Here is a 144,179-nt window from a genome sequence, read left to right on the forward strand (position 1 = left end):
CAATATACTACGTGGCTGGGCAATATACTATGTGGCTGGGCAATATACTACGTGGCTCTGCTGTATACTATGTGGCTGGGCAATATACTACGTGGCTCTGCTGTATACTATGTGGCTGGGCAATATACTACGTGGCTCTGCTGTATACTATGTGGCTGGGCAATATACTATGTGGCTGGGCAATATACTATGTGGCTGGGCAATATACTATGTGGCTGGGCAATATACTACGTGGCTGGGCAATATACTACGTGGTTCTGCTGTATACTATGTGGCTGGGCAATATACTATGTGGCTGGGCAATATACTACGTCGCTGGGCAATATACTATGTAACTTGACAATATACTATGTGGCTGGGCAATATACTATGTGTCTGGGCAATATTCTACGTGGCTCTGCTGTATACTATGTGTCTGGGCAATATACTACGTGGCTCTGCTGTATACTATGTGTCTGGGCAATATACTACGTGGCTCTGCTGTATACTATGGCTGGGCAATATACTTCGTGGCTCTGCTGTATACTATGTATCTGGGCAATATACTACGTGGCTCTGCTGTATACTATGTGTCTGGGCAATATACTACATGGCTCTGCTGTATACTATGGCTGGGCAACATACTACGTGGCTGGGCAATATACTATGTGGCTGGGCAATATACTATGTGGCTGGGCAATATACTACGTGGCTGGGCAATATACTATGTGGCTGGGCAATATACTACGTGGCTCTGCTGTATACTATGTGGCTGGGCAATATACTACGTGGCTCTGCTGTATACTATGTGGCTGGGCAATATACTATGTGGCTGGGCAATATACTATGTGGCTGGGCAATATACTACGTGACTGGGCAATATACTACGTGGACATGCATATTCTAGAATACCCGATGCGTTAGAATCGGGCCACCATCTAGTATATTACAATGTGAGTTCCTGCAGCCTGGTCAGTGCTCAGTGCATGTAACACTATATATGTGCACATAGTACAGTACGGTGGTGGCAAACCTGCAAGAGGGGGCACGCGTGCCATCTCCTCAAAACTAGCTCCGCCATCACTTTTCTCAGCCCGCGTGTAATCTCCCAGACCCTCATCACTAGCACCACAGCCACTCTGCTCCTAAGGGTAAGGTTCCACGTTCAGGATTGCCGACTCTTTGGACGGAGCGGAAAACTCACTCCGCCCAAAGCGCCGCTCCCTTCTATACGCCCGGTGATTCCGGATGTGTTCATTGCACATATCCGGAATCTCCGCACCCCATTCATAAGACCCTGTGATTTATCTTGCGGCGACGGAGCGTCGCCACAAAGTAAACAGACATGCTGCGTTCTAAAAAGACGCACCGCATGTCCGGAAACGCAGGGCCGCCGGATGCGTGTTCACACGCATAGTGGAGACGGGATTTCATAAAATCGCCTCCACTATATTGTAATATCTGGACGCTGCAGATTGAATGCTGCGATTGTACGCAGCATTCAATCCGCAGCTAATCCGGATGTAATCTGGACAGTGGACATGCACCCCAACTCTCCCATCAGGCCGCACGCCGTTCCATCAGTCTGCGCTCTTGCTGAGGACGGGGATGGTGCGCGATCTGAGGAGAGTGACGGCGGCACTATTGCCGAGATGGTGCGCATGCCCACAGGTAGGACTGATATATGAAGAGACTAGATCAGTGTTGGAACGGACAGAGGTGAGTATTTTTTTTGTAAAGCAAGGCCATTACACAGTATGGAGCAGTATATGGGGCCATTATACTGTATGTAGCATCATGTGGGGCCATTATACTGTATGCAGCGTCATATGTGGCCATTATAATGTATGCAGCATCATATTTGGCCATTATACTGTATGCAGCATCATGTGGGGCTATTATATTGTATGCATCATCATGTGGGGCCATTATATTGTATGCATCATCATGTGGGGCCATCATACTCTATGTACCATCATGTGGGGCCATTATACAGTATTAAGCATCATCATGTGGGGTCATTATACAGTATGGAGCATCATATGTGACCATTATACTGTATGTATCATGTGGGGCCATTATAAAGTATGCATCATCATGTGGGGCCATTATACGGTATGCATCATCATGTTGGGCCATTATAAAGTATGCATCATCATGTGGGGCCATTATACAGTATTGAGCATCAACATGTGGGCCATTATACAGTATGGAGCATCATATGTGGCCATTATACAATATGGATCATCATGTGTGGCCATTATACAGTATGGAGCATCATGTGTGGCCATTATACAGTACTAGATTGTGGCCCGATTCTAACGCATCGGGTATTCTAGAATATGCATGTCCCTGTAATATATGGACAATGATGATTCCAGAATTCGCGGCAGACTGTGCCCGTTGCTGATTGGTCGAGGCAACCTTTATGACATCATCGTCGCCATGGCAACCATTATGACATCATCGTCGCTGTGCCCGTTGCTGATTGGTCGAGGCCTGGCGGCCTCGACCAATCAGAGAGCCGGGATTTCCAGGACAGACAGACAGACAGACAGACAGACGGAAAAACCCTTAGACAATTATATATATAGACTAGATTGTGGCCCGATTCTAACGCATCGGGTATTCTAGAATATGCATGTCCCCGTAGTATATGGACAATGATGATTCCAGAATTCGCGGCAGACTGTGCCTGTCGCTGATTGGTCGAGGCAACCTTTATGACATCATCGTTGCCATGGCAACCATTATGACATCTACGTCGATACTGTGCCCGTCGCTGAATCAGAAACGTGAGATGTCTACGTCCTTTATGACATCATCGTCGCTGTGCCCGTTGCTGATTGGTCGAGGCCGCCAGGACAATATGCATGTCCCTGTAATATATGGACAATGATGATTCCAGAATTCGCGGCAGACTGTGCCCGTTGCTGATTGGTCGAGGCAACCTTTATGACATCCTGGCGGCCTCGACCAATCAGAGACGCGGGATGTCTACGTCCTTTATGACATCATCGTCGCTGTGCCCGTTGCTGATTGGTCGAGGCCTGGCGGCCTCGACCAATCAGAGACGTGGGATTTCTACGTCGATGCTGTGCCGGTCTCTGATTGGTCGAGGCCTGGCGGCCTCGACCAATCAGAGAGCCAGGATTTCCAGGACAGACAGACAGACAGACAGATGGAAAAACCCTTAGGCAATTATATATATAGATGGAGCATCATGTGTGGCCATTCCACAGTATGGAGCACTGTGTGGCCATTATATAGTATGGAGCATCATGTGTGGCGATTATACAGTATGGAGCATCATATATGGTCATTATACAGTAGGCACCATCATGTGGGGCCATTATACAGTATGGAGCACTATGTGAGGCCCATTTCACTGTATGGAGGAATATGTGAATATAGTTTGACATGCCCGGCTTAAAGGGTTATTCTCATCATGATAAAGGGTTACAATTGCAAAGAGTCTGTAAAAAACAAACAACTTGGCAATATTACTTTGGAATAAAAATCCTCTTCATTCTCAAGAACAGACCTCCACTGCAATCGGTGGCTAGTATCTTTGGCTTGGAGTGCAGTGCTTACAAGCTCTTTGCTATGGAGCGCTAATGTAGGAGATTTTCTAATCTAAAACCACAGTATTCCGGTTAAATTGCTGTGTTGGCACTTTGCAATAAATACCGTAAGTGGATTTTAGATTGCAGTTTGGGCACTCGGTCTCTAAAAAGTTCGCCATCAGTGGTATAGTACGTAACATCTAGTACACAGATTAGTATATGGCTCATATATAACAGACCTCGGCAAAATGTGGAAATCGGACCGGGCTATCTGTGATAACAAAACACCCGGAAACACTGGTCCGCAGGTCGCAATATACAGCTGACCTGCATCCAGATTTCATCGGGGACTCTGTGAGGGCACAAATTGTATATAGGGAGAGCTGTGTGGGGGCTCCCTGTAGTACGTCTTTTACATGATACTGTTGTATGGAATAATGCAGTCTACTACACGATTCCATACTTTTATTTGTAGTATACTATCAGATACCAGACATATAAAGTAATACAATATATAGGTACATGGTCAGGCTCTGCCGGTTCCCACAGTAATCACATAACCAAGAGGATGCACTTAGCACACTTGCTGTCATGTGCCAACTAGAGAGTCTGCAGTGTTCTATTCACTGACAGCGAACACTAGTTGTCACCTGACTGCAAGTCTGACTGCACTGGAACCAGCAGAACCAAATCTTAACCTTTAATAATGAGGGCAATCTGGTTTGTTGGTCAGAGCCAGATTGCTCTCATCATAAGCAGCATGCTGGGCAGGGCGGGGGGCCCAGACACATTTCTTGCACAGGGGCCCAAAGCTGTCAGTGTCCGCCACTGCCCCGACGTGTGCCCAAACAGTGGTTTACCCCCACATATGGGGTACCAGCATACTCAGGACAAACTGCGCAACAATTATTGGGGTCCAATTTCTCCTGTTACCCTTGTGAAAATAAAAAAATGCTTGCTAAAACATCATTTTTGAGGAAAGAAAAATGATTTTTTATTTTCACGGCTCTGCGTTGTAAACGTCTGTGAAGCACTTGGGGGTTCAAAGTGCTCACCACATATCTAGATAAGTTCCTTGGGGGGTCTAGTTTCTAAAATGGGGTCACTTGTGGGGGGTTTCTACTGTTTAGGCACACCAGGGGCTCTGCAAACGCAACGTGACACCCGCAGACCATTCCATCAAAGTCTGCATTTCAAAAGTCACTACTTCACTTCTGAGCCCCGACGTGTGCCCAAACAGTGGTTTACCCCCACACATGGAGTATCAGCGTACTCAGGAGAAACTGGACAACAACTTTTGGGGTCCAATTTCTCCTGTAACCCTTGGGAAAATAAAACATTCTGGGCTAAATAATTATTTTTCAGGAAAGAAAACGTATTTATTATTTTCACGGCTCTGCGTTATAAACTTCTGTGAAGCACTTGGGGGTTCAAAGTGCTCACCACACATCTAGATAAGTTCCTTTCGGGGTCTAGTTTCCAAAATGGGGTCACTTGTGGGGGGTTTCTACTGTTTAGCCACATCAGGGGCTCTGCAAACGCAACGTGACGCCCGCAGAGCATTCCATCAAAGTCTGCATTTCTAAACATCACTACTTCACTTCCGAGCCCAGGCATGTGCCCAAACAGTAGTTTACCCCCACATATGAGGCATCACCGTACTCAGGAGAAACTGGACAACAAATATTGGGGTCAAATTTCTCCTGTAACCCTTGGGAAAATTAAAGAATTCTGGGCTAAATTATTATTTTTGAGGAAATAAAACATATTTATTATTTTCACGGCTCTGCGTTATAAACTTCTGTGAAGCACTTGGGGGTTCAAAGTGCTTACCACACATCTAGATAAGTTCCTTTCGGGGTCTAGTTTCCAAAATGGGGTCACTTGTGGGGGTTTCTACTGTTTAGCCACATCAAGGGCTCTACAAACGCAACGTGACGCCCGCAGAGCATTCCATCAAAGTCTGCATTTCAAAACGTCACTACTTCACTTCCGAGCCCCGGCATGTGCCCAAACAGTAGTTTACCCCCACATATGGGGTGTCACCATACTCAGGAGAAACTGGACAACAACTTTTGGGGTCAAATTTCTCCTGTTACCCTTGGGAAAATAAAAAATTGCAGGCTAAAAGATCATTTTTGAGAAAATAATTTTTTATTTTATTTTCATGGCTCTGCGTTATAAACTTCTGTGAAGCACTTGGGGGTTCAAAGTCCTCACCACACATCTAGATAAGTTCCTTTGGGGGTCTAGTTTCCAAAATGGGGTCATTTGTGGGGGATCTCCAATGTTTAGGCACACAAGGGCTCTCCAAACGTGACATGGTGTCCGCTAATGATTGGAGCTAATTTTCCATTTAAAAAGCCAAATGGCGTGCCTTCCCTTCCAAGCCCTACCGTGCGCCCAAACAGTGGTTTACCCCGACATATGGGGTATCAGCGTACTCAGGACAAACTGGACAACAACATTTGGGGTCCAATTTCTCCTAATACCCTTGGCAAAATAGGAAATTCCAGGCTAAAAAATCATTTTTGAGGAAAGAAAAGTTATTTTTAATTTTCATGGCTCTGCGTTATAAACTTCTGTGAAGCAGCTGGGGGTTTAAAGTGCTCAATATGCATCTAGATAAGTTCCTTGGGGGGTCTAGTTTCCAAAATGGGGTCACTTGTGGGGGAGCTCCAATGTTTAGGCACACAGGGGCTCTCCAAACGCGACATGGTGTCCGCTAACAATTGGAGCTAATTTTCCATTCAAAAAGTCAAATGGCGCGCCTTCCCTTCCGAGCCCTGCCGTGTGCCCAAACAGTGGTTTACCCCCACATATGAGGTATCGGAGTACTTGAGAGAAATTGCCCAACAAATTTTATGATCCATTTTATCCCATTGCCCATGTGAAAATGAAAAAATTGAGGCGAAATGAAATTTTTTGTGAAAAAAAAGTACTTTTTCATTTTTACAGATCAATTTGTGAAGCACCTGAGGGTTTAAAGTGCTCACTAAGCATCTAGATAAGTTCCTTGGGGGTCTAGTTTCCAAAATGGGGTCACTTGTGGGGGAGCTCTAATGTTTAGGCACACAGGGGCTCTCCAAACGCGACATGGTGTCCGCTAACGATGGAGATAATTTTTCATTCAAAAAGTCAAATGGCGCTCCTTCCCTTCCGAGCCTTACCATGTGCCCAAACAGTGGTTTACCCCCACATGTGAGGCATCGGTGTACTCATGAGAAATTGCCCAACAAATTTTAGGATCCATTTTATCCTGTTGCCCATGTGAAAATGAAAAAAATGAGGCTAAAAGAATTTTTTGTGAAAGAAAAGTACTTTTTCATTTTTACGGATCAATTTGTGAAGCACCTGGGGGTTCAAAGTGCTCACTATGCATCTAGATAAGTTCCTTGGGGTGTCTAGTTTCCAAAATGGGGTCACTTGTGGGGGAGCTCCAATTTTTAGGCACATGGGGGCTCTCCAAACGTGACATGGTGTCCGCTAAAGAGTGGAGCCAATTTTTCATTCAAAAAGTCAAATGGCGCTCCTTCCCTTCCAAGCCCTGCAGTGCGCCCAAACAGTGGTTTACCCCTACATATGAGGTATCAGCGTACTCAGGACAAATTGGACAACAACTTTCGTGGTTCAGTTTCTCCTTTTACCATTGTGAAATCAAAAAAATTGTTGCTAAAATATAATTTTTGTGACTAAAAAGTTAAATGTTCATTTTTTCCTTCCATGTTGCTTCTGCTGCTGTGAAGCACCTGAAGGGTTAATAAACTTCTTGAATGTGGTTTTGTGCACCTTGAGGGGTACAGTTTTTAGAATGGTGTCACTTTTGGGTATTTTCAGCCATATAGACCCCGTAAACTGACTTCAAATGTGAGGTGGTCCCTAAAAAAAATGGTTTTGTAAATTTCGTTGTAAAAATGAGAAATCGCTGGTGAAATTTTAACCCTTATAACTTCCTAGCAAAAAAAAATTTTGTTTCCAAAATTGTGCTGATGTAAAGTATGCATGTGGGAAATGTTATTTATTAACTATTTTGTGTCACATAACTCTCTGGTTTAACAGAATAAAAATTCAAATTGTGAAAATTGCGAAATTTTCAAAATTTTCGCCAAATTTCCGTTTTTATCACAAATAAATGCATAATTTATTGACCTAAATTTACCACTAACATGAAGCCCAATATGTCACGAAAAAACAATCTCAGAACCGCTAGGATGCGTTGAAGCGTTCCTGAGTTATTACCTCATAAAGGGACACTGGTCAGAATTGCAAAAAACGGCCAGGTCATTAAGGTCAAAATAGGCTGGGTCATGAAGGGGTTAACAAGTAGTGTGGTCTGTGCAGCATGTGGTTTTAGTGTGTGTGTAATGGTGGTGTGAGCATGTGTCTTGCGTGTGTGTTTGTGTGTGTACTGTTTTTTTCTTTACATTTTTTTATTGTATAGTTGAAAACATTTACAGTTAATGTACTTGTATTTAAAATAAAGAGCATTGTAGCTCCTAATTGTGATGGTAAAAAAAATTAAAAAAGAATTATTAAAAATTTTTTTATTCAAAATGTCCGTTGTATCATTTCATAAAGGTAAATTTAAAACTGGTGTATGTGCAAATGTACACACATGCAATACAGAGTTGGTTGAGGGTTAATTTTTTTAATATAAAAGGTTATTGAACATTTTTAAGAGGTTTTTTTAAAGCGAATTTTAAAGGGATCTTTTCAAATCACATATGTGGTCAATACATTTTCAACTGGTGTTTAGGCATTTCTATTTTACATGAGGGTATTATTTTATTTTATTTTTTTTTGGGTGGGGGGAAATGGTTTTACAGCTTGCACATATTGAACTAGGTAACCCAGCAGGGACCACAGCCAGCAGGGACCGAGCCAGCAAGCCACTTTCCTGATGTAAGTATTAAAGACCACCAAGCTTCTAATTCAATTTGTATAGTAGCTTGCAAGGGTCTTCGTGCTTACAGATACACCAGGGACTACAGCCAGCAGGGACCGAGCTAGCAAGCCACTTTCCTGATGTAAATATTAAAGACCACCAAGCTTTTAATTCAATGTGTATAGTAGCTTACAAGTGTCTTTATACTTACAGATACACCAGGGACTACTGAGCCTAAGAAATGTCTTCTTCTAGGAGCCCTCCTCCACAGCGTCTGCGTAGTGAGGTAATTAAAAAATGTTTTCGTTTTTGGTGTTCTTGTTAAAATTTCTGTTAAACAGTATATGCATTAATTATGTTTTCACAGGAAGCTGAAGCAGCCGAGGGCCTCTCAGAAGGAGACGGGATGGGTGGAGAAACACTAGGAGCGGGCACACAGAGTGTAAGTTGTGCCAAAACAGTTGCTTCACACATCACAGTGCACCCAACACATACAAAACAGATCATCATACATCACAGTACACATACAACATATGCCTACATCCAACATAATTATTTTCCTTTTTTTAAGTCTGTTGCACATTCTGGCCACCTCCATGAAGGTCCTCCAAGCTGCTCCCAGAGTCGGCGTCGTAATCGCTGCCATGGTCAGCCAGCAGTGAGTTTTTTTTTTTCTTTTTTCTCTTGGTAGTTTTGTGTTTCAGTGTACTAATTTTTATTTTTTTGTTGCTCTTTTCACAGTCTTCACAGCGTGCTCCCGATGGTGAGGACGGCGGACTTGATGTGGACCGCCTCATCGAGGAGGTCCATGAGCGGGAGCCGCTGTGAAACATGGCTGACCGCAGGCATGCAGATCAGTTTGTCACACTCAGCTCTGGGAGGAAGTATGCAACAACGTTGTGGCCAAGTGGGAGGACCTTGATCTAAGGCAGCAGACTCGAGAATGTAAGTAGTCACCTTTCAGTAATTTCTGGAGCAGGACGGAATGTGTTGTACTTAACCCATTTTTTATTTCATTCTTCTCTTTACAAGGGAAAGGGTTATGAAGCAGGTCACACAGGGATTGCTTCAAGAGGGAGTTAAACCAGGAGATGCAGGCCCCGAGTGGCTCAAGAGGACGGCGAAGGCCGCAGTATAAGTACAGCTGTGCCCTGTCCTTCTTCCGGGAAACAATGTTGAGAAGAAGGTAAATATTCAACAGCGCATTGAATAATTCACCATGTTTACCTGTCTAACCTTTTTTTTTGTTTCAGGCAGGGCTTTTTCCTATCAGTATATTAATTGTTATTATTTTCTATTATTTCACAGCACCTTCTGCTGCACTCGGGAGCCTGCTTCTACTTTGGACCCCTCTGGAGCGATCCCACAGGAGTCCGCCACCGTGGGCCACGTCGGTAGACCCAGGGGCGGATTATCAGAGGGTCAATCTGGGCGGTAGCCCAGGGCCCAGTGGTGTGGGGGGGCCCTGGGCTACTAAAGCACACAGCGTCGGACTGGAGTAGTTTGGGCCCACCAGAGAAAATCATTCTAAGGGCCCACAATGCTTAAGGGGTACTAGCTGCAGAGTCTTCCCTTTTTCACTGGATCCTGCATAAAAAAAACGGTCCGTCGGGCAGAGAAAACGTTCAGAGGAACGTTTTTTCTGCACATCGGAAAATCGGTCAGCGACGCATCCTGCGCTGCCCGTCACTGGCTACAATGGAAGCCTATCGGCGCAGGATGCGTCGATGCCTGTGAAAAGCAGGAATCCAGCGACGGGTCCCATCTTTTCGAAGAGAGCATGCGTGGAAGAATTTCCCTTCAGGGAAATTCTCTCTCGCTCGCTCTCTCTTTTTACTATTGATGCTGCCTATGCAGCATCAATAGTAACAAGATATAATGTTAAAAATAATTTAAAAATCGCAGTGTTCTCACCTACCGGCGTTCCCGCGCAGCGACACCAATGCTCCCGGCAGCAAGCATTCCTAGTAAAACATTGCGACTTCTCGCGAGATTTCGTAGTGTATTACTAGGAACGCTAGCTACCAAGAGCATCGCTGCGCGGGAACGCCGGTAGGTGAGAACACTGCGATTTTTTTTTTTTTTTTAACCTGGCTTGTGTTGTGTATGCGTTTTTGCAGCGGAAAACCGCTGCGAAGACGCATACATAACAGGTGCACATAGCCTCAACGGGTCCATCAGAAAGACGGGCCCAGTGCACACATTTTCCACAATCTGCACAGGATCCGTCATTTCAACGTCTTGATGGATCCTGTGCAGATTTTGAAGATGGAAGTGTGAAAGTAGCCTTAGTTTCCATCTAGTTAAGCACCCTTACCGCCAGCAGATAATTTTATGTAAAACCTATAACAATGATATTCTATAAGCACAGAAAGATTTTATTATTTAGACATGTGCCACATACACACAATAGATATGACACATACACACCAGTCACACGCTAGCCACATGACACACTCATGCACCATACATACACCACACACTAGACACAGGATTAGAGATGAGCGGACCCCTAGATGTTCGGGTCCGGCCGAACAGTTTAAAATGAGTCCAGATTTGGGTACCAGAACAGTACCTGGACCCTATTAATTTGAATGGGGGGCCAACACATCCAGTGTTTACCACTCTGTCAGATGCAAGACAGAGCGGCAAACACTGCTTCTGATCAGCGGTAAAATCATTACCGCCAGTCAGACAGCTGATGTTCACACGCTGTCAAATGATGCGAGCTCACAGCTGTGATCGGAGGTATAAAGTTTACCTCCGGTCACTGGCGTCGGCTAACCTCATCGAGGTTATGGCAAGTCAATGAGGCTATGTTCTCAGCCAGGCCCCTGAACTGCGGTGACCTTGGTGAGATCCCCACTAGCGCAGTGAGAAAGTCCCACAGTGCAGAGGCGGTGATCTCACCAATGGGCTTTTTCTCACTCCCCCCTCTTCTCCACACAGCCCCGGATCACCTCTTTTTCCACAAAGCTCATCATCCCCCCTTTTCCACAAAGCCCCCTCATCACCCCCCTTTTCCACAAAGCTCATCATCCCTCCTTCTCCACACAGCCCCCTAATCATCCCTCCTTCTCCACACAGCCCCCTCATCATCCCTCCTTTTCCACACAGCCCCTCATTGTCCCTCCTCCACACAGCCCCCTCATCATCCCTCCTTCTCCACACAGCCCCCTCATCATCGCTCCTCCACACAGCCCCCTCATCATCCCTCCTTCTCCACACAGCTCCCTCATCATACCTCCTTCACCACACAGCCCCCTCATCATCCCTCCTCCACACAGCCCCCCATCATCCCTCCTTCTCCACACAGCCCCCTCATCATACCTCCTTCTCCACACAGCCCCCTCATCATACCTCCTTCTCCACACATCCCCCTCATCATCCCTCCTCCACACAGCCTCCTCATGTCTCCTTCTCCACACAGCCCCCTCATCATCCCTCCTCCACACAGCCCCCTCATCATCTCTCCTCCACACAGCCCCCTCATCATCCCTCCTTCTCCACACAGCCCCCTCATCATACCTCTTTCTCCATACAGCCCCCTCATCATCTCTCCTTCTCCACACAGCCCCCTCATCATCCCTCCTTCTCCACACAGCCCCCTCATCATACCTCCTTCTCCACACAGCCTCCTCATCTCTTTTTCTCCACAGAGCCCCCTCATCATCCCTCCTTCTCCACACAGCCCCCTCATCATACCTCTTTCTCCATACAGCCCCCTCATCATACCTCCTTCTCCACACAGCCCCCTCATCATCCCTCCTTCTCCACACAGCCCCCTCATCATACCTCCTTCTCCTCACAGCCTCCTCATCTCTCCTTCTCCACAGAGCCCCCTCATCATCCCTCCTTCTCCACACAGCCCCCTCATCATACCTCTTTCTCCACACAGCCTCCTCATCATCCCTCCTTCTCCACATAGCCTCCTCATCATCCCTCCTTCTCCACACAGCCCCCTCATCATCCCTCCTTCTCCACACAGCCTCCTCATCATCCCTCCTTCTCCACACAGCCCCCTCATCATCCCTCCTTCTCCACACAGCCCCCTCATCATCCCTCCTTCTCCACACAGCCTCCTCATCATCCCTCCTTCTCCACACAGCCTCCTCATCATCCCTCCTTCTCCACACAGCCCCCTCATCATACCTCTTTCTCCACACAGCCTCCTCATCATCCCTCCTTCTTCACACAGCCCCCTCATCATCCCTCCTTCTCCACACAGCCCCCTCATCATACCTCCTTCTCCACACAGCCCCCTCATCATCCCTCCTGCTCCACATAGCCCCTTTCAAATTAGATCAAATAAATTCATCCTCTGACCATCACACTGAATCCTGGGTCTTCATTCCTATCTGTGCAAGGGTCCATTGTGCAGACCCTCATTCCTCTCCTCCCACAGTTCCATAGTGCAGCCCCCTCGGTCCTCTAGTAGTCACAGGGCTCCAGCAGCCTCAGTTAGCACAGCGCTGCTTCCTGTTATCAGGTCACTGGTCTGATGGAGGCCCCGCCCCTTCCAGTGACATCATGCCCTCAAAAAATCAACTCCATTCTAGATGCTGTGTGCAGTGTCTCACAGGCTGTGGCTCTGTGCTATGCGTGGCGCTGTGCGGATTATTCTATACCCGGTGCCGGCCGCCTACACTGCTCAGTAACATGTGATGTGAGGTGAGAGCTTTCTATCACCTGCTGCTGCCGCTTCTATTGATCTCATGAGCACTGCGCAGCTGAGAGAGCGGCGCCAAGACATCAGTAGAAGCCGCAGCAGGTGATGAGAAAGCTCTCACCTCACATCACGTGTTACTGAGCAGTGCAGGCACCAGGTATGGAATAACACTCACTGCTGGGTGCATGCAATCATGCTGCGCTAAAATACAGGACAGAGCAGGAGTCTGGTGAGGGGGAGGGCCCTCTGGGGGGTGGGCCCACCGGAGGATTCTCTGATCTCCCGGTGGGCCAGTCCGACCCTGACCGCACAGATTGCCGCCGCCATCATTCAGAATCATTCATGCGGCCATGCCCCCTGACTGACTGTGTACTGGCCGCGTATGTGATATCATTTTGTGCCACACTGCCCAGGCCCCAGTCCCCAGACCCGGCCGGTGGGCAGAGAGAGGGGGCCCGCATCGGGCCCCGTCTCATCTGCTCACCGGGCCCCTACCGGCCGGCGCTGCGGCGGTTTCCTATTGACGTGCGGGCGCGGGCCCGCACGTCAATAGTTAACAACAACAGCCGCCAGCCAATTGGAGGCTGGCAGTTGAAGTCGGCCGCAGGCGCAGTGCACACGTCGCCGGCGTCTGTCAGACACCGGCGAGTGTACGCTGCTGAAGGGAGCTCGCCGGCGCCGCTGGAGCGCCTGGTCAGGTGAGGAGAACTCGTTTTTTTTTTTTCTTTTTTGGTTTTTGTTTTGCTAACCTAAGTAACGGCATTACGGGCCGGCAATAATGCTGGAGCTGGACAGTCAGTCAGTGACACACTGGGTCTGGGACTCTGGGGCAGTCGGCAGATGATTGCTATTTGCTGGGAGACTGGAGAGTGAGACACTGGGGGGCAATGCTGGACTCGACACTGGGGGCAATGCTGGACACACTGGGGGCAAATGCTGGACACACTGGGGGCAATGCTTGAGACACTGGGGGCAAATGCTGGACACACTGGGGGCAAATGCTGGAGCTACTGGGGCTGGGGCAATGCTGGACACACTGGGGGCAATGCTGGACACACTGGGGCAATGCTGGACACACTGGGGGCAAATGCTGGAGCTACTGGGGCTGGGGCAATGCTGGACACACTGGGGGCAAAGCTGGAAACACTGGGGACAAATGCTGGAGCTACTGGGGCTGGGGCAATGCTGGACACACTGGGGGCAATGCTGGACACACTGGGGGCAATGCTGGACACACTGGGGCAAATGCTGGAGCTACTGGGGCTGGGGCAATGCTTGACACACTGGGGGCAAAGCTGGAGACACTGGGGGCAAATGCTGGAGCTACTGGGGCTGGGGCAATGCTGGACACACTGGGGGCAATGCTGGAGACACTGGGGGGGCAATGCTGGACACACTGGGGGGGGCAATGCTGGAGCTACTGGGGCAATGCTGGACACACAGGGGGCAATGCTGGGCCTGGACATACTGGGGGCAATGCTGGAGACACTGGGGGCAAAGCTGGAGACACTGGGGGCAAAGCTGGAGACACTGGGGGAAATGCTGGAGACACTGGGGCTGGGGCAATGCTGGACACACTGGGGGCAATGCTGGACACACGGGGCAATGCTGGACACACTGGGGGCAATGCTGGAGACACTGGGGCTGGGGCAATGCTGGAGACACTGGGTCAATGCTGGAGCTACTGGGGGCAATGCTGGAGCTACTGGGGGCAATGCTGGAGTTACTGGGGGCAATGCTGGAGCTACTGGGGGCAATGCTGGAGCTACTAGGGGCAATGCTGGAGCTACTGGGGGCAATGCTGGAGACACTGGGGCTGGGGCAATGCTGGAGACACTGGGGCTGGGGCAATGCTGGACACACTGGGGGCAATGCTGGACACACTGGGGGCAATGCTGGACACACTAGGGGCAATGTTGGACACACTGGGGGCAATCCTGGAGACACTGGGGCAATGCTGGAGACACTGGGGGGCAATGCTGGAGCTACTGGGGCTGGGGCAATGCTGGAGACACTGGGGCAATGCTGGAGCTACTGGGGGCAATGCTGGAGACACTGGGGCAATGCTGGAGACACTGGGGAAATGCTAGAGACACTGGGGCAGATTGATGAACACACTGGTGGTAACATGCTGGACACACTGGGGTCTGGGGGTAATATGCTTGACACACTGGGGCAGATTGCTGGACACAATGTCTGGGGGCAATGCTGGACACACTGGGGCAATATGCTGGACACACTGGGGGCGGGACTGGAGGCATGGGCAGAATGTAGATACGGGGCATGATTGGAGACATGGGGCAGAATGAAAGACATGGGGCAGGATTGGATCATGGGGCGGGATGGGGAAATCATATGGGGTAGAAAGAATGGATACTCATGACTGAGGGCAGGATGCGAGAACATATTGCAGGAGCCAGGAATGAGACACACGGGGCCAGGATGGGGAATATTATTACCATAGGGGCTAATTAAGGGATATTATTACTGCAGTGATGTATTTATTTTATTTTTTGTAATATACTGTTTTAAATGGGGGGCGGTCCTGTTACTGTGCAGAGTTACACTATATCGCCTTTTTTTCTTCATGTGGTGTAATGTAGAAGTTGTGAAAAATTAAGTAATGTGTTCTGTAAGTGGAGCTTGGGATAACTGTGTTATTTCCTGCAGAAACGAGTCCTGGCTAGAATAAATGATGGCGGTCTGTGCTGGATGAAAGATGAAGGACTTCACCTAGAGACGTCACTGGTGAGTCAGTGTTACCTATACACTGACACTATACACTGTAAACTATATACAGAGGTCCTGTGTACAATGTCACCAGTGATCACTGTATTACCTATACATTATATACAGAGCTCCTGTGTATAATACCACCAGTGATCTCTGTATTACTTCTACACAGACACTGCATACTAAGTACAGATCTCCTGTGAATACTGGCACTTATGGTGATAGTATTGTGTTTTTTTATTTTTTATTACTGATCGGTATTGTAGTATTCAGTCACTATGTGGTGGTAATATGCGGTCTGGAAATGGTGTTGTGGTATTTGTTCCTTGTATGTGATATTATTTGATCGCTGTGGTTGTAATTTGTGGTCTTGACATGGTGCGGTGGTATTTGTTCCTTGTATGTGATATTATTGGTCAAAATATACCTAAATTGTATTGCTGATTTTAACAAATATTTAATAGGTTACAGTAGAGTAGGGCCCGGCCATTTTTCTGGAATAATCTGGTTCGGGTATATCATGACCCCCGTCACATGACCCCCGTCACATGACCCCCGTCACATGACCCCCGTCACATGACTGGGGGGGCCCACAGTGTCTGAACAGCCCGGGGCCCTGGCTACCCTTAATCCACTCCTGGGTAGACCCCACTCCTCTGACCCCTTCCCTCACTTCCTGTACCTCTGCCCCATCCACTTCAACCTCCGCCAGCGTTGGAGCATCATCGCAGCCTTCGTTACTTGAAGCTGCTGGTGACGAGTTAGCGTTCCCTTTACCCCACCCCTCTGATCCTGCCACCTCTAGAACACCATTAGGTTTGGGGCGGCAGTGACAGAGGGGTCAGGAAAGGAGTTATACTCCTGAGTTCTTGCATCTGAATGCATCCTTCCAGAGCTCTTTCAAACTTTTTTGGGAGAGCAAGTGACTGCTGGGTTCAGCATGGTGAAACAAAGCATCAGTGAACTCAGCAGTCGCTTGGATAGGCTGCATTCAGATGCAAGGGAATCTCCAAACAACCTTTTTTCCCAATCAATGCTCAGCATGGAAAAGCTAACTTTTGACCAGCAGATACATGTAATGCAAGGCTGCCATGCTGCTCCAGTGCAGGCCATCGCCCAAGACCCTCCAACTCCCACACCTCCCCACACAGCCACTGTATCTCCTACCAACACTTTCCAAAATACTTGCTGTTTCCCAACCCAGTCCCAATTCCCAACCCAGGCCCAATTCCCAACCCAGGCCCAAATCCCAATGTCCTCCCCACTGTTTCCTTCCCTGTCAAATTTTCCTTCCCCGCTTAGTTTTCCACCTAACCCAACACCACCCCCTGTCCACCCTGACCTCCCTGCTCAGCCTCATGTTTCCCCCCCCTTCCACTTCAGATCAAACCCAACCCAGTTGGCTTTCCCCCGCTATCGACGTGGTCCAACCTTCCAGCCCCTCCGTTAGTATCTCCACCCCACAGTTTACAGATTTATAACGTTTTGCCTGTTAAAGTTGTCTATTAAAAATTTTCTTTTAAAAAAAAGTGAAAAAAAAATTAAGCTGGTAAATTGATTATAAAAAGTTGTTAATAAAAATAAAAAGTGTAATAAAAATGTGGTTTTGTTTAAAAAATTTTTTATTGTCAAGTGTCTTCATTTAACTATGGTAAAAAAAAAAGGTACACAAACATAAGACGTTGTAAAGGTATAACATGTTTGGTTTATTACAAAACATACCAAACATTAGGGAACTAAGTAAAACTTGGTGTCAATAAAATCATAACACTTCATACAGAAACATTATTGACAGAGTCATGAAAGAAACATCTCAAACTATGTCGTCTTGCCATGGAACTCGACCTTCATGTAACATGAAATAATCGGCGAAGTGGTCCCGCATACTGGAAACCGCACCTGCAGTATGAACACAGTGGCTTTGATAGTCCCACAAGGTTGTCTGAGAGTCCTCTTCATCCATGGAAACTGGCTCCTGGGAAATGACATAATTATGCAGCACCACACAGATCTTGACAACCTCATCCACAGTTTCTGTCTGTAGTTTTATGGCGGTTAGCAGCACTCGCCACTTTACGGTTAAAATGCCAAACGAACACTCCACCACTCGTCTGGATCTCGTTAAACGGTAGTTAAACACTCGTTTTGTTCAGGTCAATTCTCTGCTTGCATAAGGTTTCAGTAGGTGTGGTGACAGCTGGAATCACCAACACAGACAAATGGCATAGGTGGGCCAGATGTTCCTGGGAGTGGTCTTGGTGGTGGGAATTCATAGGTGTCTCTGCAGCGCCCCTGAGATCTGGTCGTTGCAGTAGTGTCGCTCTGCTACTAAGGGGAGTGATGGTACGTCTGATGGCACTAAAGGAGTTCTACTGACCAGGTATCACCAAGCACACACTACACTTCACACTCCGGCCACTAGGGGGAGCAAAAGGCTTATTTATTGGGCCACTTCTCACATTGGTAAAACTAGGGGTCGGACAGGAAGTTAGGCAGAACGAAGCCTGGGAGAGTTCCAGGGAGGATCTGTCAGACCTGGGAAATCTGGCAGGTACCTAGAGAAAGGACAGATGGTTACAGGACCGCACCTGCACTACCTTGCGGCGGTACCCTAAGAAAGAGACAAGAAAGGAAGGATATTGTGGAGCAGTGTAAACGAGATCAGCACAAAGGAGATCCTAAAACCTTCAGTAAAAGGTAAAGAAACTGAACTCTGTGTCCTCGTTATTCCTCGCACTCCGCACCACCATCTTTATTGGACGCCCCTTAACAGGGTCACGACCGGGTCCAGCCACCGTGACAACCGCAGAACTGAAGGAGGGGGGACCGGTACCGAGTGACTTGTGGCCCTGTGTTTGGGGGCGCTCCAACTTGGCGTCATGAACAGGATTGTACTTAAGCCTGAGGAATCGGGTCATGTGTGCCTTGGAACTGTGACTTATTGCAAAGACTGTGTACCGTTATTTGCCGCCAAAAATCCGCCATTGCCACGCCGTGTGGAGCACGAAGGGAGGAGTCATAGCTTTGTGGGTGGAGCCGGCTGGAAAAGCGCACGGAGCGGAAGACAAGGAGGAACGGCCATGTCGGACCCCGGAGGAGTGGAGGCGGCGGCCACAGCTGCAGACTCGGGAACACTTCCGGATTCTGCGGTAAGTGCAGCCACAAACCCGGTATCACCGCTAGAGGCCGCAAGGCTTACCGCTTCCACCAACCAGCCAGATAGTGCTGCCGCTACAGCAGCCATAATGCCCTTCTCTATGCCGTACCTACCAGGAGCCACCTGGCTCCCGCGATACTTTGGAGAAGCTCATACGTTAACTGACTTTAAAGAAGGGATTTGTAGCCTGCTTGAGTTTTATCCCTTGACGGAGCCTCAGAAGGTTCATATGATAATCGGCCAACTCTTTGGAGCGGCATTGAGGGAAGTAAAGTCCTGGCCCGCTGCGGACAAGAAAACTGCGCAACAATTATTTGCCAAGCTTAAAGCCACCTTTGACACCCGCACCGCTACGGAAATTAAAATCAAAGGGCCCAGCTACACTTCCTGGCCATGCAAAATCCAGACCTGACCTTCGCGCAATTCAAAGATAAAGCTATCCAGGCGCTACCGGAGCGGCAGCTCAGCCATGCCACACTTCCCAGGCGGCAAGCCCTCACATACCACCAGGAGGTGGCGCCGGATGCACCTGTCTCCGCCGAGGCCGATGCCCAGATCCTGGACGACGACTCACCTGCAGGACTGCGTCTCCAAGTACAGGAACTGACCAGGAGCGTTGCTGCCCTAGCCCGGGCCGTCCAGTCCCTACAGGAGGCCCCCAAGGCAAAGATTCAGCTGGGTTCCAGACCGGAGGATGTCCCTTGGCAACGACCAAGGAGGGTTCCATCGACCAGAGGCAGAGACGATGATCGTTTTCATCAGGATGGATGACCTATCTGCCGCCGTTGCCACCAGGTGGGCCATCTTGCAAAGTACTGTCAGTTAAACGAGCAACCCCTGGGGCCAAGGGCCAACCCACAGGAGTAGAACGCCCAGGCCCGCAAAATTGGAGAGCCAAATACATTGGGGGGCGTCCTGTTCTCCCTATCGTGATAGACGGTATCCCCATGAACGCTTTGCTGGACACCGGCTCCCAGGTGACAACTATGCCCTACATCCTTTATAAACGTTATTGGGAGGACACTGACATCACCCGTGCCCCTGATGATGATTTCACCATAATAGCTAGCAATGGTCAGCCACTGCCGCAAGTGGGATACAAAGAGGTCACTATTAAGGTGGGGCGGGTAGAATTGGAGGCCCAAGGAATTGTCATTGTTGATATTGACCGGCGTGAACGTAACCCCATGATGACCATCGGTACTAATGCCATAGAAAATTGTCTTGCAGAAGTTATTGTTTTGTTGCAGCAAGTAGCAGAGACAGCTGGTCACAGTGAACAACGTGCCTTACAGAAAGAAATCAGAGCCCTAATGCGGAGACAGCAAGTGGAGTTGACTGGTGGTGAAATTGGCCGGGTCACAGTGAGTGATTCGAAACCCATTGCAATACCCCCCAGGAGTGAAATGTTAATATGGTGTCGGGCAGCCATAGGTCTCGGGGGTAAAGGCTATCAGGCCCTGGTAGAACCCGTGTATTCAGAGAATAGGCCTACCATCCTGACAGCCAGAGGGGTGGTTGATGTCCGCAAGGGGAGGGTGCCGGTACGTGTTCTTAACTGCGGGGAGGAGGAAGTCCACCTCACTAAATATGTCACACTTGCCAAGCTGTTTACTGTTAATAATAGCGTGATACAGGCACCCGGGCCCTTCGCTCCGTCCAGGTCGGCGGAGGACAACGGCTCTGCAGAACAATCAAAAGATTGGTGCCAAGAATTACATGTGGGCACTGATGCTACTCCATCTCACCAGATGCAGGGGGCCTACAGGGTGGTTCACGAGTATGAGCGGGTATTCAGCAAACACCCCCTTGATTTCAGGCGGGTAAAAGGGATTCTACATCACATCCCCACAGGAGACCACCCGCCCGTAAAAGAAAGATACCGTCCTGTACCCCCAGCTCATTATGAGTGTGCCAAGGACATATTGCGAGAGATGAAGGAGGCTGAGGTAGTGAGAGACAGCTGTAGCCCCTGGGCAGCTCCGTTAGTCCTCGTTAGAAAGAAGGATGGCACCATGAGGATGTGTGTGGATTATAGGCAATTAAACCGCATTACACATAAGGACGCATACCCCCTACCTAGGATAGAGGAGTCCTTGGCTGCGTTAAAGTCTACTAATTACTTTTCTAATTTAGATCTCACCAGTGGGTATTGGCAGGTTCCCGTGGCAGAGGCGGACAAAGACAAGACAGTCTTCACGACGCCGATGGGTCTCTGCGAGTTCAACTACATGCCCTTCAGATTCTGCAACGCCCCGGGGACATACGAGAGGATGATGGAGTGCTGTTTGGGACACAAGAACTTTGAGACCGTGCTGCTGTATCTGGACGATGTCATTGTCTTCTCTAAGACCTATGAAGACCATCTGAAGCACCTGGCCGAGGTCTTTGAAGCGCTATCCAACTTTGGCTTAAAGGTGAAACCGTCCAAGTGCCATCTGCTCAAACCCAAAGTACAGTACCTGGGCCATGTGGTGAGTGCCGAAGGAGTGGCCCCAGACCCCGACAAGGTCACGAAGATCAGGGACTGGCCGCAGCCCAGTAACATTCATGAGGTCTGGCAGTTCCTCGGGTTGGTGGGTTACTACCGGAGGTTTATCAAGGACTTCACCAAGAAGGCCGCACCGTTGCAAGACCTGTTAGTGGGCCAGCCCAAGAAACCCAAGGGTAAGAATACCCCGCTGGATTGGAACGATGGACTGGAAGGGTCGTTCACTTGCTTAACATCGGCATTAACGGGAAAGGAAGTACTTACCTACCCGGAATATGACCAACCATTCATATTGTACACGGACGCCAGCAACGTGGGGCTGGGAGCGGTGCTGTCCCAGGTCCAGAAGGGCAAGGAACGAGTAATCGCCTATGCCAGCAGGAAGCTTCGCCCCACTGAAAGGAACCCAGACAACTACAGTTCCTTTAAGCTGGAGTTCCTCGCAGTCGTTTGGGCCGTGACGGAGAGGTTCAAGCACTATCTGGCCTCAGCGAAATTCACCGTCTTCACGGATAATAATCCACTTACGCACTTGGATACAGCGAAACTCGGCGCCTTGGAGCAGCGGTGGATGGCCCGGTTGTCTAATTACGATTTTACCATCAAGTACCGGGCGGGGCACAAGAATGCGAATGCCGATGCATTGTCCCGAATGCCTCACCTACCCGAAACGGAGGAAGACCCAGAAGCATTTGAAGAAGTGGAACTGCCCGCTTTCCATCATCTCAAGGCAACTCAGTGTTCCCATCAGGTGGAGAACAGGCACAGAAACAAACAGGGCGCCCCGTTGAATCCCCTTCCCACCACGGGTGGACAGAGAACCAGGATGGTGACCCTGCGGCCCGTCGGGTGAAGGAGCTCCTGACGCAGGCAGGTTTGCATCCTTGCCCGGATGATCCACCGGAGACATTACAGTTGTGGAAGGAGAGGGGCAGGCTGTTTCTTCATGATGGCAAGCTGTGCCGAAGGAACAAAGACCCTAGCACTCACGAATTAGTGTGGCAGATTGTGGTCCCCAGACAGGATGTGCCCATGGTCCTGGAAGCATACCACGATGGGGCAGGACACTTCGGATGGAGAAAGCTAGAGAGGCCACTCCGTGGGAGGTTCTACTGGGTTGGCATGCAGAAGGGTATCGAGAAGTGGTGTCGAGAGTGTGGCCCCTGTGGCCTATGCCGGAAGGATCGTGACAGTCAACGGGCTCCCCTGCAGCCCATCATCACCAAACGACCGCTTGAGTTGGCCGCGCTGGATCACGTAAAGCTAACACCTAGCCGGTCAGGGTATATCTATGCTCTCACCATGGTGGACCACTATTCCAGGTTCCTGGTAGTCGTACCAGTCAAAGATCTGACGGCTAGGACGGCTGCCAAAACCTTCCAGCAGTACTTCTGTCGACCCCATGGGTACCCAGAGAAGGTGTTGACCGATCAGGGGCCGGCATTTGAAGCGGAGGTGTTCCAGGAGTTCTGCAATTTGTACGGGTGTAAGAAGATCAGAACCACGCCGTACCATCCGCAGACCAACGGGATGTGTGAAAAGATGAATCAAGTGGTGATCGACTTACTGAAAACCTTACCTGTAGAGGAGCGGAACTTGTGGCCTACAAAGTTACCAGACCTGGTGGACATGTACAACCACATTCCGGTGAATTCCACCAACTGCACCCCAGCGTACCTGATGCGAGGAAGGTCTAGCAAGTTACCCGTCGATCTGGACATGGGGGTTCTGGCCCCCGAAGAGATATCACCAGATGCGGATTGGGATACCGAGAGACAGCAGAGGTACCGCAAAATACAGGAATCTGTGGAAAAGAGTCTCGCTCAGGCCAGACAGAAGCAAGAGAGGGACTACAACCAGCGTGCTCCCGCGGCTCCATTGGCACCTGGTGAGCAAGTACTCAAAAGAAAGAGGAGACTACACAAGCTGGATGATCAATGGGAAGCGGAACCATATACCGTTCTTCCCTCCGACTTCGACAATGCAAAGGTCTGTCTCATCAGTAAGGACGGAGGAGAGACCTCAGCGGCCATATCCAGAGACCACCTGAAAATATGCCCGGATAAGCTGAAAGATGGGGAAACAGATCCCAGGATTTCTCCGCCTGTGGAAGAAGAGAAGATGATACACACTGTTCTTTGCGATTTTCCCCAGTCCTGGACTCAAATAAATCAGGCCATTGTGGTACCTGTCCTAACGTTCCGTCAACTGAGACCGCCAGAACTAAATGTGATGCCAGGGCAGCTGGACCCGCCAGCGCAGCCGACCCCACCAGAAGATGCGAGGCCAACAGTCGAAACAGCGGGTCCTCCCTCTGTCATCGGTGAATCTGCCATGCCCACCACTAATAGTGGTAGCACTGAGGACGCAAGTATGCCAGTGCTGCCCAGAATCACTAGAAGTGTAGCTAGAAGACAGTGCACTACACTAGCGATAGCAAGCGTAGCAGGTCCTGTCAGGCCAGTAGCAACCCCTGCGCTGCGAAGGTCCACGCGTAGCACCAAGAACCAGACTCCACTTTGTTATAGACCTTGGCTATATTAGCGATAGTTGTTATTTGGTTGAAAATGCTTGTGTAAATATTTGTGTTATAGGTTAAAAATGGACAATGGTGTGATGGACAGTGAATCACTCCAAAACTTTCACAGGGGCCCCTTTGTTTACCCGGGGTCCCTGCTATTCGATGGTTATACCTACAGAACTGGGAGTCATAGACTATGCATGACCAATCTCTTGCAACGTTCAAGCGTCCTTACCTTCCATAACGGAAAGCACTGTTATGTTTGTTTGTTCATAGTATATATATAAGAATTTTTGTGTGTTTTCTATTAACATGTATTGTTGTTCTTCTTTTCCCAGTCCGGGAGTACTGGATTTAACCGGGGGGGAGTGCAGCGCCCCAGAGACCTGGTCGTTGCAGTAGTGTCGCTCTGCCACTAAGGGGAGTGATGGTACGTCTGATGGCACTAAAGGAGTTCTACTGACCAGGTATCACCAAGCACACACTACTCTTCACACTCCGGCCACTAGGGGGAGCAAAAGGCTTATTTATTGGGCCACTTCTCACATTGGTAAAACTAGGGGTCGGACAGGAAGTTAGGCAGAACGAAGCCTGGGAGAGTTCCAGGGAGGATCTGTCAGACCTGGGAAATCTGGCAGGTACCTAGAGAAAGGACAGATGGTTACGGGACTGCACTACCTTGCGGCGGTACCCTAAGAAAGAGACAAGAATAGAAGGATATTGTGGAGCAGTGTAAACGAGATCAGCACAAAGGAGATCCAGTAGGAGTCGTGCCGAGAGAGAGAGGCAACATCTTACTGAGGCGCATAGTCGGTGGCCGGAGTACCGAGGAAGTAACAGTCTCCACGCATTACTTCAAACAGCGGCAGGACAGTCAATTAGAGGATGGCTGTCTACCATACAACACCTAAGAAGGACATAGGAGGCAACGTGGGAGAGGGGCGACACTAGGGTTCCAGAATACCTCCAGGCCTACCTGTCATAAAGGTGTGTCCTAGCCATATCATACCTGGGGGACGGAGAAGAAAAAGATCTAAAATGGATGAGAACAGCAGTTGTGAGGACTATCCTGAATGCTCAGCAGGGAAGCACTACAACACACAGGCGCTAGTGAGTAGACACTGATTTTCACCTGCAAAGGGAACCCTGGATATGCCTTCGGACCGGCCGGTCTCAGACAGCCATGGTGAAAGTGCCCCGGATTGAGGATCCTAAAACCTTCAGTAAAAGGTAAAGAAACTGAACTCTGTGTCCTCGTTATTCCTCGCACTCCGCACCACCATCTTTATTGGACGCCCCTTAACAGGGTCACGACCGGGTCCAGCCACCGTGACAACCGCAGAACTGAAGGAGGGGGAACCAGTACCGAGTGACTTGTGGCCCTGTGTTTGGGGGCGCTCCATCTCCATATAAACAACGGCCCATCGGAGAAGTTTTGAAGACCTGTGAGTCGTTTGAGCTCCAATGTCCACAGCAATAAACTTGCAATTGGCATCCGCTATGGCCATAAGTACTATGGAAAAGTACTTTTTGTAGTTATAGTACTCGGAGCCAGATCCTGCAGGTTTTGAAATCCGTATATGTTTGCCATCTACCGCACCCAAGCAATTTGGGAAATGGCACAGTTTTTCAAAATTTTCTGCACTCTGCAGCCAGATGTCCTTAGTCAGATTCAGAATGTATTCCTGATGCAAAGTGTCCCAGAGTGTGCGGCATGTCACTTTAAGAATTCCTAAAATTGTCGAGATTCCAAGGCGAAACTGGTAATGTAGTGATGTTAGGGATTCTCCGGTAGCAAGGAATCTGTGGAAAAAAAATATATATATATTAAAAAATGCAAACACCAACATTACATTTTAAAGCAATTTTCACAAATACAAAAATATCTTTAATTTTTTTTTGTTTTTTTACAGTTTGTTAGGCTGGTTTCACACTTGCGTTTCAAAACGCATGCGTTTAAAAAAAACGCATGGAGAAAAAACGCATGTAAACACGTGCAAACGCTGCGTTTTTTTGACACGTGTTTTTGCATGTGGTGAAAAAAAACGCGGCGTTTTGACACGTTTACATGCGTTTTTTCATGCGTTTGCGTTTTTTAAACGCATGCTGAGAAATGTGTGACAGCTGCCAATCATCAAAATAAAGTAAAAAACCCACTATAAACAGAAATAGTTAGGGATAGGGTTAGGGGTAGGGTTAGGGGTAGGGATCATAACCCTAACCCTAACCCTAAAGGGATCCTAACCCTAACTCTACCCCTAACCTTAAGCCTAAAGGGATCCTAACCCTAACCCTAACCCTAACCCTAAAGGGAATAGGGTTAGGGTTAGGGTTAGGATCCCTTTAGGGTTAGGGTTAGGGTTAGGATCCCTTTATGGTTAGGGTTAGGGGTAGGGTTAGGGTTAGTGGTAGGGTTAGGGATAGGATTAGGGATAGGGTTAGGATCCCTTTAGGGTTAGGGTTAGGGTTAGGGTTAGGATCCCTTCAGGGTTAGGGTTAGGGTTAGGATCCCTGTATCATCTTTATGGTGGGGGGTGGCATATCAGTGTGTTTTCTGTTTTGTTTTTTTTAAAAACGCATGCGTTTTTAATGCAAACAAACGCATGTGCTAAAAAATGCATGCGTTTGGATAGACATCAATAGGTTTTTTTGCCGCGAAAAAACGCATGCGTTTTTTTGCGGCAAAAAAAATGCCGCAAAAATTGCTACATGTTGCATTTCTGCAAATGAACGCATGCAGAAAAAAATGCATGCATTCATAAACGCGACCAAATGCGTATACAAAAAAACGCATGCGTTTTTAATGTTAAAGATAGGGAAAAAAACGCATGCGTTTTTTTGCGGTAAAAACGCTGCAGATGAAAATGTAAGTGTGAAACCAGCCTCAAACAGCACTGCGTTTTTTTTTTTTCTGTTTTAGTGCACATTTAAAACAGCATTTTTACATCTGTGCATTCCTATTATCGAGCAAGTGTTAAACACTGTAGAATGGGCACAAATAATAATTGACATGCTACAGAAAATGCAATGCAGTGTTTCAGCGCAGTATTTTCTACAGCATGTTCACTGCTGATGTGGTTTACCCGCTGCAAAAAAATCACAACATGTGCACATGGCATTAGGAACAATGATAAAAAAATACATAAAAATAGGCTTACTGCAGTGTCACCATCAGCCGCTGCGCCGGTGAAATGGAACACCTGAAGTGTCTGTCCTTCCTTCGGATTACATCCCCAACAAGTTCCAACAAAACATCAAAGTGTTCCTGTCTCATTCGAACATAATTAAAGAATTTATCCGAGTTCAACCGCAACTCCATGTAGAGAGTTGAATACACGTCCCGGGTCATTCGCTGGGCGTTTATGGGATGCATCCATAGGCACCGGTGATGTCACTGTTGAAGAATACTCTCTCTTGCTGCTGCCTCCTTCTCCCGAACTATTATTGCCAGCCTATTGGTCTCAAAAATAACATCCGAACATATGGTCGCAATTTTCACAAGCACTCCTTCCATCTCTGCCACTTTCTCTAAACCCTGTCAAAGATGGGGTGTAAAAACAGTCAACATATAGGTTTCCCTATTTTCCAGTAGCCAATCACATTTGGGAGACTCCCATTTTTAGACATGGAAAACAGATCCGTCAAAAAAAGGATGAAACGGATGGTAAAAACGGACAAGACAGATGCAACGGATCCAGTTTTTCGACGGAACCGTCTAGTGGATCCATTGAAATACTGGATGCGTTGCATCCGTTTTTCACTATTTTTGATGCATCCGTTGATACGTCGCGATGATGCATTGCGACGGATTCCCAACGACGCAAGTGTGAAAGTAGAATAAGGGGGAGGATCTAAGGTTTGCCTCATCCGTAACGGGTCCAGATCTGTCGAGTCTGTCACCTAGGATACGGGGGGAAATCTTGGGGTGTCCCTGTGCTCGAGAGAAGGGGGCGTGGCTAAGCAGTAAACAGTTCAAGTGGGAAAGGCACGTGTGCAAGAGTCCTGTCAGAGGAGATCAGCTATGAGGTGACGGGGCAGCGCTGACTGGAGCCGGGGACGAGAGGGCGCGCTGACAGGAAACAACCGACGGGGTCCCTCTGAGACACCACAGATAACACTGTCATCGTTAACACCACTGTCCCCGCTTACATTGCTGACCTTTAAGAGACTGCTGACGACGCTGACAAGACCACCCCGGCCAGGAGTACTGACCGTGAGAGGCAAGGTCTGTGTACGGGATACAGGTGCTCAACAGTACGGACAGTGTCACAGGGACAGCATTGTAGGGACTCTCACCGCTGGGGGAAGAGACTATTCCTCCTTCCTCCCTTCATCCATTGGGACCAGTGCCTGTGATAATACCACAGACTATCACCAGAGGAAATCGCCACCACCAGGACCACAAACAGGATCCACCATCATCGGGACCACAGGAGGACACCGTTAACGACAGGGAAGTTTGTCCCATTGTTTTCACAGAACTGTGACAGATCCTTTTTTCTTGTCATGTAATCTAAACGTCCTCAATCACGGGCAGGACCACACCCGTGGCTGATGTCCAAAGTGTTAAGATTATTATTTGTATTATTCTCCCCTGTTCGTTAAAAAAACCTTCCCCCCTATTAGTTTTCTCTGAATTTGGTATAACCTTGTTCCTTGTGTACATATCTCCCTGCAAGGAGTAACTACTGTTTATTAAACCCCTTGATTACCCTTGGTCTGCCTCCTGTCTGTCACTGCATCCTGCAACCTGCTTATACTTGGTGTAGTCGGCAGGTTGCAGTCTACACATATGGACATGGCAGACCAAGCATCTGGGGAGGGCCCTAGATATAGTATCTCCCTGGGGGCAATGTTAAATAACCTCCCAACGTTTAATGGGAACAACACCATGTTGTGGAGCTGGGCTGAGCGTATAAAAGAGATGATGAGAATGTACCCTATGGTTCCTGCCTTGCAGGCAGATGTCACTGTTATGGCCTAAGATGGGGAGGCGAGAGATTCAGTTATGTTGCGGCCCCTTGAGACACCCTTGACAAAGTTTTGCAGATACTGGAGGAGACCAAAGGGGACCCCACAGATGTAGAAGAATTACTCATGCAGCTGTTCCATCGGGGTCAAAGAGGGGGGGACCGTGACCCAGTATATGAATGCATTGCAGAAGATTCATATTGCCATAGTCAGAAAAGACGGCTTGGGAGTAGGGCCAACTGATGTGGTGTTGCGCGATCAATTAGGGACTGGGATGAGAGACATGTTGCTAAAGCAGGCACTGCGAGAGCCCTTGCGCGTGAACCCACATTTGACCTTTGCAGAGTGGAGAGGGAGGCTCGCACACACGAACAGGAATAGGGGGTGACAGTCCCGGGGGTGAAGGTCTGGAGCGGGGAGGCGGACGTGAATGCAACTGCTGAACCAGGATTAGTGGAAGAGTTGCGAAAAGAGATCCGATCGATGAGGGAGGATCTCACCGAGACTAAAAGAAAAGTGACTTTAATAAGTACACCCAGAAGCAAAACCCTCTCAGTGCCATGTCAGGATGAAAGAGAGTCTTGTCGAAGAGTACCCTTAACATGTTATCTATGTGGAGAATTAGGACATAAGGCCCAGGTCTGCCCACAATGTGGACAGCCTCCACAACATCACTCGTTAAACTAAAGGGCTCCGATAGTGCCACCAATTTAGTGTCAGTGAGTCCCTTGGTATAGGCCTAAATAGATGGACGGGCTATATGTTGCCTTGTAGATACAAGCTCTCAAGTAATCACGATGCCTGAGACATATTTTAAGAGACACTTTCCAGATGCCTTGAGGCCAGAGTGGGGGCCAGTGATCAAGTTGACAGCCACCAATTAACTGCCCATCCTGGTCACAGAGGTGGTGTGGATGCAGATTAAAGTCTGCGGCAAAGACCTGGGCCATAAAGGAGTGGTGTTGATCACAGACGACCCCATGCAGGGATATACTGTTACACTTGGAATGAATGTACTCAGAGAGTTTGGAAGTCTTCTGATTAGCGAATATCTGAATGCATTCTGGAAGCAATGGAGCCTGCATACCCCACAAAGGAAGGTGTTCCAGCAATTGATCTGGACGGCCCAGGCCAAAGAGGTCTCCTGTGAAGGAAAGGTGTTAGGGAAGGTGATCATTCCGGCCACCACCAATGTTGACTTACCTCTGGTAAGTGTGATTTCACTACCTGTTCGAGCGTGCACCCCATTGGAAGGGGTTGAAGTTCAACTGGAACCAGCAACTGTGGAAAGTTTACAGTCGGTGCTCTTAATAGCCAGATCATTAGCTACCATGTATAATGGAAAGATACCCATGCGGTGTGTAAACCTAAGAGAAGATACTCTGACACTTACACCAAGAACCGAAATCGGAAAAATTGTAGGCATACCAGAAGAACTTATACCAACACAGGCCATTCAATTAAAGGCAAACAATGAAGATCCTTGGACTGTAGCTGTAGAGACAACCCCTGTGTGTGAACCTCAATTCCAAAAGAGGGGACGTCACATCCTAGAACAAACTGAGTTGGCAGAGTTCACACCACAACAGGTGAAACAAGTGGAGACTGTGTTGGAACGTTATGAAAAAGTGTTCGCTAGACACGAGGATGACTTCGGGTGTACGACTACTATCACCCATGAGATCCCAACGGGTAACATTGCACCTGTGAGATAACATTACAGACAAATTCTCCCGCAAATGTACCAGGAGGTAAAAGGCATGTTAGTGCAGCGCCCCAGAGTCCAGGTCGTTGCAGTAATGTTGTTCTTCCACCAGGGGGAGTGATATTACGTCTGATGGCACTAAAGGAGTTCACCCTGCCAGGTATCACAAACCATACACCACACTTCACACTCCAGTCCACCAGGGGGAGCAAAGGTTCTATCTACTAGGCCACTCCTCACATTAGGGTAAAACTGGTGGGTTGGATAGAGTTAGGGAGAAGCTGACTGGTCTTTGCCCAGGCAACACCTGTCAGGCAGACAGCGGGAAAGGAGGAACACCACAAAGCTGCAGACAGAGGGCCACAGACAGGGGTGGGATCCTGTCGGAGGCCTAGCACGGGACAGAAAGACACGGAGCTGCGCCTGCAACCCATGCGGCAGCATCCTAAGGAAGGACGAGAAAGGAATTGTATTGTAGAAAGTGAGACACGAAGTCATAGCACAAGGAGAAAACCAGAAGGAGTTCTGCCCTGACAGAGGCTGCCTCCTTCTGAGACGCATAGCCGGTGGCCGGAACACTGAGGGAGTAATAGACTCTACGCTTTACTTCAGAGACCGGCAGGACAGTCAATTCCAAGTTGGCTGCCCGACCTAAATACCTAAGAAGACACGGTGGCAAATTGTGGGGGTCGGGGCTTCTCTAGGGTCCCTATAAAAAAGCCTCAGGCCATCAGTCATATGGGTTGTCCTATCCACATCATCAGGGGGACAGAGAAGAAGAAATAACATCTAGAACATCTACAACAGTTGTGAGGACTTTACCGAGTTGCTCAGCAGGGAGGTACTACAACACACAGGCGCTAGTAGGAAGGCTACTGAATTCCGCTTGGATAAGGGGACTCTGGATGTGCCTTCGGACCGGCCAGACTATGCCTACCTTGTGGTCCGGTGCCCTGGACTGTGGATGTTGAAGCCTTCAGTGAAGGTAAAGAGACTGCAACCTTGTGTCCTCGTTATTCACTGCGCCTTACATTATCCATCATCTACCAACTACACTCTGGGAAGCCCTGGGGACACACTTCATCTGTGGGAAGGTACACCATCTAGCTGCCATAGCATCACCCCAGCGGACCCCTAAGCAGCGTTGGTCACCCTGACCAAATACCACAGGTGGCGTCACAAACCTTATTCTATAAACTGTTGTCCTTTTTTTGGACGTCCCTCAAAGGGCCACGGACTGGGTCTAGCCACCGTGACATCCCCACTGAGAGCCGAGGGGCCCGGATCCAAGTACCCCATTGCCCTACTCTGGGGGCGATCCAACTTTGGCATCCCCGAACAGGATCTACTTAAGCCTGAAAAATCGGGTCATGTGCGCCTAAGAACTGTGCCAGAATCATGTTTGAACTGTTTGTGCTGAAAGACTGTGTATTGCTGTTTCCCGCCAAAATTACCGCCAAAACGACCACCATTACCGCGCCACGAGGAGCGCAGGAGAAGAAGAAGGGCGTGCAATCATGGGCGGGTCCAGCAGAGCGTCGGGAAAAATATGCCTGCCCTCTGTCAAGACTGTGATGTGAGGAAGGAGGAGGTGCCGAAAACCAACATGGCGGAGGGAGGTGAGCGGACCCCGGAGCATGGGATGGAGCACGAGGACTCTCCCAGCCAGGGCCTGCAAGAACTGCACCCTTCACCGACGATGAATCCAGACGTCGTGCGGAAGGAAGAGGAAGAACGCATTTGTCAGCTTGTGCGACAGGAGATGGAAGCTGTGGCTGGGTGGAAGAAGACCTTCATCGGGAGCCTCACCAGTCGTCTGTCGGCAGCCTCGTCTGGTCCGGAGCAAGAAAGAAGTTCCGGTGCTCCGAAGCCAGAAAGCAAGGCCCTGCCGGAAAGTGAGATGCTGCAAACGGAGATGACAACGCCGCAGCGCAAGGCCCTGCAACCAGCATTCCAGATCTCAGCAGAGGCGGAGCAGACCGGCACCGGAGGGACCACATCTGAAGCAGGTATGAAGAACGACCCTGCCTGTTATGGCTGGCAATCAGGCAACACAGCGTGCAGTAATCAGCGCACATACAGAGATCTGGCAATAACCAAAAACAATAGGACGAGCTCTGAGACGTGGAATCTCTGTAGACTGCAGTACCTGATCTATCCTCACACAACTATAAGCAGCAGTGGATTGCGCCTAACAACTACCTATGCAACTCGGCACTGCCTGAGGAGCTGACTAGCCTGAAGATAGAAATACAAGCCTGACTTACCTCAGAGAAATACCCCAAAGGAATAGGCAGCCCCCCACATATAATGACTGTTAGCAAGATGAAAAGACAAACGTAGGAATGAAATAGATTCAGCAAAGTGAGGCCCGATATTCTAGACAGAGCGAGGATAGCAAAGAGAACTATGCAGTCTACAAAAAACCCTAAAACGAAAACCACGCAAAGGGGCAAAAAGACCCACCGTGCCGAACTAACAGCACGGCGGTGCACCCCTCTGCTTCTCAGAGCTTCCAGCAAAAGACAATAGCAAGCTGGACAGAAAAAAACAGAAAACAAACTAGAAGCACTTATCTAGCAGAGCAGCAGGCCCAAGGAAAGATGCAGTAGCTCAGATCCAACACTGGAACATTGACAAGGAGCAAGGAAGACAGACTCAGGTGGAGCTAAATAGCAAGGCAGCCAACGAGCTCACCAAAACACCTGAGGGAGGAAGCCCAGAGACTGCAATACCACTTGTGACCACAGAAGTGAACTCAGCCACAGAATTCACAACAGTACCCCCCCCTTGAGGAGGGGTCACCGAACCCTCACCAGAACCCCCAGGCCGACCAGGATGAGCCACATGAAAGGCACGAACAAGATCTGGGGCATGGACATCAGAGGCAAAAACCCAGGAATTATCTTCCTGAGCATAACCCTTCCATTTGACCAGATACTGGAGTTTCCGTCTAGAGACACGAGAATCCAAAATCTTCTCCACAATATACTCCAATTCCCCCTCCACCAAAACAGGGGCAGGAGGCTCCACAGATGGAACCATAGGTGCCACGTATCTCCTCAACAACGACCTATGGAATACATTATGTATGGAAAAGGAGTCTGGGAGGGTCAGACGAAAAGACACCGGATTGAGAACCTCAGAAATCCTATACGGACCAATAAAACGAGGTTTAAATTTAGGAGAGGAAACCTTCATAGGAATATGACGAGAAGATAACCAAACCAAATCCCCAACACGAAGTCGGGGTCCCACACGGCGTCTGCGATTAGCGAAAAGCTGAGCCTTCTCCTGGGACAAGGTCAAATTGTCCACTACCTGAGTCCAGATCTGCTGCAACCTGTCCACCACAGAATCCACACCAGGACAGTCCGAAGACTCAACCTGTCCTGAAGAGAAACGAGGATGGAACCCAGAATTGCAGAAAAATGGAGAGACCAAGGTAGCCGAGCTGGCCCGATTATTAAGGGCGAACTCAGCCAACGGCAAAAATGACACCCAATCATCCTGGTCAGCGGAAACAAAACATCTCAGATATGTTTTCAAGGTCTGATTGGTTCGTTCGGTCTGGCCATTAGTCTGAGGATGGAAGGCCGAGGAGAAAGATAGGTCAATGCCCATCCTACCACAAAAGGCTCGCCAGAACCTCGAGACAAACTGGGAACCTCTGTCAGAAACAATATTCTCAGGAATGCCATGTAAACGAACCACATGCTGGAAGAACAAAGGCACCAAATCAGAGGAGGAAGGCAATTTAACCAAGGGCACCAGATGGACCATTTTAGAAAAGCGATCACAGACCACCCAAATGACCGACATTTTTTGAGAAACGGGAAGGTCAGAAATGAAATCCATCGAAATATGTGTCCAAGGCCTCTTCGGGACCGGCAAGGGCAAAAGCAACCCACTGGCACGTGAACAGCAGGGCTTAGCCCTAGCACAAATTCCACAGGACTGCACAAAAGCACGCACATCCCGTGACAGAGACGGCCACCAGAAGGATCTAGCAACCAACTCCCTGGTACCAAAGATTCCTGGATGACCGGCCAGCACCGAACAATGAAGTTCAGAGATAACTTTACTAGTCCACCTATCAGGGACGAACAGTTTCTCGGCCGGACAACGATCAGGTTTATTAGCCTGAAATTTCTGCAACACTCTCCGCAAATCAGGGGAGATGGCAGACACAATGACTCCTTCCTTGAGGATACTCGCCGGCTCAGATAACCCCGGAGAGTCGGGCACAAAACTCCTAGACAGAGCATCCGCCTTCACATTTTTAGAGCCCGAAAGGTATGAAATCACAAAATCAAAATGTCTAGGATTCAAGCGCTTGGCAGACTCGAGATAAGTCAAGTTCTTATGATCAGTCAATACCACCACGCGATGCTTAGCACCCTCAAGCCAATGACGCCACTCCTCGAATGCCCACTTCATGGCCAGCAACTCTCGGTTGCCCACATCATAATTACGCTCAGCAGCAGAAAATTTCCTGGAAAAGAAAGCACATGGTTTGAACACTGAGCAACCAGAACCTCTCTGTGACAAAACCGCCCCTGCACCAATCTCAGAAGCATCAACCTCGACCTGGAACGGAAGAGAAACATCAGGTTGACACAACACAGGGGCACAGCAAAAACGACGCTTCAACTCCTGAAAAGCTTCCACGGCAGCAGAAGACCAATTAACCAAATCAGCACCCTTCTTGGTCAAATCGGTCAATGGTCTGGCAATGCTAGAAAAATTACAGATGAAGCGACGATAAAAATTAGCAAAGCCCAGGAATTTCTGCAGACTTTTTAGAGATGTCGGCTGAGTCCAATCCTGGATGGCCTGAACCTTAACCGGATCCATCTCGATAGTAGAAGGGGAAAAGATGAACCCCAAAAATGAAACTTTCTGCACACCGAAGAGACACTTTGATCCCTTCACGAACAAGGAATTAGCACGCAGTACCTGGAAAACCATTCTGACTTGCTTCACATGAGACTCCCAATCATCTGAGAAGATCAAAATGTCATCCAAGTAAACAATCAAGAATTTATCCAGATACTCACGGAAAATGTCATGCATAAAAGACTGAAAAACAGATGGAGCATTGGCAAGTCCGAACGGCATCACCAGATACTCAAAATGACCCTCGGGCGTATTAAATGCCGTTTTCCATTCATCTCCCTGCCTGATTCTCACCAGATTATACGCACCACGAAGATCAATCTTAGTAAACCAACTAGCCCCCTTAATCCGAGCAAACAAGTCAGAAATCAATGGCAAGGGATACTGAAACTTAACAGTGATCTTATTAAGAAGGCGGTAATCAATACACGGTCTTAGCGAACCATCCTTCTTGGCTACAAAAAAGAACCCTGCTCCCAATGGTGACGACGATGGGCGAATATGTCCCTTCTCCAGGGACTCCTTCACATAACTGCGCATAGCGGTGTGTTCAGGTACGGACAAATTAAATAAACGACCCTTAGGGAATTTACTACCAGGAATCAAATCGATAGCACAATCACAATTCCTATGCGGAGGTAGGGCATCAGACTTGGACTCTTCAAATACATCCTGAAAGTCCGACAAGAACTCTGGGATGTCAGAAGGAATGGATGACGAAATAGACAAAAATGGAACATCACCATGTACTCCCTGACAACCCCAGCTGGTTACCGACATAGAGTTCCAATCCAATACTGGATTATGGGTTTGTAGCCATGGCAACCCCAACACGACCACATCATGCAAATTATGCAGTACCAGAAAGCGAATAACTTCCTGATGTGCAGGAGCCATGCACATGGTCAGCTGGGCCCAGTACTGAGGCTTATTCTTGGCCAAAGGTGTAGCATCAATTCCTCTCAACGGAATAGGACACCGCAAAGGCTCCAAGAAAAATCCACAACGTTTAGCATAATCCAAATCCATCAGATTCAGGGCAGCGCCTGAATCCACAAACGCCATGACAGAATACGATGACAAAGAGCACATTAAGGTAATGGACAAAAGGAATTTGGACTGTACAGTACCAATAACGGCAGAGCTATCGAACCGCCTAGTGCGTTTAGGACAATTAGAAATAGCATGAGTAGAATCACCACAATAGAAACACAGTCTGTTCAGACGTCTGTGTTCTTGCCGTTCTACTTTAGTCATAGTCCTGTCGCACTGCATAGGCTCAGGTTTACTCTCAGGCAGTACCGCCAGATGGTGCACAGATTTACGCTCGCGCAAGCGACGACCGATCTGAATGGCCAAGGACATAGACTCATTCAAACCAGCAGGCATAGGAAATCCCACCATTACATCCTTAAGAGCTTCAGAGAGACCCTTTCTGAACAAAGCCGCTAGTGCAGATTCATTCCACAGAGTGAGTACTGACCATTTCCTAAATTTCTGACAATATACTTCTACATCATCCTGACCCTGGCATAAAGCCAGCAGATTTTTCTCAGCCTGATCCACTGAATTAGGCTCATCGTAAAGCAATCCGAGCGCCAGGAAAAATGCATCAACATTACTCAATGCAGAATCTCCTGGTGCAAGAGAAAACGCCCAGTCCTGTGGGTCGCCGCGCAAAAAAGAAATAATAATCAAAACCTGTTGAATAGGATTACCAGAAGAATGAGGTTTCAAGGCCAAAAATAGCTTACAATTATTTCTGAAGCTCAGGAACTTAGTTCTGTCACCAAAAAACAAATCAGGAATCGGAATTCTTGGTTCTAGCATCGATTTCTGATCAATAGTATCTTGAATCTTTTGTACATTTACAACGAGATTATCCATTGAGGAGCACAGAGCCTGAATATCCATGTCCACAGCTGTGTCCTGAAGCACTCTAATGTCTAGGGGAAAAAAAAGACTGAAGACAGAGCTAAGAAAAAAAAATGATGTCAGGATTTCTTTTTTCCCTCTATTGGGAATCATTGGTGTGGCTCCTTGTACTGTTATGGCTGGCAATCAGGCAACACAGCGTGCAGTAATCAGCGCACATACAGAGATCTGGCAATAACCAAAAACAATAGGACGAGCTCTGAGACGTGGAATCTCTGTAGACTGCAGTACCTGATCTATCCTCACACAACTATAAGCAGCAGTGGATTGCGCCTAACAACTACCTATGCAACTCGGCACTGCCTGAGGAGCTGACTAGCCTGAAGATAGAAATACAAGCCTGACTTACCTCAGAGAAATACCCCAAAGGAATAGGCAGCCCCCCACATATAATGACTGTTAGCAAGATGAAAAGACAAACGTAGGAATGAAATAGATTCAGCAAAGTGAGGCCCGATATTCTAGACAGAGCGAGGATAGCAAAGAGAACTATGCAGTCTACAAAAAACCCTAAAACGAAAACCACGCAAAGGGGCAAAAAGACCCACCGTGCCGAACTAACAGCACGGCGGTGCACCCCTCTGCTTCTCAGAGCTTCCAGCAAAAGACAATAGCAAGCTGGACAGAAAAAAACAGAAAACAAACTAGAAGCACTTATCTAGCAGAGCAGCAGGCCCAAGGAAAGATGCAGTAGCTCAGATCCAACACTGGAACATTGACAAGGAGCAAGGAAGACAGACTCAGGTGGAGCTAAATAGCAAGGCAGCCAACGAGCTCACCAAAACACCTGAGGGAGGAAGCCCAGAGACTGCAATACCACTTGTGACCACAGAAGTGAACTCAGCCACAGAATTCACAACACCTGCCCTGATGACCGACGCCACTCCAGCGACTGCTCGTGCCACCGCTACTGACGCCATACCAGTGACTGATCTTGCAGCAGCCGCTACCTTTGCTGCAGCAAATTCCCATACCCAAGCTACGCAGACTTCCATCACTGCCCATGATATGACAATCCACGAAAGACAGACCAATGGTGTCTATCCAGCACCGGGTGTAACCCTGGATTCTGACCTTTCCAGGCCAAGAAGGGTGGTGTGCCAGGTAAAGCCCTTAAAGCCGTCTTAGTAAACCTCGAAAACCTGAAAAACTGTAAATGGTTCAAAAACATTTCCTTTTTGCTGCTTAAACCTGTCTAGGGTCATTTCTTAAAGGGGTCCCACGTTAAAGGGATCCTATGTTTCAGTTGCACCTGTTTTTGCACAAGTTTCTTCCTTTTATACAAAGAACTGCAGAATCATGAACTGTGCATGATTGGAACTTGCTTGTACATAGTTTGCACCTTCTTAAAGGTGCTCTCTACTGGTTTTACAAGAAAGAAGACTTTGCGAAGAAACTGTCTCTGAGGACTTCGTGAAAGTTTTGCTGTTTAAAAGTGATAACTGATTTGTCGATTGCTTGCACTACCTCAGAAGAGACTTGAGTTCCCTCTTAAAGGGAATGTTTAATTGTTGCACCTTGCTAAAGAGAGATAAAGTTGCCTTAAGAAGTTAGATAGTCATAATGTTTTACATAGTGATAGTATGTAGCTAAGTAATGATGTACTTTGGATAAAATTGAGGACAAAAGAAGTTGGAAGAAAGATACAGTCTAGCCCGTAGAGGGGGTGAAACCTGTTCTGCATTTCAATAAAGTGAACCCGTAGGGACTAGTGAGTCCTCTAGTGAGCCTAAGGAAGTTAATTAAGTTGATATCGGTCAGATGCCTCTCACATAGCCAAACCAGATCTCCACTTTGCACTGACGAGGGGCAGTACCCTGAAACACTGTCTGCAAATTGAGATACTGGTTTGGCTATTATCCTAAGTCATGTGACAAGGCTCGTTAAAGGGTCAACATTGACTTGTAGGATTGCTACTTCCAATAGGTGGTACTAGAATTGTAGTTCTCCTCCTCTCTGAAGAGACAATTTGCATAATTAAACTCCTTGTTAAAGGAAACCTGTCACCCCCAAAATCGAGGATGAACTAAGCCCACCGGCATCAGGGGCTTATCTACATTCTGGAATGCTGTAGATAAGCCCCCGATGTATCCTGAAAGATGAGAAAAAGAGGTTAGATTATACTCACCCAGGGGCGGTCCCGCTGCGGTCCTGTCCGATGGGCGTCACGGTCCAGTCCGGGGCCTCCCATTTTCTTACGATGACATCCTCTTCTTGTACTCACGCTGTGGCTCTGTGTGAAGAGTAAAGAACTGCAGTGCGCAGGTGTCGGGCCTCTCTGCCCTTTCCTGGCACCTGCGCACTGCAGTATTTTGCTGTGCCCTCAACAGAGCAGACAAAGTACGCCTGCGCTGGAGTCACAGCGAGAAGACAAGAAGAGGATGTCATCCTATGAAGAAAGGAGGCCCCGTGTGCCCATCGGATCGGACCGCCCACCCAGGTGACTATAATCTAACCGCTTTTTCTCATCTTTCAGGATACATTGGGGGCTTATCTACAGCATTACAGAATGCTGTAGATAAGCCCCTGATGCTGGTGGGCTTAGCTCACCTTCCATTTTGGGGGTGACAGGTTCCTTTTAACACACAATTGCTTAAGATTTAAGTACATTCAGTTTCTTCATCAGGGTGCTAGTGTTAGCTCAATTTCCCTCTGTATTGTTGGAAGTACTAGCAGTCTGCTAGTGTCTTCTAGGAGCATCATGGAGGATTGCTGGCATGATATCTCAGTGGTCTTCTCAATCTAAGTGTATCCCCTCATTTGTCCACCCTCTCTGCCTTTAGTTGTAGTAAGGGCTGTTTAGTGCTTACCCATCCCCTCCCTATCCAGGGCCTATTGCTAGTGTTAGGCAGGGATTAGGTTCCTGCTTGGCAATAGGTGCGGAACCTATTTACGGACGTTCAGGGCAGACGGGTGTTAGATATACCTAGTGTCTTCACTTCCCCCTTCACTAATGTTTGAGCTTCCACCTCTCTCTCTTGTTGTTGTGCACCTTACTTCTCCCTCACCCAGCATGACAATACCAAGCTAATGATCATCTACTCAAGGCAAGGAAAACAGAAAAAAATATGAACAATTCTTGATCCGAATTGAAGGATTTTGCTTTTACCTGACCTATCACATTGCCAACCTAAAATCAGAGCCTTTACACCAAGACACTATGAGAACTTCATAGCCACAATTTATTGTCTCCAGAAACAGTTGCTCATATTATGTATTAACTGTGGAAGAAGGTATGAAAAGTCTTAAAGAATTGACCATGGTTGTAAAATCAACAGTAAGCGATTTTAAACATATACAGTGCTCAGCACAAATATGTACACCCCAAAAGATTTGCCAGAAAACCTTTAGTCTCCTTTCATATTCAATATTTTCTATGGGATACCATTAGTGATGGGTGAATCCTAATGGTAAAGTTCGGGGTCCTTACCGAACACTTAGTGTCTGTGCATGGACCCGGAACACGAACTTCCATGTTACTGTTTGGGTTTGGCAGCCCGAACATCAGTTGTTTCCCATGCTGTCAATGCGATAAACACTGGCTCTGATAAGCAGTAATTTCGTTACCGATGGTCAAAGAGCTGCAGTTACACGTGCTTCTCACAAAATTAGAATATAATCAAAAAGTTAATTTATTTCAGTTCTTCAATACAAAAAGTGAAACTCATAAATTAATTAGAGTCATTACAAACAGAGTGATCTATTACAAGTGTTTATTTCTGTTTATGTTTATTATTATGGATAACAGCCAATGAAAACCCAAAATTCATTATCTCAGTAAATTATAATGATTAACAAAAACACCTGCAAAGGCTTCCTAAGCATTTAAAATGGTCCCCTAGTCTGTTTCAGTAGGCTCCACAATCCTAAGTAAGACTGCTGACTTGACAGATGTCCAGAAGGCAGTCATTGACACACTCCACAAGGAGGGTAAGCCACAAAAGGTCATTGTTAAAGAAGCTGACTGTTCACAGAGTGCTGTATCCAAGAATATATCCAAGGAAAGTTGAATAGAAGGAAAAAGTGTGGTAAAAAAAAGGTATACAAGCAACCGAGATAACCGCAGCCTTAAAAGGATTGTTAAGAAAAGGCCATTCAAAAAAATGGGGGAGATTCACAAGGAGTGGACTGCTGCTGGAGTCATTGCTTCAAGAGCCACCATACACAGACGTACCCAGGACCAATAGACAGAATGCCAGAAGCATCTTACCTGGGCCAAGGAGAAAAACAACTGGACTGTTGCTCAGTAGTCCAAGGTGTTGTTTTCAGAAGAAAGTAAATTTTGCATTTCGTTTGGAAAACAAGGTCCAATAGTCTGGAGCAGTGGTCCCCAACTCCAGGCCTCGAGAGCCGCCAACAGTGCAGGTTTTCAGGATTTCCTTAGTATTGCACAGGGGTTGGAATCATCACCTGTGCAGATGATCACATTACCACCGATGCAATACTAAAGAAATCCTGAAAACCTGCACTGTTGGCGACCCTCGAGGCCTGGAGTTGGGGACCCCTGGTCTGGAGGAAGAGTGGCACACAGTCCAAGCTGCTTGAGGTCTAGTGTGAAGATTCCACAATCAGTGATAGTTTGGGGAGCCCTGTCATTTGCTGGTGTGTGTCCACTGTAAAAAAAAGTATATTCACTATATTGCTGGATTAGTGTAAACAACATCTTACCAAAAAAAAACTAATACGATAAAAATAATTTTTATTAATTTACTCTTAAAAATAACCAATGACCTAAAAACAAACCACACCAAGCAATAATTATTCACTACACTATTCCTGCAATATATTTATATTTAATAATTATTTAAAATACAATCACAAGATTAAAAATAACAGAGTGCAAGAGCACAAGAAGAGGATTCGGAGATCCACCAAAAATTTGAAAAAACAGTAAAACAAGGCAGAGATGCTTACCTGCCTAGGCCTCTAAACAAATGCACTATCAGGATGCAGTGGACCCATGTGGTTAAGATGGAGACAACACAGGTGCAGCATAACCGATGAGGCAGCCACTCACAACCTGCCAAACTAATGGAGGGGGTGGCTGCTTGGCACATTGCTGCACATAAAAGACTTGTATGTGGCGCTGTTCACACAATGGAGATGCACAGCATCCAGGCAAGCCTAGTAGTGACACACTTCTATTAGATCAGGCGGGCCTGCCCAGCGCTAACCAAATGCATCCCATGTGAACAGACACCAAAGTTTCCAAGACAAAAATGGGCCCAACTGCACCCCAAAAAAAGTGCAAAAAACACACAAAAAATTTTTTTCTGAGGTATTAGTTTATATTTTGGCCAAAATACGCAAGCTCGTAACCCGCGTCAAGGGTCCCCACACTTACGAGTCCTAATTCTAAATAGCAAGAGCACAAGAAGAGGATTCGGAGATCCTCCAAAAATTTGAAAAAACAGCAAAACAAGGCACAGATGCTTACCTGCCTAGACCTCTAAACAAATGCACTATCAGGATGCAGTGGACCAATGTGGTTAAGATGGAGACTCTCTGCCTTGTTTTGCTGTTTTTTCAAATTTTTGGAGGATCTCCAAATCCTCTTCATGTGCTCTTGCTATTTAGAATCAGGACTCGTAAGCGTGAGGACCCTTGACGCGGGTTACGAGCTTGCGTATTTTGGCCAAAATATAAACTAATACCTCACAAAAAAAATTTTGTGTGTTTTTTGCACTTTTTTTGGGGTGCAGTTGGGCCCATTTTTGTCTTGTAAACTGTGGTGTCTGTTCACATGGGGTGCATTTGGTTAGCGCTGGGCAGGCCCGCCTGATCTAATAGAAGTGTGTCACTACTAGGCTTGCCTGGATGCTGTGCATCTTCATTGTGTGAACAGCGCCACATACAAGTCTTTTATGTGCAGCAATGTGCCAAGCAGCCACCCCCTCCATTAGTTTGGCAGGTTGTGAGTGGCTGCCTCATCGGTTATGCTGCACCTGTGTTGTCTCCATCTTAACCACATGGGTCCACTGCATCCTGCATTTGTTTAGAGGCCTAGGCAGGTAAGCATCTCTGCCTTGTTTTACTGTTTTTTCAAATTTTTGGTGGATCTCCGAATCCTCTTCTTGTGCTCTTGCACTCTGTTATTTTTAATCTTGTGATTGTATTTTAAATAATTATTAATAAAGCTTCCGTATTTTAACATGCATCTCTTCATTGTTTCTGGAATTATCAGGTACCTGAATCTGTGTTTATATTTATTAATATGTATGTGTTACCAATGTTTATATTTATGTGAGTTGTTGTATTGAGCTCAGCAGCCTCTGTATACAGTTGCGCTCAAAAGTTTACATACCCTGGCAGAATTTTTGCTTTCTTGGCCTGTTTTCAGAGAATATGAATGATAACACCAAAACTTTTTTCACCCATTCATTGTTAGTGGTTGGGTGAAGCCAATTATTGTCAAACTACTGTGTTTTCTCTTTTTAAATCATAATGACAGCCCAAAACATCTAAATGACCCTGATCAAAAGTTCATATACACTGGTGATTTTGACCTGATAACATGCACAGAAGTTGACACAAATGGGCTTGAATGGTTACTAAAGGTAACATCCTCACCTGTGACCTGTTTGCTTGTAATCAGTGTGTGTGCATAAAAGCTGAGTGAGTTTATGGGATCCTGACAGACTCTTGCATCTTTCATCCAGCCCCTGATGTTTCTGGATTGTAAGTCATGGGGAAAGCAAAAGAATTGTCAAAAGATCAATGGGAAAAGGTAGTTGAACAGTATAAAACAGGAAAGTGATACAAAATGATATCCAAGGAATTGATAATGCCAGTCAGCAGCGTTCAAACTGATTAACAAATGGAAAATCAGGTGCTCTATAAAAACAAATCCACGGTCAGGTAGACCAACAAAAATGTTGTCTAAAAATGCCAGGAAAATTGTCCGGGATGCAAAGAAAAACCCACAAATAACATTATCCTAAATACAGGACTCTCTGAAAACAAGCCGTGTGGCTGTTTCAAGATGCACAATAAGGAGGCACTTGAAAAATGGGCGGCATGGTCGAGTCACCAGAAGAAAGCCATTACTGCACAAATGCAACAAAGTATCTTGCCTACAATATGTAAAACAGCACAGAGACAAGCCTCAAAACTTTTGGAACAAGGTAATTTGGAGTGATGAGACCAAAATTTAACTTTTTGGTCACAACCATAAACGTTACATTTGGAGACAGGTCAACAAGGCCTATGATGAAAGGAACACCATTCCTACTGTAAAGTACGGAGGTGGATTGCTGATGTTTTGGGGATGTGTGAGCTACAAAGGCACAGGAAACTTTGTCAAGGTTGAAGGAAATATAAATCCAGCAATTTATAAGTTAATACTGGAGGCAAATTTGCACTTATCAGCCTGAAACTGTGCATGGGACGTACTTGAACATTCCAACATGACAATGATCCAAAACACAAGGCCAAGTCGACCTGTCATTAGCTACAAAGGATAGCCATAGCTATAAATTAAACTTCAATCTCAGACCCCTTTCATATAATTTACTGTAGTTCATATTGTGTAACTTTTACCTAAAATTATATTTAGCAGCCATATTGCAAATTACAGAAAAACATATCTTGCCCAATAATTGGGATTGAAAAACTGCCTTGTAGACATTAATGAGCCTTAGTTTCCATGAACACCAATTATTTGCTAACCTCCATGCCCGGAGGAAAAATGTATTGAAATTCTTATACAAAAGTAATTACAGCAGTTATATGCTATTGAAATGACAACAATTACAGATGATTGCATCACCAGTGCTATTAGTGATGTCTCCAGATACCGCTAGAGCTGCAGTCAATGTCCTTCATAACCTGTAATTATATGGGCTGCAAGTGAATAGTGAATATTTCACAGAGTTGGTGAAAATCTAATGAGGTTTCTGACGTGTGACTATAATTCATAATACATCTGAAAACACCAATTAGCTTTGTAGCCATGAAAAATTGTGTTAGAGAGATGAAATCCAATATTATAACAGTAAATATATATTATTTACTGTAGAATGAAACAAATGAAGCATGAAATATAAGGCCATGTTCACACAGTGCGTTTTTTACTGCGGAACCGCAGCGGTTTTGCCGCTGCGGTTCCGCAGCTGTTTTCCATGCAGGGTACATAACAATGTAACCCTATGGAAAACAGTCACTGCTGTGCACATGATCCGGAATTTCATTTAAAAAGCCGCGCAGAATAGCTGCGGCAAAAAAGAAGGAGCATGTCACTTCTTTTTCCTGAACCGCAGCGGTTCTGCACCCATAGACCTCCATTGTGAGGTCAAAACCGCAGTAAAACCCGCAGATCAAAAATATATCTGCGGGTTTTACTGCGATTTGATGTGCAGAACAGCTGCAGCAGGAAGTGCGGGGGAGTGGGCGGAAGTGCGTGGGCGGAGTGTGGCTGCCCCCCCGTGCTCCGATCCCGCCCCCCGTGCTCCGATGCCCCCCCCCGTGCTCCGATGCCCCCCCAGTGCTCCGATGCCCCCCCCGTGCCCTAATCTCCCCCCTTATACTTACCCGGCATCCCGGTGTCCGTCCGGCCGTCTTCTCCCTGGGCGCCGCCATCTTGCAAAATGGCGGGCGCATGCGCAGTGCGCCCGCCGAATCTGCCGGCCGGCAGATTCGCTCCAAAGTGCATTTTGATCACTGAGATATAACCTATCTCAGTGATCAAAATAAAAAAATAGTAAATGACACCCCCCCCCACTTTGTCACCCCCATTGGTAGAGACAATAAAAAAATTAAGAATTTTTTTTTTTTTTTCACTAAGGTTAGAATAGGGGTAGGGGTAGGGTTAGGGTTAGGGTTAGGGGTAGGGTTAGGTGTAGGGTTAGGGTTAGGGTTAGGGTTAGAAAACTGCATAAAAAAAAGGATCAAAAAACGCATCAAAAAACGCATCAAAAAAGGACAAAAAAGGACCAAAAAAATGACCTGCGTTTTCTGCCAAGAGCTGCAGTTTTTTAAAAAAACAGTCCTGAAAAAAAAAGGATGGAAATCCTGAACGTGTGAACATACCCTTATGTTGTTTTTAGTTCAAAACAAGATAATTAGGTTGGGTTCAAATGGAGTATTTGCAACATGTCAGTTGCTTCATCAGACCTTATAAAGTCTTGAAAATTGGGATTTAGGGCAGAACCATCAACAGGACCAGTTAATTCTGACTTCCTCTTCCAAAATGGTATCAATAAAAACATCAGCTCATGATTCAAAAAAAAACCCTTGAAGAGCTACATCGACTGAAAAGTAAAAACATTACAGATCTTTGAAAATAGTGAGACATATTTTTTTTTTACAAATTTCAGAATTTTTAGTATTACTTAAGTGAATAAAAAATATGCAAGTTTAGTATCAAATGAATATGTATACACTAGCGCCCCAGGGAAAGAGATATGATATTTGAAGAAAAAGCTGCAGACAGAAGCACAAACCTGTGGGAATATCTGCAAGAATGGACAAAGAAATGAAATAAGGAAAACTTAACGTGACAGATTCTCTTCTTTAGCCCGGGGTCACACTTGGAGTGCAATGCGAGAAACTGGCGCGTGTATCTCGCCTCAATACCCAGCACTGCCGCCGGCACTCGGGACCGTAGCACGCGGCTGCATGTATTTCTATGCAGCTGACATGCGCAAGTTTCTCACATCGCATTCGCAAGTGTGACCCCGGCCTTAGGCCGGGGTTACACTTGACATGTGGAAATTCGGTCTCCCTGCCGAGAATCACAGGAGTGTAAGGGTACCGTCACACTATAACATTTCGATCGCTACGACGGTACGATTCGTGACGTTCCAGCGATATCGTTACGATATCGCTGTGTCTGACACGCAGCAGCGATCAGGGATCCTGCTGAGAATCGTACGTCGTTGCAGATCGTTTAGAACTTTCTTTCATCGCTGGATCTCCCGCTGTCATCGCTAGATCGGTGTGTGTGACACCGATCTAGCGATGCGATCCAGCGATGCGTTAGCTTGTAACCAGGGTAAACATCGGGTAACTAAGCGCAGGACCGCGCTTAGTTACCCGATGTTTACCCTGGTTACAAGCGTTAAACTAAAAAAAAAAAAACAGCACATACTTACATTCTGGTGTCCGTCAGGTCCCTTGCCGTCTGCTTCCAGCACTGTGACTGCCGGCCGTAAAGTGAAAGCAGAGCACAGCGGCTGTGCTTTCACTTTCACTTTACGGCCGGCAGTCACAGTGTGGGAAGCAGAGACTGCAAGGGACGTGACGGACACCAGATGTAAGTATGTGCTGTTTGTTTTTTTTTAGTTTTACACTTGTAACCAGGGTAAACATCGGGTAACTAAGCGCGGTCCTGCGCTTAGTTACCCGATGTTTACCCTGGTTACCCAGGGACCTCGGCATCGTTGGTCGCTGGAGAGCTGTCTGTGTGACAGCTCCCCAGCGACCACACTACGATTTACCTACGATCACGGCCAGGTCATATCGCTGGTCGTGATCGTAGGTAAATCGTATAGTGTGACGGTACCCTAATGCAAGTGTCATGTGAGTGCAATCTGATTTCTCACACCTAGCATCTGATTTACATCCGAATGCATTGTGATTGCAAACCGATTGCATTGCAATTTTAAAATGAGCTTTTAGATACAGCAATTCTCTGTCATTTACACATATTGTTTTCAAACTAAGTATTTTTCAAAACACACATGTATGTATGTATGTATGTATGTATGTATACACACACAGTATATATATATATATGTATATATATATATATATACATATATATATATATACAGTGTGGCAAAAAAGTATTTAGTCAGTCAGCAATAGTGCAAGTTCCACCACTTAAAAAGATGAGAGGCGTCTGTAATTTACATCATAGGTAGACCTCAACTATGAGAGACAAACTGAGAAAAAAAAATCCAGAAAATCACATTGTCTGTTTTTTTAACACTTTATTTGCTTAGTATGGTGGAAAATAAGTATTTGGTCAGAAACAAACAATCAAGATTTCTGGCACCATGGGTGTTTTCCAGAAACAAGCAGCAGCAGATGTTACGAAGTAAAAATTGCAAACTGCCATTGTAGTGACCAGTACGCTTTAGAGACCAGTACATTATGCCAAGCTCATACGTCTGGAGACCTGCACCTGTAAATTAGGCAGGCTCTCATCACTAGAGAAATGCCAAACATGTGGGCACTATATGTGGCTTAGGCACACTGGAGCTCAGAAGGGAGGGGGCATTTGGATTTGGGAGAGGAGAATTTGCTGAATTTCTTTTGGTGGGTGAGGAGCCATTTTGCTTTTCTAGAGTTTTTGTGCTTCCAGTAATGTGGAAGCCCCCTATATTTCCATTAACAGATTACAGATCTGAGTGGGGACTTGCTTTTTTGTGGATTGAGTGGAATCTTTTATTGGGAACATTTTACATAACGTTTGGGATCACCGTTATCCGGCGCTCTGAGCTGAGCACTTACTTTGGGGTTTCCATCTAAATCTCTGAGTGACGTGATTCATATGAAACCCCCGATGGATCCATTCAGTACAGTGAGGCAGCAGAGTTACTCTGGACTCCATCTGGCCTCTGTTCCGCGGTGTCCTTCTTTTCAGAAGTGCACAAAACTGTGGCCGATGGCACTTTTATGCAATCCTAAAAAAAGACGTATGCCACCAGATCGCAGGTAAGATAGCATTCACAGTGCCTCCAACTGCCTCATTATAGGGAATCTTTAGCCAGAGGTTCTGTCTGAATTACGTATTTCAGAGATTTACACAGAAACCCCGGTTTAAGCGCTCAGCACAGATTGCAGGATACATATGTGCCGAGCCATACTGCGATCTTTGGGAGGCAGAATGAAAAAATCAACAGCATGTGAAGAATTGGTTTTATTTATTTTTTATGCTGTTCCTCATGCAGTATAAGGCTGCCGTCACACTAGCAGTATTTGGTCAGTATTTTACATCAGTATTTGTAAGCCAAAATCAGGAGTGGAACAATTAGAGGAAAAGTATAATAGAATCATATTAACCACTTCTGCATTTTGTCACCCACTCCTGGTTTTGGCTTACAAATACTGATGTAAAATACTGACCAAATACTGCTAGTGTGAAGGCAGCCTTAGGCAACCTTATTATTTGGGTCAATGCGAATACAGCGATACTAGATTTATATCGGGTTTTTATGTTTGGCTGCTGTCACACAAAGGCTATGTGCCCACATTGGGGTTTTTTTAAGCATTTTTGCTGTGATTTTCCACTGTGGAAACGCTTAAAAAACGCTTACAAACAGCATCCCATTAATTTTTAATGCATTGCGCAATTGATGTGCCCATGCTGCGTCTTTTTTCTGTGGCGGAAAGCATCGTGGTAAAAAACGCAGCATGTTCATTATTTTTGCAGAATTGTGACAATTCCGCACCCATAAACATATATTAAAAACGCTTGTAAAATGCTTGTAAAACACATGGAAAACACATGGAAAATGTGGTAAAAACGTGTCTAAACCACGTCTAAATCCACATATGTTTTTTCTGCCAAGGGTACAAGGGTATGCAGAATTGAAGCAGAAATTTTGCTTCTATTCTGCAACGTGCATAGTTTTTTGCCTCCCTTTTTTCAGTGTTCATTGAAGGGGTTAACTAGTGGGACAGTTTTATAGAGCAGGTTGCGGTGATACCAAATATGTGTGCTTTTATTGTTTTTCTTAATTACATACATAAATTTATTATTAAAATATATATTTTTTTCTTTATTTAGGGATTTTTTAAAAAAATATATTTTTACACTTTATAATTTTTTTTTTATACTTTTTTACATTTTCCCAGTATGGGACATCACTATATAATGTCAGATCGCTGATCTGACACTGCACAACAGAGTATCAGATCAGCGATCTGACAGGCAGGGAAGGAGGCATGTCAGCCCCTGCTCACAGCAGGTGCTCACAAGCCACCTTACCTGCAGGACCCTGAAGGACCTCGCAGCCATCTTAGTGCCGGGGTCTCCATGGAGCCCATCAGGACATCGCGATCGCATCCCTGTGCAATGCCTCTCTATGCCGCTGTCACTACTGACAGCGGCATCAGAGGGTTTAAATGCCCACAATCAGGGGGTCATTTTGCTAAAGTTGTGGGGGGGTAGGGCTGGCTCAAGATTTTCGTGGGCCCAGGAAACGCGGAATACGTCACGGCGGTGGAGCAGGGAGAGGTAAGTATGTCAACTTTGCAAGTGCTGCAATCCTGAGCAAGCAGGGGGGGCCACTAGTTGGCACTGGCACAGGGCCCCTCATAGTATGGTGGTATGTTTGATGGCGGGGGATGCCTCCCACTGCCAGAGACACTTTTGCATACTATGAGGGGCCCTGTGCCAGTGCCAACGAGTATACCCCCCACCTGAAGAAGGAACCTGCACTTTCATCTGCACCTTCCTCTTTGTCCCCGTGTAAGGTGGTATAGTATGCGGGAAGGGGAACCTGACTTTTAGCAGGGTCAGAGTCTGGCTGTGTAGAGTGCAAGGGGAATGTAGTGGTCTGGGTCAATGTACCAGCAGACTCATAAAGCAGTGGCTGGGCAATGGGCAGTATGAGGAGGAAACATAGATATAGGCCCAAAATGAAAAAGTAGGCTAAAAGCAGTTCAAAATTGGTAACAGGACTAAACAGGCGGCATTGGTTTGTTCAGTGGAGGACAATTGTAACGAGTGGCTCAGAAAGACTTAGTAGGTCTAAAATAAAAAAAAGTAGGCTAAATGCAGTTCAAAATTGGTAACAGGAGTACACAGGCGACATAGCTTTGTTCAGCGGAGGATAACTGAAATGAGAGGCTGACACAGTTACTAGGCGCAAATAAGTAAGTAGGCTAAATGCAATTCAAAATTGGTAACAGGAGTACACAGGCGGCATAGCTTTGTTCAGTGGAGGAGGACAACTGTAATGAGAGGCTGACACAGTTACTAGGCCCAAATAAGTAAGTAGGCTAAATGCAGTTCAAAATTGGTAACAGGAGTACACAGGCAGCTTTGCTTTGTTCAGTGGAGGAGGACAACTGTATTGAGTGGCGCAGACAGACTTAGTAGGCCTAAAATAAAAAAACTAGGCTAAATGCAGTTCAAAATTGGTAACAGGAGTACACAGGCGGCATAGCTTTGTTCAGTGGAGGAGGACAACTGTAATGAGAGGCTGACACAGTTACTAGGTCCAAATAAGTAAGTAGGCTAAATGCAGTTCAAAATTGGTAACAGGAGTACACAGGCGGCATAGCTTTGTTCAGTGGAGGACAACTGTAATGAGAGGCTGACACAGTTACTAGGCCCAAATAAGTAAGTAGGCTAAATGCAGTTCAAAATTGGTAACAGGAGTACACATGCAGCTTTGCTTTGTTCAGTGGAGGAGGACAACTGTATTGAGTGGCGCAGACAGACTTAGTAGGCCTAAAATAAAAAACTAGGCTAAATGCAGTTCAAAATTGGTAACAGGAGAACACAGGCACCATTGCTTTGTTCAGAGGAGGAGGACAACTGTATTGAATAGTGCAGGCAGACTTAGTAGGCTTAAAATAAAAAACTAGGCTAAATGCAATTCAAAATTGGTAACAGGAGCACAAAGGCGGCATTGCTTTGTTCAGAGGAGGACAACTGTAATGAGAGGCTGACACAGTTACTAGGCCCAAATAAGTAATTAGGCTAAATGCAGTTCAAAATTGGTAAGAGGAGTACACAGGCGGCATAGCTTTGTTCAGTGGAGGACAACTGCAATAAGTGGCTGACACAGTTAGTAGGCCAAAATAATAAAGTGGGCTAAATGTCTGCCAAAAAATTGTTCTTAAATAAACTGGTGGCATAGCTAGGTACTGGGGTGAGCTCCTCTGCTGAGTAGCAAACAGTGGTAGTTGGCGCAAAGTATTAACTGGTCTAAATGGAGGCCAGGGCCCCTGTATATTTTTACTATCATCTATCATTTCAACAAATTTGTATTGGCAGTGCCATTGAAGGATTAAACAGCACAGACTACACAGTGGTGGAGCAGGGAGAGGCAAGTTTTGCAAGTGGTAGAGCACTGTTCGAGCTGGGGGGGAACACTCTCTCGTGGGCGGGGGTACTGGCACAGGGCCCCTCATAGTACGACGGTGTATCTGACGTTGGTTGTGCACCACCACCATCAGAGACACTTCATTGTACTATGAGGGACCCTGTGCCAGTACCGTCGCCCAAGAGTGTGCACACCCACCTGTCCAGGCAAACGGCACTCGCACGGGTGCTTGCGCCCAGTGGTGACCACAGCCCTGTGGGGGGAGTCAGCCCATTTAGGGAGGTATAAAAATGGCCTGTGGTGGACATTCAGCAGCTGCAAATGGAGGAATTGGAGCAGTCAGTAAGAGAAGGCCAAAAGCAAGACATTTTTCAGGCAAGCTACATGTCAGCAGGGGAAGGTGGGGCAACATAATTAGAAATCCATGATTGGTTCATTTTAATGAAGGTTAGATCATCAACATTTTGGGTAGCCAGACGAGTCCTTTTTTCGGTCAGTATTGACCCAGCAGCACTGAATACTCTTTCTGATAGCACACTAGCTGCTGGGCAAGCAAGCTAATGCAATGCATATTCTGCCAATTCAGGCCAGGTGTCTATTTTGGATGCCCAGTAATCAAATGGGAATGACTTGTGAGGGAGAACATCGATAAGGGAGGAAAAATAGTTAGTAACCATACTGGACAAATGTTGTCTCCTGTCACTTTGAATTGATGCTGCAGTACCTGTCGTGTCTGCGGTCATTGCGAAATCATTCCACAACCTGGTCATAAAACCCCTCTCTCCAACGCCACTTCTGATTTGTGCACCTCTAACATCTCTGCCATGTTCCCCCTACAGCTCGTGTGAGAACCATCACCGCCACTGTGTGCTGGGAATGCCTGAGCCAAACGGTCTACAAGAGTTGCTTGTTTGGTAGCCAATATTTGCTCAAGATTCTCATGTGGCATGATATTTTGCAATTTCCCTTTATAGCTTGGATCCAGGTGGCAGGCCAACCAGTAATAGTCATCAGGCATCATTTTGATAAGGGTCCCTTTTTAGGATACGCAAGGCATAATCCGCCATGTGGGCCAATGTTCCAGGTGTCAATTCACTGCTTGTGCTGGGTTGAGGAGCACTTTCTGGCAAATCAACATCACTTGTCTCCCTCAAAAACCGTGAACCTGACCTTGCAACGCCACCAGCTTCTATTGCCCCCTGAGAAGCTTCCTCCTCCCATAAATATTCATCCCCATCATCCTCCTCGTCCTCCTCCTCTTCGTCCGCCACCTCGTCCAGGAGACTTCCCTGAGCAAACAGTGTCTGGCTGTCATCAAGGCTACCCTCATCCTCGGCTGCAGTTGCCTGCTCCTTTATGTGCGTCAAACTTTGCATCAGCAGACGCATTAGGGGGATGCTCATGCTTATGATGGTGTCATCTGCACTAACCAGGCGTGTGCATTCCTCAAAACACTGAAGGACTTGACACAGATCTTGTAGCTTCGACCACTGCACACACTGCACACCTGACAACTCCATGTCTGCCATCCAACTACCTGCCCGTGTATCCTCCCACAAATACATAACAGCACGCTTCTGTTCGCACAGCCTCTGAAGCAGGTGCAGTGTGGAGTTCCACCTTGTTGCAACATCGATTATTAGGCGGTGCTGGGGATGATTCAAAGATCGCTGATGGTTCTGCATTTTGTCTAATACGGCTGGAGTGTACGGGCGAATGGCGGATGTGCGAGCAAAGTCTTCGCACCTTCATGAGCAGGTCGGGTAACCCCGGATAACTTTTTAGGAAGCACTGCACCACCAGGTTCAAGGTGTAAGCCAGGCAAGGAATGTGTTTTAGTTGTGAAAGGGCTATGGCAGCCATAAAATTCCTTCCGTTATCACTGACTACCTTGCCTGCCTCAAGATGTACACTTCCCAGCCATGACTTAGTTTCTTGCTGCAAGAAGTCAGACAGAACTTCCGTGGTGTGTCTGTTGTCGCCCAAACACTTAATTTCCAACACAGCCTGTTGACGCTTCCCACAAGCTGTTCCATAATGGGACACCACGGTTGCAACACTGGCAGCTGCAGATGGAGTGGTCGTGCGACTGCGCTCTGTGGATGAGCTTTCGCTTCTGGAGGAGGAGGAGGAGGGGTAAATGCCTACAGCCAACTGTTTCCTAGACTGTGGGCTAGGCAGAACTGTGCCACTATGGCTGTCCCCTGTGCACCCTGCATCCACCACATTAACCCAGTGCGCCGTGATAGACACGTAACGTCCCTGGCCATGCCTACTGGTCCATGCATCTGTTGTCAGGTGCACCTTTCAACTGACTGATTTCCTGAGTGCATGGACAATGCGGTCTTTGACATGCTGGTGGAGGGCTGGGATGGCTTTTCTCGCAAAGAAGTGTTGACTGGGTAGGTCATAGCATGGTACTGCGTAGGCCATCAGGGCTTTGAAAGCTTCACTTTCAACCAACCGGTAGGGCATCATCTCTAATGAGATTAGTCTAGCAATGTGCGCGTTCAAACCCTGTGTACGCGGATGAGAGGATGAGTACATCCTTTTCCTAAGGAGAGTGTCTTGTAGGGTGAGCTGGACTGGAGAGCTGCATATGGTGGAACTAGCGGGGGTGGTGGTGGACATGGAAGACTGAGAGAGGGTTTGTGATGGTATTCTTGCTGTTGGCCTACATACAGTGTTTCCTACCAAGAACATGTTGATTCTCTGACTGCTTTGGCCTTGCGACGATACCTCCACATTTGCTGCAGGTGGTGTCGTAAATGGTGGGCTTACAGTGAGAGAAGGAATGTAGCGTTGTTGACTAGCTTCATTGTGAGCGGGTGCAACAACTTTACGGGACGTTTGATAGTTAGTCCAGGCTTGCAAGTGCATGGTGGTTAAATGTCTACGCATGCAACTTGTATTTAAATTTTTGACATTCTGACCTCTGCTAAAGGTCCTTGAGCATTTCTTACAGATTACTTTGCACCGATCATTCGGATCTTGGTTAAAAAATTGCCAGACTTCACTCTTCCTACTATCGAATACCTTTTCAGGCATTGCACACTGAGCTACTGTAACCGAATGGCCACGCTGTCCTACAACTGTTTTTGGTTTTGACACACGTTTTTGGCCAGATACGGGCCTGCCAGATGAAAGCTGTTGCGATGTTGATGCCTGCTGTGGCTCCTCCTCCTCCACTTCAGAGCTACTGCCAGCGGCACCCTGTTCCCCCAATGGCTGCCAATCAGGGTCAACAACTGGGTCATCTATCACCTCCTCTTCTATGTCCTGTACACCTTCCTCTGTGTCACCGTGTAAGCCGGTGCTATAGCGTTCGGGACAGGGCACCATAGTCTCATCAGGGTCAGATTCTGGCTCAGTACACTGCGAGGGCAATGTTGTGATCTGAGTCAATGGAACAGCATAATAATCTGGCTGTGGCTGTGCATCTGTGCACTCCATGTCCGATTCATCTTGTAATGGGCATGGCCTGTTAACAATTTCCCTTTCTAACCCAGGCACGGTATGTGTAAAGAGCTCCATGGAGTAACCTGTTGTGTCGCCTGACGCATCCTTCTCTGTTGTTCGGGGTGAAGGACACAAGGAAGCGACTTGTTCCTGACCGGGAGCATCCACTGACGATGTGCTGCTTTTAAATTTTGCACTTTCTGAAGAGGAGGCGAAAGAGCTAGAGGCAGAGTCAGCAAGGAAAGCCAAAACTTGTTCCTGCTGCTCCGGCTTTAAAAGCGGTTTTCCTACTCCCAGAAAAGAGAGCGTTCGAGGCCTTGTGTAGCCAGACGATGACGCTGGCTCAACAACTCGAGACTTAGGTGCTATATTGCTTTTCCCACGACCACCTGATGCTCCAACACCACTACCATCATTACCAGCTGGCAATGACCGCCCACGGCCACGACCTCTTCCACCAGACTTCCTCATTCTTGGAAAAATGTAACCAAACTAACAAACGTTATATTGTACTGTAAAACCAGTTAGAAGGTGTACGTAAACTTGTTGTGAGTTTAAATCTCCCTTTATAAGTGTGTGAGACTGCTGGGAAAATCAGGCCCACTGTATTACACTACACAGTTTCAGTGTTAGAAAGTAGCTGACAGATATGCCACAAACAGGACTCACGCAGATGCACTTAGTGGCAATATAAATCTCCCTTTTTTATGTTTGGGAGACAGCAGGAAAAATTCAGGCCCTCTGTATTACACTACACAGTTTGAGTGGCAGAAAGTGGATGACAGATATGCCACAAACAGGACTGACGCAGATGCACTCAGTGGCAATATAAATCTCCCTTTTTTAGGTGTGGAAGAATGCAAGAAAAAATCAGGCCCACTGTATTACACTACACAGTTTGAGTGGCAGAAAGTGGTTGGCAGATATATCAAAAAATACAAGGGCTGTAGTAGAATGTCAATCTCCCTACAATGATCAAAGGACAAGTATTGCAGCAATAAAAAGGACTGCTGCACACAAGAGTGTGGACAAAGAAACAAGAGAACTGTGCAGAAAAGAAGGAGCAACAGGATTTTTGCTTTGAAAAAAGCAGTTGGTTTGCACAGCGGCGTACAAACAGCAATGCAGCTATCAGGGAGCGTTATAAGCTACAGAGCTGATGCACAAAAATCTAGCCTCCACTGTCCCTGCAAAGAAAAGGTGGTGTTGGACAGTAGAAATCGCTACAGCACAAGCGGTTTAGGGGTTAAGCTTTCCTCGCTAGCAATATCCCTGCTTCAGACGAAGCTACAACAACCTCTCCCTATGCTCAGATCGGCAGAAGTAAGATGGCGGTCGGCGTGCACGCCCCTTTATAGCCCCTGTAACGCCACAGAAAACAAGCCAATCACTGTAATGCCCTTCTCTAAGATGGTGGGGACTGAGACCTATGTCATCACGCTGCCCACACTCTGCGTCCACCTTCATTGGCTGAGAAATGGCACTGAATGCGTCATAAGAAACGCGACTTTGGCGTGAAGATCGCGTACCGCATGGCCGATCCCACACTGGGATCGGGTTGGGTTTCATGAAACCTGACTTTGCCGAAAGTCGGCGACTTATGAAATTGGCCGATCCGTTTCGCTCAACCCTAGTGAATACCTCTCTTCCAAGTTTGATTTTATGGGTAAGCAGGACCCTGCTGCAATTAAAATCACCACATGCTGAAGGGCGGATTTGCCAATGACTCCCATTATACTTCTTACTCGAAAAAAGGACACTCAAGCATTAGAAAATGCTTTACTAATAATGCATTTTCCCTTCAAAATAAAATCTATTTTAATCAGCCATTTTGTCACGCCCGCACATACTTACCCGGCTTCTCCCATCCCTCGGCGCGCTCACGATCCTGTCCCGCGCCGCTCTGCCTCCTCCTTCGCCGGCTCTCGGCGTCTGGTCTCTTCGTGCATGCGCGGTCGCGTCTCCCCCGTCGCTGAGCCTTCTGGGAGGTCGCGACCCGGTGGCTTCGCCCCAACATGGCGGCGCCCATCGGGTATTTCTTCCCGGCGTCTTCCTAGGTAAGACGCCTTTGCTTTGTAGGTGCACTGTCTGTCGTCAGTGTCCCTATGCCGTAGGCTCCCCTGTACCAGTGTCTTTTCTCAGCCCAGTCCTTGCTTTGTCTCTGTATCCCGCCAGTCCGTGTTCCTGCTGTATCCTCCCAGTCCGTGTTCCTGCTGTATCCTCCCAGTCCGTGTTCCTGCTGTGTCCTGCCAGCCCGTGTTCCTGCTGTATCCTGCCTGTCCGTGTTCCTGCTGTATTCTGCCAGTCCGTGTTCCTGCTGTATCCTGCCAGTCCGTGTTCCTGCTGTGTCCTGCCAGCCCGTGTTCCTGCTGTATCCTGCCTGTCCGTGTTCCTGCTGTATCCTGCCAGTCCGTGTTCCTGCTGTATCCTGCCTGTCCGTGTTCCTGCTGTATTCTGCCAGTCCGTGTTCCTGCTGTATCCTGCCAGTCCGTGTTCCTGCTGTGTCCTGCCAGCCCGTGTTCCTGCTGTATCCTGCCTGTCTGTGTTCCTGCTGTATCCCGCCAGTCCGTGTTCCTGTTGTATCCTGCCGGTCCGTGTTCCTGCTGAGTCCTGCCGTTCCGTGTTCCAGACATTCTTTCAGTTAAGTCTTGTTTTCCTATTATTCCCTGCCATCCTTATAGCCTGTGGTTTCCTTCTTTATTTTGGGTCGTCCCTTTGGCTCTAGCTGTTGTGTCTCCATTCCCCCGAGGTCCTGCTCCTAACACTCCCTGTATAGGGGGTGATTCCATCTGGTCCGCTCGACCCCGGGGGCTCTAGAGTCACGACCCAGAGGGTCCACTCTCGGATTTCTGTCCGAATACTTACAGGAAGCAAAGGCCATGGACCCCGCTGGGGCCTCTGCTACGCAAAAAGAGCTACTCTTTTTGCGGGAGAATCAGTCCCGTATGATGTCCTTTATGAAGGCTATGGATTCTCGTTTGTCCACGCTCCAGTCCTCCGATCCTGGCAACGCTGCTCTACTCATTGGCTTACAGCAAGAGTTAGCTCAGCAGCGTGACACCCAGGCCCATATACTTAGTTATATGTCTTCTATTGACGATCGGCTGCTTTCCATCCAGACAGCCGCTTCTACGTCTGCTCCTGCTTCCCACCCTCCACCCCGCTTGGCTAAACCGCCTCGGTACAATGGGGATCCTAAGTCCTGCCGAGGATTTCTAAACCAATGCCGTCTTCACTTTGAGCTTCTGCCCCAGCATTACCCGACGGATCGGTCCAAAGTTGCGTTTTTGATTTCCCATCTAGAGGGTGACGCCTTGGCATGGGTTAATCCACTCTGGGAGCGAGACGATCCCCTAGTCTCCCGGTTGTCTGAATTTTTGGAGACTTTCCGTCTTGTCTTTGACGAACCTGGACGACTGGCCTCTACAACTGAAGCCCTATTCTCTCTCCATCAGGGATCGTTATCCGTAGGCCAGTACGCTATTCAGTTCCGCACCCTCTCCTCTGACTTGGGCTGGAACAATGAGGCGTTGGTGGGTGCTTTCTGGCGGGGTCTCTCTGGGCGCATAAAGGATGAGTTAGCTGGTCGGGACACCCCTACGGTTTTGGAGGAATTAATTTCCTTAGCGACCCGTATTGACCTTCGGTTCCAAGAACGCGCTCGCGAGCGGAGGTCTCTTCGTCCTTCTTCTGCCACCCGTAAGCCACTCAGTCCACAGCCTAGAACCTCCTCTCAGGCGTCCGCACCGGAACCTATGCAAGTGGACCGTCTTAAAATGTCCGAACAACGTCGTAAAGAGAGGCGCACTCAGGGGTTATGTTTTTACTGCGGAAGTGCTGCTCATTTATTGCGCTCTTGCCCTGAACGTCCGGAAAACTCCTCCGCCTAGGTCAAGTAAGAGAGGCCTCCCTAGGTGTGTGTGATTCCTCTCAACCCCTTACTTGGTCCGTTCTTTTGCATATTGCGGGCAAGGTCGTTTCTCTGGATGCGTATGTGGATTCGGGCGCTGCAGGGAATTTTATTAGGTTGGAAGAGGTTTTGAAATTCTCCGTTCCAGTCAGAACCTTAGAGGCTCCTGTGATTCTAGCATCTGTGGATGGTAAACCTTTACAGGAGACCATTACTCAAGTGACACTTGAGGTGGAACTTCAGGTTGGGGCTCTGCACAAGGAGAGAATTGCATTTTATGTTTTAGCGGGTCTGTCTCATCCTATGCTCTTAGGTCTTCCTTGGTTACAGAGCCACGAGCCCATTTTAGATTGGCGCAATGGTAATATCTTGCGCTGGGGTGAGCTTTGTCGGGAACGTTGTCTGCTGCCGGTGCGTCCTGTGGGATATTCCTCTAATTCTTCTCCTTCTTCTTCCTTTCCCGACTTACCCTCTGTCTACAGCGCTTTTTCTGATGTCTTCAACAAGAAGGAGGCTGAGGAGCTTCCGCCTCACCGTCTCTTTGATTGTCCCATAGATCTCGTGCCTGGAACTAACCCGCCCAGGGGCAGAATCTATCCTCTCTCTCCTGCTGAGACTCAAGCTATGTCTGAGTACATTCAAGAAAATCTTGCTAAAGGTTTCATCCGCAAGTCTTCTTCTCCGGCCGGAGCAGGGTTTTTTTTCGTGAAGAAGAAAGACGGTTCCCTCCGTCCCTGCATTGATTATCGAGGCCTAAACAACATCACGGTGAAGAACAAATATCCTCTGCCACTCATTCCGGAACTCTTCGACCGTCTTCGGGGTGCGCAAATCTTTACCAAATTAGATCTACGTGGCGCATACAATCTGGTTCGTATTCGTGCAGGCGATGAGTGGAAGACCGCCTTCAATACTCGTGACGGTCACTACGAATACTTGGTTATGCCGTTTGGTCTCTGCAACGCCCCCGCGGTTTTCCAGGAATTTGTGAACGATGTATTTCGGGATCTTCTCTACTCCTCAGTCGTGGTTTACCTTGACGACATCCTCATCTTCTCTCCGGATCTCTCCACTCACAGGCGAGATGTCTGCCGAGTCCTGCAAAGGCTAAGAGAGAATCATCTGTTCGCTAAGATTGAAAAGTGCGTCTTTGAACAGTCCTCTCTTCCCTTCCTTGGGTATATTGTCTCAAGATCTGGCTTAGAGATGGATCCAGAGAAGGTTTCTGCTGTCCTGAATTGGCCTCGTCCTCTTGGAACAAAAGCAATCCAACGTTTTCTTGGCTTTGCCAACTACTATAGACAATTTATTCCTCATTTTTCTTCCATGACCAAGCCTATCTCTGCCCTAGTTCGCAAGGGAGTCAATTCCAGCCTTTGGACCCCTGAGGCTGAAGAGTCTTTTTTGTCCCTTAAACAAAGTTTCGCTACGGCCCCTGTGCTTCATCGTCCTGATGCTAATAGACCGTTTGTCCTTGAGGTCGACGCATCTTCTATTGGAGCTGGAGCAGTACTTTTGCAAAGATCTTCGTCCGGACGTTTGGTGACCTGTGGTTTCTTTTCTAAAACTTTTTCCGCTCCTGAGCGTAACTACTCTATAGGGGATAAGGAGCTATTGGCTATCAAGCTAGCCTTGGAAGAATGGCGTTATCTTCTTGAAGGGTCTCTTCATCCATTCATCATTTACACTGACCACAAGAATCTGGCCTATATTCAGTCTGCCCAAAGACTAAATCCACGACAAGCCAGATGGTCTTTATTCTTCGGACGATTTGAGTTTGAACTTCATTTCCGACCTGGAAATAAGAATGTCAAAGCAGATGCTCTTTCGAGATCCTTTCAACCTCAGGACATGGAGGATTCTCCGGCTCACATCATTGATCCTGCGAGGATCGTCACTCTTGCTCCTCTAAGAGTGATTCCTACTCCTCCTGGCAAGACACTTGTGGCTAATCAAGACAAGGAGAGAGTTTTACGTTGGGGTCACTCCTCCAAAATTGCAGGACATGTAGGAGTCAAGAAGACACTGTCTCTTATCTCTCGGCACTACTGGTGGCCATCTCTCCGTCAAGACGTCACCAAATTCATCACTTCTTGTCCTTCTTGTGCTAAAAATAAAGTCCCTAGGCAGCTTCCCTCCGGTCTCCTGCATCCTCTGCCTGTGCCTTCCGTTCCATGGAGTCATATCGCTATGGACTTCATCACTGATCTACCTTCTTCCTTGAATTGCTCTGTCATCTTGGTTGTTGTAGATCGGTTCTCTAAAATGGCTCACTTCATCGCTTTGCCTGGTCTGCCTTCCGCTCCTGAGTTGGCAAAGATCTTTTTACACCAAGTCTTCCGTCTTCATGGTTTTCCACATCATATTGTCTCAGACCGTGGAGTACAATTTACCTCACGTTTTTGGAGAGCTCTCTGCAGTCTATTAAAGGTTAACTTGGACTTCTCTTCTGCCTATCACCCTCAGTCCAACGGACAAGTGGAGCGAGTTAATCAAGTTCTGACTACATATCTGCGACACTTCACCAATGCACACCAAGATGACTGGGTCTCTCTTCTTCCTTGGGCTGAATTCTCTTACAACAATCTTCCCAGCGAGTCTTCCTCCAAATCTCCCTTTTTCGTAGTCTATGGTCAACATCCGAACATTCCTCTTCCTGTTTCTCTTTCCTCGGGGGTACCGGCAGCGGATTTCTTGTCCCGGGAATTCTCTACGATTTGGAATGAGACCAAAGTGGCTCTTGAGAAAGCTAGCCTTAATATGAAAAGGTTTGCTGACAAGAAGCGTTTGGATGCTCCGCCATATTCTCCGGGTGATAAAGTTTGGCTCTCCTCTCGCTATATCAAGCTTAAAATTCCCTCTTACAAACTGGGTCCTCGCTACATTGGTCCTTTTCCTATCTTGAGTCGCATTAATGATGTCTCTTATAAGTTGAAGCTACCTGCCTCTTTGCGCATCCCCAATGCCTTCCATGTGTCTCTTCTTAAACCCGCAGTCTTTAATTGTTTTCACTCCGCTACCTCTTCCTCTCCTCAGCTCTGTACTTCTGATGGAATCTTTAATGTTAAAGATATTCTTGCCAAAAAAGTAGTTAGGGGTAAAACTTATTTTTTGATTGATTGGGAGGGATTTGGCCCTGAGGAGAGGTCCTGGGAGCCCCGAGAGAACATCAACGCTCCCCTTATCATGAAAAGATTCCTTTCTAGCCTTAAAAGGAGGGGGACTAAGGAGGGGGGTACTGTCACGCCCGCACATACTTACCCGGCTTCTCCCATCCCTCGGCGCGCTCACGATCCTGTCCCGCGCCGCTCTGCCTCCTCCTTCGCCGGCTCTCGGCGTCTGGTCTCTTCGCGCATGCGCGGTCGCGTCTCCCCCGTCGCTGAGCCTTCTGGGAGGTCGCGACCCGGTGGCTTCGCCCCAACATGGCGGCGCCCATCGGGTATTTCTTCCCGGCGTCTTCCTAGGTAAGACGCCTTTGCTTTGTAGGTGCACTGTCTGTCGTCAGTGTCCCTATGCCCTAGGCTCTCCTGTACCAGTGTCTTTTCTCAGCCCAGTCCTTGCTTTGTCTCTGTATCCCGCCAGTCCGTGTTCCTGCTGTATCCTCCCAGTCCGTGTTCCTGCTGTATCCTCCCAGTCCGTGTTCCTGCTGTGTCCTGCCAGCCGGTGTTCCTGCTGTATCCTGCCTGTCCGTGTTCCTGCTGTATTCTGCCAGTCCGTGTTCCTGCTGTATCCTGCCAGTCCGTGTTCCTGCTGTATCCTGCCTGTCCGTGTTCCTGCTGTATCCTGCCAGTCCGTGTTCCTGCTGTATCCTGCCTGTCCGTGTTCCTGCTGTATTCTGCCAGTCCGTGTTCCTGCTGTATCCTGCCAGTCCGTGTTCCTGCTGTGTCCTGCCAGCCCGTGTTCCTGCTGTATCCTGCCTGTCCGTGTTCCTGCTGTATCCCGCCAGTCCGTGTTCCTGTTGTATCCTGCCGGTCCGTGTTCCTGCTGAGTCCTGCCATTCCGTGTTCCAGACATTCTTTCAGTTAAGTCTTGTTTTCCTATTATTCCCTGCCATCCTTATAGCCTGTGGTTTCCTTCTTTATTTTGGGTCGTCCCTTTGGCTCTAGCTGTTGTGTCTCCATTCCCCCGAGGTCCTGCTCCTAACACTCCCTGTATAGGGGGTGATTCCATCTGGTCCGCTCGACCCCGGGGGCTCTAGAGTCACGACCCAGAGGGTCCACTCTCGGATTTCTGTCCGAATACTTACACATTTGCTCAAATGAATGGCCTGAAAAGATAATACATGAAAGAGACAGAGATGGATCCCCAATGTCTTCTAGGTTTAGAAATAATAGTATAGTCAATTTTTACAACGTAACCATTAAATCTAATTGCAGGCTAGAGAAGTGATCTGTTAAAGTCAGGAGTTGGCTGCAGCACATTTTCCTGTGACGATATGTCCTTGTTCCAACTCTTAATAGAATAGCACTATAATGCAAAACTATATTAAGCATTGACTAAAATAGTTTTAAAGCATAGTATATAAATCAGAGGTCCCCAACCTGTAGCTCGGGAGTCACATGTGGTTCGCAATTCCATGAATTGTGGCTCGCGGTTGTCTGCCAATTTTGTGCATTAGCTCCAGGTCTAGCAAATAGTTATGAAGAGCACATCTCAAAATGGTGAATTTTGTGAGTAGCCCTGCACAGAAGAGCAGATCTGTGTGTGTATATATACTGGTCTTAGGGGTTTAAAGATAATTTAAGTATTTTACACTGGACACAGGATGATATTGCCTGCCAGAGGAGGTGCTTGAAACCTCGTACGACAGTGTTTTGGAAGTGCTTGATGGGAAAATACTGAATGGGGGTATTGTGGAAACCTCTGGATCTCAGTGTACTACTTCAGGGTGATTTCTGTGGGAAATCTTTGGTTACCATTATACCTAGAATGGGGCTTTATTTGCCACTACTGTGATGGAGACGGGAGCTGGATGTGGATTACAACTCTCTCCCAGAGCTGAATGTGGCTTGCGACCAGAGATGAACGTGGCTCTCAAGGTTAGAAAGGTTGTGGACCACTGATATAAACTATATTTATTCTTTATCAGTAATGTTTTTATTTTGAACATCAGCAAGCCTGAAAAAGATGGCACCCATGTTTATCTCAAGGTTTAGTTTCTAAGGTAAACTAAGATTATATACCAAAGTTTGATACCTTTTTATTTTATAGCTTTTGAAGTGAAAAATAAACAAGATAAAAGATAGCTTGGGGAATGATTGGGGCTCTACTATAAGCTTGGCACCGTTTGCTGTAATGTTTCTATTCCGCTTCTGAGCCTTCAGGGCATATAATTTCACCTTCCATTGTTCTTTATAACAGGTAAATGTGATATCACATACAGAATGGACTTTGTTTGTCCAAACCCTTGAAAGTTCAACTTTTTAAATAATGTGATTACTTCCAGAGGCAATATGCTGATAATAGCATCCAATTCCTTTGTATTTATTCAAACTGTTGTGTTTTAATAATGTTTTATTGCCATGCTTTGGTGAGAAATAAGTGTCTATTGTATTAGCATTATTCACATTTATTTGCTTCTGTTATCTACATGAAAAAATAAATAAAACAAATTGACAAACTAAAGATGAGAAGCATAATAATGAGATGCTCTAAATTCAGTCCTGACATCCAAAAAATGTTAAAGGTCAGATTTTCTTATTTTCATTTTTTATTAGCCAATACAAGGAACAGAAAAAAGAGCTTTTTATCCCATTAGTCTTTTATAATTGTTTAATGCATTTAAATAACTCACTAAAAATACAGTGATTAAAAGAAAACCAAAATCTAATATCTATATTTTGCAGTGATAAGGATGAAAAATGCTTCCAAAATGTAGTAAGGGAAATGTATTAATAATGTAACATGAAATATGCTGGTGCTTCATCCAGATTCATTGGTAGACCTATAGTGTGGTCTACAGTAAATGTTGCTCAATCAGATAAGCAAGTTTAACATAGTCCTAGCTTAGACCTGCCGCTATTTTCTATGACTTTTCAAATTATAAGAATGGAAATGGTCAATAATTCATTACATTTGAATAGAAAAAAATAAATAAATACCAGAATTGTATTAAAAATACAAATCTTTATTAAAAAAGCACTCCCATCAAAGTGTTGATAATCTTAGTATATTGCAATCAGCATATTATATAGCAAAATGCACTTATAATTGCCCATTTTGCCCTTTTATCCAGTTAATTCTTCTCTTTCCACCTAGTCTTTGACATCACATGGTTAAAAACAGACAAGCTTACAGGGAACCTGTCACAAGGCTTATGGCATTTAACCTAAGGACATCAGCTTTCAGCCGCCCTGCAAAACAAAAACAATAAAACCCCCTTTTATTATACTCACAAATAGGGTTGAGCGACTTTTACTTTTATAGGATCGGGTCGGGTTTCACGAAACCCGACTTTTTCAAAAGTCGGGTCGAGTGAAATCGGCCGATCCTATAAAAAAGTAGGGGTCAAGGTCAGCTGAAACACGAAACCCAATGCAGTGCATTGGGTTTCCAATGGTTCCCAGGGTCTGAAGGAGAGGAAACTCTCCTTCAGGCCCTGGGATCCATATTTAAGTGTAAAATAAAGAGGGTGAGTATAGCAATATTTTTTACTTTAATTCTTTATTTTACACTTAAATATGGATTCCGATACCGATTTCCGATATTGCAAAAATATATCGGAACTCGGGATCGGAATTCCGATACCAGATTCAGAAGATCGCCGACCTCATGGCCGACCCCACACAGGGGTCGGGTCGGGTTTCATGAATCCCGACTTTGCCAAAAGTCGGCGACTTCTGAAAATGGCTGACCCATTTCGCTCAACCCTACTCACAAAGCTGTTCAGGTAGGTGAGTATGAGCATTGCTGGTCTTGGTCCAACACCTCTCTTGCGACCACCGTCCTCCTTCTTCTTCTTCATATGGATGATGCGTCCTACGTCATGCACACAGTGCTTTCCATCATGCTCCTGTGCAGGTGCACTTCTCTCTGCCCTGCTGAGCAATCCTTCTAAACTCTATGTCAAAACAGGAAGTCTCTTTCCCTTACATGAGACATCATTAGATCTACCACTCTACATCACTATAACCTACAAGATTGGCAGCTAGTTTTGGTCTTTCTTCATATGTATGTATTTTGCCCATTTTTGATTGACAACGTTTTTTGTCATGTAATTACCACTACTGAAACAACATTATTACGTTATAAAATCCTACTTTTACTGTTAAGGAGCTTCTCCTACTTTATTTCACTCTCCCAAGTTCTTTGTATTATATACATAATTTGGCTATATTTCTTTCTCCTGTAATACTTTGTTTCCATGATGTAATCACCTATTATCATGCTGCTTTACCTATTTTTTTGGTCAATAAAGATAATATTTTAAGTACAGCACCATCAATTCTTCTGTAGGTTTTGAATTCTACATCACTGCAAAATACTTGAGGAAAAGCAGGGCAGTTGCGTAAGGAGATGAAGAGGAGATGACTCATGAATGGAAAAAAAACTTCCTTTTTCTTCATAAAGCTAAGAAGGATTCAGCTAGTCTACTTTAATCACGTGATGTCATAGACCTAATGGAAAGAGAAGAATTTACTTGGCAGAAAGGTAAAATGAGCAATTGTAAGTACACAGTGCAGTGGTGAACCGCCAATGGCAGCAGACCACGAGACTGCTACAACCCATGAGTTGGGGGCCCAGTGCCCGCTCACATTTCACGCTTAACTGTATCGGTATTGTGGATGCAGATACAGTTAAAAGCAATGATGGAGGAGGGAAGCCATCTGCTCTCACTCCCAGCATTCTCCCTCGGTGTCTGAGATCTCCCATCTGTGATCAGTCACAATATGCATAGAGATGTGCAGTGGTTCAGACCACAGGCTGAGGAGAACTAAGCAAGAAAAGGTATTTATTATTATTATTTTTTTTTTTTAATGAGTACATTGTGTGGCGCATTATGCTATATTAAGTGCAATGGGGCGCATTATACTATATGAAGCTCAATGTGGAGTGCATTATACTATATTAAGTGCAATGGGGGCACATTATACTATAACAAGTGCAATGAGGGTGTGTTATATTATATGGAGCTGCATTATACTATATCATGTGCAATTGAGGCGCATTTTGCTATATGAAGTGCAATGGGACACATTATACTATCTGTAGGACAATGAGGGTGTAGTATACTATCTGGAGGGCAATGGGGTGCATTGTACTATATTTAGAGCAATGGTGGTGCATTATACTACACTGCTCAAAACAATAAAGGGAACACTTGAACAATCTAACAATAAATTTAGTAGTTATTACAAGAGGTAGAGATAGAGCGTACAAGTTTTACCATTGCAAAGATTTCAAAAAGCACAAAACATTACCCACGTGGGGTATACATAGATTTATACTAAGTACTCATTGCAGAAGCAGGAGGAAGAGGAGTAGGTGATTTCCTGAACAAAATGGTTTTGGATGGTAAGAGATGGACGTTAGGACAACTTACAAAGCAAACATTTGGCCTGTATTTCTATAACGTTGCTGTCATCAGTAGGGCTTACTAAGTCAGAGGTAATCCAGCCCTTGTTCAATTTTTGAAGAGTCAGCCTGTCTGCATTTTCCATTGACAGGCGTGTGTGCCTATCCGTTATGACTGCACTTGCCAAGCTAAAAAGCTGCTCAGACAACACACTCGAGGCAGAACATAGCAGCACCTCCAGGGCATACAAGGTGAGGTTGGGCCAAGTGTGCAGCTTGGGCAACCAATAGTTAAATGGCACTGAAGAATCAGAAAGGACGCTGATATGGTCACTTAAGTAGTTCTTCACCATCTTGGCCAACTTCTACCTCCTCATCATAGTTATAGCAACAGATATCCCTTGCTGATGGGTCTCATAAAAATGGCCTAGTTGGTGGATATTTTCATCCCCCTGAGTTTCACCTGGTGTGCATGCCCCTCACCTGTAATCGTTGTGAGTGAAAAGAGCCGGTACCTCTGCCACCAGCGTTGTCTGAGGGTAATCTTTTGAGCAAGTCTTCCATTACGGCCCTCTGGTATGCATGCACCGAAAATGGCACGTCTGCCTCCAATATTACAGAAACAAATTTCTCCTTGTACTGTGGGTCAAGAAAGGTGCACAGCTAGTGTTTTATGGTGAACAAAATGTGTTTCACGTGAGGGTCTTGGGAAAGGCATCTGGACATGAACTCTGCCATTTGTCGCAGAATACAAAAAGTCAAATGTTCAGTGTCTTCACCAGAAAGAACACTAACCATCCTCTCTTCCTCATGATAGCTCATAATAGCACTCACCATCTTGGTCCAGTGCTCAAAGTTTTGAAGAACCTCTCATAGGGCACCCTTGGCCTGTTATCTAGCCGAGTGGGGGGGCTCTGTGGAACAGTTAACCTAGTTCTACCTCTGGTCAAACCACTACCTCTTGTTATGGATCCATTCCTCTCTGAACTGCTGTGCTCGCTAGGCGTGCCTCCATGCCAGGTTGCATCAATGACCATTTCGGCTTCCAATTCCTCAATCTGATCCTCTTTCTGAGTTGCCATTTGAGGCTGACCTAATTGCAATTGTGCATCATAATTAACCTCCACCTCTTCAGACATGAATTGACCTTCGCCAACGTGGCTTTCTCCTAGCCATGGGTGATGAAATGTTTCGGCATCACTGCATTCCACCTCCTCATGACTCTGTTTAATGGTGAACATTGAGAGGCCTGACAAATTGCAAGGAAATATAAACAGTTCCTTAGAGTGGCCAGTGTTGGGGTCATATGTCTCCTGGGACTCTAGCTGGTGGAAGGAAGGAGGTTCAGGTTGAGGATCCAGAGGCCCAGCCTCTTGGCTACTGAGATTGGACCATCTGGAAGACTTCAAGGTGCTGCTTGTCATCACACTGGAGCCTTTGTCTGCCATCCAACCCACAACATCCTAACACCTGTCTGGGTTCGCTAGTGGTGTAGTGAACTGACCAAATTTTGACAGAAACCTAGAATGAGCTACAGTCACCTTTGGGCCCCACCACATTCATGTCCCTTAACGTCATGCATTCTCATACAAAAATACTGGCTTTATTTTTCACAAGTACCCTTACAAAGGTCTTACTTACAAATTCACTATATCTAGCAATATGTGGATTTTTTTGTAAATCGCAGCTTTATTATACATGGAAACAGCAGACTGATGTAAATTACAGGTAAATAGTCACGTTTTCATATTTCTGCAGGCTTTGCGCCAGACGCACAACTGCTAGATAAAAATACACTTTTTTACCCAATAGAAAATTATGATTTTGCTAAAGATCGCCTTGATGGCACACTTCAAAAGTGGAGTAATGAATATTACTGCCCCTGCTAAATTTCACGTAAGATTATCTCTACCCGGATTGCGCCAGTCGCACAACCGCTAGGTAAAGATATGCTATTTTTTAGTTAATAGAAAATTATAATTTTTTTAACGATCGCCTTGCTGACACACTCAAAATGCAGATTAATGAAGATTACTGCCTTTGCTAAATTGTCACGTTAAATTATCTCTACCTGCACAACTGTAAGACAAATATTAGGTATTTAAGCAATAGATGAGGAATATTATTTAGTAATTAGAATTTAAAATGGATGTTACTATATGCTGCCACTGGGGCATATTATTTTGCAGTAAAAAAAATTACATTACACAATAATATTATATAGCTCCCAAGAAATGGTTTTGTATATGCTGTTACTACCTAATATTATTTCCCTCTACAAATACAGGTCCTTCTCAAAAAATTAGCATATAGTGTTAAATTTCATTATTTACCATAATGTAATGATTACAATTAAACTTTCATATATTATAGATTCATTATCCACCAACTGAAATTTGTCAGGTCTTTTATTGTTTTAATACTGATGATTTTGGCATACAACTCCTGATAACCCAAAAAACCTGTCTCAATAAATTAGCATATCAAGAAAAGGTTCTCTAAACGACCTATTACCCTAATCTTCTGAATCAACTAATTAACTCTAAACACATGCAAAAGATACCTGAGGCTTTTATAAACTCCCTGCCTGGTTCATTACTCAAAACCCCCATCATGGGTAAGACTAGCGACCTGACAGATGTCAAGGAGGCCATCATTGACACCCTCAAGCAAGAGGGTAAGACCCAGAAAGAAATTTCTCAACAAATAGGCTGTTCCCAGAGTGCTGTATCAAGGCACCTCAATGGTAAGTCTGTTGGAAGGAAACAATGTGGCAGAAAACGCTGTACAACGAGAAGAGGAGACCGGACCCTGAGGAAGATTGTGGAGAAGGACCGATTCCAGACCTTGGGGAACCTGAGGAAGCAGTGGACTGAGTCTGGTGTGGAAACATCCAGAGCCACCGTGCACAGGCGTGTGCAGGAAATGGGCTACAGGTGCCGCATTCCCCAGGTAAAGCCACTTTTGAACCATAAACAGTGGCAGAGGCGCCTGACCTGGGCTACAGAGAAGCAGCACTGGACTGTTGCTAAGTGGTCCCAAGTACTTTTTTCTGATGAAAGCAAATTTTGCATGTCATTCGGAAATCAAGGTGCCAGAGTCTGGAGGAAGACTGGGGAGAAGGAAATGCCAAAATGCCTGAAGTCCAGTGTCAAGTACCCACAGTCAGTGATGGTGTGGGGTGCCATGTCAGCTGCTGGTGTTGGTTCACTGTGTTTCATCAAGGGCAGGGTCAATGCAGCTAGCTATCAGGAGATTTTGGAGCACTTCATGCTTCCATCGGCTGAAATGCTTTATGGAGATGAAGATTTCATTTTTCAGCACGACCTGGCACCTGCTCACAGTGCCAAAACCACTGGTAAATGGTTTACTGACCATGGTATTACCGTGCTCAATTGGCCTGCCAACTCTCCTGACCTGAACCCCATAGAGAATCTGTGGGATATTGTGAAGAGAAAGTTGAGAGACGCAAGACCCAACACTCTGGATGAGCTTAAGGCCGCTATTGAAGCATCCTGGGCCTCCATAACATCTCAGCAGTGTCACAGGCTGATTGCCTCCATGCCACGCCGCATTGAAGCAGTCATTTCTGCCAAAGGATTCCCGACCAAGTATTGAGTGCATAACTGAACATTATTATTTGATGGTTTTTTTGTTTGTTATTAAAAAACACTTTTATTTGATTGGATGGGTGAAATATGCTAATTTATTGAGACAGGTTTTTTGGGTTATCAGGAGTTGTATGCCAAAATCATCAGTATTAAAACAATAAAAGACCTGACAAATTTCAGTTGGTGGATAATGAATCTATAATATATGAAAGTTTAATTGTAATCATTACATTATGGTAAATAATGAAATTTAACACTATATGCTAATTTTTTGAGAAGGACCTGTAGCTGATTTTTATATTTTTGTAGTGGATGAAATTCTCTCTGTTGCACCCTAATAGCACAGTATATAGATGAGGAATATTATTTAGCAATTAGAATTTAAAATGGATGTTACTATATGCTGCCACTGAGGCATATTATTTTGCAGTAAAAAAAAAATTACACTACACAATAATATTACAGTATATAGCTCCCTAAAATTGTTTTGTATATGCTGTTACTACCTAAAATTATTTCCCTCTACAAATAGCTGATTTTTATATTTTGGTAGTAGATGAAATTCTCTCTATTTCACCCTAATCACACAGTCTGCTCCTTATACTAACCACTATACAACACAGTGGAAAATAGCAGAGATCTGCAGCATGTACTTGCAATGATGAGAACACTCAAGTGCCTGCCTTTCACTCTTCCTCCTATTAAATCTCTCCCTACTAAATCCCCATCAAGCAAACAATTAATCTTGACAATCTTCAGCTCTTAAAAGAGCTTTTTGGAATGAATAACGCTTAGGGTACCGTTACACTATACGATTTACCAACGATCACGACCAGCGATACGACCTGGCCGTGATCGTAGGTAAGTCGTTGTGTAGTCGCTGGGGAGCTGTCACACACACAGACAGCTCTCCAGCGACCAACGATGCCGAGGTCCCCGGGTAACCAGGGTAAACATCGGGTTACTAAGCGCAGGGCCGCGCTTAGCAACCCGATGTTTACCCTGGTTACCAGCGTAAAAAAAAACAAACACTACATACTTACATTCCGGTGTCTGTCCCTTGCCGTCTGCTTCCCGCACTGACTGACTGCCGGCCGTAAAGTGAAAGCACTGCGCGCTGTGCTCTGCTTTCACTTTACGGCCGACAGTCAGTCAGTGCGGGAAGCAGACGGCAAGGGACCTGACGGACGGACGGATTGTTTTTTTTTACATTTACGATGGTAACCAGGATAAACATCGGGTTACTAAGCACGGCCCTGCGCTTAGTAACCCGATGTTTACCCTGGTTACAAGCGAACGCATCGCTGGATCGGTGTCACACACACCGATCCAGCGATGACAGCGGGAGATCCAGCGACGAAAGAATGTTCCAAATGATCTGCTATGACGTACGATTCTCAGCAGGGTCCCTGATCGCTGCTGCATGTCAGACACAGCGATATTGTATGGATATCGCTGGAACGTCACGAATCGTACCGTCGTAGCGATCAAAATGGCACTGTGTGACGGTACCCTTACTGTAAGCTCCTATCACTCTCACTAAGCTCCTTTCACTCACCCTATGCACAAACTATGCTCTCCCTAAGCTGTTTCCAGCTGCAATGTGCTCAAGATGGCGCTGACGACCTTTAAATATCCCCTATAATGCAGAAAGGCCAGCCAATCACAGTAAAGCCACACCAAAGATGGCACCGGCATTACTGTAATTGGCAAGCCAGCCCAGCATGTTCATTGGCTGCAAATATAGCACCAAATATGCTGGGAGGGTCACTCGAATATACCGAGGCAAATACCGAATTACTCACTGAGTAACGACTAGTGCCGAATGTATTTGCTCATCACTAATGAAAAGCTCAAAAATTCAGAGTGTGGCCAAATTACTCCTTGTAAAAGGTACTATTTACCAATGTATTGAAGGAGGAAAAGCACCAACGCACCGATAGTTAGAGGTGTATAAGGGAGTATAAACACTATTAAGGAGATCAAACAATCATGTAGATGACAGAAAGTTTCCTGTGAGTTGAGGTGCCACCACAACTATGCATGTTTTGGCCAAAGTGCCTTCTTCTTGGGGCACGTTTCACTTAACAAATGCAAATTATGAATCGCAGACAAAAACTTATAGTAAGAGTATATATTGAAATACATATTCTAAATGTCATTAAAATGTAATATCTGGGGTTATCATTTTTTTTTTGTCTTCTGAAATTAGTTTCTTAAGTATTATCCTAAAATGGAAAAAAAAGTACTCGAGAAAATTAAACAACCAAGATAATTTCTCAATAGGCAAAGGGATAGATATTTAGCAAAATTATGTTTTACATTTGTTCTGTTTAAATCATAAGCCACCCTGTTGTTTCATGAAATGAAAAAATGTAAATGTATTTTTTCAGAGTTCATTAACGTGCAGAGAAGAGAGGGACATAAGTTTTCCTATTTATTTAGTACTACAGGATAAACTAAGTAAAAAAACATGCTCAGCATGGCTACCACATGTAGAGTATCATATTAGTAAATGAAATAAAAAGTACATATACATATAGCCAAACTACAATATCAGTTTGGAAATGAGCATTGGCTTGTTCAGGTTTCTTTGTGCCTACTGTCATGCTGAAATGAATACGTTTGTATTGTATTAATGCATTTGTTGTTCATTTAATGATAAGAATCACATTCATTTTCAGAATCCTCCTTTCTTTAATACAGGTGTTGTAGCTGATTATATTGGGTATTAAATGAGGTCATTTTCTCGACTTCATTGCTTCTTGTTGAAGAAATGACTACATTCCATCATTAGTGACAGCTAGCTTTGCGAAAGTCTCCAAAAAATGCAAGAAAAACAAATGCAGTGTTTACTAGCAATGCCTAAGAAAAATTACTTAACCACTTAAAGATGGCATGACTTCAGAATATAATTGTCAATGATTATTTTTTATTAAATAACTATTACAGTGAAATTCTTTTAACCCCGTCTCTGCCATTTGTTTTGGAACAATTTTCTCACTTTTAATATACACAAAAACCTTAATTCGAAAATTGGAAAAGATGTTATATCCCATACTAATACATTTTCTTAAAGTATTGTAAATGCTTGACATATTTTTAAAAATGGCACTAAAAACAATATGCTAATGGTAACTTTATACAATTTAACATCAAGCACTTCTTAAAGGAACCATAGCAAAATTAGTCACAAAATTAGCCATGTGGCACAGCATCTTTCTAAAAATGGTATCTGGTCATATGTTACCGACCCACCTCGCACTGAACATGTAAAAATACATAAATACAAATAACTAAAACTAGGGATAACAATTATGTATTTTTCAAATAAGACTAGATAACATAAATATATTTTTAAAATATGAATTTACAGTTCATAGAAACAATATTTTTATACTTTGCTTGTAACGTTGTTCAGACAACTGACTAGTTTGTATGGCAACCTTAACAAAGTGTAACACCTTATATATAATGGTGGATGCATCCTCCTGTCCGAAGCCAGGTCGGGAGGTGCCTGCACATAGCGCCTGAGTTAGGCCGGCGTCTAACTAGGGGTAGGGAAATACGGTCCGTATTATACAGGCGTAATACACCGAAATGTTCCCAAAACATTGATCCGTATGTAATCTGTAGGCAGGGTGTGACAGCGTATTTTGCGCATGTAATCCTCCGTATGTAATCCGTATGGCATCCGTACAGCGAGATTTTCTCGCCGGCTTGCAAAATGGACATAGAATGGATCCATGGGCTCAAATATTCATGAAAACATATATACAGTCTATATGTATATATATATATATATATATATGTCAGTGAGACACATATATATATATACAGTATATAAATATTTATATTTAATACAGCGCTAGATAGCTTAAAAGCCGGTAATTCAATTGCCGGCTTTTGCTATCTCCTTCTCAAACCCGACAGGATATGAGACATGGTTTACATACAGTAAACCATTTCTTATCCCTTATTTTTTTACATATTTATCATTAATAATGTTACAAGTGTATGTGTGTAATATTTGGGAGATCTAGCTGTTAAAATAAAGGGTTAAATCATGAAAATATTGGCGTGGGCTCCCGCGCAATTTTCTCCGCCAGAGTGGGAAAGCCAGTGACTGAGGGCAGATATTAATAGCCTAGAGAGGACCATGGTTATAGGACCCCCCTGGCTAAAAACATCCTTCCCCAGCCACCTAGAAAAGGCACATTTGTAAGATGCGCCAATTCTGGCACTTAGCCTCTCTCTTCCCACTCCCCTGTAGCTGTGGGATATTGGGTAATAAAGGGTTAATGCCAACTTGCTATTGTAAGGTGACATTAAGCCTGGTTAATAATGGAGAGATGTCAATAAGACACCTATCCATTATTAATCCAATAGTAGTAAATGGTTAATAAAACACACACACACATTAGGAAAAAAGTATTTTATTGAAATAAAGACACAGGGTGTTGTAATAGTTTATTATACTCTCAATCCAAATGACGACCCTCATTCTGTAAAAAAGGAAAAATAAAAAAACAATATCCCATACCTTTCCACCGTACAGTCATGTCCCATGCTGTAACTCCATCTGAAGGGGTTAAATAATTTTACATGCAGGAGCCTGCTCATGCAGCCACCCCTGCCTGTAAAAACTGGGGAATGAATGGGAAGAAAGGGAACGTAGCTACGTAGCTACGTCTCCTCCCCTGACGAAGCCACCAAGAGCGGCGATACGCGTAGGGAGTACGCAGACCCTACCTCCTAGTGAGTATTTATATCATGACTGTTGCTTCATGTATTTGGTAGTGCCTGTGGTGCCAGGTCTGGCGATATCTGTGACCATCTATAGACATATATAATGGAAATGGTAGAATGTACTGAAGTACCTATACTGGGCAGTGGATTTATTGCATAGTATATAGTATATACATATACATTGGATATTTGGCTAATTATAGTTTTTTACTTATATTAATACAAAGCATTTCTTTACTCATATTTATATTCATTGTATAACTATATCTATATCTACATATATAATAGCTTTTGGATACCATTTCCTTATATCATTACATAAACGCCGGGACCTGGCTAACAGGCACTCACCTGTATTGGATAAGGTCTTATCTTGTATGCTACTCACGGAGATACACTGTAGGAATATTTTTCCTTAGGGGTCTGGTTTCCATCATGTCCTCATATCCAGAGGACATTGACTTAGTGTGTGTAGGCATATGTTTTATGCTGTTTTTAATGTATGTTTTTAATGTCTAGCACTGTCTGTTGGTCTCAATAAAGATTTGTTATTGATTAGTACTGTGGCTCAGTGTGCACCTCTTTTGCACTTCTTTTTTTCTCTTTCTTTACTGCATGATACTTACAGGCGCATTGGTAGCACCGGGCATATATGGTGAAAAACATTCTGGTGGTGCCCGCTCGATTTTCTCTATTTGAACGTAGCTACCTAGACGTGCGGTGCTGCGCCCCCTGCTGGCATAACCTCAGATGAACTCAAGCATGAGAAAATAATCTGAAAAATTCCCACGCTAGAGTTCATGTGAGTTTATACCAGCAGGGGGCGCAGCACCGCAAATCTAGGAAGCTACGTTCCCCTGCTTTCAATTCATTCCCCAGTTTTTACAGGCAGGGGCAGCTGCATTAGCACCGCTCCTGCTTGTAAAATTATTTAACGCCTTCAGATGGATTTACAGCATGGGACATGACTGAACGGCGGAAAGATATGGGATATTGTTGTTTTTTTTATTTTTCCTTTTTTACTGCTCGATGCTGAGAAGACGACAAAGCTCTCTCCAGAACCAAGATGCAAACTGGGGACCCCAGTCACTGACAATTTTGTCTGGCATACCATGTAGGTGGAAAATGTGCTTAATTACCAATGCCGCCAAGGCCCATGCAGAAGGTAGCCATGGAAGAGGCACCAAGTGCACCATTTTGGAAAAATGGTAGGTGACTACCCAAATAATGGTGCAGCTACGGGACTTGGGTAAGCCCACCACCCTGGATGAGTGAGCCCAAGAGAGAACCTCAAGTCACAAATTAGATGTACAAAGGTCTTGCCCGGGGGCACAGACGCAAGCAAAACTGGGGCCACAGTCCTCAGGCTCTCCGAAGGGACAATTAGCCGAGGCTCCTCCTCTACTGATGGCACTATTGAGCGGGCGAGAGCATCAGCACATATGTTCTTCTCCCTGGAACGATAGTGGAGGGTGAAGTGGAAACAGGAGAAGAACAAGAATCATCTAGCCTGGCAAGAGTTTAGCCGCTGGGCAGTCTGTAAATAAACCAAATAATTTTTGTGGTCGGTATACACTTGGAAGGGAAAACGAGCCCCCTGCAGGAGGTGTCTCCACTCTGAGAAGGCCAACTGCATAGCTAGCAACTCCCTGTCCCCGATGGAATAATTCCTCTCCGCTGGTGTGAAGGTCTTTGAGAAAAAGAAGCAAGGATGCTTCCGACCTTGAGCATCCTTTTGGATGAGGACTGCTCCAGCACCGATAATAAATGGTTTATCTACATTGGGGTGATGTAGGATGGGAGCGCTAGCAAAATGAGATTTAATAGAGAGGAAGACCTTGGAGACCTCCTCCAACCACAATTTGGGATTAGCTCCCTTCTTGGTGAGGGCAACCAGGGGAGCTACCAAGGTTGAGAAGTGGGGAATGAACTGGCAATAATAGTTAATGAACCCCATAAAGCTCTGCATCGCCTTGAGAGAATGGGGTTCCTGCCAGTCCATCACAGCCTGTAGCTTGGCAGGACCCATAGCCAATCCCTGGGCGGAGAAGATATAGCCAAGGAAAGCAAATGTACCAGGAGGTAAAAGGCATGTTAGTGCAGCGCCCCAGAGTCCCGGTCATTGCAGTAATGTTGTTCTTCCACCAGGGGGAGTGATATTACGTCTGATGGCAGTAAAGGAGTTCACCCTGCCAGGTATCACAAACCATACACCACACTTCACACTCCAGTCCACCAGGGGGAGCAAAGGTTCTAACTACTAGGCCACTCCTCACATTAGGGTAAAACTGGTGGGTTGGATAGACAGTTAGGGAGAAACTGACTGGTCTTTGCCCAGGCAACACCTGTCAGGCAGACAGTGGGAAAGGAAGAACACCACAAAGCTGCAGACAGAGGGCCCCAGACAGGGGTAGGATCCTGTCGGAGGCCTAGCACGGGTCAGAAAGACACGGAGCTGCGCCTGCAACCCATGCGGCAGCATCCTAAGGAAGGACGAGAAAGGAATTGTATTGTAGAAAGTGAGACACGAAGTCATAGCACAAGGAGAAAACCAGAAGGAGTTCTGCCCTGAGAGAGGCTGCCTCCTTCTGAGACGCATAGCCGGTGGCCGGAACACTGAGGGAGTAATAGACTCTACGCTTTACTTCAGAGACCGGCAGGACAGTCAATTCCAAGTCAATTTCCACTATCTAATGTCCATTCCTTGTGTTCTTCAGCCCAAACAAGTCTCTTCTGCTTGTACCCTGTCCTTAGCAGTGGTTTCCTAGCAGCTATTTTACATGAAGGCCTGCTGCACAAAGTCTCCTCTTAACAGTTGTTGTTGAGATGTGTCTGCTGCTAGAACTCTGTGTGGCGTTGACCTGGTCTCTAATCTGAACTGCTGTTAACCTGTGATTTCTGAGGCTGGTGACTCGGATAAACCTATCCTCAGAAGCAGAGGTTTCTTTGTGGCGCTTACATAGTTACATAGTTACATAGTTATTAAGGTTGAAGGAAGACTATATGTCCATCTAGTTCAACCCATAGCCTAACCTAATATGCCCTAACATGTTGATCCAGAGGAAGGCAAAAAAAAACCATGTGGCAAAGAGTAAGCTCCACATTGGGGAAAAAAATTCCTTCCTGACTCCACATACGGCAATCAGACTAGTTCCCTGGATCAACGCCCTATCAAGGAATCTAGTGTATATACCCTGTAACATTATACTTTTCCAGAAAGGTATCCAGTCCCCTCTTAAATTTAACTAATGAATCACTCATTACAACATCATACGGCAGAGAGTTCCATAGTCTCACTGCTCTTACAGTAAAGAATCCGCGTCTGTTATTATGCTTAAACCTTTTTTCCTCCAAACGCAGAGGATGCCCCCTTGTCCCTGTTTCAGGTCTATGATTAAAAAGATCATCAGAAAGGTCTTTGTACTGTCCCCTCATATCTTTATACATTAAAATAAGATCACCCCTTAGTCTTCGTTTTTCCAAACTAAATAGCCCCAAGTGTAATAACCTATCTTGGTATTGCAGACCCCCCAGTCCTCTAATAACCTTGGTCGCTCTTCTCTGCACCCGCTCCAGTTCAGCTATGTCTTTCTTAAACACCGGAGACCAGAACTGTGCACAGTATTCTAAGTGTGGTCGAACTAGTGACTTGTATAGAGGTAAAATTATATTCTCCTCATGAGCATCTATGCCTCTTTTAATGCATCCCATTATTTTATTTGCCTTTGTAGCAGCTGCCTGACACTGGCCCCTGAATATGAGTTTGTCATCCACCCATACACCCAGGTCTTTTTCATTGACGGTTTTGCCCAGAGTTTTAGAATTAAGCACATAATTATACATCTTATTACTTCTACCCAAGTGCATGACCTTACATTTATCCCCATTAAAGCTCATTTGCCATTTATCAGCCCAAGCTTCTAGTTTACATAAATCATCCTGTAATATAAAATTGTCCTCCTCTGTATTGATTACCCTGCAGAGTTTAGTGTCATCTGCAAATATTGAAATTCTACTCTGAATGCCCCCTACAAGGTCATTAATAAATATGTTAGAAATGAAGAGGGCCCAATACTGACCCCTGTGGTACCCCACTGCTAACCGCTACCCAGTCCGAGTGTACTCCATTAATAACCACCCTTTGTTTCCTATCCCTGAGCCAGCTCTCAACCCACTTGCACATATTTTCCCCTATCCCCATTATTCTCATTTTATGTATCAACCTTTTGTGTGGCACCGTATCAAAAGCTTTTGAAAAGTCCATATACACTACATCCACTGGGTTCCCTTGGTCCAATCCGGAACTTACCTCTTCATAGAAACTGATCAAATTAGTCTGACATGAACGGTCCCTAGTAAACCCGTGCTGATACTGGGTCATGAGGTTATTCCTCTTCAGATACTCCAGTATAGCGTCCCTTAGAATGCCCTCCAGGATTTTACCCACAGTAGAGGTTAAGCTTACTGGCCTATAATTTCCGAGTTCAGTTTTTGTTCCCTTTTTGAATATTGGCACCACATTTGCTATACGCCAGTCCTGTGGCACAGACCCTGTTATTATGGAGTCTTTAAAGTTTAAAAATAATGGTCTATCAATGACTGTACTTAATTCCTGCAGTACTCGAGGGTGTATCCCATCCGGGCCCGGAGATTTGTCAATTTTAGTGATTTTTAGACGCCGCCGCACTTCCTGCTGGGTTAAGCAGGTGACATTTAATTGGGAATTTTTATCACTAGACATTTTGTCTGCCATGGGATTTTCTTGTGTAAATACTGATGAAAAAAAGTCATTTAGCATATTGGCTTTTTCCTCATCCTCATCCACCATCTCACCCAGACTATTTTTAAGGGGGCCAACACTATCATTTTTTAGTTTCTTACTATTTATGTAGTTAAAGAATATTTTAGGATTATTTTTACTCTCTCTGGCAATGAGTCTCTCTGTCTCAATCTTTGCTGCCTTGATTTGCTTTTTACAGAATTTATTTAATTTTCTGTATTTATTTAATGCCTCCTCACTACCTACTTCCTTTAATTCTCTAAATGCTTTCTTTTTGTCACTTATTGCGCCCCTTACAGCTCTATTTAGCCATATTGGTTTCCTCCTATTTCTAGTATGCTTATTCCCATACGGTATATACTGTGCACAGGTCCTATCCAGGATGCTAATAAACGTCTCCCATTTTCTTTGTGTATTTTTGTGTCTCAGGATATCGTCGCAGTTAATTGCACCAAGATCCTCTCTCATCCGTTGGAAATTTGCCCTCCTGAAGTTTAGTGTCCTTGTAACCCCTCTACTACACATCTTTTTAAAGGATACATGAAAACTTATTATTTTGTGATCGCTATTTCCCAAGTGACCCCCAACCCTTATATTTGATATGCAGTCTGGTTTTTTGATGGTTTTTGCCACTGCACTTGGGGACGCTTTCAAAGTTTCCCAATTTTTCAGACTGACTGACCTTCATTTCTTAACCCCTTCACCCCCAAGGGTGGTTTGCAGTTAATGACGGGGCCAATTTTTACAATTCTGACCACTGTCCTTTATGGGGTTATAATTCTGGAACGCTTCAACGGATCCTGATGAGTCTGACATTTTTTCTTGAGACATATTGTACTTCATGGTTGTGGTAAAATTTCTTTGATATTACCTGCGCTTACTTTCATTTTTATGCCCTTAAATCACAGAGCTATGTCACACAAAATACTTAATAAGTAACATTTCCCACATGTCTACTTTACATCAGCACAATTTTGGAACCAAAAATTTTTTTTGTTAGGGAGTTATAAGGGTTAAATTTGACCAGCAATTTCTCATTTTTACAACACCATTTTTTTTAGGGACCACATCACATTTGAAGGGGTCTATATGATAGAAAATACCCAAGTGTGACACTATTCTAAAAACTGCACATCTCAAGGTACTCAAAACCACATTCAAGAAGTTTATTACCCCTTCAGGGGTTTCACAGGAATTTTTGGAATGTTTAAAAAAAATGAACATTTCACTTTTTTTCACAAAAAATTTACTTCAGTTCCAATTTGTTTTATTTTATCAAGGGTAACAGGAGAAATTGGACACCAAAAGTTTTTGACCAATTTTTCCTGTGTATGCTGATACCCTATATGTGGGGGTAAACCACTGTTTGGGCACATGGCAGAGTTCGGAAGGGAAGGAACGCCATTTGACTTTTCAATGCAAAATTTACTGGAATTGAGATGGGATGCCATGTCTAGTTTGGAGAGCTCCTGATGTGCCTAAACATTGAAAACCACCACAAGTGGCACCATTGTGGAAAGTAGACCCCCTAAGGAACTTATCTAGATGTGTGGTGAGCACTTTGACCCACCAAGTGCTTCACAGAAGTTTATAATGTAGAGCCGTAAAAATAAAAAATCATATTTTTTCACAAAAATGATCTTTTTTCCCCCATTTTTTTATTTTTCCAAGGGTAACAGAAGAAACTGGACCCCAAAAGTTGTTGGGCAATTTGTCCTGAGTACACTGATACCCCATATGTGGAGGTAAACCACTGTTTTTCGTGCATGGCAGAGCTCGGAAGGGAAGGAGCGCCATTTGACTTTTTAATGCAAAATTGACTGGAATTGAGATGGGACGCCATGTCTCGTTTGGAGAGCCCCTGATGTGCCTAAACATTGAAACCCCCGACAAATTACACCATTTTGGAAAGAAGACCCCTTATGGAATGCAGACTTAGGCTGGGGTCACACTGGAAACTTAAACGGACGAATGGAATGCGATTAAAAATCGCATTGCACTCGGACCAATCTTAAATTATGGAGCAGCTCCCAGCAGTCAACTTTTTGTTGGCCGTTTTCCTCAGTCCGAGACAATCGCAGCATGCTGTGATTGTCATGGACACTCGGCCAACTCTCAGCTCACTCGCACCCATATGAGCCTATGGGTGAGAGTGAGGCAGCGCACATCACTCGGAAATCATCCCACTGCTGTGCATTATAAGCGGACCCCAGCAATGGAGGAAATGGAGAAATTAGTTTCTCTGTCTCCTCCGCAGCTGTGCTCCGATCCGCTCTGTGCGAGACGATCGGAGCACAGATGCATGACACTCGGCTCCCCCTCGCAGCAGAGCAGGAGCCGAGGTTTATTAGCATATCGCATCCGATGCTCTTGCATCGGATGTAATATGCTAGTGTGACCCCAGCCTTAGATGGATTGGTCTGCAGGCGTCACATTGCATTTGCAGAGCCCCTGATGTACCTAAACAGTAGAAACCCCCCACAAGTGACCCCATATTGGATACTAGACCCTCCAAGTAACTTATGTAGATGTGTTGTGAGAACTTTGCACCCCCAAGTGTTTCACTACAGTTTATAATGCAGAGCCGTGAAAATAAAAATTATTTTTTTTCCACCAAAATTATTTTTTAGCCCCCAGTTTTGTATTTTCCCAAGGGTAACAGGAGAAATTGGACACCAAGAGTTATTGGCCAATTTATCCTGAGTACACTTATACCCCATATGTGGGGGGAACCACCGTTTGGGTGCATGGCAGAGCTCGGAAGAGAAGGCGCGCCGTTTGGAATGCAGACTTAGATGATTGGTCTGCAGGCGTCACGTTGCAGTTGCAAAGCCCCTGATGTACCTAAACAGTAGAAACCCCTGTGTTGAAAAAAGGAAAGAAACATACTAGAACCATGGATCACCAGAGTAAATAAATTAAAATACGGTAACAATTTTATTTGAATCAAAAGAACACACCAAACAATTTAAAAACATTTAAAAACAGAATGGAACATACCCCCTTGTGGGGTCAGCCCCCCACGACCGATACACTATCACAGGACAGTCATGTAATTCTTTTCATCATACAATAATCTGGCCATGACAAAAAATGCCCATATACATACAAGGAATATGCAAATAACATATCAATAGGCTATCAAAACTACTCGATGTACAATGTGTCAATATAGCACATGCAGTAGATGAGTGATACACTCTTATGCGCATTTCCATTGTACATCAGAATTGACTGCACATTAACTCTCTCCTATAGTGGCTATAGATGACTCTGTTTATTGTTCCTTTGTTGAGTATCATCTTAGCCACCATTAGTATGTAATAAGGTCTACTGAGAATGCAGCCTACTCCAGGATTTATAAGTATTTCATTATGCTGATTTGAGTGTTTCTATCTTGGTATAGCATTTTTGGGGAGTTTGTTTATTTGCCTTGTCTCTTGTGATCTGTATTATATGTATTCTCCTGCTCATTGAGCTAGTTGTAGGTGCACGCACACAGTAGGCAAAATTAGGGGTCCCTCTTCTACTGCATGTGCTATATTATTATATTATATTATATATATTGATTATTGACACATTGTACATCGAGTAGTTTTGATAGCCTATTGATATATTTGCATATTTCTTGTATGTATATGGACATTTTTTGTCATGGCCAGATTATTGTATGATGAATAGAATTACATGACTGTCCTGTGATAGTGTATCTGTCTTGGGGGGCTGACCCCACTAGGGGGTATGTACCATTCTGTTTTTAAATGTTTTTAAATTGTTTGGTGTGTTATTTTGACTCAAATAAAATTGTTATTTTTATTTATTTACTCTGGTGATCCCTGGTTCTAGTATGTTTTTTTCCTTTTTTCAACACAGTTCTTTCTGACATACTTCAGGTCGATCCCAGGTGTGTATTGTAGCGACGGTGCCCTCCACCCTCTTGGTTCTTGTAAACAGTAGAAACCCCCCACAAATGACCCCATATTGGAAACTAGACCCCCCCAAGGAACTTATCTAGATGTGTTGTGAGAACTTTGAACCCCCAAGTGTTTCACTACAGTTTATAACACAGAGCCGTGAAAATAAAAAATTATTTCTTTATCCCACGGTTTTTAGCCCACCATATTTTGGTTCACAGAGTCATGTGAGGTCTTGTTTTTTGCGGGACGAGTTGACATTTTTATTGGTACCATTTTTGGGCACGTGACATTCTTTGATCACTTTTTATTCCGATTTTTGTGAGGTAGAATGAACAAAAACCAACTATTCATGAATTTCTTTTGGGGGGGCACTTATACCGTTCCACGTTTGATAAAATTGATAAAGCAGTTTTATTCTTCCGGTCAGTACGATTACAGCAATGCCTCATTTATATCATTTTTTTATGTTTTGGCGCTTTTATATGATAAAAACTATTTTATATATAAAATAATTATTTTTGCATCGCTTTATTCTGAGGACTATACAATATACTATGGGGCAGAGCAGATCAGCATTTTTTTCTCATTTTTTTCTCATGCAAATTTGGTATGAGAAAATAATCACAGCATGCTGTGAGTGACTCTGCAAATCGGATCACGCGCATGCATTCTATTCTATGGGTGCATGGAAACCATTGGATGTCATCTGAGTGCAGTCTGCTTTACGCGAACACAGACAATGGAGAAGATGGAGAAATTATGTTCTGTGTCCTCTCCGTACTTGTGACTCACTTCTCTTATGCAAGAGAATAAGATCACAGTAAACTGACAATCAGCTCAAACTCTGATCAGAGTTTGAGGTGAGTGTCATTATCATAATTGATCCCATTCCCCTGGAAGAGAGAGTCATTGCTCATGTGGCAGTAGTCTTACTAAAAGTACGGCTTCCAGGAGAAAATTAACTTTTTTCTTCCCGAGAGCCACTGGCTTTCAGACATACTTTGATTGATGACTCGCTCTGTATAAATGCGCTGTAGATCCAGTTGCCAATGACAGAGTTGGGGAAATGCTCAAAGTCGTTTCTTACAGTACAGTGAGTGGAGCTGTGATTGGTGACTGCATCCATTCTGTGCACACCCCATAGACTGAAAGCCAGCAGCATTATTATACTAATTTCATGCAGGTTGGTCCTCTATCTGCAGGCAAATCGCATTTTCAGAGATTACAGGTTCCCTTTAACAAGTTTTAATGACTGAATATAGTTTATTACTCTTTTATTGATTAAAAATACTTTAGTTTTCCATTTACACTTTAATGTAAAAATGTTTATGTTATTGTTATAATAGAGTTTGTAAATTGACAACTTCAAGCAGCAGTACAATACATAGAAAAGAGCATTACATTCTCATTAAGAAAGCATAATTATCTTGTCTCTATGCTGTGATTTTCAAAGAATTACTTTCCATGTTTCATAATCTATTATTCTAAGATTGCTTTATTTCCATAAAACATGAATTAACATAAGCAAGTATTAAAATGCCTATAGCAAATCAGCTTGTCTCTCTGTAATCCTTCTTGATGCTTGCCCAAAGACATAACATTAGATGCGTAGGCATGAGAATCTCTCTCAAGACCTAAAAAGTGATAAATAATAGCGTACTATGTGTTCTTCATGTACTGGAACTTTTGGCTCTCCAACCTTTGAAAATGTTTCACATAAAAATAATATCGATACATCAGATTCATTACGCATTGCTTTGGGGGACAAGAGAATCTGTGACTTTTTCTTCACTAAATTCCACCCCTACATTTACCCCTCCTGGGATTTTTCAGTGGCACTAATAGAAAATATTTGAATATGATCATTTTTCCCTTGATAATGACATAACCTTAAAGACTATTCAGAAATACAGCTTGACAGCTCTCCAGTTATATTGTATATTATTGTTACACTTGTTTTACCATTATGGTAAGCTGATAGCGATAAAGACAGACTAATGTCAGGTTTTGTGGACTGTATAGGTCTTAAGATTACTGCTGGCCCTGTAATCGAGAAAAATAACCACTCAGATGATTCTAAAGAATTTTAAGTAATGTCCATTATAATAGCACGTGACAAAACAGAATGTCACCCATAAATGTACAGGAGACAAGAAGCAATAATATATATTGGGGTCAGGAATTTCCTAATTCATCATCATTGAATCAGTTAGCTTTTTACCATGTATTGTCTGGTGCTTTATCTAACTTCTGCTTGCCTTATCTCTTATGACACAACTATGCCTGTCCATGACTTATGCCCATTTGGCTTTGTTTTCTCTCAATAACTTGATATTGCGAATTTGGGTCTGCTGTCAATATATTACATGTCAGCTATTTGCACTGAAATCTACTCTGAGGGATAACAAGCAGATACAATTTAGGAAAGTCCATACCTTCTTTCCGAAGTCAAATTTGAAGAATGCATAGCCACAACACTCTCATATTAACCCCTTTCTGACATCTGGCATAATAATATGTCCCTGTGCTTTGAGCCTTATTGAACAGGGACTGATTATTACATCATCGCTATCGACCGCGCACACGGGCTGTGCGTGGGCGATCCCTGATGGGTGTCAGGTGATTCTGACAGCTGACACCCGGCACTAAGTGGCAGGAGCAGTCACGCACTGCTCCCGGTACTTTAACCCCCTTGCAATTGTATGATTGCAGCATTCCAGGAGCCGGCAGAGAGATGACAGCCCCTCTGCCCTTGGATCAGAGACCCTGTGGCGTGAGGCCGGGTCTCGATCATTGCCATGGTGACCAGATGTCGTCATGACGACATCCAGGATACCAGAGCTAGGAAAGTTGCTTGATGCACAGTGCATGATCAGCAATTTTTTATGTCAATGCAGAGCTAACAGTTTGTACAGCACAGAGATGCTGCTGCATCCCCATGTTGTACAAGCGATCAGCCTGCAAAAATGTTAGTGTCATAGCGGGACAAAGTAAAAAAATTATAATAATAAAAATTCAAAAGATATTGCATCCATCAATAAATATTTGTATGAAAAAAATATACAAACAATAAAAGTACACATATTTGATATCAGTGCATCCTCAACGACACGACTTATAAAACTGACCCACTAGTTAACCCCTTTAGTGAATATCATAAAAAACAAGACAAGAAACAATGCTTTATCATAATACCGCAGAACAAATAGTGGAATAAAGCGTGATCAAAATGACGGCTATAAATAAACATGGTACCATGGTGCCCAGCAAAAAACAAGCCATGACACAGCTCCATCAGCGGAAAAATAAAAAGGTTATAGCTCTCAGAATAAAGCGATGTAAAAATAATTATTAGTTTTTATTGTTAAAAGCGTCAAAATATAAAAAAAAGATATAAAGGTGATATCGCTGTAATCGCACTGATGCAAAGGATAAAACAATTTTACCACATGCAATGGCATTACACCCCAAAACATTTTTTTTTTTTAATTCTGAATTGCTGTATTTTTTTCATTTTGCCTCCCAAAAATTGGAAGAGAAAGTGATAAAAAAGTCATGTGCTCGAAAATGGTACCAATAAAAACGTCAACTCGTCTTGCAAAAAGCAAGTCCTTACATGATTCTATGGGCCACAATATGGAAAAATTATATCTCTCAAAATATGGTGATGCAAAAACTAATTTTTGCAATAAAAAACATCTTTTAGTGTGTGACAGCAGCCAAACATAAAAGCAAGATAAAAATCTGGTATCTCTGTAATCGCACCCACCTGAAGAATAAAGTTGCCTAATCTCTTGCACCACATGAGGAATGGCCTAAAAAATAAGTAGACCAATTTTTCACCTGCTGTTGATTTTTTCATTCTGCCTCCCAAAGATCGCATTAAGGCTCGGCACACATTTATCCTGCACTCTGCGCTGAGCTCTTGCACCGGGCTTCCATGTAAATCTCTGAAATATGTGATTCAGATGGAATATCTGGCAGAATATTCCCTATAATGAGGCAGATGGAGGCACTGTGGATGCTGTCTATCCTGTGAACCGGCAGTTGCCATCTTTTTTAGGACTGCATAAAAGTGCCGTCAGCCACAGTTTTGTGCACTTCTGAAAAGATACCGATGAAAAGAGGTCAGACATAGTCCAGAGTAACTCTGCTGCCTCATTATAGCGAATGGATCACTCGGGGGTTACATCTGAGTGATGTCACTCAGAGATTTAGTTGGAAACCACAAAGTAATTGGTCAGTGTAGAGCGCCGGATAAATGTGATCCCAAACATTATGTAAAATGTACCCCATAAAATATTCAACTCAATCCACAAAAAATGCAATCCCTCACTCAGCTCTGTCATCTATTAAAGGAAATATAGGGGGCTTCCACATTATTGGTAGCACAAAGGCTCTGGAAAAGTGACATGGCTCCTCAACCGCCAAAAGAAATTTAGCAAATTCTGTGCTCCCAAATCCAAATACCCCCTCCCTTTTGAGCCCCACAGTGTATCTAAACCACATATAGCATCCACATTTGGAATTTCTGTAGGGATGAGAGCCTGCCTAATGGGTGCATGCCTCCAGAAGCACGGGCTAGGCATAACGTACTGGTGACTGCAACTTACTGGTCACTACAGTCTACTGGTCAGCTTGCAATTTTCACTCGGCAACATTCATTGCTGCTTGTTTCTGGAAAATACACATAGAGTCAAAATCTTCACTACACCTGTAGATAAATTCTCCTGGGGGTATAATTTCCAAAATGGGCTCACTTGCTCTTCTAGCAATTAGGGGCTCTGTATATGGAGTCTTCAAACCCTCCAAGGAACATCTGCACTCCATGAGACAAATAGCGCTCTGTTCCTCCCAAGTCTCTCTGCATGGCTAAGTTGTACTATACAGCCACATATAGGGTATTGCCACGTTCAGTAGAAATTGTAGTACAAATTATGGATGGTGCCAATTTTACCCACCTCTTGTGTGAAAATGTAAAATCTGGGGCTAAAACAAAATTTTGTTGGCAAAAATATTGTTATTTTTTCTTCACTTTCCAATGGTATACAATTCTGTGACACACAAGTGGTGTCAATATAATCACTGCACCCCTAGATGAATTCATTGAAAGGTGTATTTTGTAAAACGGGGTCACTTATAGGGGGATTCTGCTGTTCTGGCACCTCATGGGCTCTCCCATTGGGTCATGGCGCCTGCAAACCATAACAGTAAAATCTGGCGCTTCTTGCCTTCTGAGCTTGGCACTGTGCCTGAAAAATATTTCCTGATTACATGTAGGGTATTGTTGCACTCAGGAAAAATGGACCTCAGTTTGTTGTAAAAACACATTCCTATTTGCACATAGAAAAATTAAAAACTTGGGGCTAAAACAGCATTTTAGTGATAAAAATGTAATTTATTCATTCTTCACCGCTCAATGGTATATAATTCTGTGAGGCATATGTGTGGTTTTAATATGATCACTGCACCCCTAGATGAATTCATTGGGGAATGTAGACTGCAAAATGATTTCACATATAGGGGGTTTCTGTTGTTTTAGCACTTCAGGGGCTCTGCCAATGTGACATGGCACCCTCAAACCATTCCAGCAAAATCTGAACTCCAATATGGCGCTTCTTCCCTTCTGAGTATTGCACTGTAGTATTCCCCTACATATGGGGTATTGGCATACTCAGGATTCCAAGAATTTCTTTACATTCAAGAAGTCAAATGATGCTCCTTCCCTTCTGAGCCCTGCAATGTGCCCAAACAGTAGTTCTATCCCTCATATGGGGTATTGGCGTACTCAGGAGAAAGTGCACACCAAATTGTATGGGACATGATGTCTGTTGATTCCAGGAAAGTTTACATTAAAAATGTCAAATGATTCTCCTTCCTTACTGAGCTCTGCTGTGCGCCCAAACAGTGGTTTTCTCCCTGATATTGGGTATCGCCATGCTCAGGAAAAATTAAACAACAAATTTTGGGGTCCATTTTTTCTTGTTACCCTTGTCAAATTAAAAAAGAATTGCATCTGAACTAGTTTTTTTGTGGAAAAAATTAAAATGTTTATTTTTTTTCCACATTTCAAAAATTCCTGTGAAGAACCTCAAGGGTTAATAAAGTTCTTGAATGTGGTTTTGAGCATCTTGAGCGGTGCATTTTTTGGGATGGTGTCACTTTTGGGTATCTTCTATCATGTAGACCCCTCAAAGTTACTTCAAATGTGATGTCGTCCCTAAAAAAAATGGTTTTGTAAATTTTGTTGTAAAAATGAAAAATTGCTGGTCAACTTTTAACTCATAACTTCCTAACAAAAAAAAATTTTGCTTAAAAAAATTGTGCTGATGTAAAGTAGACATGTGGGAAATGTTACTCATTATCTATTTTGTGTGACATATCTCTGTGACTTAAGGGCATGAAAAAAGTTGGAAAATTGTGAAAGTTTCTACATTTTCCAAAATTTCCATTTTTTAACAATTAAGTGCAAGTCATACAGAAGAAATTTTACCACTAACATGAAGTACAATATGTCACAAAACACAGTCTCAGAATCGCCGGGATGCATTGAAGTGTTCCAGAGTTATAACCTCATAAATTGACAGTGGCCAGAATTGTAAAAATTGGCCCGGTCATTAACTTGCAAGCAACCTTCTGGGTAAAGGGGTTAAGCCAAACAACAAGTCTGCTAGCAACTGAGAAGGTCCACATTGGCTCCAGAAGGATTTGTGTCATCTAAGGCTTAAATAAAAGAAAACTATTTACACTCATCTAACCCAGATCAGTTTAGGACTTTTCTCATAATGCTTGAAAAGAACATTTATAGCATTATCAAAGCTGCAAGTGGTGTATCTATTTATTGCCTTAGGTTGCAGTCTTATCAGGGTGATGGTGTCTGAAGGGGACCAACCATCCATCCTTCTGCTATTTTAATATCCCAAAGTTTACAGGACTGAGACATAAACCAACATCACATCAATTTAAGCCAATGGCTCTTCATATTTTGCAATGTGAACTTTTCTGGTATTAAGTCTGATTACTGTCTATTTTGAAAATGGCAGGAATTAGTAAAGTATTTTTATGTATTTTTTGTTTTATTTACAGTTTTAACCCCTTAATCCCATATGAAGTAGTATCCCATCAAGGTGACATTGGACTTAATTCCCAGTGACTGGATAATATGTCATATGCGGGGGTAAGCGCAGCCGAACGTCGCCGGGTGTCAGCTGACTATCACAGCTGACATCCGGCACTATGTGCCAGGAGTGGTCATGGACCACTCCCAGCACATTAACCCCTGGCACTCTGCGGTCAAACATGATCGCAGTGTTCCGCGGTACAGAGAAGCATCGCGCAGGGAGGGGGCTCCCTGCGTGCTTCCCTGAGGCTCACCTTGTACCGAGCGTCTCCTCCCTGCAGGCTCCGGGTCCAAAATGGCCACGGGGCTACATCCGGGTCCTGCAGGGAGGTGGCTTACCAAGTGCCTGCTCAGAGCAGGTGCTGGTAAGCCAGGAGCAGTGCACGTCAGATCGCTGATCTGACACAGTCCTCTGCAAAGTGTCAGATCAGTGATCTGTCACCATACAGTGATGTCAGTGATCTGTCACCATACAGTGATGTCCCCCCTGGGACAAAGTAAAAAAGTTTAAAAAAAATTTTAAATGTGTAAAAAAAAAAAATTCCTAAAGAGAAAAAAAAAATTTGTTCCCATAAATACATTTCTTTATCTAAATTAAAAAAAACAATAAAAGTACACATATTTAGTATCGCCGCGTCCGTAACAACCCGACCTATAAAAGTGGCCCACTAGTTAACCCCTTCAGTGAACACCGTAAAAAAAAACCGAGGCAAAAAGCAACGCTTTATTATCATACCGCCGAACAAAAAGTGGAATAACACGCGATAAAAAATATGGATATAAATATCCATGTTACCGCCCAAAACGACATCTTGTCCCGCAAAAAATGAGCTGCCACTCAGCATCATCAGCAAAAAAATAAAAAAGTTATAGTCTTTAGAATAAAGCGATGCAAAAATAATTATTTTTTCTATAAAATAGTTTTTATTGTATAAAAGCACCAAAACATAAAAAAATAATCTAAATGAGGTATCGCTGTAATCGTACTGACCCGAAGAATAAAAGTGCTTTATCCATTTTACCAAAGGTGGAACAGTATAAACGCCCCCCCAAAAGAAATTCATGAATAGCTGGTTTTTGGTCATTCTGCCTCACAAAAATCGGAATAAAAAGTGATCAAAAAATGTCACATGCCAAAAAATGGTACCAATAAAAACGTCAACTCGTCTCGCAAAAAACAAGACTTCACATGACTATGTGGACCAAAATATGGAAAAATTATAGGTCTCAAAATGTGGTAACACAAAATATATTTTTTGCAATAAAAAGCGTCTTTTAGTGTGTGACGGCTGCCAATCATAAAAATCCGCTAAAACACCCGCTATAAAAGTAAATCAAACCCCCCTTCACAACACCCTTAGTTAGGGAAACAAAAAAATTCAAAACATGTAATTATTTCCATTTTCCCATAAGGGCTAGGGTTAGGGTTAGGGCTAGGGTTAGAGCTAGAGTTAGGGCTAGGGTTAGGGTTAGGGCTAGGATTGGGGTTAGAGTTAGGGCTTGGGTTAGGGCTAGGGTTTGGGTTAGGGCTAGGGTTGGGGTTAGGGTTAGGGGTGAGGCTAGGGTTAGGTTTGGGGCTATGGTTAGGGCTACAGTTAGGGTTAGGGCTACAGTTAGGGTGGGGGCTAAAGTTAGGGCTGGGGCTAAAATTAGGGTTAGGGTTGGGGCTAAAGTTAAGGTTAGGGCTACAGTTAGGGTTGGGGCTAAAGTTATGGTTAGGGATGGGGCTAAAGTTAGAGTTAGGGTTGGGGCTAAAGTTAGGGTTAGGGTGGGGCTAAGGTTAGGGTTTGGATTACATTTACCGTTGGGATTAAGGTTAGGGGTGCGTCAGGGTTAGGGGTGTTTATAGGGTTATGGTTGGAATTAGGGTTAGGGGTGTGTTTGGGATAGGATTTCAGTTACAATTGGGGGTTTCCACTATTTAGGCACATCAGGGCTCTCCAAACGGACATGGCGTCCAATCTCAATTCCAGCCAATTCTGCGTTGAAATAGTAAAACAGTGCTCCTTTCCTTCCTAGCTCTCCCTTGCTCCAAAACAGGGGTTTACCCCAACATATGGAGTATCAGCATACTCAGGACAAATTGGACAACAACTATTGGGGTCCAATTTCTCTTGTTACCCTTGGGAAAATAAATATTTGGGGGGCTAAAAAAATATTTTGTGGGAAAAAAATTAATTTTTATTTTCACGACTCTGCGTTATAAACTGTAGTGAACCACTTGGGGGTTCAAAGTTCTCGCAACACATCTAGATAAGTTCCTTGGGGGGTCTAGTTTCCAATATGGGGCCAATTGTGGGGGATTTCTACTGTTTAGGTGCATCAGGGACTCTGCAAATGCAACATGACGCCTGCAGACCAATCCATCTAAGTCTGCATTCCAAATGGCGCTCCTTCCCTTCCGAGCTCTGCCATGCGCCCCAACGGTGGTTCCCCCCACATATGGTGTATCATCGTACTAAGAACAAATTGGACAACAACTTTTGGGGTCCAATTTCTCCTAATACCCTTGGGAAAATACAAAACTGGGGGCTACAAAATAATTTTTGTGGGAAAAAAAAGAATTTTTATTTTCACGGCTCTGCGTTATAAACTGTAGTGAAAGACTTGGGGTTCAAAGCTGTCAAAATACATCTAGATAAGTTCCTTAGGGGGTCTACTTAGTGATGTCACTTGTGGGGGTTTCAATGTTTAGGCACATCAGGGTCTTTCCAAATGTGACATGGTGTCCCATCTCAATTCCAGTCAATTTTGCATTGAAAAGTCAAATGGCGCTCCTTCCCTTCTGAGCTTAACCATGCGCCCAAACAGTGGTTTATCCCCACATATGGGGTATCAGCGTACTCAGGACAAATTGGACAACAACTTTTGAGGTCCAATTTCTTCTCTTACCCTTGGAAAAATAAAAAATTGGGGGCAAAAATATAATTTTTGTCAAAAAATATGATTTTTTATTTTTGCGGTTCTACATTATAAACTTCTGTGAAGCACTTGGTGGGTCAAAGTGCTCACCACACCTCTAGATAAGTTCCTTAGGGGGTCTACTTTCCAAAATAGTGTCACTTGTGGGGGGTTTCAATGTTTAGGCACATCAGGGGCTCTCCAAACGCAATATGGCGTCCCATTTCAATTCCAGTCAATTTTGCATTGAAAAGTCAAACGGCGCTCCTTCCCTTCTGAGCTCTGCCATGCGCCCAAATAGGGGTTTATCCCCACATATGGGGTATCAGCATACTCAAGACAAATGGCACAACTTTTAGGGTCCAATTTCTTCTCTTACCATTGGGAAAATAAAAAATTGGGGGCGAAAAGATCATATATGTGAAAAAATATGATTTTTTATTTTGACAGCTCTGCATTATAAACTTCTGTGAAGCACTTGGTGGGTCAAAGTGATCACCACACATCTAGATAAGTTCCTTAGGGGGTCTACTTTCCAAAATGGTGTCAATTGTGGGGGTTTCAATGTCTTAGGCACATCAGGGGCTCTCCAAACGCAATATGGCGTCCCATTTCAATTCCAGTCAATTTTGCATTGAAAAGTCAAACGGCGCTCCTTCCCTTCTGAGCTCTGCCATGCGCCCAAATAGGGGTTTACCCCCACATATGGGGTATCAGCGTACTGAGAACAAATTGTACAACAATTTTGAGGTCCATTTTCTCCTGTTACCCTTGGTAAAATAAAACAAATTGGAGCTGAAGTAAATTTTTTGTGGAAAAAAAGTTAAATGTTAATTTTTTTTAAACAGTCCAAAAATTCCTGTAAATCACCTGAAGGGTTAATAAACTTCTTGAATGTGGTTTTTAGCACCGTGTGGGGTGCAGTTTTTAGAATGGTGTCACACTTGGTTATTTTCCATCATATAGACCCCTCAAAATGACTTCAAATGTGATGTGGTCCCTAAAAAATATTGGTGTTGTAAAAATGAGAAATTGCTGGTCAACTTTTAACCCTTATAACTCCCTAGCAAAAAAAAATTTGGTTCCAAAATTGTGCTGATGTAAAGTAGACATGTGGGAAATGTTACTTATTAATTATTTTGTGTGACATATCTCTGTGATTTAAGGGCATAAAAATTCAAAGTTTTCAAAATTTTCACCAAATTTCCACAAATAAATGCACGTTATATCTAAGTAATTTCACCATTATCATGAAGTACAATATGTCACGAGAAAACAGTGTCAGAATTGCCAAGATCCGTTGAAGCGTTCCAGAGTTATAACCTCATAAAGGGACAGTGGTCAGAATTGTAAAAATTGGCCCGGTCATTAACGTGCAAACCATCCTTGGGGTGTAAGGGGTTAAACTAGTGGAAAACTTATCAATTTCTGAAAGTTGCTGGCAAGCCCGAAAGCTCTGTTCCTTCAATTACATTAAGATTGGTCTAGTTTGAGTGTTTACTTATTTTTAGTTTTGTACCAAAGTATTACAAGTAGTGTTGAGCATTCCGATACCGCAAGTATCGGGTATCGGCCGATACTTGCGGTATCGGAATTCCGATACCGAGACCCGATATTTTTGTGATATCGGGTATCGGTATCGGAAGTGTAAAATAAAGAATTAAAATAAAAAATATTGTTATATTCACCTCTCCGGCGGCCCCTGGACATCAGCGGGAGGATCCGGCGTCCGGCACGGCTTCTTTCTTCAAAATGCGCGCCTTTAGGACCTGTGGTATGACGTCCCGGCTTCTGATTGGTCGCGTGCCGCCCATGTGACCGCCACGCGACCAATCAGAAGCCGCGACGTCATTCCTCAGCTAAAGTCCTAGAATGAGCGCCTTTTAGGACCTGAGGAATGACGTCGCGGCTTCTGATTGGTCGCGTGGCGGTCACATGGGCGGCACACGACCAATCAGAAGCCGGGACGTCATTCCACAGGTCCTAAAGACGCGCATTTTGAAGAAAGAAGCCGTGCCGGACGCCGGATCCTCCCGCTGATGTCCAGGGGCCGCCGGAGAGGTGAATATAACAATATTTTTTATTTTAATTCTTTATTTTACACTTTAATATGGATCCCAGGGCCTGAAGGAGAGTTTCCTCTCCTTCAGACCCTGGGATCCATGAGGATACATTCCGATACTTGATGTCCCATTGACTTGTATTGGTATCGGATATCGGTATCGGCGATATCCGATATTTTTCGGGTATCGGCCGATACTATCCGATACCGATACTTTCAAGTATCGGACGGTATCGCTCAACACTAATTACAAGAGTTTGAGCTTTACATTTTTTTCACTGAAAAATCTGTGTGAGGGCCTTTATTTAGCAGGACAAGTTTTAGTTTTTACTTGTCCATTTGACTTACACATATAAATGCATGTAACACCCCTTTAGGGCTACCATGGTACACTGGGTGTTATGGGGGGTCTCACCTCTCCAGGGCGCAGTGCCTCCACCCGAATCTTGATTGGAGTTCTCTCTCTGGGACTGCAGAAGGGCTATTATCTTCTGCCAGGGGCTGATTCGGGAAACCCCTGCCACTCTCAGTACACACTCACAGGGATCAGGAGTAAAACAGTTTAACAGGTTCATTGCTATGCAGCATAAATTAGATGGATTTAAAAGAATAACATGAAATACAAATAACTGTGCTCTGTCAAGGTCATATACACATCTCACTCTAATTCTACTTCAACCCTGCAAGTATAACATAGTAGGGTTTTTTGTTTGTTTCTTCTAGTTTAACTCAGTCCAAACGTTGGGGCCCAGTTGCCAAATTAAAACAGTTGGTGCACTTAGACGAATATAACTGGCAATAGTCTGAGCTGTAATGTACTCACTGTAAATAATGCTGGTAGGACCACAAGTCTCAGAAAGTCACTCACGGCACGTCTCTAACGGTCGGATGGTTCTCTGGACACCAGCTGGGGGCGGCCGGATTCAGTCCTTTATACGGTGGGAGTGCAGGCAGAAATCTCCAAGTTTTTGATGCAACTTGCTCCAGAGGGTAACACAAAGTCGCACTCTCTCCAGCAACACGAGTATATCCGGGAGGACAGCAACCCTGCAGCATGGGGCCAGGCAAGTCCCCCCGTGCTCCGTCTCTCCCAACAAGATACCACGCTCTTTTCTTCCTGTGAATTCTTAGTTTCACTTTCTCCCCAGCTCCTGCCTCCAAGTCCCTCCTCCTCCAATCCAAGCTGTGTCATCTGACTCAAACAAGGATCCCTGGGAATTGTAGTCCAGGGGTCCTTGGGAATTGTAGTCCACTGCAGCTCAGAGGAAAATCTGCTAATGTCTGTAGGTCCTGGTATAACAGCAGCTGCAAAGCTCTTCTTAGTGTCTGTAAATCCCAGTATACCAGTAGCTGCCCTAACAGTTCCCAGTGCAGGTGTTACACTCTCCCCCTGGTGAGTCATTGAAAGTGTCCCATCACGACATGAGGACTCACCACCTGAAACATGAATGGGGGTTAAAGCATCCTGACTAACACCAAATTTACATGCACGCAAACCACCTCCTGGACACATAGGAGATACTGGGAAATAAGGCCAAACAGATTTTGAATTAAAGTGTATCAGCCGGGGGACCTCAGTGGTATGTCCCATTCTATCATAGGTCAGCATCATGGGTGGCCTAGTGTCCCATTTGGGACGAGTGTGTATTGAGGGGGCCCCCTCCTCAGCTCCCGACTCTTGTCGGTCAAGAACGGGCTCCTCCAGGTGGATCTCTTCATTTAATAAATGTCCCTCTTCTGAACTCTCCCCCAATGGTGGGCAGAGCGCACTCGCCTCCTGACGAATGTCCTTTTTTTGTGCTTCCACGTCAGATGTCTGGTTTTCAGGGCCCCCCCCTATGGGGCATGGGTCCTCAGTCCACCTGTAGCTCCATTGACCTTCAGATCCCCATTCATCCCCAGACTCGCTGTCACTTCCTCCTGAAGCAACTCCAGGCTGGGGTGGTTGTTGACACCTACGACTTCTCCTATTTCATGGAAGGTTTGTATGACCTCCTTGGGTTGGCAATGGCGGTAACAGGATGTTTTTTCCCACAGGCAACAAATGGTGTCGATGATAGGTTTTGACAGCTCCACTCCCTTTCTCGGGCTTCACTCTGTAGGCCGGGACACCAGGCAGCTTCTCCATCACCACATAAGGGTCAGTACACCACCGATCAGCAAGCTTATGCTTCCCGGGAAGACCTAGAAGTTGGATAAGAACTCTATTTCCAGGCAGTAAAACTTGTTCCCGAACTCTACAGTCGTAGCGAGTCTTATTGCGCTTCCCTGACCGACCAGAGGCCTGCTCTGCCAATCTGTACGCTTTTTCCAAATCTTCTTTTAGCTGGGACACATATTTTAAATAGGTCTTCCCATTAGAATTTTCAAAGGATGTCCCAAAACTAATATCCACTGGTAGCCGAGCTTTTCTTCCAAACATGAGAAAATAGGGCGAGTATCCCGTTGACTCATTTGTGGTGCAATTGTAGGCATGAACCAACTGACTCACATGCCTGCTCCATTGTCCCTTCTTCCTGGGATCCAAAGTGCCTAACATGTTCAAAAGGGTACGGTTGAACCTCTCAGGTTGAGGGTCCCCTTGGGGGTGATACGGGGTGGTTCTGGATTTCTTGATCCCACAGATAGTGCATAGCTCCTTGATTAGTCTACTTTCGAAATCTCTTCCTTGATCGGTATGGATGCAGGCAGGCAGCCCATAATGCACGAAGAACTTTTCCCATAGCGTTTTTGCTACAGTAGTTGCCCTTTGATCTTTGGTGGGGTAGGCTTGTGCATATCGGGTGAAATGGTCAGTGACCACTAACACATTACTGACATTGCTTTCATCAGGCTCGATGGAGAGGAAATCAATGCACACTAGTTCAAGTGGGCCATCACTGGTAATGTTCACAAGGGGGGCTGTTCTCAAAGGCAAGGTTTTTCTCAACACACATCGGGAGCATGATTTGCAGTAGTCTTCAATATCCGCTTCCATCCGAGGCCAGTAAAATCGGTCAGCCACAAGACTCGTGGTCTTTTCGATGCCAAGATGTCCATGGTCATCATGCAGGGACTTCATGACCATCCTCTGGAATCGGGTGGGTAACACCAGCTGTCGGTGGACTCCTTCCTTCTGGCGCTTTGCCTCCCGGTATAGTAGTCCATTTCTTACTACCAGAGACTCTAGCTGCCGCGTCAGCAGGACAGATTCCTCTGTTCGTAATGCATTCTTTTCGGGCCTCCAGCCCCTCTTAACCCACCATCGGACCACCCCCACTGATCGATCCTCCTGCTGCGCCTTTTGGACTTGATTACGAGTCAGTTGAGGGAGAAAGTCTGGGGTTACATTTGTCACTTGGCAGTACAACAACGGGAGCGCTTCACTGGATACTCCTAGGAATTCAGCACAACCCTGCATAGGGAGAGCATTAGTTTGATGTCTATGGCACAGAGTCTTCACCTCAGGGGCAGGGACCTCTATCCATCCTCCTTCTTCTTCATTTAAGGGTTCCCTAGGCAGGCGAGAGAGTGTGTCTGCATCGATGTTACTGATCCCCGGTCGATATTTTAAGCTGAAATCGTACAAAGAGAGTGCGGCAAGCCACCGGTACCCCGTGGCATTCAGTTTTGCCGTGGTTCTCACGTAGGTTAATGGATTGTTGTCGGTATGAACCACAAAGGGTACCCCATAGAGGTAGTCATGCAGCGTGTCCACTACAGCCCATTTCAAGGCCAGAAACTCCAGTTTGTGGGCTGGGTAGTTGCGTTCACTGGGAGTCAATCCTCGACTAATGTAGTAGACGGGACGCAGACAGCTTTCATGGTCTTGATAAAGAATCCCTCCTAGCCCGTCAAGAGAAGCATCTACATGTAACACATATGGTTTGCTGGGGTCTGCATAGGCCAACACTGGGGTTTGGGTCAAGCATGACTTCAATTTCTCGAATGCCTCATCGCATGCCGGTGTCCATCTATCCCCAAAAAGTTCGTTAACTTTGAAGTAGACCTTCTTTCCTGACCTTGAGGAATGGGCTGTCCTCCCGGAAGGGGGATACCCCTGAGTAAGGGCAGTTAATGGCTTCGCAATCCGAGAGTACTGGGGTACAAATCTTCGGTAGTATCCGCAAAATCCTAAAAAGGACCTAAGCTCCTTCAGTTTGGTGGGTTTTGGCCAGTTTACAACAGCCTCCACTTTGGCGGGGTCAGTGGAAATTCCTTCTCTGCTGACTATGTGCCCCACATATTTCACAGTCGTCTGGCAAATCCGGCACTTATCAAGGGACAACTTCAACCCAGCCTCCTTCAACCGATCCAGCACCTTGAACAACCGCTGGTTGTGTTCTTCCAGAGTCTTCCCAAAAACAATTAGATCATCGAGATAAACCAGGACCTCACGTAAGTGCATGTCCCCCACTACTTTGTCCATACATCTCTGAAAAGTGGCCGGAGCACCTGTCAGTCCTTGAGGCAGTCTCTGAAACTCGAAGAACCCAATGGGGCAGATAAAAGCAGTCTTCTCTTGATCTTCTTTTGACATGGGTATCTGATAGTAGCCACTCCGGAGATCTAACACAGAAAACCATTGGCTCCCTTGCAAGCAATCCAAAGTTTCATCAATTCGGGGCACAGTGTACTAGTCGGGGATCGTATGCTTATTCAAGGTTCGATAATCCACACACATCCGAATAGCTCCATTTTTCTTTCGAGCTATCACAATGGGGGAAGCATAAGGGCTACTAGATTCTATGATGACTCCTGTGTCTAACATACCGCGTAGATGCTGCCTGACATCTTCGATATCTGCTGGAGCCAATCTTCGGGACCTCTCTCGAAAAGGCTTTTGATCCTTCAACCGAATGCGATGCTCCACTCCATGAGCGAGGCCCATGTCCCATTCACCTAGAGAAAAAACTGCACCTCGCATCATCAGGCCATCAATGACCAACCCCCTCTCTTCTCCTTTTAGCTCGCTTCCTTCAAAACAAGGGTCAAAGCTTTCAGGCCGTAGTTCCCTCTTCTCCTCCTCCGTTCTCACATAGGCCTCCAGGCAGACTGGGTGGATGGATAGGGTCTGCGAGTAATTTTCTCCCCCAACTTCCCGACACCACTGAGCTAACGTACAGAAGATGTTGGCATTTGTTCCCACTATGACAGGTGTTTGTCTCTCATCTGCCTCGGCCTCTGGGCAGATTAACGCTATGATGGGTATCTCTTTATCCACTCCAACAACAGTCTCTGAGAATCGTAGCGTCACGGACACGTATCCTCTGTAGGGGTAGCTGTGCTCACTCAGTCCCCACACCACGAGTCCAGACAACGGTTTCAGAGGCACTTTGGATAAATATCTCTTATACCATCCTTCAAAGATGATAGATACTTGAGACCCGCTATCCAGTAATACTGTGCAAGGTTGACCATTGATATATGCGGGGACATGTGGGGATGGTCCCACTAAACCTTCAGGCAGGGTTTTCGATGATGCACTATTAGATGGGGCGGTAGAGTAGGTCCTAGTTGCTGATGGGGGCTCAGTATGGGGTTCTACTGGCCCCCTTTCCCGTTTCCCGACTGCCTCTGAGGGTGATGGGGAAGATGTGAAGAGTTCTTTGAGCTCCACCTCTTTGGACACTGACGAGCTATATGGCCTGGACTCCCACAGACGAAGCACCCTTCTGGTTTCCTACTCTCCACTCTACCGAGATCTTCTTTCTCTCTTCCTGAAACCAGTGTTTTCTGCTCGGCTACCTCCGCAACACTTTGAAGTCGCTGTATTGTCTTGGCCTGAGCACTTAACAGTTGTGTAATCTGCTCCCCCTGTTTCTCGATGACTTTCAACAGTTCTATGTGTCGGCATTCGGCTTCTGGCTTCAAGGCAACAGTAGTCACCCGAGGGGATGCCTTCTCTCTTGCGGCCAAAATAACCTCCTCCTTCCGAACTTCCTTAAGCAACTCATGAAAAGATCCAGGAATCTTCTCTCTATCACAAGACCTCATCCGCTGGGCAATTGGATCATGAGTGAGAGCTCCTCTGAGTACTTGTTCCAGGCGACACTGATCAACTTCTTGAGGGCTGATGCCACCTTTAGCTACTATTCTATGAACCAGCTTATCTAGTCGGTATAAATAGTCGGACATCTTCTCATCTGGCTGTTGGTAGGTGGTACGGAGTTTAAAGAGTAGATCAGTAGCATCTTCAGGGGATCCAAAAGCATCTTCTAAAGCACTCATATAATCTTGATAAGTTGCCAGAGGCTTGCTCCGCCAAGCAGCCTGCACCACCTCCACAGCAGTACCCTTCAAGCTCTCTACTATTCTCTGCCTCTTTACAGCATCAGTGCACTGCCACTCTTCTAGGCACTGTAAAGTGACATCCCTCCAAGTATCATATCCTTCTTCTCCAGTAGGGGTGGGGAGGGCACCCGAGAAAATTCTTAGACGACGGTAGTTCCCTTCTGGCTGCATCTTGGCAAACTGACTGACTAACTTTTCCATAGCTGTCATAAGCACATCAGCAGGGGCCGCTGTCTCTTCAGGACGGAATCTAGGTGGAGTAGAAGGTGGAGATATACTAGTCTTTCTAGGCTGAGTGGTTGATTCCTGTTGCCGGGTCTCAACTTCGGACTCAGTAGGCCAAGTGATCTGCCATTGTCGACCATACTCTGAAGACACAACTACCATAGAGGGGAAGTATTCTTTCCTCAAGATCTGCCCGGTTGAAATCAGGGCTGTGGGTAATTGTCCCCCCTTTTCCTTCCGGCGATCAACCACTTTAGGGTGGGCAAGTTCAGCGAGTCGGTTAACTATTTCCAGTATCTCTTCATCAGACGCATCACAGAGCTCACCACTCACTGCAAAGCTTTGTTTGGCGGGAACATCCATCTCTTCACACCATAAATACACTTCTTGTTCTGTTAAAGTCTCCATAGTAAATGCTCCTGTGTTAGTTCTAGATCTCAGCAGTGCCTCCACTGTAACACCCCTTTAGGGCTACCACGGTACACTGGGTGTTATGGGGGGTCTCACCTCTCCAGGGCGCAGTGCCTCCACCCGAATCTTGATTGGAGTTCTCTCTCTGGGACTGCAGAAGGGCTATTATCTTCTGCCAGGGGCTGATTCGGGAAACCCCTGCCACTCTCAGTACACACTCACAGGGATCAGGAGTAAAACAGTTTAACAGGTTTATTGCTATGCAGCATAAATTAGATGGATTTAAAAGAATAACATGAAATACAAATAACTGTGCTCTGTCAAGGTCATATACACATCTCACTCTAATTCTACTTCAACCCTGCAAGTATAACGTAGTAGGGTTTTTTGTTTGTTTCTTCTAGTTTAACTCAGTCCAAACGTTGGGGCCCAGTTGCCGCGGATGCAGGCGCGCAAATTAAAACAGTTGGTGCACTTAGACGAATATAACTGGCAATAGTCTGAGCTGTAATGTACTCACTGTAAATAACGCTGGTAGGACCACAAGTCTCAGAAAGTCACTCACGGCACGTCTCTAACGGTTGGATGGTTCTCTGGACACCAGCTGGGGGCGGCCGGATTCAGTCCTTTATATGGTGGGAGTGCAGGCAGAAATCTCCAAGTTTTTGATGCAACTTGCTCCAGAGGGTAACACAAAGTCGCACTCTCTCCAGCAACACGAGTATATCCGGGAGGACAGCAACCCTGCAGCATGGGGCCAGGCAAGTCCCCCCGTGCTCCGTCTCTCCCAACAAGATACCACGCTCTTTTCTTCCTGTGAATTCTTAGTTTCACTTTCTCCCCAGCTCCTGCCTCCAAGTCCCTCCTCCTCCAATCCAAGCTGTGTCATCTGACTCAAACAAGGATCCCTGGGAATTGTAGTCCAGGGGTCCTTGGGAATTGTAGTCCACTGCAGCTCAGAGGAAAATCTGCTAATGTCTGTAGGTCCTGGTATAACAGCAGCTGCAAAGCTCTTCTTAGTGTCTGTAAATCCCAGTATACCAGTAGCTGCCCTAACAGTTCCCAGTGCAGGTGTTACATGCATAACATTTATTTATTCAATTTTTCAATGAGTATGAAACTGAAATTCCCCCAATTTGTTGCATTTTTTATGCCACAAAGCATGTGATACAATTTTTAACAGCATCAAACTTATATAATTAATATATAATATAATTATATCATATGTGTAAGTACTTTTTTTATGATAAACATAATTTATGGAAATAAACAATTATCTTTGTCTACGTTGTTTGTCTGCACTGCAGATGTCAGCAGCCAATCACTGAACTTAGCATGTCGTGCTGTTTTCAGTACTGTTGGCTTCAGACAAACAGCAAAGACTTGGGCAGCATCAGATACTCATAGCTGGACCTAAGGAATAACAAACAAATCATAGTTTGTTTGTTAAAATGGTTAAAAAGCATTGATCAGAGGTAGCTCTTAGAGGCAGGTACAAGCTGTGTAATACAGAAGGCACTGGCCATGTATGGTGAATGTTAAGTCTCACAGCCATCTGCATACAAACCAACTGGACATTAACAGTAATGGGTGGATCAAAGAATTATGGTAGCCTGCTACATACACATGTATTTGACGTTCTCCTGTAATGGTTGATCAAAGGGCTAAAGGAAAAAGTGATTTGTTAGATAGGGTGACAGCTACTAAGAGTTGGAAGATGGATTATTAAAGGAGCTGGCCATCTCATCTTAAAGGGAAGGTGCCACCAGTTTTCTTGTATTTTGTTTTTTTGTGAAATTAAGCTTAAAATAGTAATTAAAATGTATTAATGCAATGTTTGCACTGTTTGCAAACATTTCTATATGAAAAATATTATATATTTTTCTACAAATATACATATTTACCACTAGGGGGAGCATTTTCCGTTTTAGACCTCAAGCAGCTATAGTAAGATTTAGCAGCAAAAAATAATTGGGGCAGTAACTGCTGACATCACCATTTCCCTCCCCTGTTGGGTGGTCTAATATCCCTGGGGCAGAATGAAGAGCAGCATCACAGGGCTGCACCATTTTGTGTGTAACTGCCCTGTGACCTGCTATCACCAGCAGTTGCTGCATCAGAGGCACAGCTTATTTACAGAGGAGCAGAACACAGTGGGCTCAGCAGCATTTTTTGTGAATAACATTCTTGCCATCCCCCTTCGCCCACCTTAATCCCTGTCCTGTCAGCTGCTCTGCTCTCTCTCCAGGTGTCACCTCCCTCTCTGCAGGCTGTGAGTGCAGCTTACCAGAGATCACAGGGACTGTGTGTGAGGGGGAGGCAGAGACACAGCAGGAGAAGCACACAGGGCAGCATGTGAGGAGCAGAGGATGTGTGCATGCTTGGAGTACAGAGGAGCAGTGAGGGCTTCTTCTGTCCTGTGATAGAGAGTAAGTGGAGCTCAGCAGATAGCACAGGGCTATAATAAAATGGCAGCTAGTCACACCTACAGCAGTGAGTTGTGCAACCCACAGAGGCGTGCCCAGCTCACTGCTAATGCTGCTGCAATGTTACAGATAGGGTCAGCACCGGTCTATTATCTCCTATGTCCATGAGGTGCCGTAATCTGACACTGATAGTGCCCTGCTACTGCTGCAAAACCAAGATGTCAGCCCCCAGTGCATTCTTTAAACTCATATAACACATGAAATCTGTTTCACATGCATTTCAAACTTGCTTATAGCAGCATGTTATGCTACATTACAGTGATTTATTAATGACCTACAAACGCAGTACCTTCCTTTTAATAAATGTATAAGGGATATGGTTTTATATCACTTTTTACCGGTATTATACAAGTATTACAGGTCTCCTGTAATTGCTAGTGCAGCCCTCCTCACAGACTGCACAGAGGGAATTTTTAAAGACTCTGCCGATAACCCCAAATAGGCTATTTGCAGCACCTGCCGTGCCCGCATCAGCAGGTGTAGCAAAACAACCAGCCTGACCACCACCAGCATGATCAGGCACATGGCAGCAAAGCACCCGACTTTGTGGGCCAAACCCCTGGCTCCAGGACCACTGTCTGCAGGTCACACCACTGCTTCCATTGTTTTGCGTAGAAGCTAATCCTCAGTACACCGTGTGTTATGGACCTGGTGGTTAGGAGCACCCGGAACGACCTGATGGTTAAACTCACACAGGACAAGCTCTGGGAAGTGGGAGCTCTGCTGACCGCAACCCCTAATCCTATCACACAACTAGAAATAGCCGTGGAGCGTACCTAACACGACCTAGACGCCTCTTCACAGCCTAAGAGCTAATCAGCCCTAAAGATAGAAAATAAAGCCTACCTTGCCTCAGAGAAATTCCCCTAAGGAAAAGGCAGCCCCCCACATATATTGACTGTGAGTTAAGATGAAAGTCACAAACACAGAAATGAAACAGTTTTTAGCAAAGGGAGGCCAGACTTACTAAACAGACTGAGGATAGGAAAGGTATCTTTGCGGTCAGCACAAAACCCTACAAAAAGACCACGCAGAGTGTGCAAAAAGACCTCCGCACCGACTTACGGTGTGGAGGTGCCACTCTGCATCCCAGAGCTTCCAGCTAGCAGGGCAAGATCATGATAGCCAGCTGGACAAGGAAACAATGAACAAATAAATTAATATCAGGGACTTAGCTTCTGCTGGAGTAGACAGGTCACCAGAAAGATCCAAGAGCGAACTGAACCAGTACAAGAACATTGACAGCTGGCATGGAGTAACGATCTGAGTGGAGTTAAATAGAACAGCCAGCCAAAGAATAAACTACGTCACCTGTGGAAGGAACCTCAGAAGCAGCAGCTCCACTCACAGCCACCAGAGGGAGTCCATGGACAGAACTCGCCGAAGTACCATTCATGACCACAGGAGGGAGTTCGATAACAGAATTCACAACAACCGTGCATGTGAAGATGCCTCTAGCCCTGCACCTCTTGTGGCCCACAGTCAAACAGCACCTCTAAGCATCTCTGGGAACTCCTTCAAGATTTTTGGAAGACCTTTCCCGGTGACTACCTCTTGAAGCTCATCAAGAGAATACCAAGAGTGTGGAAAGCAGTGATCAAAGCAAAAGGTGGCTACTTTGAAGAACTTAGAATATAAGACATAATTTCAGTAGTTTCACAATTTTTTAAGTATATTATTCCACTTGTGTTATTTCATAGTTTTGATGCCTTCAGTGTGAATGTACAATTTTCATAGTCATGAAAATACAGAAAAATCTTTAAATGAGAAGGTGTGTCCAAACTTTTGGTCTGTACTGTATGTTAAGAGTGTTGATACATTATGTGAAGCCAATTAGCTAGATTTCAAAAGTTGAAGTAATAAACATGAATATAGACTTACTAGTGAGTAGTAAATTACTCAAAATACCATACCATGCACTGTCCTCCCTCCCCCACTGCATCTAGTTCACTCTCTGACTTTGAACCAGTTACAGAAGAAGAAATATTGAGGCTCCTTGCATCTTCTCGCCCAACCATTTGCACCAGTGACCCCATTCCATCACTGTTGTGAGTTCTGTTTTTGGGCTCCCTCTGGTGGTTACTGATGGTACTGGGTGATTTGTGTTCTGCTGTCTCTGGTGTCCACCTGTTCTATTAGGATTTGGGAGTTTCCTATTTAACCGGGCTTTCTTGTCATTTCCCCGCCGGCTATCAAGGTTATCAGAGTGTTTTGTTACCTCAGCTTCTGGCTTCAGTAATCTTCAGGACAAGCTAAGTTTTGATTTTCTTGTTCCATGTTTTGCTTTATTTTTGTCTTGTCCAGCTTGCATATAATTGTCTCTTTGCTGCTGGTTGCTTTAGTGGGCTGTAATTGCTCCTCATGTTCCATGAGTTGGAACATGAGTTCAAGTAATTACAGGATGGTTTTTTTGAAGGGTTTTTTGCTGACCGCGCAGTTTACTTTTGTATCCTCTGCTATCTAGTTTTAGCGGGCCTCATTTTGCTGAATCTGTTTTCATACTGTGTATGTGCCTTCCTCTCATTTCACCGTCATTATATGTGGGGGGCTGCTATTTCTGTGGGGTATTTCTCTGGAGGCAAGAGAGGTCTGTGTTTCTTCTAATAGGGGAAGTTAGATCTTCGGCTGGTGCGAGACGTCTAGGATCAACGTAGGCACGTTCCCCGGCTATTGTTATTTGTGTGTTCAGGTTTAGGGTCACGGTCAGCTCAGGTTCCATCACCCTAGAGCTCGTTGGTGCTTGTCCTTTTGTGATTCCCTGCCATTGGAATCATGACAGTATAGCCGGCCCAAAATGTTTGGGCTGAAGTAGGAGGAAAAGTAGTCTGAGGAAGTTTTTTTTTTTTTTTCTCTCCTCTGAGGTTGCTGCCTAGCCTTAATTGCAGCCAGGCTGATTTTTTTTTTTTCCTCCTCTTAATCCTTGAATGGCTCTGACCTTAGCTGTTTATCATCGACGTCCAGAGTTTAGCTTCCAGCTTGAATAATCTTGCTGCTAAGGTTCAAAATATACAAGATTTTGTTGTACATGCTCCTATGTCTGAACCTAGAATTCCTATTCCAGAGTTCTTTGCTGGAGATAGATCTAGTTTTCTGAATTTTAGGAACAATTGCAAGCTGTTCCTTTCTTTGAAATCTCGCTCTTCTGGAGACCCTGCTCAGCAGGTTAAGATTATTATATCTTTCCTGCGGGGTGACCCTCAAAATTGGGCATTTGCATTGGCATCAGGGGATCCTGCGTTGCTTAATGTGGATGCGTTTTTTCTGGCATTGGGTTTGCTCTATGAGGAACCTAACCAGGAGATTCAGGCTGAAAAAGCTTTATTAGCTCTCTCTCAGGGGCAAGATGAAGCAGAAATATATTGTCAAAAATTTCGGAAATGGTCAGTGCTTACTCAGTGGAATGAGTGCGCCCTGGCTGCAAAGTTCAGAGATGGCCTTTCTGAGGCCATTAAAGATGTTATGGTGGGGTTCCCTGCGCCTACGGGTCTGAATGAGTCTATGACTATGGCTATTCAGATTGATCGGCGTTTACGGGAGCGCAAACCTGTGCACCATTTGGCGGTGTCTTCTGAACAGGCACTTGAGACAATGCAATGTGATAGAGTTCAGTCTAGAAGTGAACGGCAAAACTATAGGCGGAAAAATGGGTTGTGCTTTTATTGTGGTGATTCAGCTCATGTTATATCAGCATGCTCTAAACGCGCAAAAAAGGTTGATAAGTCTGTTGCCATTAGTACGTTACAGTCTAAGTTCATTCTGTCTGTGACTCTGATTTGCTCATTATCATCCATTTCCGTCGATGCCTATGTAGATTCAGGCGCTGCCCTGAGTCTTATGGATTGGTCATTTGCCAAGCGATGTGGGTTTAGTCTTGAGCCTCTGGAAGTCCCTATTCCTTTGAAGGGAATTGACTCTACAACTTTAGCTATGAATAAACCTCAGTACTGGACACAAGTGACCATGCGTATGACTCCCGTTCATCAGGAGGTGATTCGCTTCCTGGTATTGTATAATTTACATGATGTTCTAGTACTTGGTCTGCCATGGTTACAAACTCATAATCCAGTCCTTGACTGGAAAACAATGTCTGTGTTAAGCTGGGGATGTCAGGGGGGTTCATGATTATGCACCTCCGATTTCTATCGCTTCATCTACTCCTTCTGAGGTTCCTGTATTTTTGTCTGATTATCGGGATGTTTTTGAGGAGCCTAAGCTCAGTTCGCTTCCTCCTCACAGGGATTGCGATTGTGCTATAGATTTAATTCCTGGTAGTAAATTTCCTAAAGGTCGTTTGTTCAATCTGTCAGTGCCAGAGCATACTGCTATGCGGGATTATGTTAAGGAGTCCTTGGAAAAGGGACATATCCGTCCATCTTCGTCCCCTTTGGGAGCAGGTTTTTTTTTCGTGGCCAAAAAAGATGGGTCCTTGAGGCCTTGTATAGATTATCGTCTTTTGAATAAGATTACCATAAAATATCAGTATCCTTTGCCTTTGTTGACTGATTTGTTTGCTCGCATTAAGGGGGCTAAATGGTTCACTAAGATTGATCTTCGGGGTGCGTATAATCTTATACGAATAAAGCAAGGTGATGAGTGGAAAACCGCATTTAATACGCCTGAGGGCCATTTTGAGTATTTGGTAATGCCTTTCGGACTTTCTAATGCTCCTTCAGTCTTCCAGTCCTTTATGCACGATATTTTCCGTGAATATCTGGATAAATTTATGATTGTGTATTTGGATGATATTTTGTTTTTTTCTGATGACTGGGAGTCTCATGTTCAGCAGGTCAGGAAGGTGTTTCAGGTCCTGCGGGCTAATTCCTTGTTTGTAAAGGGCTCAAAGTGTCTCTTTGGAGTCCAGAAGATTTCTTTCTTGGGGTATATTTTTTCTCCTTCTACTATTGAGATGGATCCCGTCAAGGTTCGGGCTATTTGTGACTGGACGCAGCCTGCATCTCTTAAGAGTCTGCAGAAGTTCTTAGGCTTTGCTAATTTCTATCGTCGTTTTATAACTAATTTTTCTAGTGTTGTTAAGCCTTTGACGGATTTGACTAAGAAGGGTGCTGATGTTGCTGATTGGTCTCCTGCGGCTGTGGAGGCCTTTCGGGAACTTAAACGCCGGTTTTCTTCTGCTCCTGTGTTGCGTCAGCCTGATGTTTCGCTTCCTTTCCAAGTTGAGGTTGATGCTTCCGAGATTGGCGCGGGGGCGGTTTTGTCACAGAGAAGCTCCGATTGCTCGGTGATGAAGCCATGTGCGTTCTTTTCTAGAAAATTTTCGCCCGCTGAGCGGAATTATGATGTGGGTAATCGGGAACTTTTGGCCATGAAGTGGGCATTTGAGGAGTGGCGTCATTGGCTGGAGGGTGCTAGACGTGGTGTGGTGGTCTTGACTGATCACAAAAATCTGATTTACCTTGAGTCTGCCAGGCGTCTGAATCCTAGACAGGCTCGTTGGTCACTGTTTTTCTCTCGTTTCAATTTTGTGGTTTCATACCTCCAGGTTCAAAGAATGTGAAGGCGGATGCTCTTTCTAGGAGTTTTGTGCCTGACTCCCCTGGAAATTCCGAGCCCACTGGTATCCTTAGGGATGGGGTGATTTTGTCGGCCGTCTTCCCAGACTTGCAACATGCTTTGCAGGAGTTTCAGGCGGGTAAACCTGATCGTTGTCCACCTGAGAGACTGTTTGTTCCGGATAGTTGGACCAGTAGAGTCCTCTCCGAGGTCCATTCTTCTGCGTTGGCAGGTCATCCTGGAATATTTGGTACTAGAGACTTGGTGGCCAGATCTTTTTGGTGGCCTTCCTTGTCGAGGGATGTGCGTTCTTTTGTGCAGTCTTGTGAGGTTTGTGCTCGGGCTAAGCCTTGCTGTTCTCGAGCCAGTGGATTGTTGTCACCTTTGCCTATCCCGAAGAGGCCTTGGACGCACATTTCCATGGACTTTATTTCGGATCTCCCTGTCTCTCAAAAAATGTCTGTCATCTGGGTTGTGTGTGACCGCTTTTCTAAAATGGTTCATCTTGTACCCTTGCCTAAGTTGCCTTCCTCCTCTGAGTTGGTCCCTCTGTTTTTCCAGAACGTGGTTCGTTTGCATGGGATTCCGGAGAACATCGTTTCTGACAGGGGATCCCAGTTTGTGTCTAGATTTTGGCGGACGTTCTGTGCTAAGATGGGCATTGATTTGTCCTTTTCGTCTGCATTCCATCCTGAGACGAATGGCCAGACGGAGCGAACTAATCAGACCTTGGAAACTTATTTGAGGTGTTTTGTTTCTGCTGATCAGGATGACTGGGTTACCTTTTTGCCGCTGGCCGAGTTTGCCCTTAATAATCAGGCTAGTTCTGCTACCTTGGTTTCTCCTTTCTTTCGTAATTCGGGGTTTCATCCTCGTTTTTCCTCTGGTCAGGTGGAGCCTTCTGATTATCCTGGAGTGGACATGGTGGTGGATGGGTTGCATCGGATTTGGAGTCATGTGGTGGACAATTTGAAGTTGTCCCAGGAGAAGGCTCAGCAGTTTGCTAATCGCCGTCGCCGCGTGGGTCCTCGACTTCGTGTTGGGGACTTGGTGTGGTTGTCTTCTCGTTTTGTTCCTATGAAGGTCTCTTCTCCTTAGTTCAAGCCTCGGTTCATCGGTCCTTATAGGATCTTGGAAATTCTTAACCCTGTGTCGTTTCGTTTGGATCTCCCGGCATCGTTTGCTATTCATAATGTGTTCCATCGGTCGTTGTTGCGGAGGTATGAGGTACCTGTTGTTCCTTCGCTTGAGCCTCCTGCTCCGGTGCTGGTGGAGGGAGAATTGGAGTATGTTGTGGAGAAGATCTTGGATTCTCGTGTTTCCAGACGGAAACTCCAATATTTGGTCAAGTGGAAGGGTTATGGTCAGGAGGATAATTCTTGGGTGGTTGCCTCTGATGTTCATGCTGATGATTTGGTCCGCGCTTTTCATAGGGCTCATCCTGGTCGCCCTGGTGGTTCTCGTGAGGGTTCGGTGACCCCTCCTCAAGGGGGGGGTACTGTTGTGAGTTCTGTTTTTGGGCTCCCTCTGGTGGTTACTGATGGTACTGGGTGATTTGTGTTCTGCTGTCTCTGGTGTCCACCTGTTCTATTAGGATTTGGGAGTTTCCTATTTAACCGGGCTTTCTTGTCATTTCCCCGCCGGCTATCAAGGTTATCAGAGTGTTTTGTTACCTCAGCTTCTGGCTTCATTAATCTTCAGGACAAGCTAAGTTTTGATTTTCTTGTTCCACGTTTTGCTTTATTTTTGTCTTGTCCAGCTTGCATATAATTGTCTCTTTGCTGCTGGTTGCTTTAGTGGGCTGTAATTGCTCCTCATGTTCCATGAGTTGGAACATGAGTTCAAGTAATTACAGGATGGTTTTTTTGAAGGGTTTTTTGCTGACCGCGCAGTTTACTTTTGTATCCTCTGCTATCTAGTTTTAGCGGGCCTCATTTTGCTGAATCTGTTTTCATACTGTGTATGTGCCTTCCTCTCATTTCACCGTCATTATATGTGGGGGGCTGCTATTTCTGTGGGGTATTTCTCTGGAGGCAAGAGAGGTCTGTGTTTCTTCTAATAGGGGAAGTTAGATCTTCGGCTGGTGCGAGACGTCTAGGATCAACGTAGGCACGTTCCCCGGCTATTGTTATTTGTGTGTTCAGGTTTAGGGTCGCGGTCAGCTCAGGTTCCATCACCCTAGAGCTCGTTGGTGCTTGTCCTTTTGTGATTCCCTGCCATTGGAATCATGACACATCACATCTCCTCCAGTCCCTTTCCCCGGCTGTCACCTCTCACCTAACAAATATATTCAACCTTTCTCTCACTTCCGATATTTTTCCATCCTCATTTAAGCATGCCATCATACATCCATTACTTAAAAAAACATCCCTCGATCAAAACTGTGCCGCTAATTATAGACCTGTCTCTAATCTTACCTTCATCTCTAAACTCCTTGAATGCCTGGTCCACTCCCATCTTACCCGCTATCTCTCAGATAACTCTCTTCTCGACCCTCTTCAATCTGGTTTCCGCTCTTTACACTCTACTGAAACTGCCCTCACTAAAGTCTCCAACGACCTACTAACCGCTAAATCTAATGGTCACTACTCCTTGCTAATTCTCTTGGATCTCTCCGCAGCATTCGACACTGTGGATCATCAGATCCTCCTCGCTATGCTCTGCTCCATCGGCCTTAAGGACACCGTTCTCTCCTGGTTGTCCTCCTATCTCTATGACCGCTCCTTCACTGTATCTTTTGCTGGATGCTCCTCCTCTCACCTTACCTTTACTGTTGGGGTTCCTCAAGGATCAGTCCTAGGCCCCCTCCTCTTCTCTTTGTATACTGCCCCTATTGGACAAACAATCAGTAGATTTGGGTTCCAGTACCACCTCTATGCTGACGACACCCAATTATACACTTCTTCTCCTGTTATCACGCCGACCTTTTTAGAAAACACCAGTGATTGTCTTACCGCTGTCTCTAACATCATGTCCTCCCTCTATTTGAAACTGAACCTGTCAAAAACTAAACTCCTCGTGTTCTCTCCCTCTACTAACCTACCTTTACCTGACATTGCCATCTCCGTGTGCGGTTTCACCATTACTCCAAAGCAACATGCCCGCTGCCTTGGGGTCATACTTGATTCCGAGCTTTCATTCACCCCCCACATCCGATCACTGGCTCGCTCTTCTTATCTGCATCTCAAAAACATTTCTAGAATTCGCCCTTTTCTTACTTTCGACTCTGAAAAAACTCTTACGGTTTCACTTATTCATTCTCGTCTGGACTATTGTAACTCTCTACTAATCGGCCTCCCTCTCACCAAACTCTCCCCTCTCCAATCTGTCCTGAATGCTGCTGCCAGGATTATATTCCTCACCAACCGTTACACCGATGCCTCTACCTGGTGCCAGTCATTACACTGGCTACCCATCCACTCCAGAATCCAGTACAAAACTATTACCCTCATCCACAAAGCGCTCCATGGCTCAGCACCACCCTACATCTCCTCTCTGGTCTCAGTCTCCCACCCTACCCGTGCCCTCCGCTCCGCTAATGACCTCAGGTTAGCATCCTCAATAATCAGAACCTCCCACTCCCGTCTCCAAGATTTTACACGTGCTGCGCCGACTCTTTGGAATGCACTACCCAGGTTAATACGATTAATCCCCAATCCCCACAGTTTTAAGCGCGCCCTAAAAACTCATTTGTTCAGATTGGCCTACCGCCTCAATGCATTAACCTAACTATCCCTGTGTGGCCCATTAAAAAAAAAAAAAAAAACATAATCAGGTTCCTTGGATCATGTTCTCATACACTTCATGCAGTTAATAGCCTCTGTGTCTGTACTGCTACATACTTAGGCAGTTAACTGGTTCATGGAGCTTTACATGAATACCCAAGCCTTACACTATGACTGGTCCGAATAACTAAAGCAATTGTTACCATCCACCTCTCGTGTCTCCCCTTTTCCTCATAGTTTGTAAGCTTGCGAGCAGGGCCCTCATTCCTCTTGGTATCTATTTTGAACTGTGATTTCTGTTATGCTGTAATGTCTATTGTCTGTACAAGTCCCCTCTATAAATTGTAAAGCGCTGCGGAATGTGTTGGCGCTATATAAATAAAATTATTATTATTAAAATGTATGGCACTATGGATTGATGTTACTTATTATAAAGGCCCTTTAAAAAAAGTGATACATAATAACTACCCCCTCTCAAACGTCTTAATGAATAAAGATCCTACTACTTTAGTTATTAAGATTGTGGATATGAACAGTCGACCACCATGATAGGATATGAACTGATGTATTAAACCTAAATTGTTAACTATACCCTACAGTGTCCCTTATTAGTGAGATACAGATTGATATAGACTAGAAACTAATACATAGACTCGCTATGGCCACTAAAAAATATATGTAGCGTAAAATTTGTACATTACATATATTAATATCAAAAATCAAGTGCTGAATGCATATACAAATATAAATATACATAATGAACTAAAAAGTGACAATAGTAATAACTAGGGTTGAGCGAAACGGGTCGAAAATTTTCAAAAGTCGCCGACTTTTGGCAAGGTCGGGTTTCATGAAACCCGACCCCTGTGTGGGGTCGGCCATGAAGTCGGCGATCTTTTGAATCTAGAATCAGAATTCCGATACCGATTCCCGATATGCTTAAGATATCGGGAATTGGTATCGGAATTCAGATTTATGTGTAAAATAAAGAATTAAAATAAAAAATATCGCAATACTTACCCTCTGACGCGCCCTGGTACTAACCGGGAACCTTCCTTCCTTAGAGTCAGCCTTCCAGGACCTTGCGGTGACGTCGCGGTGACGTCGCGGCTTGTGATTGGCCGCGCGGCCGCCCATGTGACCGCTCGCGCGACCAATCACAAGCCGCGACGTCACCGCGACGTCACCGAAGGTCCTGGAAGGGCTGATTCTTAGGAAGGAAGGCTGCCGGAAAGAAGCAAGGCGCGTCCGAGGGTGAGTATATACCTAATAGGAATATACTCACCCTCGGACGCGCCCTGCTTCTTTCCGGCAGCCTTCCTTCCTAAGAATCAGCCCTTCCAGGACCTTCGGTGACGTCGCGGTGACGTCGCGGCTTGTGATTGGTCGCGCGAGCGGTCACATGGGCGGCCGCGCGGCCAATCACAAGCCGCGACGTCACCGCGACGTCACCGCAAGGTCCTGGAAGGCTGACTCTAAGGAAGGAAGGTTCCCGGTTAGTACCAGGGCGCGTCAGAGGGTAAGTATTGCGATATTTTTTATTTTAATTCTTTATTTTACACTAAAATATGGATCGCAGGGCCTGAAGGAGAGTTTCCGCTCCTTCAGACCCTGGGAACCATGGAAACCCAATGCACTGCATTGGGTTTCAGGTTTCGGCCGACCCCGACCCCGACTTTTTTATAGGATCGGCCGATTTCACTCGACCCGACTTTTGAAAAAGTCGGGTTTCGTGAAACCCGACCCGATCCTATAAAAGTAAAGGTCGCTCAACCCTAGTAATAACAATAAGTGCAGCATTTTTGTCAAGCTATATTTTACTAGATTTACAGAACCCAGTCACCCATTATTGGTATATTAACAAAACGCATATACATGCCAAAAATTAAAAACCCTCATAGTATAAAGGTAGCATGTCTATGTGGTCCACATATAATAATGACGATAATGTCGTTAAATGCGAATCAGATCAGTTACTATTTCTCTCACCACATTTCAATTTTTTGAGATTCATAAAGTTATTATGCTGTGTTGCCAAAGAGTGATACAGATGGTGTTATCAGTCCTTTGTGGGTGACCAATAATAGGGCGAGTGTTATGATGACTTTTTCGTCCTATTGCCCTCTTGGACACAAACATCATGATGAAGGAAGAGCCCTAATGATCAAACATATAAAACTAAAATGGAATAAAAGAATAAAATTAAAACCAATATAGACAAAACATACATAGATTGTAAAAGTGTATAACTTTATTACAAGAAGGTACCAAACCCAAAACTTTCATTTAATCCTTGTGGGGCCAAGGTTCCCAACCTATATATCCACTGGCATTCTTTGTAATGTCTCCACCTCTTAGACCCAGGTCTAACATATCATTTCCTTTGATGGAAAGCAACCTCGAGTTGCATTTATGAAATCTCTTAAAGTGCCTCGTGAGAGTCTTAAGGGTAGTATTATCTGTCACCATTTTAGCTTTGTCTATAGCTAGACAATGTTCACGTACTCTAACTTTTAGTTGCCGACTGGTTATACCTATGTAGATCTTCTAACATGGGCACTCCGCATAGTAAATTGCTCCTTTAGTGGATCATGTAATATGAGCCCTAATGTCAAAGTCCCTGGTACTGTTGTAATTGCTAAAGGTGCATCCCCTCTTGATGTTTGCACATCCCTTACACATACAAGGAAAAAATCCTTGTAGTGTCGTTTGTTTTTTATTCCTTGCTCTCCTTTTTGGATCATATGAACCATGGGTGAGAATATCTTGTAGATTTGGAGCTCTTTTAGCTATAAAAGAGAGACGTTCGGGTAAGATCTTTTTAAGTGAAGGATCCGTGAGCAGGATCTTCCAATGTTTTTGATCTATATTTTGAGATCATACCATCAGTTGCTGTAATTGGTTATGAATCTTACCTGATTATCTTCCCCCTTAGGCATTGGGGTGAATTGATTTTTATGTAACAGCTGTTCTCGGGGGGTGCTCTTAGCTCTCAGATATCCCCTCTGCATGACCCTTTGACTGTAGCCTCGATCCTGAGACCGTTTTCTCAAGAGTCTTGATTGTTCCTCAAATTGATCTTCCTCAGAACATATTCGCTTAATTTGTAGATATTGTCCAATAGGTATACCATGAATAATGGATTTGGGATATAGAGATATTGTGAATAAATAGTATAGTCCTTGTTGTTGAGAGGCACGTGGTCTCCTATGCATGTTTTTAGTTCTTGTATTCCTTTCAGATTTTTCACTATTTTTATTTTTTCATTGTAGTCAGAATTCCAACCTTGGCATCTAATAGATTAAACAATTTTACAATTTTATAGGTGTGGAGACACCAGGGTCAGTGGGAGCCCGAAACCACATGAACCAGGGCTCATCCTATTCAGGGCCGGCTCCAGATTTTTGACGGCCCCGGGCGAAAGAGTCTCAGTGGGCACCCCCTTTAGCACATACCATGATTCATGACGCACAGATACAGCAGAGAAATATAGGTATAGTACAATGCGAGATTTCACTTCTTACATGAGTGATAGCTATTGTAAATGCTACAATACCATACAGCAGAGGGGCTTTATAAAAGTCAACCCCCTATATGCCAATTTTTGTGACCTACTCCCTCTTCCTCAGTTACCAGTAGGCATTTTATTGTTAGCTGAACTTGCTGCAAAAAAAACTGAATACATTGAATATGACAAATTTTTAATGGAAAACTTTTTAAAGCAAACATTAGAAAGTATTAACGTAGAACATTTGTAAAAGTGCAAAATGGGTTGCAGCATCACAACACATCAGTATTCATTGTCCCCTTGTTATGAATTCACTGTCGATTTGTAGTGCTGATGACTGACCCCAATAAGTGACATGTGCAAAAATGCAGCTTAAGAGCTATAAAAACAAGAAAACAAAAAAATAAACCAGTAGTGCAATTCGGTGGCAAACCAAAGATTTGATTTGAAAATTGCTAAAAAGCTTTTCTCCTGTTTTTTCAGCTGCAAAACAACGTATAACTTGATTAAAATCTACACATTCTGCTTCTTGTGACTCAATTGAAAGAATTGCCAATGCATTTAACCTTTCTTGAGATATCTGGGACCTGAGGAAGTTTTTAATAAGCTTCAGTTTACTGAAGCTTCTTTCAGCTGACGCAACTGAAACGGGCACTGTTAGCAGGAGCTTCAAAGCCAATACCAGATTTGGGAAGGCCAGGTTCAGTGAGTTAGAAAACAGATATTGCAGTGCTTCCTGTGGAGTTAGATGATCAGGCAGCATCCTAGCCAGTGTCTTCAATTCCTCCAGCAGAATCTCTCCATCAACTGCTGGATCTGCGAAGTTTAAACATTGCTGTTGTAATGTCGGCAAGTCAGTGGCTGCTTTTTTATGTCATTGAGAAATCCAAACTTGCCCATGAATTTTTTTAAGAAAACGAATCTTGTTTCGATTTCATCAATCACAGTTTTAAGTAAAGGCTTGAAGAATGTTTCTTCAAATTCTTCTCTTGGATTTAAATATAAGGTTCCACTTGCTTGCTGGCCCGCTGGCTCTTGGCAATCTTTATCATTGCATTGACAAGTTTTTTCCTAATTCTGTGTGCTGGGTACTTGGTGAGTATATCAAGCTTCTTACATACAGGTCCTTCTCAAAAAATTAGCATATAGTGTTAAATTTCATTATTTACCATAATGTAATGATTACAATTAAACTTTCATATATTATAGATTCATTATCCACCAACTGAAATTTGTCAGGTCTTTTATTGTTTTAATACTGATGATTTTGGCATACAACTCCTGATAACCCAAAAAACCTGTCTCAATAAATTAGCATATCAAGAAAAGGTTCTCTAAACGACCTATTACCCTAATCTTCTGAATCAACTAATTAACTCTAAACACATGCAAAAGATACCTGAGGCTTTTATAAACTCCCTGCTTGGTTCATTACTCAAAACCCCCATCATGGGTAAGACTAGCGACCTGACAGATGTCAAGAAGGCCATCATTGACACCCTCAAGCAAGAGGGTAAGACCCAGAAAGAAATTTCTCAACAAATAGGCTGTTCCCAGAGTGCTGTATCAAGGCACCTCAATGGTAAGTCTGTTGGAAGGAAACAATGTGGCAGAAAACGCTGTACAACGAGAAGAGGAGACCGGACCCTGAGGAAGATTGTGGAGAAGGACCGATTCCAGACCTTGGGGAACCTGAGGAAGCAGTGGACTGAGTCTGGTGTGGAAACATCCAGAGCCACCGTGCACAGGCGTGTGCAGGAAATGGGCTACAGGTGCCGCATTCCCCAGGTAAAGCCACTTTTGAACCATAAACAGCGGCAGAGGCGCCTGACCTGGGCTACAGAGAAGCAGCACTGGACTGTTGCTAAGTGGTCCCAAGTACTTTTTTCTGATGAAAGCAAATTTTGCGTGTCATTCGGAAATCAAGGTGCCAGAGTCTGGAGGAAGACTGGGGAGAAGGAAATGCCAAAATGCCTGAAGTCCAGTGTCAAGTACCCACAGTCAGTGATGGTGTGGGGTGCCATGTCAGCTGCTGGTGTTGGTCCACTGTGTTTCATCAAGGGCAGGGTCAATGCAGCTAGCTATCAGGAGATTTTGGAGCACTTCATGCTTCCATCGGCTGAAATGCTTTATGGAGATGAAGATTTCATTTTTCAGCACGACCTGGCACCTGCTCACAGTGCCAAAACCACTGGTAAATGGTTTACTGACCATGGTATTACTGTGCTCAATTGGCCTGCCAACTCTCCTGACCTGAACCCCATAGAGAATCTGTGGGATATTGTGAAGAGAAAGTTGAGAGATGCAAGACCCAACACTCTGGATGAGCTTAAGGCCGCTATTGAAGCATCCTGGGCCTCCATAACATCTCAGCAGTGTCACAGGCTGATTGCCTCCATGCCACGCCGCATTGAAGCAGTCATTTCTGCCAAAGGATTCCTGACCAAGTATTGAGTGCATAACTGAACATCATTATTTGATGGTTCTTTTGTTTGTTATTAAAAAACACTTTTATTTGATTGGATGGGTGAAATATGCTAATTTATTGAGACAGGTTTTTTGGGTTATCAGGAGTTGTATGCCAAAATCATCAGTATTAAAACAATAAAAGACCTGACAAATTTCAGTTGGTGGATAATGAATCTATAATATATGAAAGTTTAATTGTAATCATTAGGGTTGAGCGAAACGGGTCGTTCATTTTCAAAAGTCGCCGACTTTTGGCAAAGTCGGGTTTCATGAAACCCGATCCGACCCCTGTGCGGGGTCGGCCATGCGGTACGCGACTTTCGCGCCAAAGTCGCGTTTCAATGACGCGAAAAGCGCCATTTCTCAGCCAATGAAGGTAAACGCAGAGTGTGGGCAGCGTGATGACATAGGTCCTGGTCCCCACCATCTTAGAGAAGGGCATTGCAGTGATTGGCTTGCTGTCTGCGGCGTCACAGGGGCTATAAAGGGGCGTTCCCGCCGACCGCCATCTTACTGCTGCTGATCTGAGCTTAGGGAGAGGTTGCTGCCGCTTCGTCAGAAGCAGGGATAGCGTTAGGCAGGGTCCATTAACCACCAAACCGCTTGTGCTGTAGCGATTTCCACTGCCCAACACCACCTTCGGTGTGCAGGGACAGTGGAAGCTACATTTTTTTTTTTTTTCCCCTCAGCGTTGTAGCTCATTTGGCTGCCCTAGAAGGCTCCCTGATAGCTGCATTGCTGTGTGTACGCCGCTGTGCAAACCAACTGCTTTTTTCAAAGCACAAATCCTCTTGTTCCTTCCTTTCTGCACAGCTATCTTTTTTGTTTGCACACACTTTTTATTTAATTTGTGCATCAGTCCACTCCTTATTGCTGCCTGCCATACCTGGCTGAGATTACTGCAGGGAGATAGTAATTGAAGAACACTCCCTGTTTTTTTTTTTTTTTTTTGTGGGAGATTAAGATTGACATTTCTGCTAGAGTGCCATCCCTGTGTGTGCCATCTCTCACTCAGTGAGCCATAGAAAGCCTATTTATTTTTTTGCTTGATTTGGGTTATAAAATCTACCTGAAAAAATCACTACATCAATCAGTGGGAGAAAAATATTGGCCTCAGGGCTTGTGTGCCACTCTTGACTCCTGTGTGTGCCATCTCTCAGTCAGTGGGCCATAGAAAGCCTATTTATTTTTTTGCTTGATTTTGGTTCTAAAATCTACCTGAAAAAATCACTACATCAATCAGTGGGAGAAAAATATTGGCCTCAGGGCTTGTGTGCCACTCCTGACTCCTGTGTGCATCATCACTCACTCAGTGGGCCATAGAAAGCCCATTTTTTTTTTTTTTGCTTTATTTGGGTTCTAAATTCAACCTGAAAAAATCAATAAATCAATCAGTGGGAGATTAATATTGGCCTTTGGGCTTGTGTGCCAGTCCTAAGCGTGCCATCTCTCTCTCTCAGATAGTGGGCCATAGAAAGCCTATTTATTATTTTTTTTATTGGGTTTATAAATTTTCCCTGGAACAAAAAAAAAAAAGTGGGAGATTAATATTGGCCTCTGGGCTTGTGTGCCAGTCCTGAGCGTGCCATCTCTCTCACAAATAGTGGGCCATAGAAAGCCTATTTATTTTTTGAGTTGATTTGGGTTCTAAATTCTACCTGAAAAAAATCACTACATCAATCAGTGGGAGCAAAATATTGGCCTCAGGGCTTGTGTGCCACTCCTGACTCCTGTGTGCATCATCACTCACTCAGTGGGCCATAGAAAGCCCTTTTTTTTTTTTTTTTGCTTTATTTGGGTTCTAAATTCTACCTGAAAAAATCAATAAATCAATCAGTGGGAGATTAATATTGGCCTTTGGGCTTGTGTGCCAGTCCTAAGCGTGCCATCTCTCTCTCTCAGATAGTGGGCCATAGAAAGCCTATTTATTATTTTTTTTATTGGGTTTATAAATTTTCCCTGGAACAAAAAAAAAAAAGTGGGAGATTAATATTGGCCTCTGGGCTTGTGTGCCAGTCCTGAGCGTGCCATCTCTCTCACAAATAGTGGGCCATAGAAAGCCTATTTATTTTTTTTTTTTTGGTTTTATAAATTCTCCCTGAAAAAAAAAAGGGAGATTAATATTGGCCTTTGGGCTTGTGTGCCAGTCCTAAGCGTGCCATCTCTCTCTCTCTCTCTCAGATAGTGGGCCATAGAAAGCCTATTTATTATTTTTTTTATTGGGTTTATAAATTTTCCCTGGAACAAAAAAAATAAAGTGGGAGATAAATATTGGCCCCTGGGCTTGTGTGCCACTCCTGACTCCTGTGTGCATCATCTCTCACTCAGTGGGCCATAGAGAGCCTTTTTTTTGTTTTATGTGTTTTCTAAATTCTCCCTGAAAAAATCATTTTATTTTATTTGGTTTCTAAATTCTTCCTGAAAAAATCATTTTATTCTATTATTTTTTTTTCCTAAAGTCTCCCTGAAAAAAAAAAAAAAAACAAATCAGTGGGAGATTAATATTGCCCTTTCTGCTTGTGTGCCAGTCTTGACTCCTGGGTGTGCCATCTCTCTCTCTCTCTCTCTCCAATTGTGGGCCATAGAAAGCCTATTATTTTTTTAGCTTGATTTGGGTTCCAAAATCTACCTGAAAAAATCACTACATCAATCAGTGGGATATAAATATTGGCCTCTGGGCTTGTGTGCCACTCCTGACTCCTGTGTGCGTCATCTCTCACTCAGTGGGCCATAAAAAGCCTTTTTTTGTTTTATTTGTTTTCTAAATTCTCCCTGAAAAAATCATTTTATTTTATTTGGTTTCTAAATTCTTCCTGAAAAAATCATTTTATTCTATTATTTTTTTTCCTAAAGTCTCCCTGAAAAAAACAAAAAAACAAATCAGTGGGAGATTAATATTGCCCTTTCTGCTTGTGTGCCAGTCTTGACTCCTGGGTGTGCCATCTCTCTCTCTCTCTCCAATTGTGGGCCATAGAAAGCCTATTATTTTTTTAGCTTGATTTGGGTTCCAAAATCTACCTGAAAAAATCACTACATCAATCAGTGGGAGATAAATATTGGCCTCTGGGCTTGTGTGCCACTCCTGACTCCTGTGTGCGTCATCTCTCACTCAGTGGGCCATAGAAAGCCTTTTTTTGTTTTATTTGTTTTCTAAATTCTCCCTGAAAAAATCATTTTATTTTATTTGGTTTCTAAATTCTTCCTGAAAAAATCATTTTATTCTATTAGTTTTTTTCCTAAAGTCTCCCTGAAAAAAAAACAAAAAAACAAATCAGTGGGAGATTAATATTGCCCTTTCTGCTTGTGTGCCAGTCTTGACTCCTGGGTGTGCCATCTCTCTCTCTCTCTCCAATTGTGGGCCATAGAAAGCCTATTATTTTTTTAGCTTGATTTGGGTTCCAAAATCTACCTGAAAAAATCACTACATCAATCAGTGGGAGATAAATATTGGCCTCTGGGCTTGTGTGCCACTCCTGACTCCTGTGTGCGTCATCTCTCACTCAGTGGGCCATAGAAAGCCTTTTTTTGTTTTATTTGTTTTCTAAATTCTCCCTGAAAAAATCATTTTATTGTATTTGGTTTCTAAATTCTTCCTGAAAAAATCATTTTATTCTATTATTTTTTTTTCCTAAAGTCTCCCTGAAAAAAAAAAAAAAAATCAAATCAGTGGGAGATTAATATTTACATTTGTGCTTCAGTGACAGTCCTGCGTGTGTGGCATCTCTCTCATTTGTTGCCACCAACAACAGAGTGTGTAACATTGTGCCTGATTTTCGTTGTGGTCTCACTCACCTGTAAAGGGGTAGCTAAATCATATTGAAGTTATAGCTCACCGTGTAATTTGTGTGACAGCAACAAATACCGTTAGTTTGTTTACGTTTTTAAAACAATGAGGAAGTCTGGTGGAAGAGGTCGTGGCCGGGGGCGTTCATTGTCAGCTGGTAATGAGGGTAGTGGTAGTGGTGGAGCATCAGCTGGTCGTGGGAAAAAAAATATTGCACCTAAGTCTGGAGCTGTGGAGCCAGGTTCGTCGTCTGGCTACACAAGGCCTCGAACGCTCCCTTTTCTGGGAGTAGGAAAACCGCTTTTAAAGCCGGAGCAGCAAGAGCAAGTTTTGGCTTATCTTGCTGACTCAGCCTCTAGCTCTTTTGCCTCCTCTCGTGAAACTGGTAAATGTCAAAGCAGCGCGTCGTTAGTGGATGTTCACGGTCAGGGACAAGTCGCTTCCTTGTCCTCTTCAGCAAAAACAACAACAGAGAAGAATGCAGCAGGCGACACAACGGGTTACTCCATGGAGCTCTTTACACATACCGTCCCTGGCTTAGAAAGTGAAGCAGTTAACAGTCCATGCCCATTACAAGTTGAATCTGACATGGAGTGCACTGATGCACAGCCACAGCCAGACTACTATGCTGGTCCTTTGACTCAGACCACAACATTGCCCTCGCAGGGTAATGATCAAGAATCAGACCCTGATGAGACTATGTTGCCCCATCACGAACGCTATACCACCGACCGACACGGTGACACAGACGAAGTTGCACATGAGCTACAAGAAGAGGTAATAGATGACCCAGTTCTTGACCCCGATTGGCAGCCATTGGGGGAACAGGGTGCAGGCGGCAGCAGTTCTGAAGCGGAGGAGGAGGGGCCGCAGCAGGCATCAACATCGCAACAGGTTCCATCTGCCGGGCCCGTATCTTGCCCAAAACGCGTGGCAAAGCCAAAACCTGTTGGAGGACAGCGTGGCCATCCGGTTAAAGCTCAGTCTGCAATGCCTGAAAAGGTATCCGATGCTAGAAAGAGTGCAGTCTGGCATTTTTTTAAACAACATCCAATTGATCAGCGCAAAGTCATCTGTCAAAAATGTTCAACTACCTTAAGCAGAGGACAGAATCTGAAAAGTCTCAATACAAGTTGCATGCATAGACATTTAACCACCATGCATTTGCAAGCCTGGACTAACTACCAAACGTCCCTTAAGGTTGTAGCACCCTCGGCCAATGAAGCTAGTCAGCAACGCAACATCCCTTCCGGCAGTGTAGGGCCACCATTTTCCGCACCACCTGCAGTATCTGTGCAGGTTTCTTTGCCAGGCCAAAGCAGTCAGGGTCAGGGAATCACCAGTTTCGTAGTAGGAAACACTGCATCTAGGACACCGGCGGCAACAATACCATCTCCCACCGTCTCTCAGTCTGCCATGTCCACCGGCACCCCCGCTAGTTCCACGATCTCCAGCTCTCCAGTCCAGCTCACCCTACATGAGACTAAGGTTAGAAAAAGGAAGTACTTAGCCTCGCATCCGTGTACACAGGGTTTGAACGCCCACATAGCTAGACTAATCTCGTTAGAGATGATGCCCTACCGGTTAGTTGAAAGCGAAGCTTTCAAAGCCCTGATGGACTACGCTGTACCACGCTACGAGCTACCCAGTCGACACTTTTTTTCCAGAAAAGCCATCCCAGCCCTCCACCAGCATGTTAATGAGCGCATCGTCCATGCACTCAGGCAATCTGTGAGCACAAAGGTGCACCTGACAACAGATGCATGGACCAGTAGGCATGGCCAGGGACGTTACGTGTCCATCACGGCACACTGGGTAAATGTGGTGGATGCAGGGTCCACAGGGGACAGCAAGTTTGGGACAGTTCTGCCTAGCCCACGGTCTAGGAAACAGTTGGCTGTAGCCGTTCGCACCCCCTCCTCCTCCTCTTCGTCCTCCTGCAGAAGCGAGAGCTCGTCCACAGACCGCAGTCGCACAACCACTCCATCCGCAGCTGCCACTGTTGCACACCAGGTCTCCCATTATGGGGCAGCTACTGGCAAACGTCAGCAGGCTGTATTGGCTATGAAGTGTTTGGGCGACAACAGACACACCGCGGAAGTTCTGTCCGAGTTCTTGCAGAAAGAAACGCAGTCGTGGCTGGGCACTGTAGATCTTGAGGCAGGCAAGGTAGTGAGTGATAACGGAAGGAATTTCATGGCTGCCATCTCCCTTTCCCAACTGAAACACATTCCTTGCCTGGCTCACACCTTAAACCTGGTGGTGCAGTGCTTCCTGAAAAGTTATCCGGGGTTATCCGACCTGCTCCTCAAAGTGCGTGGACTTTGCTCACATATCCGCCGTTCGCCCGTACACTCCAGCCGTATGCAGACCTATCAGCGTTCTTTGAACCTTCCCCAGCATCGCCTAATCATAGACATTGCAACAAGGTGGAACTCAACACTGCACATGCTTCAGAGACTGTGCGAACAGAGGCGGGCTGTTATGTTTTTGTGGGAGGATGCACATACACGGGCAGGCAGTAGGATGGCAGACATGGAGTTGTCAGGTGTGCAGTGGTCGAAGATTCAAGACATGTGTCAAGTCCTTCAGTGTTTTGAGGAATGCACACGGCTGGTTAGTGCAGACAACGCCATAATAAGCATGAGCATCCCCCTAATGCGTCTGCTGATGCAAAGTTTGACGCACATAAAGGATCAGGCGTCTGCAGCTGAGGAAGAGGAAAGCCTTGATGACAGTCAGCCATTGTCTGGCCAGGGCAGTGTACAGGACGAGTTAGCGGGCGAAGAGGAGGAGGAGGACAAGGAGGATGATGGGGATGATTATATTTGTAATGAGGAAGCTTTTCCGGGGCCACTGGAAATTGGTGGCGCGGCAAGGCCGGGTTCTGGTTTTTGGAGGGACACAAGTGACGTGGATTTGCCTGAAACTGCCCCTCAACCAAGCACAACCGGAGATTTGAGAACTGGAACTTTGGCCCACATGGCGGATTATGCCTTACGTATCCTCAAAAGGGACACACGCATAACTAAAATGATGAACGATGACGATTACTGGTTGGCCTGCCTCCTTGATCCTCGCTATAAAGGCAAATTGCAAAATATAATGCCACATGAGAACTTGGAACTAATATTAGCAACCAAACAATCAACTCTTGTTGACCGTTTGCTTCTGGCATTCCCTGCACACAGCGCCCGTGATCGTTCTCACACGAGCTGCAGGGGCCAGCAGACCAGAGGAGTTAGAGGGGCAGAAATCAGAAGTGGCGTTGGCCAGAGGGGTTTTCTGACCAGGTTGTGGAGTGATTTTGCTATGACCGCAGACAGGACAGGTACTGCAGCATCAATTCAAAGTGACAGGAGACAACATTTGTCCAGTATGGTTACAAACTATTTTTCATCCCTTATCGATGTTCTCCCTCAACCGTCATTCCCATTTGATTACTGGGCATCAAAATTAGACACCTGGCCAGAATTGGCAGAATATGCATTGCAGGAGCTTGCTTGACCGGCAGCTAGTGTCCTATCAGAAAGAGTATTCAGTGCTGCAGGTTCAATACTAACAGAAAAAAGGACTCGTCTGGCTACCCAAAATGTAGATGATCTAACCTTCATTAAAATGAACCACAACTGGATTTCGAAATCTTTTGCCCCACCTTGCCCGGCTGACACCTAGCTTTCCTATGTAAAGGTCTTGCCTGTGGACTATTCTGAACGACTTTTCCAATCTCGTAATTTGCAGCACCTGATTGTCCAGCATCCGACATGTTAACACCTCCCTAAATGGCCAAAGTCCCCACACGGGCCGTGGTATCGCCACTTGGTGCCAGCACCCGTGAGAGTACTGTTTGTCTGAAGAGGTGGGTGTGCCCGCTTTTGGTCGACGGCACTGCCACTAGGTCCCTCATAGTACAATAAAGTGTCTGGCGGTGGTGGTGCGCACCCAACGTCAGACACACCGTTGTAATATGAGGGGCCCTGGGCCTGTACCGCCGGCCACAAGACAGTCCCCCCCCCAGGTCAAACAGTGCTCTACGTCTTGCAAAATTTTCTCTTACAGCTCCACCAATGTTTAGTCTATGCGCTGACATCCATCAATGCCTGGCACTGTCAATATCATTGTATTGACATTTTTCTTATGTTAGGCCTTCGAAGCCTGTCTGCGGTCCCTCCTTCCACTAGGCCTCCACTGACCTGTCTACTGCTGCCCGTGTTCCCCTGGAACCAATTTTAAATTGCCTACAGCCAGCCCAATTTATTATGTTAGGGCTTCGAAGCCTGTCTGCGGTCCCTCCTTCCACTAGGCCTCCACTGACCTGTCTACTGCTGCCCGTGTTCCCCTGGAACCAATTTTAAATTGCCTACAGCCAGCCCAATTTATTATGTTAGGGCTTCGAAGCCTGTCTGCGGTCCCTCCTTCCACTAGGCCTCCACTGACCTGTCTACTGCTGCCCGTGTTCCCCTGGAACCAATTTTAAATTGCCTACAGCCAGCCCAATTTATTATGTTAGGGCTTCCAAGCCTGTCTGCGGTCCCTCCTTCCACTAGGCCTCCACTGACCTGTCTACTGCTGCCCGTGTTCCCCTGGAACCAATTTTAAATTGCCTACAGCCAGCCCAATTTATTATGTTAGGGCTTCGAAGCCTGTCTGTGGTCCCTCCTTCCACTAGGCCTCCACTGACCAGTCTACTGCTGCCCGTGTACCCCTTGAACCAACATCAGAAAATATAAAAATAAGTATTTTGCTTATAAAAAAGAAAATACTGGAGAGATATCAAATGCAGACATTTTAACATTAAAAACAAACACATACAACAAAAATCTGGTACAGTACTAAATATGGCCACCAGCTACAATAACTTTCTCCTGCAAGTAGTTAACTGAAAGTTTTTTTCAATTTAAAACACAGATATGGCATCCACCCAGTGTTGTCCTGTCGCGTCTTCTTTATATTATTGCCAAGAAGATGCAAAACAATGAAAATAATAAAATCATTATTTACCATAAAAATAGAGTAAGTCAAAACCACATTGCAAATAAACATTCATTACAAATAAAGAAGCAGGGCGCGTCCGAGGGTGAGTATATAACTAATAAGAATATAATCACCCTCGGACGCGCCCTGCTTCTTTCCGACAGCCTTCCTTCCTAAGAATCAGCCCTTCCGTGGTGTAGAGAGAGCGTTTGTTACACTCCAAGGTGTTCCCCAGGTTGCCTTTCCTGAGCTTCGATCTTCATGCTCTCGTTTAGTAGTTGTCGGAAAGTAGGCTGCATTAGGCCTACAAATTGGGTATGGGGTGTAGAGAGATGATGTGTTCCACTCCAAGGTGTTCTCCAGGTTGCCTTTCCTGAGCTTCGATCTTCCGGCTCTCGTTTAGTAGTTCTTGGAAACTACACTGCATTATGCCTACAAATTGGGTATGGGGTGTAGAGAGATGGTGTGTTCCACTCCAAGGTGTTCTCCAGGTTGCCTTTCCTGAGCTTCGATCTTCCGGCTCTCGTTTAGTAGTTGTTGGAAACTACACTGCATTAGGCCTACAAATTGGGTATGGGGTGTAGAGAGATGGTGTGTTCCACTCCAAGGTGTTCTCCAGGTTGCCTTTCCTGAGCTTCGATCTTCCGGCTCTCGTTTAGTAGTTCTTGGAAACTACACTGCATTAGGCCTACAAATTGGGTATGGGGTGTAGAGAGATGGTGTGTTCCACTCCAAGGTGTTCCCCAGGTTTCCTCGCCAATGCTTCGATCTTCATGCTCTCGTTTAGTAGTTGTTGGAAACTACGCTGCATTAGGCCTACAAATTGGGTATGGGGTGTAGAGAGATGGTGTGTTCCACTCCAAGGTGTTCTCCAGGTTGCCTTTCCTGAGCTTCGATCATCCGGCTCTCGTTTAGTAGTTGTTGGAAACTACGCTGCATTAGGCCTACAAATTGGGTATGGGGTGTAGAGAGATGGTGTGTTCCACTCCAAGGTGTTCTCCAGGTTGCCTTTCCTGAGCTTCGATCTTCCGGCTCTCGTTTAGTAGTTCTTGGAAACTACACTGCATTAGGCCTACAAATTGGGTATGGGGTGTAGAGAGATGGTGTGTTCCACTCCAAGGTGTTCTCCAGGTTGCCTTTCCTGAGCTTCGATCTTCCGGCTCTCGTTTAGTAGTTCTTGGAAACTACACTGCATTAGGCCTACAAATTGGGTATGGGGTGTAGAGAGATGGTGTGTTCCACTCCAAGGTGTTCCCCAGGTTTCCTCGCCAATGCTTCGATCTTCATGCTCTCGTTTAGTAGTTGTTGGAAACTACGCTGCATTAGGCCTACAAATTGGGTATGGGGTGTAGAGAGATGGTGTGTTCCACTCCAAGGTGTTCTCCAGGTTGCCTTTCCTGAGCTTCGATCATCCGGCTCTCGTTTAGTAGTTGTTGGAAACTACGCTGCATTAGTCCTACAAATTGGGTATGGGGTGTAGAGAGATGGTGTGTTCCACTCCAAGGTGTTCTCCAGGTTGCCTTTCCTGAGCTTCGATCTTCCGGCTCTCGTTTAGTAGTTCTTGGAAACTACACTGCATTAGGCCTACAAATTGGGTATGGGGTGTAGAGAGATGGTGTGTTCCACTCCAAGGTGTTCTCCAGGTTGCCTTTCCTGAGCTTCGATCTTCCGGCTCTCATTTAGTAGTTGTTGGAAACTACGCTGCATTAGGCCTACAAATTGGGTATGGGGTGTAGAGAGATGGTGTGTTCCACTCCAAGGTGTTCTCCAGGTTGCCTTTCCTGAGCTTCGATCTTCCGGCTCTCGTTTAGTAGTTGTTGGAAACTACGCTGCATTAGGCCTACAAATTGGGTATGGGGTGTAGAGAGATGGTGTGTTCCACTCCAAGGTGTTCTCCAGGTTGCCTTTCCTGAGCTTCGATCTTCCGGCTCTCGTTTAGTAGTTCTTGGAAACTACGCTGCATTAGGCCTACAAATTGGGTATGGGGTGTAGAGAGATGGTGTGTTCCACTCCAAGGTGTTCTCCAGGTTGCCTTTCCTGAGGTTCGATCTTCCGGCTCTCGTTTAGTAGTTGTTGGAAACTACGCTGCATTAGGCCTACAAATTGGGTATGGGGTGTAGAGAGATGGTGTGTTCCACTCCAAGGTGTTCTCCAGGTTGCCTTTCCTGAGCTTCGATCTTCCGGCTCTCGTTTAGTAGTTGTTGGAAACTACGCTGCATTAGGCCTACAAATTGGGTATGGGGTGTAGAGAGATGGTGTGTTCCACTCCAAGGTGTTCCCCAGGTTTCCTCGCCAATGCTTTGATCTTCATGCTCTCGTTTAGTAGTTGTTGGAAACTACGCTGCATTAGGCCTACAAATTGGGTATGGGGTGTAGAGAGATGGTGTGTTCCACTCCAAGGTGTTCTCCAGGTTGCCTTTCCTGAGCTTCGATCTTCCGGCTCTCGTTTAGTAGTTCTTGGAAACTACACTGCATTAGGCCTACAAATTGGGTATGGGGTGTAGAGAGATGGTGTGTTCCACTCCAAGGTGTTCTCCAGGTTGCCTTTCCTGAGCTTCGATCTTCCGGCTCTCGTTTAGTAGTTGTTGGAAACTACGCTGCATTAGGCCTACAAATTGGGTATGGGGTGTAGAGAGATGGTGTGTTCCACTCCAAGGTGTTCCCCAGGTTTCCTCGCCAATGCTTCGATCTTCATGCTCTCGTTTAGTAGTTGTTGGAAACTACACTGCATTAGGCCTACAAATTGGGTATGGGGTGTAGAGAGATGGTGTGTTCCACTCCAAGGTGTTCTCCAGGTTGCCTTTCCTGAGCTTCGATCTTCCGGCTCTCGTTTAGTAGTTCTTGGAAACTACACTGCATTAGGCCTACAAATTGGGTATGGGGTGTAGAGAGATGGTGTGTTCCACTCCAAGGTGTTCCCCAGGTTTCCTCGCCAATGCTTCGATCTTCATGCTCTCGTTTAGTAGTTGTTGGAAACTACGCTGCATTAGGCCTACAAATTGGGTATGGGGTGTAGAGAGATGGTGTGTTCCACTCCAAGGTGTTCTCCAGGTTGCCTTTCCTGAGCTTCGATCTTCCGGCTCTCGTTTCGTAGTTGTTGGAAACTACGCTGCATTAGGCCTACAAATTGGGTATGGGGTGTAGAGAGATGGTGTGTTCCACTCCAAGGTGTTCTCCAGGTTGCCTTTCCTGAGCTTCGATCTTCCGGCTCTCGTTTAGTAATTGTTGGAAACTACACTGCATTAAGCCTACAAATTGGGTATGGGGTGTAGAGAGATGGTGTGTTCTACTCCAAGGTGTTCTCCAGGTTGCCTTTCCTGAGCTTCGATCTTCCGGCTCTCGTTTAGTAGTTCTTGGAAACTACACTGCATTAGGCCTACAAATTGGGTATGGGGTGTAGAGAGATGGTGTGTTTCACTCCAAGGTGTTCCCCAGGTTTCCTCGCCAATGCTTCGATCTTCATGCTCTCGTTTAGTAGTTGTTGGAAACTACGCTGCATTAGGCCTACAAATTGGGTATGGGGTGTAGAGAGATGGTGTGTTCCACTCCAAGGTGTTCTCCAGGTTGCCTTTCCTGAGCTTCGATCTTCCGGCTCTCGTTTAGTAGTTCTTGGAAACTACACTGCATTAGGCCTACAAATTGGGTATGGGGTGTAGAGAGATGGTGTGTTCCACTCCAAGGTGTTCCCCAGGTTTCCTCGCCAATGCTTCGATCTTCATGCTCTCGTTTAGTAGTTGTTGGAAACTACGCTGCATTAGGCCTACAAATTGGGTATGGGGTGTAGAGAGATGGTGTGTTCCACTCCAAGGTGTTCTCCAGGTTGCCTTTCCTGAGCTTCGATCTTCCGGCTCTCGTTTAGTGGTTCTTGGAAACTACACTGCATTAGGCCTACAAATTGAGTATGGGGTGTAGAGAGATGGTGTGTTCCACTCCAAGGTGTTCTCCAGGTTGCCTTTCCTGAGCTTCGATCTTCCGGCTCTCGTTTAGTAGTTGTTGGAAACTACGCTGCATTAGGCCTACAAATTGGGTATGGGGTGTAGAGAGATGGTGTGTTCCACTCCAAGGTGTTCTCCAGGTTGCCTTTCCTGAGCTTCGATCTTCCGGCTCTCGTTTAGTAGTTGTTGGAAACTACACTGCATTAGGCCTACAAATTGGGTATGGGGTGTAGAGAGATGGTGTGTTCCACTCCAAGGTGTTCTCCAGGTTGCCTTTCCTGAGCTTCGATCTTCCGGCTCTCGTTTAGTAGTTCTTGGAAACTACACTGCATTAGGCCTACAAATTGGGTATGGGGTGTAGAGAGATGGTGTGTTCCACTCCAAGGTGTTCTCCAGGTTGCCTTTCCTGAGCTTCTATCTTCAGGCTCTCATTAAATTGTGGTTAAACGGAACAACTGCATTTGGCGTACTAGTTGGTTTGGGGCCTACTATCGGTGTCTGCCACTCCTTGCTGTTCTCCTGGTTTCCTGCCATTTTCAGGCGCTCGTTAAGTAGTTGTTAATGTTAGACTGCATTTGGCCTACTAGTTGGGTTGGGGCCTACTATCGGTGTCTGCCACTCCTTGCTGTTCTCCTCCACTGAACAAAGCTGTGCCGCCTGTTTACTACGGTTGCCAATTTTGAACTGCATTTCGACTACTTACTGATTTGGGCCTACTCTCTGTGTCAGCCTCTCATTCCAGTTGTCCTCCACTGCAATGCCCCCTGGTTATTCCTGTGTTACCAATTTTGAACTGCATTTAGCCAACTTTATTCTTTGGGCCTATATCTGTGTTTCCTCCTCATCCTGCCCATTGCCCAGCCAGTGATAGATGAGTCTGCTGGTACATTGACCCATAACGCAACATTCCCCGTGCACGCTACACAACAACATTGTGACCCTGCTGAAAGTCAGGTTGCTCTTCCCGCATACCATACCACCTTACACGGGGACAAAGAGGAAGGTGCAGATGAAAGTGCAGGTTCCTTTATCAGGTGGGGGGAGGAATACTAGTTGGCGACGTCACTGGCACAGGGCCTCTCATAGTACGCAAAAGTGTTGCTGCCGGTGGGAGGCGCCCCCGCCGTGCAAACACACCGCTGTACTTTGAGGGGCCCTGTGCCAGTGCCAATGCCAACGAGTGGGCCCCCCCTGCTTGCTCAGGTTCACAGCACTTGCAAAGTTGAAATACTTACCTCTCCCTGCTCCACTGCCGTGACGTGGTCCAGATTTCCTGGGCCCACTAATTACTTGAACCAGCCCTACCCACCACAACTTTAGCCAAATGACCCCCAATTTCAAATGCCTTACAATTATTATAAGGTAAATTACGCTTGACAAGCTTCATTAAGAAGAATGGATGGTTTTGACATTAAAATGGGCACTCTAGGTGTTTTCCTGGCCCCCACTCACTGCCGACTATGCTGCCCCATTGACTTGCATTGGGTTTCGTGTTTCGGTCGATCCCGACTTTACGTCATAATCGGCCGATTTCACTCGACCCGACTTTTGAGATAGTCGGGTTTCGCGAAACCCGGCTCGACTCTAAAAAGGTCAAGGTCGCTCAACTCTAGTAATCATTACATTATGGTAAATAATGAAATTTAACACTATATGCTAATTTTTTGAGAAGGACCTGTATATCGGCAGCTTTACTTTCTGCTTGTTTGAACCCCAATGTGAAATACTCTGTGAAGGCTGTAGTGATGGCCTCAACCAGTAGAATTGTGTTGGAGAGGTTCATAGTTTTCATCTGTAAAGCCAGGCTGATTTGGTTGACCTGCAGCAAGATGTCATACCAAACACATAATGATACTACAAAAGGGTACATTCAAAGTGAATCCAATAGAATCTTTGCTTCGCTGTATGTGTCACTGGAATATTTAGTGCCATGTACAAAGACTTCAAAAGCTTCAACAAGCTGAGGAAACTTAAACAAAATGGCTTTCACTGATTCAAGCTGAGCACACCATCGTGTCTGAGATAGAGCCTTTAGTGTTAATTGTGATAGATGCTTAAAGGCCACTTCCCACCTCTTAGTTTCTTCAGAAAAGAATGCATAAATGCGACTCAAAAGGTCATAAAACTGTTTGGATCGGTTGGAACTCTCTGCAGCATGTACGACTACGAGATTCCAGTTATGTGGAGAACATGGCACAAAGAATGCATGATGGTTTTTCTCCAAAACAATGGCCTGCACTTCTTTCTATTGTCCCTTCATATTAGCTCCATTATCATAGCACTGGCCACGAATATTTGAGACACACAACTGATGCTGTTCTGTCAATCTTTCTAACACAACTGTTGCTAGGCCTCTTCCAGTTGTGTCTGTGACATGGAGAAATTCCAAGAAGCTTTCTTTGACCTCCACTGTTTTGCTAATTTCATCCATGACCACATATTGCAGCACTAGGAACAACCGCTCTTGCTTAGAGATATCAGGTGTGCAGTCCACGATGATGCTGAAAAATTTAGCTCCCTTCACTTTTTCAATTATTATTTGAATTACTGCATCTCCAATCAATTGTAAAAAGTTGTTTTGCATATCTTTGCTCAAATAATGCACATTTGTGCTTTCTATAGCACGCTGCAAGTGTTCCTTCAGAACCAAATCAAATTCAGAGATCAGTTCCAGTAACTGGAGAAAAATCCCGTTGTGTTCTGTGAATACAGTATCTGATGATCCTCTGAATGGGAGATTGTTTTTTGCCATCCATCGAATCACCTTCAGTATCCGAAACAAAACTTCACACCAATGTTGTTCTTCCAAATGGATTTGCCTACGCAAATTTTTGTCAATGGCTCTTCCAGATGTTAAGCTAGCTTCCAGCTCTATCCATTTTGTATAATCGGAGAAGTGATGGCTGGATATTTTGTGGGAGTGTAAAGATCCCTTACCACTTATATGTTTCCAGTCCCTGAAACCACCAGGACTCGAAAACACAGATTTTGCTTCATTGTCAAACAACCGGCAACAGAAACAATATATGCAATCTTCAACCGTGGAGTAAACAAGCCAGTCTCGTAAAACCTTTATTCCAGTACCCATCAACCTGTAGTAATGGGTACAAGCAAAGCGTCTCTTTGAACCATCAGTAAAGTCTTTGAGCGGGAAATTTTCTAATTTCACTTGTTTGGGGCCCCTTTTTATTGCCTGGCATCTCAGCACATCAGAAATTATATCAGGCCATTCAGCAGGATCATCGGTTAGTTCTGGCCGAGGTTCAGAAAGACTGAGAAGGAGTTGCTGATGTGAAGAATTTTCAATTTCTTCAGTAACTTCATCAGTGCTGGAAAATGCTTCCACAGAGACACTTGAACTTGGTTGAATTCCTGATGTAGTGCAACTGGTTGACTGTCCACTGTCCTTTTGTGTAGACTTCCTAAAAAAGTGATCAATGGTAGTGAACTTATTAACATTCTCTTCCAATAACTGCTTCTCTTTTCTTTTCTGACTTCCAAACTTGGGCTTCTTGGATGGAGGTGCCTGTTCATCTGAAAGTTCTTTAGCTTGAGCACTACTTTCCATTTTGGCCTAAAAAAGCTGTGAAATCAAAATGTTGTCAACTTTATGATTTTTATAGCAACTATCGGCCATGAACATTAACCTGGCCTCTCGTGTGGCTGATAAATGCAGCATGTTAAGGTCTCAGATGATTGTTGCTATTTATGCAACTATAAAAGGAAGTAGAAATTGACTGCAGTTTTCCCATGCAAACAGGAAGATAAGCAGTTGGGGTTGAGAACAGTGATTGCAGTAAGGTCGGAGTCACACTTGTGAGAGCAATGCGCGAGCCTTGCATTGCATCACCCGAAATGTCCGTATTTCTATGCAGCTGCACACTCCTGTCCAAAGAATGGGTGGCTGTGCAGGGTGAAGTGATGCGAGGCTCTCACAAGTGGAACTCCGAGTCCGACCTAATATATAGTAATGATTGGTCACTTAGTCACTTACTAGTCCACGTGTGTGTTCTGGAAAATAAGTCCTGATAATGGCGTTTCTGCACTGTGTCACTCTTGGAGTAGGTGACATGTAGATTCTGAGCTTAGCAGGTGGATAACTCTGGTGATCTAAGGTCCACAGGTCTCAGGGTATCAGTACCTGTAATATTAGAATATTAGAGGCAAATCAACATTGATAAATGCACCATACACTAGTATAAACTGTCCTCAGCAGTGCACTCTTTACAAAAACGATGACCCGCCAAGCCATCTATGTTGAACCTGCAAATAATCCTTTACTGACTGTAATCGGTGCTTTCTGCTGCCTTACAGGGGATTCACACAGCTGGTCAGAGAGCAGGCCTCCCAGTCCCAGTCCCTCCCCCGCATCACAGGCAGCCCACGTACGTAGTATATAACACAGGCAGCCCACATACGTAGTATATAACACAGGCAGCCACGTAGTATATAGCACAGCCACATAGTATAAATATAACACAGGCAGCCCACGTAGTATATAACACAGGCAGCCCACGTACGTAGTATATTAGTATATAACACAGGCAGTCCACGTACGTAGTATATAACACAGGCAGTCCACGTACGTAGTATATAACACAGGCAGCCACGTAGCATATAGCACAGCCACGTAGTATATAACACAGGCAGCCCGCGTAGTATATAACACAGGCATCCCACATACATAGTATATAACACAGGCAGCCACGTAGCATATAGCACAGCCACGTAGTATATAACAGAGGCAGCCCACATACAAAGTATATAACAGAGGCAGCCCACGTACGAAGTATATAACACAGGCAGCCACGTAGCATATAGCTCAGCCACGTAGTATATAACATAGGCAGCCCATGTACGTAGTATATAACACATGCAGACCACATACATAGTGTTAGTACTGGCGGAACGCACCAAGTAAGATGATATAGATGCGTTCGCAGTCCGGGGTCCACCGAGCAGGCGAAACCCGCTGCTAGTGAATGACAGACTATATGGCGGTACTAAAAGTATAAACACGTGGGTTAAACCTCACCCAACGTGAAGAAAGCGATCCTGTTAAGTCACAGGACCGCAGTACCGCACATAGAGCGCGAGCAAGTAGTCAGCGAACTTAACCCCGAAATGGATTGAAGTCCGATTAGACCCTTGCTGGCACAACACCGCAACTGGGTGTGTAATGAACCTTATTAGTAATAAATGAGCACAAGAGTGCGTGCGATGCCGCACTGACGGACGCCACTAACCACCCAGGCTTGGGTATAGAAAGCGCAAGGCAAGCGCACGGCGCCGTACTGGCAGGCACAGCTATAGGACGCTGTGATGTGTGTAACATACAGATGGATAGTCGGGCGCTAGAGAGCTACCATCATCCACGAGCAGTCAACAACTCTAGGGAGGGATACTTAGGAGCTTTCATCCATCGACATATATCCATCTACACACACACATAATAATTGTACACTAGCGCATGGCCGTGCGGTCATGCGCAGTTTATATGGTTGCAGGACAGGAAGTGGCCACAGAAACTTTGCCCTTCCAAGACCTGCCAAGAAGACCAATGGAATGCGCTGCAGAGCCTGAGCACATGACCCTCGATCTCCAACGGGAGATCTTGCCCTGGGCATGCTCAGTGTGCGCAAATAAGGACTTAGTCCCAGAGAAGTCCGCTCGTTGCTGACCAGCACTGACTTTAATGGCAGGAGCTGAAGAAGCAGCAGTAACTCACCGTACAGAACGAGACCGAGCAAGACGCTGGGACCGACGTCCCTGCTGAGCAGACTCCACTGCGGCTGGATAGGAATGGGAGACCGCAGCGGAGACGGCCCGAGATTCCCCCTGTGCAGAAGTGGGAACTCGAGACCTAACACATAGTATATAACACAGGCAGCCACGTAGCATATAGCACAGCCACGTAGCATATAACACAGGCGGCCCACGTACGTAGTATATAACACATGCAGCCACGTAGCATATAGCACAGCCACATAGTATATAACACAGGCAGCCCACGTAGTATATAACACAGGCAGCCCACGTATGTAGTATGTAACACAGGCAGCCCAAGTATGAAGTATATAACACAGGCAGCCACGTAGCATATAGCACAGCCACGTAGTATATAACACAGGCAGGCAGCCCACGTATGTAGTATATAACACAGGCAGCCCAGGTACATAGTATATAGCATAAGCAGCCCACGTAGTTTATAGCATAGCCCATGTAGTATATAACACAGGCAGCCACGTAGCAGACAGCAGAGCCATGTAGTATATAACACAGGGAGCCCACGTATGTAGTATATAACAGAGGTAGCCCACATAGCATAAAGCACAGCCCACGTAGTATATAACACAGGCAGCCCACATAGTATATAGCACAGCCAGCCATGTAGTATATAGTCTACAAGTCCTGTCCCAGCATCATTCAGATGCCATACTGTAGAGGTCTGTCTGTATAGTGTAGGACTCCGACTACAAGTCCCAGGCAGGCTGCATCCCCCCGCAATGCTTGGGACCAGGAACTTGAAAGGAAGACAGTCACACTGCTTCACTTTCACCGTCAAGTCACTCACCAGTTAGTCACGACTCACCCATCACCACACCATCACTCTCGACCATTGTGGACACAGGATGCACTGATAACTGCTGCTCGTCTTTCTGCTGCTCGCTGCCGTGGTGGACCTGGATGGTGGGCCCGGGTCCCGGACCGTGTCGCGACGATCTTTGTGTGAGCTCTTCTTAGGATGACAAGCTCCTCACTCTCACCCGAAAGTGGTGACCGCCGGCCCGGAAGTGACTCTTCTATCCCCATGGTGATTGGTGAGTATTCCTGCAGTCCCAAAGAGCTGTGTGCCGCCTCCTGCTGCCGGGAATCATATGTCAGCTCCAGCTCCGCCTTCGAGTCCTGGCTGGAATCACACACAGCACACTAGCACAGGGTGGGAGGGTCGGGATGTAGTCCGGCTTCGGGGGCCCCCCAGGAGCGCATGATGTGCATCAGTGTCGGCATAAGTGTCTTACCGTTATGCGTCCCGGCACTTGCCCGGGTGCGCCGGGGGCTGATGCCAGCCCTGATCCCACTGAATGCCCACTCTCCTTTCACGTGGACGTAATACTACTTAGACAACACAGAGAAAGGGTAAAACAGTATGGCAATACTTTATAGAACTACAAAAAAGACAGTAGTATACAGAACAGTCCCAGCAAAATACCCAAGTTGGTGCAAAATTAGAGTCTCACCCTTCTGCTGACTCGAATTAGAGCAGCTGCAACCTCGGAGCTTCCATGATCGACTATTCCCAGTTGTGGACTGCATAGAGAGGAGGTAATGACAAGCTTGGGAAGCTGACAGTCCATTGCGGTACGTGACCAGGTGACCGGAGTTTCACAACCTTGCTTCCACAATCGTATCCATGGAGCCAGGTAACCCATGGATCCAAATCCTGGCTTCTCCAAACGTATACATCGGTTCAGTGATGGTCAAGCTGATCTGTATTCTTTCAGCCAGGGCTGTGGTCCCCTAAGCTAGCATCCAGTACAATTTCAAATCAGTGTTCCTTGTGATGGAGATATGATGACCTTGCTGCTGTCCTGTACAGTGTTCCTGGCTGTGGTTTTGTAAGTAGTCTCTTAACCTCTTGTTACAGAGACATATCCCTCTAAGGGTACCGTCACACAGTGGCATTTTGATCGCTACGACGGCACGATTTGTGACGTTCCAGCGATATATCCGTGACGTTCCAGCGATCTCGCTGTGTCTGACACGCTCCTGCGATCAGGGACCCGCTGAGAATCGTACGTTGTAGCAGATCGTTTGAAACTTTCTTTCGTCGTCTAGTGTCCCGCTGTGGCGGCATGATCGCATGGTGTAACAAAGGTGTGCACGATATTGTATACGATGTGCGCATAGTAACTAACGGCTTCTACATCGCACATACGTCATGAAATTATCTCTCCAGCGTCGTACATTGCAAAGTGTGACCGCAGTCTACAACGCTGGAGCGATATTGTTACGACGCTGGAGCGTCACGGATCGTGCCGTCGTAGCAATCAAAATGCCACTGTGTGACGGTACCCTTATATAGTTCACAACTATTGCCCTTCATAATCCAGAGGTCAAGAGGAAGGTGTGATGAGATTAACATTGTTTGAATATAATCAATCTGCATAGTTAGTCCTTTTCTGTTTTGCAGGTCAGGAAACAAGCTTGACTTATACAATGGGTAATTAACAAATTGGCAAACATCTATTGTTCAATTACACTATGTCTCTATTCCTCCAAAATAGCAGACAATGAGCTTGCAGCAAACAGCAACTCCAGAGTCACATTCAGGTTAGTATGAACAATAATCTCTGTTTCTTGACTGGCCAAAGAAAGAGACACATAAATTCAAAAGTCTACATAAAGATAATAACGTATGTCTCCTGGCCTACTGAATTTACCTCTGTATAATTAAGATTAAATAATGCGCCATCACATTAGGTCTTCCTTTATTGCTTCAGGTGCAGGGGTTATACAGTACATTGGCAATTAAATTTGCAAGATTGAAAACTACACCTCGTCTTGCAAAAATCAAATCTTGAGACTATCTTAATAGAAAAAAAAGTTAACGCTGTTAATTGACAACGGAAAAAAAATAAATAAGAAAAAATTAACATTGCCCATGATGAGAATGTGGTAAAACAAAACTAGAATGCAATATGTTGTTTTCAGACTGATCAAGTAAAAAAAAAAAAAAACAATCGCAAAACTGACAAAGTGTATTATGTCAAGTGCAGAGCTAGAGAAGGTTACAAATGATTCAATAATGTTCTTTGAGTATTTGGGCTTCTTGTCTCAGGACTTTCACTAGGAAAAATACATTGATTATTCAATCTAACTTTAGTATACCTTATTACATATTGTATCACTATCACTTTTAATACAATTTTAGACAATAGATTTTTTTTCTCATTAAATGCAATGAAAAAATATTTATGTCATCTCTTAGAAGTGCATCATTGAATAGCAAATTCCAGTCTAGATGTTTCTTTCTCACATGACAATTTGTTCCTGCAATATAAAGTAAAAAACACCATCTAAACCTAGCCTATATAGAAATAATAAAATTGCAAATGAAGAGCATTGCCTACAGCCACTTACTCTTATGTTTTCAAAGTAATCATGCTTGCCATAAAGCATAATTTCACCTATTTTACTATATATGCAATGCTCAACAGCAATATTATTTAAATTAATTTAACAAGCTGTATTGACTTTGAAGTTAAAGCTTTGATGTCAAACAAAAGACAACTGTTACAAACATATAGCTTCAAAAACAAACCAAAGCCGCTTTGCTAA

Source organism: Ranitomeya imitator, chromosome 5 (genome assembly GCF_032444005.1).
Source record: "Ranitomeya imitator isolate aRanImi1 chromosome 5, aRanImi1.pri, whole genome shotgun sequence".
In the NCBI taxonomy this organism is placed as follows: Eukaryota; Metazoa; Chordata; class Amphibia; order Anura; family Dendrobatidae; genus Ranitomeya; species Ranitomeya imitator.